Source organism: Euleptes europaea, chromosome 6 (assembly GCF_029931775.1).
Source record: "Euleptes europaea isolate rEulEur1 chromosome 6, rEulEur1.hap1, whole genome shotgun sequence".
Taxonomy (NCBI): domain Eukaryota; kingdom Metazoa; phylum Chordata; class Lepidosauria; order Squamata; family Sphaerodactylidae; genus Euleptes; species Euleptes europaea.
Window position 1 is genome coordinate 52833952 of NC_079317.1, and position 144179 is coordinate 52978130.

Below are 144179 nucleotides of genomic sequence, written 5' to 3' on the forward strand. Positions count from 1 at the left end.
TATTTCCCCAGATAAACTTAAGAGGCTGTTTAGAAACTACGTTTATGCACAAAAAGGGAGGGCAATATTTTCCCCAGTAGCTTTTGAGAGGCAAGAATCAAATATACAGCAAGAACAGTGGAGAATAACCCTTTACTTCCTCAAGTTTGGGTAAATTGTAAAAAAAAAAAAAAAAAAAAAAAAAAAAAAAAAAAAAAACACTGCTTTCAAGCCTGTTCTGGTTCTTACCCTCATGGCTCTTTCAGGCCATTCACCTTAACTGAAGAATAAAATGACATTTAAATCTAAACAGCCATCCTCTTCAGTTACTGGTATCTCTATCTCTGTCTTTTTTTTTTTTTTTTGCTTATTCCAGAGGAAAACTGAAAATGATGAGAACACTGACTACAAAAGCAAAGAACAAACCACTTCAACAACAAAATAGTGGGAATTGCTGGAATGCCACCTGAATGAACATTTCTTCCCTGTGATTACACATAGGTTCTCCGCACTGCAACCAACGTCTTCAAGCAACTCTACATGGTGGTGATCATACGCACATAAACATTCAGCTTCTGCTTGGGCTCCTCAGACTGCAAAATCATGTTTCAAATCCAATAACCCTTTCTCTTACAGGGGAACTTCCAATTATTAAACCAGACCATAATGGAAACAAAGTCTGTTAAAAAGTCACTGTCCAAATATGGTTTTGAGTCCGAGTGTTAACCAGACAGGAAAAGAAAATGTTCAATAGAGATGCAAGACTCCAAAGCTCAATAGTTTACAATGCCACAAATAACTAAAACAAAAATTATATTCAGAATGTAGTTTAATTATTGTGAGAAGACCAGCACTGAACACATATAGACAATGCTTAAAAATAAGATGTTATCTGCATTGGTCTTTGCACCAATTAAAAATAAAAGCGCCAATAAATTGGTGTTTACATGGCTGTTGGGTGATGTGGTACCTATCACCCATCACCACAAACCTCTTTGGGGTACAAAAATGTACAGAAAATCAACTACAGCCGTGAATTGCTGTACAGGCTTAGGTAAGTCATATCTCATCATATGAAGTGGTACAAATATGTGATGAAGGAAACAGAGCAATCAATGCTTTTGTGATATTTCGGGAGGTTTTTTTTTTAGATTATTGAAACTGTCTAAATCCAAAAGTATAATATACCTGGGAGATCTTTCATACAACATAAAAACGGATGAACGCAACAGATTCTTTAAGCACCAGTTTCAGTACTAAGGTCTGAATCTTATATATACGCCATCTACTACTTTGAGAGTGTAGAATAAAAAGGAAAGGAGTTTGTTTCTCCTGATGAATAAAAACTTAAAACATTTGTGGTTGTTTGGTCTGAATCTGTCCATCATTCCTTTCTCTACAGAGCTGCATGCAAAAAGTTGTCTCTGTAGCAAAAAAAAGAAGAAGCCTTACTCCTCTTCGTACTCCAAGTAGGAACTCAGGAGGAAGAGGGACAAGACATGGAATTTCCAGTATAGAAAACGTACTTCCCAATGTGGGAGGTATAAACACTTCATGAGTCAATCTTGCTATCGTCTTCTGCATGTTTTTCAATATGTCCCACAGCATCCTGAGCAGAGAGAAAACAACAATGCTAAGTTTTTTTTAAATCCTCCTTTCCCACGTAGGCTCATCCTTCCTATCAACGTTATGAATCCCATCTCTTGGTTGTTTAATCTCCACAGTCCACATCAAATAGCTATGAGGACCGGCATCAAAGAAGTGGGGGTGGGGGTTATTGTGTGCCTCTTTCCATTAGCACCAGCATTTTCCTTCTCAGAGTTTCTCTGTAGTCAATAAGCTGGTAGTGACAGAGGACTTAGGAGTGCACGCATTCTGAATATATGTGCACACCTGCTCTGGCCTAACTGGAAATTTAGTATTAGCACTATTGTTCCCCCCCACCCCAAGACAAAACATGCATACTTTAGAAAGTCAGCATACAGAAGTAATCTGTATGGGGGCTGGGTCTGCTTACACCCAATGGGTTATTCCCCTTCTCTCTGCACTTCCACTATTTTGCTTATTTAACATCAACAAGTAGATATTTAGGGAGATTTTTTTAATACCAGGAAACAAACCGAATTCTATTGGTTCTTGTAGGTTATCCGGGCTGTGTAACCGTGGTTTTGGTATTTTCTTTCCTGACGTTTCGCCAGCAGCTGTGGCAGGCATCTTCAGAGGAGTAACACAGTAACACAGCTGCTGGCGAAACATCAGGAAAGAAAATACCAAGACCACGGTTACACAGCCCGGATAACCTACAAGAACCAATGAACTCTGACCGTGAAAGCCTTCGACGAATTCTATTGATTGGTCAATAAAATATTTTTATACATTAGTGAAGACTAAAAAAAAAATGAGGTAGTGGTACTAAAGTGTACACTCTGATGGTCCCTGAACCATCCAGATTTTTTAAAAAATTTGACAATTGTTCTGAAAAAAAGTAAATAAAGGGGAAATGTTGGTAAATGGCTGAGAACTCTGTATTTCCTCAGAGCTTCCAGCTCAATGTACCTACACTGGCTTCACCTGCCTTCATTCTGATCTATGGGTTGGAGTGTACAGAACAATGAATGGCTTCCATAGCAGCCCCAAATCCTTGGAAAAACTGCACCCAAGGATTAGGGGATCCTCAAGAACAATGATGTTTCTAGTGCAGGGGTTGTAAGCAGAAGCGAGATTTGGCAGAACTTGTTCTTTCCTGTCATGCTACAACAGATGTGTGCATCGGGGGTGTTATTTCTGCCAATTCCCCCTTTTCAGGGGCCCCAGTGGGAACAGAAGGCAGCAGAAGGCTATGCTGGGGAGGATGGGGTATAAATCTAACAAATAAATAATAAATAGAAATCCCACAACTCGCTCTGTTCCTGGTCTACAGAATCCCATCTTATAACTTAGCAATGGGTGGGGCTTTTTCATTTTTAAGGGCGAGTTCTTCTCTAGATTTGTTACTTTTGCACAGGACTTTAAAGTGATTATAATCACTTTGCTACTTAATACTTAAAAGGATTATTATGAACATTCTTTAAACACCTGTATGAACTGTAAACATCTTACTGATAACCTCTTTTCATAAACAGAGTTCGTGATGGAATTTTTTCTAATGCCTAAATATACTTAATCACTGTGACAGGCAGTATGAGCAGCCCCTCACAAACATTCTCTCTCCACTTTTTGTCTTATTCAGTTTCTTTAACGCATACCTGCTTGGACGTTTTCCGCGATGAGAAGAACGAATCACAGTTCTTCCAGCGACATTTTAGTGTTTGAAAGTTTGGGTTTGTGTGGTCATTTAACAAATGCTGTTTCAGGTGGTCCACAACTCCAAATATCAATGAACATCCGTGCCACTGATGAGAGAGAATTAAGTCAGACGTTACGGAGGAAGCATGGCAGAAGCTTAAAAGTGATCGCACTGCACGTGCGTTTTGTTCTTTTCCACTCACTGTTGTTAACTGTTAAACTAGCAGTTAAACTAGCATAACACTGATGCGGTGATGTTGATGTTGGAGAAAACACCTGTTCTCCTGTCAGACTGCTTACATGCAACCAAGTGAACCACGGAAAAATTTCAGACTTTCTTGCCACAAACATAGTGCATCAGAAGTGCCTCTCCACATATGCCACTGCAAAGTCATTTTATTGTGTTCAAATTACTGTTGTCCTTTGCAAAAAAAAAAAAAAAAAAAGGTTTCTCTTGTATTAGTAATGTCTAATATGGTGCTTCATTTCTGAAGTCCTTTTTTAATTCCTTGAGCACAATAAAATGACTTTGCAGTGACATATGTTGAGAGTCACTTCTGATGCAGTTCCCCTCCAAAGAAAAACTATAGACCTTAGGGCTTTGCAGACAGAATACACAAGTGTTGAGAAAAGACCTCTCTCTTCCAAAATACTAAGACTTGGGATAGCTAATAAACAGGGTTGACAAAAAATAGTTAATACCACACATAATTAATACATGGAACTCACTGTCAAAGCATGTGAAGATGGCTGCTAGCTTTGAAAAGGAGACTATATAAATTCTTGGAGGACAGGAAACGGCTATTTAGGCATGCAGGCTAATGGGATCTTCGGTCTTTTCCCAACTGCTTGAAGGGGAGCAGCACAGGGTCAGGGTTTTGGTTTCTGCGCCCCTGCTGTAGGTCTCCCAGAGCCAATGTGCTGTTCCCCCTCCCCCCGACTGCTAGGGCACACTTGCTATAGGAATACAGTCCCAAACAGCATTCTTGTCACAAGTTCTCTACCCTCTTGCTGTAACATTTCTGGCAGCCACAGAGGGCTCTTCCAATTTATAGTGACAGCCACGGCAAGTGTTGTAAAACAAAGATGATCTCCCTGAGAGTGGCAGCTGAGAACAGAATATGACACATCTTATTCTATGTCCTACAGGCATATTTAGGGTGATGCGTCTTTCTCATTCCTACAACCATTAAGATGGTCTTGGCTGGTCATTTAGAAGCTGACCAGTGAGGAGAACTTTCCTCAGCTTCCTGAGAACAAAACAGGCTTCAAGCCTAGGGAGGAAAAAACTGTGTTCTTTACCCAGCAACGATAATTCAGCATCAAGTTAAGCCGCACAGCTTGGATGCTGCCATCATAGCAGCCAGTGTAAATCTGAAAAGGGAAAAAATGGCCTCAGAAAAATCATAACATAAAAGCCTTCAAAGGAGAATTAAAGTTCTGCTAAAGGTATCATTTAAGGATCCTAAATTCAGAATTACAGAACCCCTCCACGTTATGAACCTCCTCCAGGAAACATGCAAAATCACAGCTGCACGTTAGCTATGCAACTAGCGATTGCTAATGGCTATACAAACAAGGAGCAGGCGAGTGGGGTTGTGTGAAATTTCTCCTTCAGCATTGGGACCATGAATAGTCATTTTAAAGGTCGCATTTTTTTAAAAAGAGCTTTGAGAGAGCTTCAAAATTGACCCTGCATAAATGGCCAACAGGTAGAGGGGTAGGAGAAGAAAAAAAGATGTTTCGAAGCATGATAGAAAGGTCCCAAATCTGCAGCTGACAGCCTTCTTGAAAAGGAGACTTGTCCCTATTTCAGATGGCTATAAAGTACAGACTGTTTTTTTCTGCCATGCCCTAAAATCTCCCCACCCCTCAACTTCCTTCCTTGTTGTGAACACCCATGAAGAGTTGTGGGGGACACAGTGGGCTGAAAAGCATTGTTCCTTTGAAGCAGGCAGTACACTGAGTGAGGAATGAGGTGAAAACTCCAATTATTGGAAGGAACCAAACATGAAATTATTTGCATAACCCTGACTACAAAATATGTGAGAAGGAGGAAACCACTCCAGGATTACTACTACCACTGAAAGTAAATCACTACTTTTAAAGAAAAGGGAAAAAACGGTTACCATGCTTTTATGAATGGTCATACACATAATCATATCCGAGTGTCCTCCGTAGACTTGCAAACGATCGTGAGACTTGGGAGGAGAAGAAAATTAAAAGCATCAGACACTTCACAAGCTGAGAAGTATGCGTTGTTCTTGAAAATAAGTTTACACAACTAAAATGCACGGACATAATAAGAAACCTAGGTCTTGCCATGCTTTACAGTTGTACCTCACTCATCTTATGAAATCCAAACGCCTTTCAGTCACGCATGGCTATAGGTGGTTCCCCCCAGAGAAAGCTTTTGGACAATGAAAGACTTAACTATGCTGATAATCCCATGGGTTTTGTCAGTGCTCAGCAAACCAACAAAGTAAAACAAAATCTAAGAGTAAAACATCCAGCTGCTGTGTGACTGTGCAGCACGGCTGCTCCGGTAGGCAAGAACAGGCTGCAGCAGCGTTTCAGTGAAGTGAAAACTAGCCGCTCCTACAGGGCTTCCTAATCTCTCAAGCTCAGCTTGGAGCAAAGGGGTTTTTGATCCAGTTCACATCTCCTTAAATGCATGAATGTTCAAACAAACCAACTAAAGACTCCCAGTCTGTGGGGAAAAAGAGGTTGCAGAAACAACACAGAATGCCACTTTTTAATAGAAGGTTATGAGAAGCAACATACATTAGAGCTGATATTTGTTCTTTTACCTGCAGCTCATAAACACGAACAAACTTATCCAAGCAGGCTGTTACCATAACTTTCCCCAGGATGTTCACAACCGTCACTGCATGGTTGTGTCCTTTGTAGATCCGTACAAGCTCCCCTGTCTGTAACAAAAATTACTTTTAAGTACAACACATATGGATATCCATATGTGAGCTTGCACATTTCTTATATTAAACATTCCTGACAGAACAGAACTTTAGTGGCACTCCAATTGCTTTAGAGCTTGGTGGTGGAAAGTGCCGTCCAGTGCTGTGGCCAACTTATGGCAACTCCATAAGGTTTTCAGGGCAAGAGACGTCCACAGGTGGTTTGCCATTGCCTGCCTCTGTACAGCAACCCTGGACTTCCTGGGTGGTCTCCCATCCAAGTACTAACCAGGGCTGATCTTGCTTAGCTCCTCAGATCTGATAAGATCAAGCTAGCCTGGGCCATCCAGGTCAGGGATAGAGGTGCAAGAAAGCAGGCTCTACAAAAGGTCAGTTAACACCTTGACCTCTGGCTCAACTTTTCAGTACACTGCAGTTGCTGGTAGGGAAGGCAGAATTAACACTGACACTAAGAAATGTGCCCACCCCGAAATTATGAGGTTAATCCCCCATAAGTATCTATTATGAGCTCACGCTTATTTATGCATTTCTCAGTAAAAAGGAAGAACCCAAATGTAAAGATACAAAATACATAGGAGATAATTAGCTAGAGGAAGGTCACTAAACAGTATCATAGCAACCATATTTTCTCAGTTTTTTATTGTATGAGCAACTTACATGTATGTTGTGGGCATGGACAGATTGGTCACTCGAACCGCTGAACACCAAGTCATTCACAACCTTTTAAGACAGACAACCTGATTACTGAGGATATTTCAAACACTGTCTCTATCCTACCCACTCTGCCTTGCACATTTTAGGTCTGCTGTAACAAGAGAATGAAATATGATGGGGACTCGACCAGTGCTTCCCAGCCTTTTTGGAACGGTGTCCCATAAGCCTAGATTTACTTGGTATGGTGACCCACTTAAAAAAACACACACAAAAACACATGCACAAATCAATAAAACTGGACCTACAGGGTGGGAAATGCTGGACTAGACAAGTCCATCAATTACCATTTGCCATGTTTGCTATGTTCAGAGGCACTACACACACCTCTGAGTACAAATTGCTGGGGGGAAACAGCGGGAAGGCTTTGACTTCTGTATGCATTGTTTCTGGGCCTTTCAGGACATCTGAGTGGCCTGCGTGAGAGGCAGGAGCCTGAATTAGACAGACCTTTGGCCTGAGCCCTCAGGACTGCTCTTCTACTCAGCACGTTGAAAGTTCATTTTGAAGAGAGCCTGAAATGCTTCTAGGCTCTATCCCACCTATTTATAAGCTAGCCACCTTAAACTGCAATCAGACATCATGACAAGTTAAAATTAAACTCCAGTCAGGCATTAACCATTCGCTCCTGTGCGGTCTGCATGTCTCTACCACCTCAAAGATCTCTCAAAATTTTTGAATCCCAGCTTGTAAATGAACTCCTGTTCACCCAGGCACCTGCATTCTGCCCAAGCCAGGAAGTATCCAGCCTGGCCCTACAGAACCAAAGATCTTTGAAAGTTCATTACATTTTTAAGAAGATTGTTATTTATTCAGAAAATTTACATGCTGCCTCTCCAAAGGCTGGCTTGAAGTGGCTCAAATAGTAAAACAATAAAATCATAAAAACAGCATGAAATTATCAGAAATCAATAGCCGTAAGAATAAGCAACAGTATAAAATGATAGCCCAAAGAGAATATTTTTAAAAATAGTCCTCAGGCTAGAAGCAGACTATAAAAACAGTTTTAAAACACTCTGCATTTCTCCAGAATCATCCTCCCCTTGTCTATCATCATATAGGTAGTTCCAAAAGCAATGGAATTTGATGAGGCGTGAGAGGGAACAGCAGGGGGTCACTTAGGGATCCTAGTGGAGACAGGAAAAAAAGAGCCTCTCCACACGAAAATATGGCATGCATTATTGTAAGTTACATAAATTGTACCAATCTTTGGTTGGTAATAAATAAGGTTTTCAGTTTTCAGAGATGGGAAAACTGCTGAAAGAAGCCTGTCCTTAAAAGGTCTTATTTTCTAATTAGTTACCTTCATACAGAGGACTGTTTTGCTATGACCTTCAAGGGTTCGAAGCAGAAGTCCATTTCGGGCATCTCGCACGCTGATCGTACAATCGTAAGATCCCACAATCAGTAACCTGCGTGCTCCTTCTTGGGCTGTAGCTAGACAGCTGATTGCTCTGGGACCATGGCAATCAAAGGTATCACCTTGTTTGTTATTCTGAGGAAACATGCAATTTTAAGCATTACTGACAATATTTCCAGTTAAAAGCAGTCTCCTTTTTAAAAAGCACTACTTAAATAACATGTCACAATAGTATGGCTATTCTACTTGCCCACTCAGGTTATTCGAGCGAAAGACAGCACCTTTCTCTACAACCTCATTTAATTTTCTAAGTAAGTATTTGTTGAGATCATTTTAATGCTACCTCTCTAGATACTTTCTCAAGACATCTCACATTTTTAAAAAAAAAGCATGGAGCGAATTTATTTGTCTATCCAGTTTATATCTTGTTCCAACCCAGAAGCTTTGTGCCTCCATACATTATTTCTATTCTTATATTAAAGAACAAGTTCCAAATGAAAATGAATTATTCTAAATATTCAGTTAACATCTCCAGCAGCAGCTTATGGTACACTTCTGTATATGAACATGTACAACTGGCTCCCTGGTGCCCAAATTATTCTGTCCTTTACTTCTGAAGCCACAGAAATGGTGGCACAAATTCCACTGGAAACGCTGTTTGTCCTTTCCAGGTTACCATGCAAGTTTTTAAAGCATGCATTCATAAACCAGAGATTTGATGCATTAAGCTATATATTTGAATAGAAAGACATCATTGGATCTCCTGACATGGTTCTATGGAATACACATCCTTCATACTGACCTTTATGCTGAAAGTGACCACGCTGCCATTTGCAAGTCCTGCGTAAAGGATTTTCCACCTAGTGTTCAGACAGAGTACACGGTCATCTAACCTAAACTGATCAATACGTTCTCTAGTCTGGAAAGAGGAAACAGATAGCATATTAAAAGCTTTGTTCTCCATGCACAGATAAGAGATCCTAAATGAAGTACCCCAAAGCTTTGTTTGCAACCGAATCTTCAGGCTTGGGAAGGCCAGGCTGTGATACCTGGGCAATGAAAACAGTGGCTTGGAGCCAAGGGATTGTTTTCACAGATAAAGATTTCTGTCTGGAGTATGACCATCCCACTTCCCCCTCCCTTTACAGACCAATTCCCACCCCCCATCCCACACACACAAATGCTGCTCCTGGAACAATATCTCAGGGGCATTTTGGGCTACAGTGGGAGGAAGCAAGACAGTCATGCCCCACAGATGGAAACATTTAAATCTGAGGACACCCTCTGATGGCGCTAACTTGATCTCTTTTAGCTCTATTACATATAGCGACAGCCCCTGTCCCCAACAGCTGCTACACCCTTCGGGGACCACCAGATGATGTCCAAAGTGGAGCATGCTATTTACGCTGTAGTTTTGGACAAACAGAGCAATCCTGTCTATATATTAGTTCCATCAGGTGAAAAGATAGAAGTATCTAGAATAGCAAACACACAAATTTGTTTATGAGATTGCACATCCTCAAATGGGTGCTACAGTATCTATAATTACCTTGATGTTGTAACAGTTTATATTGTGGTCACTGGAGCCAGAATAGAGAGCTGCATTTTTCCCATTAGTCTGAGTAACCAGCAGGCAGTTCACTTTTGAAGTGTGCCCTTCAAATACACCAACACATTTCCTGTTCTGGATGGAGAAAGGTATTGACAATATTAATTTACACTCTGATCCCAAATTGAGGCACCACCCAAGCACTGCATCTTCCAAATCAACCACCTATTTCCTGCTTATCTGCATTTATTTAAAACCAAAAATGTGTTAATCGTGCCTGAATGGTGCTCTCAAGTTACCTGTTTGTACCTTTAAAAATGCAGGTCTTAATAAGTCTGCCTAGCCTCCTGGAACCTGATCTACTAGATGTGCATTTTCTAAATAAACGGTTTCTTAAAAACATAACTAGGTTTCAAAAGATCTAAATAGATTTCATTTGGCTCTAGTTTCACTGAATTTATCCCCCATGGTCAATCCTCAAGGGGTTCACAGACTTAACATCTCATTAAGGAATGCTAGGGAACACTGCAAGTTAGCCTCTTTATCATAACTTGTTTAGCAAATCGACTTACCACCAAGTTATATGAACGGATAGTTTTGTCTGCTGAACAGGTGTACAGCAAATTCCCAAAAATCTGCATAGCATTCACTGCAGCTGAATGCCCTTCAAATACCCCTTCTGTAGGTTCTTCATCCTCCCCAGGCTCTGAAGAGACTTCTGTCAAACACAGGGGCCAAAACCTTCCATCAATCAAACTTTCTGCTCATAATACCAGGATGAAGGAAAACTCCCTGGTTCCCAAAAATCCCAAAGAGACCCTCAAAGTTGGCAGGATGTACTAATACAAATTTATTCCACTCGAATCAAAGAACACAAAGCAACTGCTAAAGAGTTCTCTGGCTGAGGGAATCAAAAAAGGAGCAACTTTGAGACACTAGAAACATACGACAATGTGAAATGAGGAAGCAACAGTGTGGACGGAAATGGCTGTTGGCTTAGGGGTACATTAGGAATGATCTATGAATCTTAATTACAGTAAACACAAAAAAACTCAATGACAGTGAAGATATTCACACTGCACTACAATGTAGTAAAACAGAAGTCTCTAGAGGAAAGCCAAGGAGCACTCTTGGTGGCCTGTTGGCAGCTTCAGACAAGCCTGGCAACAGCAAGCTATCAATCGTGATGTGAGCCACATGGCTGTTACTTTGCAGTGGGACAGGAAAGTTGCTGAATGCGCTTTAAATGAGCAATTTTCACAAAAGGCCCAAGCCCTGTAAGCTGACAGCCTATCTGGCCACACTGTACAATCTGAATCCTGTTTTGGACTATTTCGGCAATAACCAAAGACAGCCACTTAAGAGAAAGGAGACTGGTTCAACTCTGCTACAACGGGAAAAAGAGACCCCAGTCTTATCACCACATGCATTTACAGTCACCCAAGAAGTAAGAACTGTCTCAGTTTGTTTCAAAGAAATTACTCTTGTATGCAACATTAGAATTTTTACTCTTCTAAATATTAGTTTTCCCCACCCTTTTTCGACAACCTTCTGCAGCCTCAGTTTATTTTTTGAGGCACTTTAAAATTTACCCCTCTCAGAAGATGAGTTTGTATTCCTGTCGAATTCCAAAGAACCTGGCAATACGTCACACACAAAAAGGCTTCAAGATTGTTCTTCTCATCTCAACTTTAAACAAACGAACAAATGGATATACCTGATGAGTTTTTTGATCCTCTAATTGATGATATAGATGTCTGAGTCTCAGCCACGCTACAGAATAAAGAGAATAACACTGCCATTACAAAACTTAAAGCAATGTTAAAAAAAAATCTATCAGTTTTTACATAATTATTATATATAGTGGCTTGGATCCTAAGTTGCTATTCCATCGGTATTTCCCATTGGAGAAGGAGGGGAGAGCAACTTTTCAGATTCATCTTCCTATTGTAGACCTCCATGTTGCCCCCGCCCCCCAGGTCTACTGATCCACAGGAGCACAAATGGGGGAGGGAGGCAGCTGCAGTGAGAAAAGGGAAAGTTGCCTGCCTCTACCACAACTCTCCTCACACTTCTTAGGATGAAGCCAGTGTGTTGGATCAAAAATACCATAAGTGGAGTTCTGGTAACAATGAAGCTTTTCCAGCTCTCATCTCAGCCTAAGATTCCTGAAATTTGTTACTGAGGTACAGGGGACCCTCAGGAACAGTCTGGGAGTGAGTGAAGGTCTGCCGCGGGGAACAGCGGATATTGGGAGAACTCACACATACTCCTGCTGGTGGAAGTGTCTTATGACTTTATGAATCCAACCCAGTATTTATAAGTCACCTCTCTGACTTATGCCAGAGGTGACCTAGAATATTACAGACAATAAGCAACAAGAAGGTGATTAATCAAAATCAAAAGCCAACAAAATCTATCACAATCCAACAAACAAATTGCAGCAGCACTAGAAGTATCACACACTTCCCAACTCACCTTCTACCAATGCCATCCCTATAGTTTGTTCCAATTTCACTAGTAGAGCTCACTTCATCATAGCCAGACCGAGAAGCTTCTCTTAAAAGCTGCTCTGGGGAGCTCAAGGAGTCCCTCTTGGAAGGGCTGTCCGGTTTCTCATCTCCTGACTCTGAGGAAGTAATGGCCACCACTTCAAGAGGAGATTTGGGGACCTCCACAAATTCCAGAGACGTGTCACTCTCATTCTCATCCTTCTTCCCATTTTTTTCCTGAGTAGCCTCTGCATCTTTTTGCTTTGGAGGGGTGGATGTAGTAACTTTTTCTCCTTTGGGCGCCTTTATAGACTTGACTTTCCTGAAAGGTTTCGAGTCACTTACATCCTGCTCTGTGTCACTGTTCTCGGGCACATGGGCTGCTCGCAGTGCTTTCTTCTTCTTCAGCTTCTTCTTTTTCTTGCTTAATTTGCTCTCTATGGAGACCAGAGTAGAGACTGCCATCTGCTCAAGCTGCTCAGTGGCCTGTTTGGGACCTTCATTCACAGGCATTTCAGAAGGGAAGGTTCTGCTCTGAAGGGAACTAGTGCACTGTTCTGAGATGGGATTCTCTGCAGGGTCTTTGTTTTCTTTGGTCTTCACTGACTCTAAAGATGGTGAACAGCTGAGGGGGAAACAGCCAGATAAGCTGGTGGTCTCCTTTTCAGGAACAGGATCTTGGACATCTTGATTAGGTTGCTGTAAATCAATGAGCCCTGACAAAGACATGGAAGCACAGATTACAGGGTACATGGAAGATTTCTGGCTTGCATTCCCTGAAGAAAGAAAATGGGATATCTATTTTCACATACTGTTTAATATGTATGCACCCTAATCCTAACTCTTGAAATCAAGCTGTAGTGGCTCAGGTTCTCCTAGAACTTTCTGGTCCTGACCTTTGAATGAGCGGGAGGAGCAGCCCGCTCAGGGAGACTTTCCTCCACTGATGGAGAATGACAGATTCTAAGGTTAAATTCAAGCTCCATTAATTAAGACAGCAGCTGACACACAAACTACAGCCATCATGTTAGCAAAGTTTGTCGAGCAACTAGTGTATGTTCCTGGGAATCCCTTTTGAGCAGGATCCAACCCTTAGTGTCATGCAGTTTTCTTCAGCAGGCCGGCTCCCCCCACCCCACTTCCTTTGCTGCACTTTGGCTCAACTGGCAAAGCAACAGAGTTGAGCTAGGTCCTACTCTGACCTTTTGCTCACTGGCAGCCCAGGAACAGGGAGTGAACAGTGGGGCTCAAGCTAACATACACAGATACTTTAATAGAACAGTTCATTTTCTAATAAGAGTTAAGCTAACATACCATCTTGCAACTGGAGTTCTGCTAGTGGAGAACAAGGAGAGCTCTGCAGTAGTGTATTCATATTTTCTTCTCCAGGCTTTGGAGATGCAGGTTCTTGCTTGATTTGAATGGACGAATCAGGAACTGTGACAGCTCCCAGGACCCCAGTAGTTTGGAATGTGGGTGGGACGCTTACTTGGAGAGGGGCTGCCAAGACAGCTGGGGATATCTGGGCTGAGAGGTGCGAAACGTTTTTCAGAGGAGGAACGAGAAGACCCGAATTAGCATTTAGGGCCTCTGTCAGCTGAAGCTTGCACTTTCTTTTTTCACTCGAGCTGTTGGGATGAACCTGCTGTTCGGAAGGCTCATACGTTTCTAGAGAAACAGGAGAAGTGTACTTCAGCGAGATCCACAGGTCCTGGGATGTAAGGTCAGGGGGAACTGTGTTGGATGCCTCCTTGGAGAGGCTGTGTTTCCTGTTCCTCTGCAGCAGGAGAGTGAGCCCCCTATGCCTCTGGTAATGGGTGTATGTGTGTGTGTGTGTGTGTGTGTTGAACCTGGCCCCCTTTTTTGAGAAGCCCAAGGAAGCTAGTTCAGGTCAAGCATGCCAGTTGCCCTTTCAGAGCGCTCACAGCCATAGCACAACTCTCGGCCCGAGGGGAAACTATCTTATGTTTCTCAATGAATCACAGCTCTCATAACTGCAAACCAGCCTTTTCAAACTCTTTACTCTTAGGGAGTTTTCTTTCTGCAAATATTGAAATTGCAAGACACATGTCTGTCTTTATTGGTGGAAATTTATCCTTTTCCATTTTTTGAGATATTATTCTTCAAAAAAGTCAGGAAACCGAGTAAGCATTTTTAGTCTGAGTAATAACCATCTTCCAGATTTAAGCAATGATATTTGTTATGATCAAAATGCAATTTGATATTTTTAATTCATTCCTGATGACTCATGATTGCAGAATTGTGCAATAGTTCTTTTTGTTATTAAAATTGTATTTGGGGAATGCAAACAGCTCCTTTGCATCTAATAATATTTAGGATTGATTAAGGATACTTATGATGTTAGGTTATTTATCTTTTAAACTGTGAAATATTCTTTGAGGTTAACATATGGAACTGTGAAGTAGCTTCTTTTGATGCTTAAACATTGTCCATACTTATATATATATTTGGTCCATGATTCCCAGCATAGCCTTGGTGATGGTGGAGGTGGTGGAAAGTGCTGTCCAGTCACAGCTGACGTAGGGTGACCCGGTAGGGTTTTCAAAGCAAGAGATGTTCAGATTGCCTGCCTCTGTATGGGATGAGAAAACTGTGTCTGGCCCAAGGTCATGTGGAGGAGTGGGGAATCGAACCTGGTTCTCCAGATTAGAGTCCGCCGCTCTTAACCACTAAACCATGCTGGCTGTCAGCAAAGCCTTACCAGTGGTCAAAAGGGACTCCCTTCCTTCAGTTTTGACTGGTGGGAAAGCTGGGTGGATCAAACCTGGTATCTTTGGAACTATGCAATATTTTATACATGAATTATGATTTATTTGCTCGTGCAAATTTAGCATTTGACATTAGGATGTATTTATAGATAGTACACATTTGGTTAATTAATATGAATTTAGGATGGAAGTACCATACAAATGGAACCCTTCTATTCCTACATTTTAAATGTGGAAGATTTAAAACATGCTCTTTACCTACAGGAGAATTACACAACTTTAAGGTTCACAATGAGGAAATTGAAATTGTTCAAGACTTTCTATTCCTTGGCTCCACCATCAACCAAAAGGGAGACTGCAGCCAAGAAATCAGAAGGAGATTGAGACTGGGAAGGGCAGCCATGAAGGAGCTAGAAAAGCTTTTGAAGTGTAAGGATGTGTCATTGGCCACCAAGACTAGATTAATTCATGCCATCGTATTCCCTATTACTATGTATGGGGGTGAAAGCTGGACAGTGAAGAAAGCTGATAGGAAGAAAATAGATTCCTTTAAAATGTGGTGTTGGAGGACAGTGTTACGAATTCTGTGGACTGCAAAAAAAAACAAATCAGTGGGTTATAGATCAAATCAAGCCTGAACTGATCCTAGAAGCTAAAATGAATAAACTGAGGCTATCGTATTTTGGTCACGTCATGAGACGGCAAGAGTCACTGGAAAAGACCGTCATGATAGGAAAAGTTGAGGGCAGCAGGAAAAGAGGAAGACCCAACAAGAGATGGATTGACTCAATAAAGGAAGCCACAGCCTTCAATTTGCAAGATCTGAGCAAGGCTGTCAAAGATAGGACATTTTGGAGGACTTTCATTCATAGGGTCACCATGAGTCGGAAGCGACTTGATGGCACTTAACACACACACACACACACACACACACACACTTTACCCACAGATCCTTGTTCTTTGAATCCTGTGGAATTTAAAACATTCAGCATCTCTACGTGAGATGGTGAGTCATGAGCAAGATTCAAACAACCTAATTTTTTTGTTTGCTTTACTTCAGTTAGCATTTGCGAAAGGTTTACAATGAGAGTATCTCAGAATCCTGCCATGAAGGGAGATAACTGCAAATATCCAAGCCTTATATCATATGAAGGTCAAGGGTTAGTAGAACAACAGTATGGGTCCAAGTACCTTGAAGCCCCTGCAGGATCTCAATTCTCTGGCTCCTCAAAGTGCCCATTTCCACAGATATCTAAGAATACAAAAAAAAAGAATTCCAATCAGGTCCATCAAAAGACATCACCTTGAAACTACCAGAGCTTGAACTAATGGAGCTCAGATGTGGTCACCTGTTGTTTCAGTACAAGGAGTCGCTGAACTTCAATATAAGCTGCCTGTAAAGCAGCTCGAGCCTGCAACAGGCTTCCATCCACACACTGAAATGACTTGCTCAATTCTTCTTCCCTCAGGGAAATAGACAACAACTGGTCTACCTGAGAACGTTCTGGAAGAGAAAAATGGGTTACAAGATTTGACTTGGCAAGTCGCTTCTTTTAGTGGAAGAAATAGGATCCCTATAGGAGACATCCCCCAAACATTTTAAGCTAGAAACAATAACTACAACAACATCCATATCTTGGGCAGGTCCTGTTTGTTGCATTTCTAATAATGTATGTATACAGTGTTTGATGTAGGCTGCCTTAGGGCCATCCAGGGAGAAACGTGAAGTATAAACACATAAACAAATAAATCAATGCATCTTGATTTCTCACTACCACACACCTTTTTTGCCTTTAATCTTCCTTCGCTTATTCTTTCTTTCTAGACTTGGAATTTCCGGAGAGGAGCCCTCCTGCAAATTAAAGATAAGTATTCCTTATTAGCTAAAGTGGTATAATGGTGGTTTTGGATAATAGCTACAAATTTAACAGCTATCCCTGTCTATAAACATAGATTTGGACAAGTGAGATTTTTAATAGGCAATACATTTTGGAAGTGGCACAGTAAATATATGCCAATGGGTTATACTTAATTTGGCCTTAGGGTTGATGGAGAAATAAATACTACTGACCAATTATAACCTTTGCACATGAAGATGCAGGAGTAAGGCATGATGAACCAAAATCACTAAAGAGAATGTGTCAAGGCAGGCAATAAAACCACACTTTATTTAAAACATTTTTATGCTGCCTTTCCACCCAATTAGGGTCCACAAGGTAGCAATTATAAAAATGTTAAAGCAATTAAACAATTAAAAATGCAGTTCAAATTATAAAATTATTCAATTAAAAAAACATATAAACACTAGAACAAGGGCTAACAACCCTTACTGGGGATATTCCAGATGAAACAAAAAAGTATTCACCTGCTGGCAAAAGACACCGTTAGAGGGAGACAGAAGAACATCCATGGGGAAAGAATTTCAAAGTTTGGGTGCCACGATGGAGAAGGCCCTTTCTCGGGTTGCCAACCATCCATGGATTCAGCACATGGACCAGCAACTCATTTACTTTTTATTTATTGGCAGTCCTGAGATTTTAAACTGCCGTCTTCTATGTGTTCTATTATAGTTATTTTATTTATAATGTAAGCCGCCTTAAGTGCCACAAGGTAGAAAGGCAGCAAGTAAATGTTTTAAATGAATAAATCAAATAAATAAAATGCCCACAGATCTTCCTGGCGTTGCCCTCCCTCCAGCACTTATTTCTGGCCCAGGGAAACTTTATTTCCAGGGATGTGGGACTCATGGAGTAATAACCACACAGGCTGGTGGGCTGCAACGAGGAAGGAGAAAGCGTAAAATCACTCCCTTTTTAATCTTCCATATGCAGAGGCAGAAACGGTGATTTCATGCCCTTTCTCCTGCCCATGTGGCTAGTACTCTGAACAGGCCCCACAATGCTGGGAATAAGCTTCCCCAGGGTTAAAAAAGGACTGCTGGAGGGAGGGGAAAGTGGGGATGATCCATGACTGTCAGCGGAAGGTGCCAATGGACCGCTGAATCCAACCCACAATGTCTAACAATATTCAGACAACTTACTCCGGTCGCTCTTCTTTTTTTGCCAATTCCCTGGCTGTCATTCTGTTCATTGCCAGATGTATAGCTGCTGTCAGTGGCTGCGTCGACGGCACTGGACGCAGCAAGGGCTGAAGCCAAGCAGTATCTTTCCCCTGGACTTTCCAGCATATCTTGGCTTTCAAGTAGCTGTGCTCTGTATTCTGGGCTCCTATGGATTTCTTTTGCGCCAGCTGTGCCGAGGCTGCGGGCATCAGGGGGGGTCTGTAGGCTGAGCCTCCTTCCATTGGCGATGGAGTCAGTTCTGAATGGTGATGAAGGGAGAGAAGATGCCTCTTGTTTCACCCGAGGCAAAGCATCTGCATGCATCTGGAACCCAGAAGTTGCACCCTCGGTAACCATCACTGAACTGATCTGCCTCGGCTCGTTTTCTTTGCTCGGGCCATGATTGTCAAAGAAACTGTAAGCAGAAGCCGTCTTCTCTATCGCCACACTACTTTCGGAGAGGCTACGTTTTCTAATGGATCCAGGGGAGCTGACGGAGATCCCTTCCCAGTGGAACCCTTCAAGAGTGGTAAGATCAGGCTCCTCACCCAACCCAAGACCTTCCTGTTCGTTCTGGATGAGAGGGACCATCTCAATGCCAAACCTTCAACAGACAAAAAAAAAAAATGAAATGCTTAACTGTGAACCCTAACTGAAACAAAAAATCCTGATCAATACACAGTTGAATAGTTATAGGTGAACCTAAAGTATTACAACAGTGGTACTGTGTTTTTTATCAAAAGAAAAACTTCACAAATGTATGGAAGAAACAGCAAATAAGGATCTTTTTCATGAAAGAATATGTAAATAATGCTTTCATTTAATTAATCAGCATGTCTAAATGTTGTGTAAAGGATAGAAGCAGACCAGAAGGCATTCTATTTCTTACCAAGGAAGGCAAGATGAAATTTACAATACTTAAACCTGCCAAGAGTTTTGCACCATTCATACTGTTGCTTTAAAAATTAGAAACCTACTGAAGCAAGTCTGACTAACTAGGCTTATAGCATTCTACCTGTGCCCTATATTTTCTAGTTCAAATGCCAACATTCTGTCTTGGAACCAAGCTCTGGTGGTAGTTAGCTAGGTGAAGCTGAAACTGCAATATCAATATTGCAGGCAACCTTGCGCATAAATGTCTGTTAAACAAGAAATATGAAGCAGTCTCCTCACCCTACATTCCTTACTTACCTCACCTGTGTAATACTATTTTAAAATAAATTATGTTTAATGCCCTGATGTACAGTTAGTGAGTTGGATCCAGAAATCTGTTGATGCAAGGAGCATGACTTTTTGCTACATTCCCTGTTGAGGCAGTAGCATAAAGCAATCATTTTATCCCCAGTGACATTACATTTACGCTGCCATCTTTTATTTAAAGCCCGCCCTCCCTCAGCAACACCGGGCTAAGGGCGGCTTACATCGTAATTAAATACTTCAATCCAGTTCCTCCTCCTGACAACTTTATCTGCTTTTATTTGCGATTTTGCACCTTCCCATGAAAATCTATGATGTATTATATGATAAATCATTTTTCAGAGGCCAGAGGGAGGAAAGGCAGCAGCCAGGTGCCCCCTTCATTATGCCTCAATCCAATTCAAGAATGAAAAGTGCTCGTATTTGCTCTTGCATTTTGCTAGTTTTTATGAGTGGTTTTACCTTTTTGCATAGACTGCTTTGACAGCACATGTCGAAAACTACTGCATGGGTAAGAACCATGTTTAAGGCTGATGGACTACAAACCTTGGTAAACCTTTGCCAAGCTCTTGTTTCTTCTTTGTCACCTGCTGAATGACCTGCTCCCAGTTGACATTTCTACGAGAGACACTAATAATCTGCCTTAAGGTAGGCCTGAGCCCGGATTCCTTCTCTGCCTCACTCTTTCGATGACCACTGACATTCCGAATGCGCCTGGCACTGTTGAGATTGGGCTCTGGCAGATGTGTACCAGTCTTGCTCTTCAAACTAGCGCGCCATGTCAAGTCTCTTTGGAGAGAAGCTGGAAAGCCAAGCTTACTCAGTTCAGGGAGGAGAGGACCAGAAGGCTGCCCAACTGCACTTTTCTGCAGTTCATGATTTAAATGAGCTTCATAATCTTCCTCTTCGGGATGATCACTCAATTTTGTAACATCTTCCTCACCGTCCTCTTCCTGGGTTGCTTTCAAGTCGATATCTAAATTGCATTGACAGTGTGAGAGGGATTCTATGGACTCCATTTCGAATTCAGAGTAGTGTTTGTCAATATGCCCCGATTCTCCTAGGTCGTCAATGTTTTTTGTTGCAGTATGGTCAGTTTCTGCGGGTTCATGGGACGAACAAGTATTTGAGGGGGCACTGTTGGTTCCTGCTGTGTCTCTGTAACTCTCTTCCTCCAACCTACCTATCTGGGACTCATGCAGGGAACGTGCAGGTCCCTTATTACTCCATTCTTGATTTCCATGAGTTCTTGTATAAGGGTTCAAGGGAGCAGTCTGCAAAGAATGGCTACACTTCAGTTCTTGCTCGGCTTTCCATAATACTTCACTTAGGCTTTCATTGCTGTCCAACACATTTCTGACGCCTTTGGAATCATATTCATTGCTCAGCCTAGATTCATAAGAGGAAGAACTGCCAGCCTCTAAGTCTAATGCGTTCAGCTGACTCTGACACTCTCCAGAAGATAATAAAAGTTGGACATGTTTCAAGAGATTCTTTGGGCTTCTCTTTTGAGCAGATGGCTTTAAATCTGGAATAGCAAGAAGCGGAGACTTCAGGGATGGCATCCTATGGCCTCTGCTTTCTGCTTGGTCTGATTTTTTCCCGCTGGTGAATTCAGTTGGCTCTTTGCATGGCACAAGTTTGCTGGTTGCTGTTTTTGAATTGGAGGATACTGAAAAGCTTTCTTCCCATTTTTTAAATGTTGGGTCTTTGATTTTAGGATCTGTCCATTTTGGAGTTGAGGATGGTGACAGATGGACAGAATCTGTTTTCTCTGGTACTTTAGACATATTCTTATCAGACAATGGTGGCAGTTCTACAGTTTTCTGAGAGGGATATGGAGCCCAACGACTTGCCTTTTCTCGGGAAGGGCTGCTGCACTTTCCATTTACTTTGGAGGCTTTGCTATCTTGCTGCGCAGAAGTGCTAAAGCTCAGCAACCCATCTGGAGGAAGGTGATCACTAGTGAAATCCAATAAGCAATCCCGGTTGTCATTTTCATTCATGTGGCCTAGATAAGGTACCACAGACCCACTATCCTGCCACTGCCAGGCGTACATTTCTCCACTGTATTTATCCTGTCCATTCTTGCTTTGAAACCAGGGGACATCCAAATTGTCTATTTGGGAGATATTATTTGCAGCTCTATTTCTTCCTAAATTCCAGCCACCTCCACTTTGCTGACCTAGTTTCCAGTTACCCCCAGAGTTTTTGGACTGCCAACCAGAAAATATATTTTTCCCTTCAGAATTCCATCTGGAGTTTCTTCCTCTGCCACCACGATGCCAGCCTGATGGCCCGCCTCCAGAATTCTGATGCCAAGCACCTCCAGCATTCCCATAATTATGATATCGATTTGAAGGCACTCCAGAATTATTTTGATGCCACCCAGGCCTTCCTCTCTGGCTGCCAGGATGCCTATTATTTGGGTTCCTTGTAGAATGTGCAAATTTGCCTTGTCTAGAATTTAAGAAGCCATCGTTTTCCCATTTCCAGTCTCTAGGAAGTGGCCCACGATGGTACCGTGATGAAGAATCATAGGGTTCTCTGTCTTGGTAAGTTCTATCATCTTGCCGTCTTTGTGACCTTCTGTCTTCGGTTTCTGTTTCATGGTTCACACGGCAGGCTTCACTTGTCCTAGAAAGACACAAACTTTTAAAAACTTTTGTGACTACTCTCACTCACTCCAAGCAACTGTTCGCTTTAAAAAAAAGTAAAAAGATTAAACTTTCTCCAAAATCTCTCTGAATTATGTGAAGCTGAATTTTGTTTTTTTGGTTGTTGTTTTTCTTTTTTATATGCCGATTTCCTCTACCACTTAAAGAAGAATCAAACCAGCTTACAATCACCTTCCCTTCCCCTCCCACAACAGGCACCCTGTGAGGTAGGTGGGGCTGAGAGAGTGTGACTAGCCCAAGGTCACCCAGCTGGTTTCATGTGTAGTAGTGGGGAAACAAATCCAGTTCACCAGATTAGACTCCACCACTCATGTGGAGGAGTGGGGAATCAAACCCGGTTCTCCAGATCAGAGTCTACTGCCCCAAACCACCACTCTTAACCACTATACCATGTTGGCTCTCGTTTGCTATTTTGCTACTCATTTGCTAATGAAAAGCAGCAATCATTTGCCTGGGCAGTAGACACCCAACCCAGGCAAGTAAAGTCCCAGGGAAGCTGCCTGGACAATCTTTTCAGTGAGCATCCCCATCTACTGCTCATTAGTTTCATTTAAAACTCTGAGGCACACCTTAACCTTGGCAATAAAAACATAACTCAACACAAAATTCCATAAATAAAGCAGCTCCAGGCTGCTTTGTCAAGCACACCAAAGACAAATTCTCCTTTGCTTCCCTATGGCTTGGATGCTAGCCTTTCTCTGCTTTCGAAAGGACATTCTGATCAACCAGGGTAAGGATGATTCTCCTTCTGCAGACCCCTACGATGCCTAGGGATACAAGGACCCCCCCTACAATGTCATTTTGAGGGGACCCAGCAGGCCAGGCTGAAATGTTCCCCTCCATCTAGCACAGTTCTGCTCGCACTAGACAAGATCTGCTTCCATGTGACTGCTTGAAATGCGGATTGGAGATCTACCTTTTCATTTTTTCAAAACATGCATATAAAACGGGCAGCTTTTCAAGCAGCTGGCTCCTTGAACTGTGAAGCCTCCACTGGTAGATGATGCCCCAATATTATTAGAGTATAACCATCCATGAAGTCATTAGTTGACATGACAAACTACATTTCTGGCATTGGGACTGTTTTCTGGAGAACTGCACGCCCCCTGAGAATATAACAGTTAACCATTTCCCACCTACAGAGCATGGTCCAGAGGGGCATGTTTACATCATCAATACCCTTCCATCAATTTTAGCTTCACTTCCACAAACTGCCACTACACAACCACCTATACTGGTCATCCTACTCACAAGCTCAAAAAATAGTTTGGCATGAGTGCTGCTCAAAAAAGGATTGGAATATTAGTAACTGATCCGTCAAACATTATCAGTTCACTGGTCAAAAGGCTACCTGTTTTTTTTGGCATGGCCAATTGTTTTATGAAACCAAGAAACCCTTGTGTAAGTGGCAGAAATACACTCCAACTGACATCTTAATGGCCAGGCTGAAAAATTCCCCATGTTCTTCCATGTAGTTGGAGCACTCATGATTTTAGGTTAAGATTTTTAAAGAGGCAAAACGTAATTACACAAGCCCATTTGCCTTTTGCAATCAAGTTCCCCTCCCAAAACCTAGTACCCAGAGCTAAAGAACCTAGTTCTTTAGAGCAATTTGGTACAATTTATTTTACACAGGCTAGTTTTCCTGTACTGCCACTGTAAAGTACCACAACAGAGACTAGGAAGAATTAGAATTAGTTAATGGAAGATGATCCTGGATACGCAGTTATGAAATATTACAGACAGGAGAAATGTTAGAAAAGCAGCAAGAGTTCTTGAAGAACATTAAACAAAGATTTATTCTAGCCATGGTAGACAAGGCATTCTTTCAGTTAGCATCAATCATGTTTAATGCAATGTTTCCAAGACCATTTTTCTGTAACTCTCATGCTTTGGTAGTCTACCCAGAGGACTCTATCTAGGCTTGTCAAGAAATGAATAGAATAGCTTTATCACTACTTTACAAGGACAAATGCTACTTTAAGCAGAGTAGACTTGATCTGATTGCCAGAGCTAATTTATCCTGTAAAAATCAAGACAAGAACTTTCAGTGTCAAAATGCAGCAAGGGCCGTTTTTCTTTTCTCCCTGTAGGATACTGGAGACATAAGGGTAGGAACATTTCACACTATGGCATCCCTCTTCACAACTCCTGATCATGGGTATGCTTATGGTTTCGAGTTGCATATCCTTTTTTAACTCTGACTACTCTCAAAGTCTCTAGTAGCTCCATAAATGGGCTTCAATGATCACTGAATTTATGGATCATTGCAAATTCCAAGGAGAAAAGTCAATCACAAGGATTGCGCCTAAGTGACTGGGGCTTTTAAATCCACTACTAATGTGACTAGATCAGATGACAGAAGGATATGTGAGTACGACTAACAACTCTAGGATAGCCCTTTTCTAGTCTACCAAGGATGATGCTATTAGGGAATTTCAAACACCTCTTAGAAAATCCCAGTACTAGAATATATAAAAATATATTTTCTGGTTAGAGAAAGAATTACATCTATTAGAACACTGACCAGTATGAGTAATACATAATTTAGAGAACCGGTGAACTTGGATCCAGAGATCAAAAGGTACTTCTTCCCATGTGGAAGGGAGAAGGGGATGCACCAATTCACCTTCCACCTGTAGCACCTGTTCCTCCAAACTGTGGCTCCAGAAGAGACCTTCAAAAACACCCCATTTAGGGTACAGTGGTCTATAAGTAGGAGAATCCAGTAGAACCCCCACACAAAAAGAGAGGCACCTTCCGTTCACACAGCAAGATCTTTGCATACACTTAAGAGTAAGCAACAGTTGTGTACAGTAACAAAAGTTGCCTCTAGTTCTTTAAACTGTATACTATCAAATGTAACATGATACAAGCAGCGCACACTTCACAAAAGTTTCAGGGGCAGGCTGTACCTTGATATGTGAATACACAGAAGATCTAATGTAAGGGAAACATAAACTGGGCAGAGCCTCAAGATCCAAATGCCCTGGACTGACAAAGAATTTAGGTGAACTAAAATTTTCTCCCAGGCTCACTTCAAAAACAGTCTCTCAGAACCATACTGCAGAAAGTTATAAGCAACATACTTTTACAAGACTAAAATGCCTCTAAGAAGTTTTAACATTTACATAATTTCTATTAAATAGCTACATAATTATACCTGCATAACTCTGAAACACAGCGTGCTCCCTTTATACCAGACACAATCACATTTTGTCTGGGAACACGCAGGGTGTCCAATGCTACAGGCGTAGATACTGCGACCTCTGCAAAATGTCTAATCAGGCTATTCACAGTATGAGCCACGAACACAGTATTTCAGGAAAGGACCTCAACGCACTTGTATAGCTACATACACAAGAAAAGATCAGCTGTCAGCCATAGGATCGAATCAACATTCTGTCATACTGTTTGCATTAGGGTCAACTTTCACAGTTCTCTGCCCTGAAAACATGACTCAAAGACTACATACCAAATATCAAAAGTTGTATACTAAAAATAGAAACTTATCTAGCTCTTGTGACTCTTCCAACTGTAGGCAAAAGCAGACTATACTAAGTGCCCTGAACTGCCTTGCCAACATTTTCCTACGTTCACAGAGCTCTGCAAAGTACTACTGAACTACTGAAACATAGACACACTCACCGGTTCTGCTCATTTCTTTGCTTGATTAACTGGATGAGTTCCTTGTCAAAGTATTCTTCGTCAGCGTCTTCCTTCCCTTCATCTCCATCGTGGGCTTCAACGTTGTCTTTGTGCAGCTGGCTGGAGATGTGCTTAGCGTAGGCTGTCAAGCCCACCACTGTCACCTGGCACACCTGGCACTCGTGGTTGCTGTCCCTGGGGAAAGAAGGAGAACGAGGACACTCAATTCTTCCCACAGGCATGGCAAACAATGCTGCTCTGACTCAAGTTTCCTCTGAATGGGCCAGTCGCAGGTCAATCATGCGCAAGGTCTACTAGCCCAAACTGTAATATTATTGTTGTTGTTTTTAAACTTCACAAAACTTTATCACTTTTTTCTTTAGCGGATTAGCTGATTTTGGTTACTTCTTGTTAAGGCTTTAGATTTCTTTCCAACAATCAAGAGGTAAGAGACTTGTGGGGATAATCGGTGTCAGCTGGAATTCTTCTTGGATTGTTGTACTCAAAACCTTTTGTCAGAGGAAACATTGAGGAGGTGGTGGCAGAGTGGAGGGCTTGCAGAGCTAGCAGAAGCTGCCCTGAAGCACCTCCATGGTGCCAGCTGCACTGAGGAAACCCAGTGATGGAGTCCAGATTTAATCTCAGTCTCAGCTTTCACCCTCCCATGGAAGTCAGCAGAAGGGAGGGGAGAAAACACCCCTGCAACCAATCCTAACAGAGTGAAACTTGAACTGGGACAGCTGGCACAGTGGCCTGGAATTCAAAGACTCCTGTGGCACAGCAAACGAAAGGAGGGAGTCTCCAGTTCACTGTACTTTATTTGGTTCAGAAGACGCATGTGAAGTCCACTCTCTGCTGTGCAAGGGATTATCCCTAAAGACACAAAATTATTTCAGTTGGAAGAAGCCAACAACTGTGTGAGACAAGTGGCCACACTCTGATTTCAGCAAAGACTGAAAGGCTTGCAATCCTTGCATTGTCTGAGCAACCCACATGCAAAAATAAGGACATTCCATTGGAAAGAAAATAGGTGAATAGCAGTTAATATATTCTATGACAGTGTTCCACAATATGGTGATATCCAACAAAGAAACTTCAATAACTGCTGATATTATGGCATGCTCCAAATTCTACTCATATGGTGATATCTAATAAAGAAACTTCAATAACTGCTTCAGTGTGTAACATCATACTTCTGACATTATGGCATGTTCCAAATTCTATTTAGACACTGGTTGCACTCAGACATCACATTTAACTGGAGAGCCACCCCAGAGCTTTACATTCAAAAGTTATAGGATTACGTCACAAGCTCTCCCCTTGTTCAAGACACATCTCCCAAACCCATCCTGGCTCCTCATTACATGCTTTCTTTAACTAACTATTTGGGAATCATTGCACCGAGAACATCTATTGTGCATTTTTTTATCATCTATTTTCAAATAAGGCAAACATATGCTTTAGGCATTTTACTTTACATCAAAGCATCATGCCATTGTCTCTTTGTAATGTGGCTTTTAGTACAGCTGTGAAATCACTTGGATAGAAATATTTGCTAACGAAGTGCCAGAAATCCCCATCTCCGGGGTCACAACCATCTTCAGTATTTTGCAAAGAATTTCCATCAAAGGAAATGAGGCCCAAGAATCTTCTTCCACCTCTGCAATTTTTAAAAAATGTGAAAGGCAAAACCAAGGAAGACATCCTTCACCCACTCACAAGGTATTAGGACTAATGGCCTTCAGCATGTTTTGGCAAGAGAGGCCAGCTGGACGTTAAATCAAGAGGAAGGCCTTTTTAAAGGGGCTTCCACTTGCACTTTCAGTTAATTCCTATATAAATAGGAAGGCCACAATCCAAAGAACCGTACAGCTGCAAGTTCAAGGCAGTTTTGGGCTTCCTTTCTTGAAAAGCACCCTCCCACATGCAAATACATTCTGAAGCAAGGGAGACTTTCTGAAGCAATTTGTAAAATGGCATTTTGGGAGGGGGGGTGGCTGCCATTCAAATTTTAAAAAATGTTTCAATGTCCCCTTACTAGCTCTCAGCCAAAGTTTTAAATTAGCGAAGTATGATATAATACACAGAAAGTCTGTTGCGAATGCATACTTAAGAGCACTGTGTTTTTATCACAAAGTTCTCATTTTTAGACCAAAGCAAGCAAAAAAGTCAAATAAAATTATATACTTCACTGCCACCCCAGCTTCATATGTATTATTCAGCAGCAGATGTTTAACATACTGCTTGACAATGCAGGATACCTGTAAAGATGGCCACTATCAATAAAAAATATATTAACCAGAGAACAAAATATTAATCTCTTAAACTGCATCCAGACATCCTATTAAGCTGACATTGTGCAGGAGATTCCAGCTTTCTTCTCAGCTTGTGCACACGCCTGGCCCCTGCCTGCCTCCTCATGCAGAGTAAAATATAAAGGCAGCTTTAGCATAGCTGTCTAGCTCCGAGATGAGAGTGGAGATCTTTCTCAAGTGGACATCCCATGAACTGCATGAGAAGCGAATTGTGTCTGGATTTAGACAGGGAGGGCTTCAAGCAAGACGAATAAGAAAAAATCCAAGCACCAAGGGGTTCTTTTAAATATGTCATGCAATATACAGAAGCAGTCTAATCCCAATATACCATAAACTGAAACACTGAAACACTGCAGTAAGGATCCAACAGAGATAAAGCGGGACACATTCACCCCTGCCCAAATCTTAATGTTAAACAGAATGGAGCAGTAAAAGAGAACAGAAAGGGGAGGGAGAAACAGAACATAAAAGCCCAAGAAAAACTAAGTTATGCGGCATAGAGGACCACAGAGCACCTAAATTAATAGCAGACTCAGCAGTTGCAAAAAAATCTGAATCAGACAATGTAAAATATGATTCTAAAAATTATCTGGAATAAGCAAGCTCGAGTTACACTGCTAAAGTTAATGTTGATGACACTCTGGTGTCAGGGCAACCACCCCTCAGCTGTTCAGCAATGGAACAAATGGATTCTTAGTGCCAAACGCAAGGTCAGATATACTGGATTCAAAGAGTGAACAAAGGCCCCAGTTAGACCAAAAGAAGGCACATGGGGAAATGCCTCTGGTTTGACCATCTGCTTCATGCATCTTACTTGAAAGCACTCAGTTTTATTCATTTAAAAAGGTACAGAGAGAGAAGGCATCTCTCTTCAACAGTTACTAGAACATTTTATATTCATTTACTCCAACTTTGGACATTGTGCATGCTGATGAAGTCTAGTCCCTAGTCCCCTACCAGGTCCTGTTTCTAACAGATAGCTCTAGGAAGCTCACAAATGGGGACATGACTGACAGCCATTCCCTGCTTGTTGTAAGTCCCTGTAATCAGAGGAACAGCCCCTCTGAATATGGAGCCTCCATTTTTAGCTACTGTGGCTGTAACGGACCTATTATGACCTATCCGCCATGCCCTTTTCCAATCCATTTTTAAAGTAGTCCATATGGACACAGAAAAGGAAAGGCACGTAATAGAGGAGAGTTTAGATCCACTGAACTTTGCGTTATGGAACACAGCACGCCTTGCTCGTGCCACTCTGATAAGACGGTACAATGGGCCAGATCCAAACACCACATTTTTGCAAGCAGAAGGCCTTTCTGCTCATGCAAGGGAGGGTGTACTGCCAATTCCCACTGCAGGCCCTCTCCATGCCACATCCCATGTCCTTCCTGAGCATCCCCCATCAACAGTTTTGGGGAGAGTGCAGGGACTGGGGCAGAAAAGAGAAGGGCAAGAAAAATTCACTCTAAAGCTTAATTTGTGATTAAGGGATAGAGGGGAATGGCTGTGTCTCAGTGGAAGAGCCTCTGCTTGACATGATACTAGTCATGATGCATACCTATTCTCTCCAAAATCAGAGGAGCATGCCTCTTATATTAGGTGCTTTGGAACACAGGCAGGACAATGCTGATGCAGTAGTCTTGTTTGTGGGCTTCCAAGAGGCACCTGGTTGGCCACTGCATGAACAGACTGTTGGATTTGATGGGCCTTGGCCTGATCCAGCATGGCCTTACTTATGCAGAAGATCCCAGGTTCAATCCCCAGCATCTCCAATTAAAAGGACCAGACAGCAGATGATGTGAAAGACCATGGCCTGAGACCCTGGAAAGCCAGTCTTAGACAATACTGACTTTGATGGACCAGTGGTTTGCTACAATATCAGGCAGCTTCATGTGTTTAATATTACCAGCACATCTAATCTCGAACGCATCTAACCTATGAGTAAATGGAGCACTGGTGGGCTTTTCAGTCTGTTCAGTGATGTTGCATGGGATGGGTGAGAAAGAAGGGCTTCTAATGGGTGTGCTGGATTCAATGGGATCTGTTCTGTCTCCCCTGCCTGGATCCAGCAGAACTTCAATAGTCTGCCATCATCTCAATATGAGTCTGCGACACTGAGGGACTGCTCCAGGAAATGCCTGGGTTTTCACTCATGGAACCTGTGTATGAGAAGCAAGATATTTATTTAGATTATTTCTATGCCATTTCCTGCTTTTCTTTGCCTGAGAAGGTAGTCCAGCAAGTTCCTGAACACAATATTGTGGCTTAGGAATCTGTAATTCTATCCTTTGCAGGACTGCTTCAAACCCCAGAAAAGTAAAACGTATCTTTAATGTACATATATTTACATCGCCTTTCTCCCAACAAGGGATCCAAGAAGGTGGCTTACAAACGACCAAATAAAACAATGCAATTAAGCCACCAAAAATTTCACCATAAAAATCTTGAGGCTAGACTGTTTTAATGTGTCCTACATGGGGCTGCCCTTAAAGACAACTTTAATTTGTTCATGTCACTCCAATTTTGTGATCTTTGCACTGGCTACGCATTTATTTCTGGGGTTTTTTCCAGTTCTAAACCTTAAATGGACTGTCATACTTGAGGGACTGGCTCTCCCTCTGTGAACCCACATAGCAGTTCTGATAATCTCAACAGTGATTCCTTTCAATTCCTCATAGGAGCAAGGTAGAACAAGCTTTACTCAGTTTGTTATGGACTAGGCTTCCTGAAAATCTTCCAAAAGCTTCTACTCCTTCAGCCAGGAGTCCTTAATCTTTTTGAGACTGTGGGCACCTTTGAGTCGATTGCCACCCAAAAATGGCAGCCGCAGGAGGTGGAGCCAAACACAACAGCTTTTTCCTCACATTGCAAAAGAATCACAGAAGAGGAATAAAAAGAAATGAAGGAAAGCACAGGGGGAGGAAGGGAGAAAGAGAAAGGGGAATTAAAAGAAGGAAAGCCTGAAGAGGTAAATGGAACTACACACTAACTAAGAAAAACCAGTCCTCCTGATCCTCCAACAGCTGTAGCTGCTATTGCAGGGCTGTCGATTCGGTTCGGCCCGAACTGAAAAACAGCCGAATTTCCCGATTCGGCGGTTTTTAGTTCGGGACGAACCGAACTAAAAAATGGCGGGAAACCGGGGGAGCTGAATTCAGCGTGCTCTGGAGTTCACGAATAAATTCGGCAAATTCGGGGCGTCAGTAAGCAGCATAACCGTCAGTAAGCAGCATTCTCCCCCGGCCAATCGGTGGCCAAGCTGGGTCTTCTTCTGGCCAAGCAGTCAGGATTGAGTACTGGAGGAATCAGCTGCTGTGCGGCCCGGCCGGGGAGAGAGAGTGAGAGAAATCCTCGTGGGGGGGTGCTTGTGCACATTCGCTCCTTTCCGTGGCTGCAGGGGGCGCATTTTTGGGGGTAGAGACCCCAAACTTTCAGAGGAGCTTCAGACGAACCTTCTTAAGAGACCCCCCCCAAGTTTTGTAAACATTGGGTCAGGGCCCCCGAGATATGGGCTCCACCCCTTTTCCCTCCCCCCTTTCCATTTCCGTGGCTGCAGGGGGCGCTTTTTTTGGGGTGCAGCCCCCAAACTTTCAGCATAGCTTCAGACGAGGCTTTTTAAGAGACCCCCCAAGTTTTGTAAAGATGGGTACAGTGGGGGCAGAAATATGGGCTCCCCCCTTTTCTCTTTTTGTGGCTGCAGGGGGTGCATTTTGGGGGGTGCAGCCCCCAAACATTCAGCATAGCTTCAGACAAGTCTTCTTAAGAGACCCTCCAAGTTTTGTAAACATTGGGTCAGGGGGTCCCGAGATATGGGCTTTCCCCTTTTTCCTATTGGGATGAATGAATCACCCGATCTTGTATGCATCTCCAGAGCGGCAAATCCAAGGCAAACCTCCCGTGCTTAAATAGAATCATATTGGATTACCTAGTCCTCCCAGCCCCTCCGGATGGAACAGAAGACAGCCACAGTAAGACCCCTTCGGGGGCTTTAATCTATAATTTTCTCCTGTGTGTGGGGAGGGAGCAGTTTCTGTGGGTGGGGGGGGGAAGCAAAAGGGGGCTTTCGCCTGTTCTGCCTGGGGTGTGTGTGCCCCCTTGAGTCTCTCTCTCCCTGGTTTGAGGGGGGGCTTCAGTTGTGTGTCCTCAGGTTTTCCCTCATTCATACGACGGTTAGGTCTATTTTGATGCTTGCTCAAAACTGGTTTTCAAATGGTGACTTAAAGAATGCATTTGCCTGGTCCCGAGTCCCATGCAAAAGGGGAAATTCCACCCCCTCCTGCTCATTATGCATAGCTAGCTGCCTCTGTCCCTTTCCATGGTTTGCAAACTCCCAGGTGTCAGGTGTTGCTTTGCATGTTTGCAAAGGTGTTGCTTTGCAGTTGTGTTGCTTTGCAGTGTTGCTTTGCAGTTGTGTTGCTTTGCAAACTTCTTAGCGCCTGCCCCGCCCTTTGCATGTTTGCAAAGGTGTTGCTTTGCAGTTGTGTTGCTTTGCAAACTTCTTAGCACCTGCCCTGCCCTTTGCATGTTTGCAAAGGTGTTGCTTTGCAGTGTTGCTTTGCAGTTGTGTTGCTTTGCAAACTTCTTCGCACCTGCCCCACCCTTGCTCTCATCAGCTGTTTGTCGGGGCTGGGAGCTTTGTGCCTGGGCGGCAAGCTCTGCTCAGAGATGCACATTAAGGGTGGGGGGACCCCTTTCAGGGCCCATATCTCAGCCCCCCCTGACCCAATCTTTACAAAACTTGGGGGGTCTTGCAAGAAGGGTCCTTTGAAGCTCCACTGAAAGTTTGGGACCTCTACCCCCAAAAATGCCCCCCCTGGAGACGCGGAAGGCGTGGTTGTGTTTTTAATGGCTTTATTTGGCCAAAATTTTTTCCCGAACTTTGAATTGGCGCCAAATTGCACGGACCCGAAGCAGGGGAGTTCGGACTTCGGCATATCCTGAATCCAGACAGGCCGAATTCAGCCGAATCCGAACTATACCGAATTTTTTTTTCAACAGCCCTAATTGCAACCATGAAAAAAACATTTTATTGTAATGAGGGTAGCCAGTAAGCCCTATCTTAGAATGGCCCCACCCATGTTGGGAAACCCTGCTTTAGGCTTTTTGATGCAGAACAGTTGTTCACAAGGGCAGTGGGGCAGCTGAACTGACATAAGTTTCTGATTTTTTTGGCTGTGTTTTGGATGTACTTTTTCTTTTAAACTTTGCTGTTAGTTGATTTAGTCCCTCTTTAGAAAAAAAGGTTGTAAATGTTTTACATAAATAAAAAATAGAGTGAATGCACCAATATCATATAAACTGATAACACAGTTTGAAAATTAGGGCAGAAGCATCATGACACCCAAAATGCAACAAGGCAAACAGCAATAGAAGAGGAAGCACATAAATCTCCCCTCCTCAAAGGAGCTCGGGGCAAACAGGCTTGGCACCTAATAGACAATTTGGCAAAATTCAGGATGGGGAGCTCCCCATGATGGTATCACACCAATCCATATTATGCATGCGCAAATGGCTAGCATTTTTGCAATCCCAGAAATATCAGTTCTGTTATTATAAAGGCCACTTGCCAAAAGAGACCAAGGGCTATATTTTGCTATGACAAATCAAGTAACAAACAACATGCATCCTTGGAAACGTACATAATTAACATGTTTCTAGAAAACATCATCCCCATTAAAATGAAGTTACTAGCCAGACCCAAGCAACATTTTGGGGTGGCCAGGACAAGCTCGTAATATGAGTCCTTGCCCACACATGATCCTGTCCCATCTATACATACAATCTCATGAGCCATCAAAGAAAACCAAGGTTCTATTTTAGTTCTGAAATGACATTTCCCAAATTTCTGAAGTTATACCACAACCCACACTAGTGCATTTCTATCATGTCCCATAACACACCCCCTCCCCTTGCTGCTTTTGGTTAGCACAACATCTAGCCCGAAGAAAACGACTACCAAGCTCAGTGATTATTTTGTGATGTCTCGGCTGGTGCTAAAGAAGCATTTCTTAAGTGGAAATTCAGTAAGGACAGAGGGTGCACCCCTTCCACATCCATTCAGTAACATGAGCACAGAACCCCCCCCAGTTTTCTAAGAATGGGGGTAGGGACTCCACCTAAGGGGATGGAATCGCCTTCCTCCTCTTTCAAAAGGTGGGAGCTCACACAGTTGCCACCAGTACTTGCCTTCACCGAGTGTCCAGATCACCTCAGGGTATTAGCTAGAAAACACCCTGATTGGTTACTAGACTCCAACAGCACAGCACTAGGAACTCTAATTGGTTGACTGACACCAAGGACGATTGGTCCTAATGCAGTCAACGTTATTTCCACTATAAAAGTGAATTGGCTTCCACTCCATTTTTTCAATGCAATGGATTTCAGTACAATGATAGAGAGACGGCACTCTGCATTCACAAAGAATAATTCAGTATTTGCTGTGCTGCCCCAGCAGAACGCGAAAATGTTTGTAGTAGTTAGCCCTTTAAGACTTAGAATCATGGGAAATGTAGTCCAGACCAACACTAGGTCAGATGTGTCTGAACTGCACGCTAATTGGCTATCAGAGCTTCTTCTTCCCACAATTCCTTCTGGCCCGGGTAAATTGAAATCCTTTGTTCTACCAAGACTGAGTCAGAAGAGGAAGGAGGCTCCCAATTCATCTGTTTTTTCACAGACTCTAGATATGTTCTGCATCTACTTCCTGTTCAGCGATGTGTGAGTTGAGAGATTAATCCTTATGCATTTGTGTGAAGAAATAATAAAGATGTAATATTTTGGACATTAAGAGTTCTGTTGTCACTACTCAAAAGGGGCCTGGGGGCCGAGCTCCAGGCGCTGGACGAGACAGTGAAAAAACAGTGACTATTAAGAGCCTATGGATATTTTGGATTTATACAGACAGACTGTATCAACAAACTTTATAAACTTGCATGCCTGCTCTGCAAACTGTTTCAGCCCATGCAAACGGCTTGGATTTTAAAAGGACATTTTTCCTGTGCTTGAAGCTGGTCTAGTCTGCATGTGAATTGCAAGGAGATTGCCTATTTGCATTTGTATATGTCTCCAGCTTACCCTCTCCAACTAGCTGAAGAAAGGGTGGGAAACACAGATCTCCCTGCAGTTTGAACAGTTTAAAAGGTTTTAGTCTGCATGCTCCTGTTTTGCAATGTCTACAGCATTCAGCTCACTTCTCCTCTAAGTAACTCCTGGCCTTTAACCTAGCCCACAAGGACATTAAGGCAGGAAGTCTCTGGCTCCCTGAAAGCAAAGCACGCCACGGTCACTGGAGCCCCATACAGCTCAGACAGCTAACGAGGTCCAAGCACCAGACGGCTACCCCTTTGCAAATCAGGAAAAGCTCCCTGTTGTAAGTTGGAGTATAAGAGGCCAAAAGACAACCAGGGAGTGGGGAATCAGGATCCCAACATCAGCATAGAAGGAAAGTTTAGGATCATCACCACCTAGTGCCAGCCCAGAACAACTGAGGCCCGGCAACCGACTCACCCAAGCAGACCAGAACAGCGCCACCTGGTGGACGGCAACGGTACTGCGCCCCCAGAGAGGACAGCACCACCTGGAGGACAGGATGTCCACCAACGTTGCAGCCGTGGGAGCTGACAACCTCCAACCAGGAGACGAAAGCCTGATCGTGGGTCCAGATGGAGCAGACAGCAACCAGTCCACCTCTGCAGCAGCAACAAATCAAATGCACGGAACGACCTCAGTGCATCGGATGCCAATGCTCTCAGCCAAGATGAGAGACTATCTGTTGAGCCAAAAGGATGAGCTTCGCGATAAGGCGGAACGCGCATGGCAGAAGGCGCAACGAGAACTACAGAAAGACACTACTAGCTGCAGCGTAGAGGAACTGCGCGGCCTTCAGGCCCGTCGTGTACAGCTGTACTCACAGTGGTGGGGGAACGAGGATCGAATTTCGATAATCCTGGCCCAACTGGGCTCAGAGGAGGCACCACAGTTCAAGGATCAACGGGAGACCCGAGAGAGATTCCTCGAAGGCGCTGCACAAGACCTAGACGTCCGCATTAAGGCAGCAGAAAAGGGGAACTCGACCACACAGCTCTCCTCTCCACCATCACACCTGGCATCAGTGAAAGACATGCCTTCGACAGCCCACTCCCTTGTTTCTTCAAAACGGCAGTCTTCCAAGGCCCTCTCCCACGTTTCTGGAGGTACCCGCAAGTCCGGGGCCTCTGTCACCTCGAAGGTTTCTTCCCATGCTGCTAAGGGCTCCCACAGGTCAAGACCTGCCACCTCTAAGGCCCGTTCTCACGTTTCTGGGAGCTCCTATAGGTCAGGATCAGACGCTAGCCTGGCATGCATAGCGCTGGAAGCCAAAGCTGACGCGGCAGCAGCCGCCAAACGAGCAGAGTTTGCCAGGAAGGAAGAAGGCGTGAGAAGGGAAGCGGCATTGCAACAAGCGGAGTATGAGGTTCAGCAAGCCAAACAACGAACAGAGCAAGCTAAACAACGAGCAGAGCAAGCCAAACAACGAGCAGAGCAAGAGGTTCGGCAGACCCAACTCCGTGAGGAGCAAAAAGCTTGCGAAGCCAGACAACAAGCGGTACAAGAGGAACGAGAAGCGAGACTACGGACGTTAGCTCGGGAAGGTGAGGCCACAGAATTGGAGGCCCGGGCTCGGACCTTCGATTTGGCAGCGCGGCTGGATCTGGGTTTCCGGCCTGAGGAGCTAGAAGAAGAGGATACACAGCACCGCGTGCTGTCCTTCGTACCGGAACAGAATGCTCTCATCAGCGTACCAGTGGACATCAGCCAACTCACCGCTCCCGCACCCCAGTCATCCGCTGCTCCTGCAGCTCAGCCACTCAAGTCACCTGTCGTTCCTGCAGCTCAGCCGCTCCAGTCACCTGCAGAACAGAAAGCTCTCATCGGCGTACCAGGTGGGTCCGAACGCAAGGCAGATATCAGCCAATGGGCTTTGAATCCAAATACTGCAATGTTTGCTCCCACTGTTCCTGCACCCCAACTATCTGCTGGGCCCGCAGCTCAGCCACTCCAGTCACCTGCCTTTCCTGCGACTTGGCTCACTGCTCAGTATCCCACACAGCTCATTCATGCCGTTCCACTCCCAGACCCTACCCGCCTCGCCCAGTACAGTGGCAGCTACCTGGGATCACGCAATCTCAGGAAGAATTTGTCCGAGCAGGGTGTGCAGAAGTTCACAGATCGCGTGGAGGACTACTTCTTGTGGAAGGTCATCTACCAGAGGGTCACAGGGGAGATGGGATTGCGAGCAGATGAGGAGTTAACGCTCTTGATCGCATGGCTGGGGCCAGCTTCTTCGGATGCAGCCAAGCGACTCTATGCAGCGCACGTTGAGAACCCTGAAATGGCACTCAGGACAGTGTGGCAAAGGCTTGACGAACGCTATGGCAGACCTACAGACATCGAAAACGTTTTCATGCGGAAACTGAAGGACTTCCCTAAACTGACTTTGAAAGACACTCCCAAACTATGGGACCTACTGGATGTCCTGCTGGAGGTGGAGGCGGCCAAGAAGAATCCACAGCTGTCCGGTCTCGTGTGTTTGGATCAATTCAGCGGACAGGACAGGATTATTGACAAGCTGCCTCTCTTGCTGCGAGAGAAGTGGGGCACAGAAGTGGCTACCTTCAAGGTGAACAACAATAATACCTACCCCCCCTTTTCATTTCTCGTTGACTTCATTAGGAGGACAGCGAGAGACAGGACTGACCCTCACACTGGTTTGGATAAACTCTACGGCGAAGCTCATGAAGAGAAGTTAGAGTTTTCCCCACGGAACGCCCTGACGAGGCTGTGAAGATGTATGTGGTGCTCGATGGGCAAAGTAATCGTTCGCTAGCCAGTCCTGCATTCTTCCAGCTCTTCCACCTGGATGGTGACGAGATACAGTACACCCTCAAAACGTGTGCTGGTGTCCAGCTCATGGCGGGGAGGACAGCCAGTGGATTCCAGATTGAAGCACTGGAAAGTGGTGCTCAGTTCCATCTCCCAACGCTATTAGAATGTGATGCGCTACCAAATGACCGCGGACAGATTCCCACACCAGATGTCGCACTCTGCCACCCTCATCTGCGGCCTATTGCTGACCACATACCTGACCTGGACCCCGAAGCGCAAATCCTGCTGTTGCTGGGAATGGATTGTTCTGACCTGTTCTTATGCCACGAACAAGTCAGAGGTCCTCCCGGCTCTCCGCATGCTCAGAAGTTAGAACTGGGATGGGTTATCATGGGGAACGTGTGTGTGGACCGCCTCCAAACCCCAGCCACCGTCAGCATCTTTGCCACGAACATCCTGGACAATGGCCGTGCTCCTCATGGGAAGCCATGCCCGGATCATTTCACAATCACTGAGAAAAGTCTCTATACCTTAGGCTCCACAGTATTCCAGGTGACCAAGGGCGACAATGAGCCAGCCTTGCCCATTGAAGACAAACAGTTCCTGAAGCTGATGGAGTCAGACCTCGAAAAGAATAAGGAAGGAAGTTGGGTCGCACCACTCCCCTTTCGAACACCCAGACAGCCCGACCGGCCCGAGACGAGGTATGACCTCTTAGCCCCAGATCAGGATACTGACGTGAGGCCCGAAGTTTCCTGCATGCGGACTGAAGCGAGGACAGGACTCCAGTTAGGGACACAACGTTTCCACCGCTACTCCACCTGGGCAGCGCTCGTTCGGGGAGTAGCCCGCCTGATCCACTTTGTCCGCCACAGAAACTCTGAGACAGTGTCACCAGACGAACGACACCGCGCAGAATGGCTGATTCTGTCAAGCATACAGCATCAGGCCTACTCAGAGGAAATCAGGTGCCTTGAGAGCAGGAGAGCAATCCCGAAGACCAGCACCCTCGTTAAGTTAAATGTTTACCTCGACGACGAGCTGTTGAAAGTGGGTGGGCGTTTGAACAGAGCGGACCTAGCCTCAACAGTAAAGAACCCCATCGTCCTTCCAGCACGGCAGCATATCACCATCCTTTTGGTGAAGTATTATCATGAATCAGTCCACCACCAGGGACGGCATTTCACAGAAGGCGCCGTCAGAGCGGCTGGACTATGGATTGTGGGCGCGAAACGATGCATAGCAGCCATCATTAGCCAGTGCGTAAAGTGTCGCAAACTCAGAGGGAAGCATCAGCACCAGCTGATGGCAGACTTGCCAGCGGATCGACTCAGCATGGACCCTCCCTTCACCAACGTAGGGCTTGACGTCTTCGGACCCTGGAACATAGTTGCACACAGGACGAGAGGAGGACAAGCTTGTAACAAGCGATGGGCAGTGCTTTTCACGTGCCTGAGCATACGAGCTGTCCATATTGAAGTGGTCGAGTCCTTGGATGGTTCCAGCTTCATTAATGCCCTCAGACAATTCTTCGCTGTGCGCGGACCTATCAAGATGCTCCGTTCCGACCGTGGCACAAACTTCGTGGGAGCCTGCAGAGAGCTGGGGATACGAGGGACTGCAGACTTTGATCCAGCCCTCAGCTCCTACTTGATCTCCCAGGACTGTACATGGACATTCAACCCACCCCATGCATCCCACATGGGAGGTGTATGGGAACGCATGATAGGAGTAGCACGTCGCATCCTAGATTCCATGCTGATGGGAACTCAGTCACTCTCCCACGAAGTCCTAACTACTCTTCTGGCAGAGGTTGCTGCCATCATCAACGCCAGACCCTTGGTTCTGGTTTCCTCAGATCCTGACCACCCAACGGTACTGACACCAGCCACCTTGCTGACGCAGAAGACTGGAGACTGGCCAGCACCCCCAGGGGACTTTGTCGCTAAAGACTTGCACAAGCAGCAATGGCGACAGGTTCAGGTGCTAGCTGACACCTTCTGGAAGCGATGGCGACAAGAATACCTCCCACTTCTGCAAGGCCGCCACAAGTGGAAAACCTCTACACCTGATCTACACGAGGGAGATGTGGTCCTGTTGAAAGACAAGGAAGCTCCTCGGAATGCATGGCCTATGGGACTTGTAGAGAAGGCCATACCAAGCGCAGATGGGCGAGTTCGCAAGGTCGAAGTACGCGTCATCAAGCCAGATGGCGCCAAGACTCTTCCCAGACCAATCACTGAAGTGGTGCTTTTGTGCGCCAAAGAATAATTCCGGTGAATCCTGTTAGACCGTGTGCATGTTATTTGGATATGCAACCTAGTTGTGTGTAGTATTGTATAATCCCAGTTAGACTTGTTATATTAACCATAGTATGCATGCAGTTAGTGGAATTCATAAGAATTCCAGGCGGGGAGTGTGCTGCCCCAGCAGAACGCGAAAATGTTTGTAGTAGTTAGCCCTTTAAGACTTAGAATCATGGGAAATGTAGTCCAGACCAACACTAGGTCAGATGTGTTTGAACTGCACGCTAATTGGCTATCAGAGCTTCTTCTTCCCACAATTCCTTCTGGCCCGGGTAAATTGAAATCCTTTGTTCTACCAAGACTGAGTCAGAAGAGGAAGGAGGCTCCCAATTCATCTGTTTTTTCACAGACTCTAGATATGTTCTGCATCTACTTCCTGTTCAGCGATGTGTGAGTTGAGAGATTAATCCTTATGCATTTGTGTGAAGAAATAATAAAGATGTAATATTTTGGACATTAAGAGTTCTGTTGTCACTACTCAAAAGGGGCCTGGGGGCCGAGCTCCAGGCGCTGGACGAGACATTTGCCAATGGTGATTTTCAGCTGAATGCCAGAAGTTTGGGTGTTGTGGTGTTCTTTTTTTCTATGCCTACATGCAGCTCTGAAATTTCTGCCCAGTCCCTTCTGACACCTGTTCAGCTGCCTCTAACTACGAGTTATTAAACAATAAGAAAACTTTATACCATCTCCAAATTGTAGGCTTGTTTGTATCCAAAGCATTTTAGCAATATCCAAGGGGATAACAATATAAAAGGCATTCAGAAGATGAAAGAAAACAAAGAAGGGAAGTATGATGCTTATCAATATATACATGGAGACTGTCTACCAGAGGAGCCACCAAAGCCATTGTTATCCCATAGCAAGTCCTGAAGCCTGACTGAAGAGGGTAATGGACAGATATGTTATCCAGAAAGCCCCAGAGTTGATCTATCACCACCCTCTTAACGCCTTTTTCTTAATAAAAAAAAGCAAGTTACAGTTGATTTCAGAAGCTTTGGGAACTCCCCTCTAACTGAACGCACTTTTTTTCAGATGAACCCTCACCTTAATCTCACCTTATCAGCCTGGTAGGGCAAGGGTCCATCACAAGAAATAGAATGTTGTTAACATTACTCAGAAAGAACATGCCACAACTAGAAGCAGAAGTAGTTCCAGAAGGAAATTCTGACAAATGATCGACTACCAGTCAGATTTGAGAGGACCTGAGAGCTATCAGTCATTTGCATCACAGCTCATTAATATTAAATTAACTACCAAATTTTGGCATAGATCAAGATCTGATTAGAGTTTAGATTGTGGGGTAATCCTAAATAACTGCACTTGGTGTGATTTAGCTGATGCAATCGTGGCAGAGAAGCATTGCTGCTTCACCTTTATTACTACCACAAGCTTTAAAATGGGCTCTAATGGACTCCTGTCAGATTCGCCATGACTCTTCCACCAATGCCACTCAAGAAATCTCCCAACCCTATTCTATTCATCTAGTTCTGTACTAAAAGTAGAAACCTGACTCCTACCAAAGGGAGGAAGAAGACAACAGTAATAACAGACCCTCTATTGTCCCAAGGAGCCAAATATTTCAAGCCCCAGATAGGATTCCTGCAGACAGACTGTTCAGACTGTCAACATCCACCAAAGTGTTCAGGAATTCAAAGGTAGACCATCCTAAAATGTTCAACACCATCTAGTCCTCAATGTTTTTACTTTTTTTCTTTATTATACTTATTCCACTTGTTCAGATTGTTTATTTTGTATTCTTTTCCACTGGTTTCAGTGGGAAACATCTTTGTCTTTAACTGTAGTTTCCACCAGTTTGGATGGAATTTTCATGCAGAATTCCTACCTGAGGTATTCCCCCCCCCCACACCCGTCTTACCTGCCTGAAATCTGGCAAAGGGTTCCCATTTTATAGCCAACCAAAATTCTCACTTCCTGAGCAGGCACAAGGAGGCATGACTTTGCGTGTATGTGAATTCATCCTCCTTTGGGGGACGCTGCTTTTAACCGAAAATTGAGCATGTATGTGAAGATTCTCGTTCCTCTAGTATCTTACCTCAGTGTGGTCTCGAGCATTTTTATCCCAGCAAAGCTTTAATACCAGCACTTAGCTGGGCAGGAAGAAAAATGCTTCGGACACTAAAGTAAGGTGCCATTTACTGGGGAAAGGAACATTTGCCTCTGTTTATCTTTTTTCCAGACTGCACAAGCAAACTTAAGACTCTGTGAAAGGCAAAGAGACAGGCTCATCATCAGAGAAGCAGATGGAATACACACACACACACACACACTATATATATATATATATATATATAAAATACACACACACTTCATTCATATATATATGAATGCTGTGCTGTTGGTGTCTAGTAACCAATCAGGGTGTTTTCTAGCGCACGCGTGTGTGTGTGTATATATATATACACATACATACACACACATATATACATATACACACACATATATATACACACATATATACACACACACACAAATGAAGTATGGCCTTCTTAACTCCAGGGAGATTTTCAACATATGCCTAATTTTGAGGGTACAAAATATAAACTTTATAGCTATAGTGGTGACTATTCAGTGACTAGCAGAAAGTAAAAAACACCATGCACAGAAACACCTACGAGACCTGTTCCTGTTTCAAAATTAGAGTGCCTGCGTGCCCCAAAGCACCTTGGCTAAACTAATAAGCAACAGCCCCACAACACTTAACTCCAAGGAGATTTTTAACATATTCCTGCCTAATTCTGAGGGCACAAAATATATACCATAGACAAAGTAACACATCTATCATTGCCACCCCAGCTATATAACAGATGAAAATCATGTGAACAAGGGAACCTGCTTAATAAAGGAAACATATATTTAGCTCTTTCAGATGAATACAAATAATAGCTAAATAAAAAATGGGGTCAAGTTTCATTTATAGCTTTATCACATGGGGAGAGTCTTTGGGGAGCGGCTAATACCTTTGCAGCGACCTGACAGTTCTGCAAGTGGTAAAGCATTTACTCTAGCCAAGAAAAAAAGTCAATTTAATATTTGGACTGTTAGAAAAGTAAAATAACTCGGCAAAACAGGGGGGAGGGGCTGAGACAATGAGACAATCCTCTTCAGCAGGAAAACCTGCTATCTCTTCTGGCTGGAAGACGCCCCAGTCAGATGAACTTCTGAGTTATGCCTCCTCCTTACAGCTCCTCTCATTTCCCTTGTGAGGCAATAGAATAGCGTTCATGTCCAGCAATTCATAGCGATTACCATAATGTTTAGTGACTGTATTGATTATATGAAAAAACAGAAGGGATCAAATTTAGATTTTGATTTAGTTTTGATTTCTGAATACACATCATTACTATTTTGAGCAGTAGGTATTCATGTGAATCGGAAAAAAATATAATTATCTGAAATCAATGGACTTAATTGCACATAAGTATGGCTACCATTACAGATTCAGGTTTCATGTTTAGCTGATTATTTTAAGTGTCATAGCAGAGTTCTAACAACAGTTCTGAGAAACTCAGGAAGACAGCAGCATCAATAGTATCCTTTTGCAAATTCACTATGTTGCAATTAATAACTTTTCATTTCAGCTTTTTTTAAACCCTAGAAAGCAATATTAAGCTATATTAAAAACCTTTCATTTAAAGAGAATTCATTACACATAACACAGCCCTATTTAGTTTCAAAACATTGCATCAAGTTGCATCAAGATGCCGTTGGCACTGTCACAAGCATACCTCCCCTTCAGATTTTCAAGTTCTCTGTGGTGAAGCATACTTCTCATGTGCTCATCCATCTCCTAAAAACAGACAAATTGTAAACCATAAATAGTCAGAAAGCAGTGCATAGCACATTACCAAATAGTCAGCATCTACAGATCAATTTCCTTTTTCAACCATATGGTAGACTCCTATCCAAAAATTCATTCTACTCCTTGCTTCTGACTGACTCCTTCCCCACCGGTTCCTCCTATTGATAGGATGCAGACACCTTATTGCAAAAGGTATACTATAAAAGGTAGTCAAGAGAGCAGATGCAGAAAAATATATTGTGTAAGCACTGAGAAGAGAGATCTTGCTTTAAACTATTTTTAATTATCAGTGAAACCTAGGAAAAAGTGTATCTGCTGTGTTTCTTTGCAAATAAAATCATGTTTTCATTTTTAGGTTGGAGGGTTGTCAAAGATCACTTTTGTTTTAAATGTTTGCAGTCACCAGGGTGTGTATGTGTGTTTCCTTATACATTTCCATCCTTTTTGCCTCTTTAATTTCCTTCATAATGGTATCTGGGTAACTTTCTACTTCCTTCCAGGATGTCCTAAACTACATAGAGGAGTTCCTAGCTTCTTATAGTATGCCTTATTCATGCAAAACACCACGGCTCACTTGCAGTGAACAATCACCGCATGTAAGGGAACCACAACCACCACTGATACAGTCTCTGCAATCTTCAGTTGAAGAGATCAAGTGGGAAAAGACCTTTCTCTGCCTTTGATGATGGACAGCTCCTAGCAATCAGAGCTGACAGTACTGAACTAGATGGATCAGGGGCCTGAGGTAGATTTATAAAGAGAATAAGGTGGCCTTCAAAAGTCATCTGAGCAATCACAAAATGCATCGTGTTAAAGGTGTCTGTGTAACAGTAGTTCTCCATCTGAATTATGTTCAATTGTTTATTATACCACAATTGTTTGGTTCTGGGAAGTCACCTCCCTGGTTTGTTAACTGCCTGAGCAGAAGGTGAGACAAGACTCTGTAAGCAGAGTTCTGAGAAACTTTACTCATGGGGTTATGTCAATTATGTAAAAAAAAAAATCGTTATTGAGGAACAGAACTGGAATGAGAGGTCTTCTCCCGTGTGTTATCCATAAAGTTATTTCACAGCTAAGGATTTGATCTGGGTTTAGGCCGGGTTCCCTGGTGGGCTTTGGGTACCAGACAAAAACACTGCTTTCCAAGACTTTGTGTTAATTTTACTTTTCTCTGGATTGTGTGATGAATCCTTGCCCCCTCGGTTTGACTGATTCTTTTGCGCACCCCATTTATACTGCTTTGCTTTTATCACACTGGAGAGATACTACATTGTGCACCTGCAGTCAGTTGTTTTTTAAACGCCTTTTAAATAAGTTTTTAGTCTTTAATTTTGCACTTGTTCAAACAAGTGAAGTAAAGAATGGGGCTGAACCAAGGCAAAACAAAGACAAGGAAACAAATTGTGCCGAGGGGAATGGCATTCTTTAATAATTTTTGCAGCCACTGCAAGTTTCACGCACTGCTTTGTCAGGGGGAATCTTTTTGATACTTTTTAGTAACATCCCCATGCATACGTTAAAGCAAAATTTGCAAAAAATATTAAAGAATTTGTTTCCATCTGCACCATTTATTTGTTCAAACAAGCAGCTATCACAACAATTTATTCATTATAAAACTGCATCAAGAATGTCACAAGAGCATTATTCTGACAGTGTGGGATAAATATTTTAGATAAATAATGAAAACTCTCCTGTTTTTGCTCTAAATGTCCTGCCTGAGGAAGAAGATCTGAAGGGCAACTCTTTTACAGTCTGGTACACACTCCAACTACAAAACTATATAAAGCCAAATTGCCGTTTTTTAAGGTCCTTTCTTGGCCACCATTTTAAAGTTTCTTTTAACATGCAGGTATGATTATGTATATCTACCCTCACATGGGGGCCCAATCCTTCTGGGGACCATGGTGTAGGAGGACGAGGGGCACCTGTCTCCACCCCCCCAAGTGCTGTTTACCCCAGTAGGATTGGCCCCCCTGCAGTGATTTCAAAAGTTAAAAAAAACATGCTCTCAAATGGCACTGTGTCACTGTGGAGGATTTGGAGACATAGTACTGTCTTGTTTGGCCCTGAGACTGATACAAAGAGCTTGACTGACTTAAATTTCAGTACTGCTCCTTCGAGTGCTTAGAGTGCCTTTTATACAAAATCATCAGCTAATTCTGCCCCTGCTCACCTTCCTAGGTCAGCATCGGAGTTCTGTGTAACTCAAATACACATTTAAGTACTTGATCATACTGCAATTGTGATTATTATATAATATTGTATATGGACCAGTTTATTCTATGTACAAAAGTGTTAATTCATAGAACTTTTATTGAGAAAAATGCTATTATTCTAGTTTTGAAATGCTCTTTTTATTACCTTTTTTGAGCTGTATATGATGTGGCACAATATACATTTTCGTTCTTGAACCATGGTGAATATGTTTGAAAGATATTACCCCACCCCTACAAAAAGAAAGAAAGCCATTAAGATTTCTTAAACTCTCATAAACGTTTATAAATAACTGAGGCACAGCTCTAATTGTTCAGCATACCCTTTCATTTCTGTCACCCCATACGTATCTTTAGCTATGATTTGTTTTCATAATGGCCCAATTGAAGTATACCTTCAATCAAGTTCTTGCATTGTAAGAAAATATTTTAAACTGTGATAAACATTGTATTTACCCAAAAGGAAGATGTGCCTGAACATAAGATGATGCCCCTCTTTAAAAAGTTACAAATAAAATGATTTTTTCTTTAATTACTGTACATAACTGTAACTTGGAACTTAAGACAGCCTGAAATATTTTGATAGCACACATGGAGAAAACCTTTGTCTTCCTTTAGGTAAAGAGGTATTCAAATTTGATCAGGATAATATGCTGAAGAACTGAAATTTATCAAGGATCAGATTCCACCAGCAATAAACTTCCCGTAACTAAAATGACAGTGAAAATGCCTAACCATGAACATTATAAAAGACAGAACATGTGACAAGGGCATAAAATTGGAGAGAAGAACCTGAAGAGGGGGGATCTGAAGAAAAGACAAGAAAATGAGTAAACCCAAGATATCAAAACTTAACAGGAACACAGCAGAAAAGCCAACACAGCAGAAAAGCCAACAAACTAGCTGGAAAAAAGTTCAATGGCTACCATTCAATGAAGATAGATCACGATGGGTAGTCGTGTTTGTCTGTAGCAGTAGAAAAGAGCAAGAGTCCAGCAGCACCTTAAAAACTTACAAAATTTCTGGCAGGGTATAAGCTTCACAGATCTGAAGAAGTGATCTGTGACTCACAAAAGCTCATACCCTGCCAGAAATGTTAGTCTTTAAGTTGCTGCTGGACTCTTGTGCTTTTCTACCATTCTATGGTTTAGGGACCATTGTGGTGGAATATTCATTGTTATAACTATTGCTTAATTGGTTTGATGTGTTTAAATCCAAATTAATAGCTGTCCATGAGTTTACATAAAATTGGTAGTCAGTCTGCTTCGGCTCATTTATAATCAGTGAATTTTTACACATTAAATTAGTCCACATAAAAAATTATTGTTGCCTGGACTATTCTGCACTAAAGAAAGCAATTCAATTTCCACTTTTTAATTCTGCAAGACTGATTTTGAAAATCTGCACAGCATAACGCCACTGAAAAATATTTGTTTTTGTTTATACCCTAATGAATAATTATTATTATTAAATAATCAAGTACAATGTTAGTACAAATCATTACCATTACATTTTTCATCTGGATATTTGTACTAACGGATATACCAGTAATATGTTCATGTATTTATTACTTATGTAAAATACTTATAGGCTACCTTTTGGTACAACATACCCCCCAGGGCAGCTATGCATAAATTTCACGGAAAAGCAAAGTAAGGTCATTTGATTACATCAAGAGCAACACTCCTCATAATAAAACGTTCTCTCTAGAACAAGCTGCAGGAGTGTGAACTGCCATACTGTGGAAGAACAGGGGATTGCAAGTTGAGGTAATGTAACAGTTAAGAGCATTAGTATGAATGACACTTTCCTAGTTCTGTTTTGATTTTTTCCAGGGCAAATTTAATACCTCCATAATTTCAAACACAGACATGATTGGAGTACAGTGAATAACAGGCAATAGGGTTGAATCAAAATGTCATTTTCTGCTGTTGTGTCACTTCTACGAGTCGAAGGGGGTGATTTTTTGCAGATTCACTACCCCTGTAGGCAACTGAGATTCCAAAAACATGCTCCTTGGAGACTCTCAAGAACAGTGTGGGTGGTGTGATGTGGGAGGAGGGAGTTAGCAACAATATTACCCGTTGCGAGAAGTTTTGGTTTCTGCCCATGCTGTAAGATATTAACAATACATGTGCTCAAACATAACATTTTCCAAGAAAAAAAATGACCTCACACTTAAAATGGGAAGCAAAACTGCAAAGCTCTTCAGTAGCCATTATGTTAACAGACAACAGAATCTGTGATTACTGAAACAAATTTATTTATATACTTTCACATGTCTTACACTTGTCTCAGCATTCTCAAATGTAAGTAGCAATTAAACACAAGGATTATAAGAAGATGTAACAAGGTACACCCCCCTAAATAGATACTCAGGCACTTCCAAGGTTTGGAGCTCATACAAAGAGATTTAATAATAGCTATCAAGAAACTACCAAAGGAAATCTTACCACTTACATGCAAAAAATGTTTACGCTGGAAACAAATTAGTGGGAAATACTTCTCATTCCAAATAGAAGGCTGTTAAACGCCTACTCAGAAAAAACACCCCTACATGATAAGCATGACAGAGAAGCCTGTTCAGGATCATTATAAACATCTTTATAAACTTCTGAAGATTACTTTAATGTGAAGAAGATGATGCAAATATGCTTAAGAAGCAGGAGTGCTAATCCTTGGGCAGAATGCTGTGGAGTTTGCTGAGGGCCATGACCTGTTCTGCTTCCCCAATTTTCTATACTAGGATCACTTTGTATAAGAAATTAATGCTCTTCATTATGTTAAGGATATTGGTCAAAATTGGCTCAGCACTTCTGGAATTCAGACACAAGCGCAAAAGGGAAGTACAGCACTTAAAAAGGACAAAGAGGTCACTGGAGTAGGCATGACTTTTCCCATCCGTTAGAATGCAAAGCTAAAGTGACATTTGCCAAGCAGATCTAAAATTACACCTGCTTTGGTGAATTAGCATATCAAAGTAACTGTTATGTGATGGCAGGGAAAGTTTAAGGTTTCCGCCAACTGTCCAATCAACTGTAGCCACTTATGATTGTCTAAAAATACTATCTGAATTCAAATGTTATTGGCTGTCACTATGAAAGACAAGAACAAGTTTCTTTTTGCAAAATAATTGCAGGAATCTTTTACTCCAAATGCTCAGACAGCAGTCAAAGAGGCAACAGGTTCTCATACTCAGTGAGCCTTCCAAAGCAAAGAAAACTGTCTTCATCAAAATACAAAATCCTGGTTGGCGCTATTCTCTCTCCCTTACTGACAGGAAGACACGCCGGAATTTATTTAAAATATTTATCCGGGGTTTTGGCATCAAAATCCAAGAAACAGGCTAACAATAAATCATAATACATCCAACATAAAATGATATTTATTCAACTATAAAGAATTGTGTGTGTGTGTAAAGTGCCGTCAAGTCGCAGCCGACTTATGGCGACCCCTTTTTGGGGTTTTCATGGCAAGAGGTGGTTTGCCAGTGCCTTCCTCTGCACAGCAACCCTGGTATTCCTTGGCGGTCCCCCATCCAAATTCTAACCAGGGCTGACCCTGCTTAGCTTCCGAGATCTGACGAGATCAGGCTAGCCTGGGCCATCCAGGTCAGGGCTAAAATATTTTTGTTAGTCTTGAATGACTTGAAAAACCTTTAATGGCATAAGTAATATTACAATTGTTACAAAGGTACATAAAATATGCAGTCATTAAGATAAAACATAGGCCAGTAAATTCCCAAAGTAGAAATTACAAACTTTGGGCTTTTTGAACTTTCATCACCTCCACTAGAAAATTGGCAACATCTAAGGTAACCTCCGGATTGGAATCGTTTAATAAAAATTGACGTTTTGCTTGGGTAGATAGGTGATATTTGGAAAGAAGCCAATTTTTTAACCATTTCCCACGGGGTGTTTCATATAAGGGGCAGACCAACAGAATATGATCAATTGAGTCCAGGGAATAGGTATCACAGGGACAAGTCCTATCCTGGATTGGTATTTGTTGATACCTTCCATATGACATCCTTGAAGGAAAGGCATTAACCCTAGCAAGAGAAAAGGCTCTGCAGAGGGGTGGGATGTCCAGCGTATGAAAATAATGGGGAATATTGTTGGTTAAATTCTTGAGGCCCAACATTGCTGGAGAGCAGACCAAGGGTTGAGTGGGGAGTAACGTCTGACGCTCCATATCCAAGAAACGCTGTTTAACAATTTTAAAAATGTGGGCCTCACTAGTTAAAACCAGGTCTTCCACAGAGATTCCAGATGATCTTATTTTAGACAGAATTAAACAATCCCAGGAGGTATTATGAAGTTCTTTTAGCAGCAGAGACATCAGAGAATCACACTCTGTTCTAAAAAACAGTTTAAGCCAATAACGAATGGTTAGCAGCCATGCCTTGGTTTCACACAAGCTTTGACCAAGTTCAGAGATAATAGCATAATAAGAGACACAGCGAGGGAGACCAAGCATTTTTCTAAAAAAGTTAGCTTGAATGGATTCTAAGTCCCGATTGAACGCATTTGCCCAGATAGGTACACTGTACAGAATCTGGGGTAAGATTTTGGAGTTGAATACCTTAACTGCAGCGGGGACATACTGGTTACCCTTATAAAGAAAGAAGGACATCAGTTGGTTTGAAGAGATTCTCCCAAGTTTGGTAATCCTGGATCTATGAACAGCCCATTTAAGGTTATAATTAAAAGTAATGCCGAGATATTTAAAACTCTTCACCTGTTGGATTTTGGCCTGACTAATATGCCAGCTGGTGGGCGACCATTTTTTTGAAAAAACCACGACATTAGTCTTAGAGTAATTAATTTTAAGAAGATTTAGATGACAGTATTCCTCAAACGCACTTAAGTAGCGTTTGAGTCCGATTTTAGAGTAGGATAAAATAGCGGTGTCATCGGCATATAAAAGAATAGGAACGGCTTTGCCTCCCAATTTAGGAGGGTGTCCATTAATAGGCTCTAAAGAACAAGCCAGGTCTGACAGAAACAGATTAAAAAGAAGGGGAGCAAGTATACAACCTTGTTTCACACCCTTATTAAATGGGATCTTATCAGTAAGGCCACCGTTTGAAGAATATTTTACTTGGCATGTTGTGGATGAGTGAAGTTTTTTTAAAAGGAATAAAAGGCGAGGGTCAATTCCTATACTAGACAGCTTAGACCAGAGTTTATCTCTGATAATGGAGTCGAAGGCAGATTTTAGGTCAATAAAAGCGACAAAGAGTTTCTTGCAACCCATTTTCATGTACTTTTCTGCAGTTGTGGCCAGAACCAGGCAGTGGTCCAAGGTTGATTTGTTTTTGGAGAAGCCGATTTGCTCTGGGCCTATTATTGCGTTTTCCTTTACCCAGCTAAGGAGTCGCTGTTCTAGATGTTTCGCGTACAGTTTACCCAAGACTGGAAGAAGACTGATGGGACGGAAGTTATCAGGCAGAGTTGGATCACCCTTTTTAAAAATAGGAATTATTATTGAATTTAGCCAGGAGTTTGGCAATATGCCATACAGGTCAATAGATGTGAATAGTTTGGCAAGGAGTGGAGCCCACCAATCAGGAGATGCCTTAAACAATTCGGCCGGGAGACCATCAGGACCTGGGGCTTTGCCTGGCTTCAGATTACCTATTAATTCAAGAATTTCCTCAACATCTACAGCTGGCCATCTAGGGTAAGTTAAAGGCATAGATTCATCAGATTCATTAAGGTGCTACTGGACTCTTGCCCTTTTCCACTACTGCAGACAGACTAACACGGCTACCCACTGTGAATTACCTTTTTAGGGGGGTTTTCATGGCAAGAGACTAACAGAGGTGGTTTGTCAGTGCCTTCCTTATAGAACTATAAAGTCTTATTACTCCAACACACCCAAGAAGAATTATAAAGAACTATGAAGTCTTATTACACTAACACCAACTCAGAAGAAATCAAAACATCTAGCAGCAATTAAACAGGATAATTTGAGCTCAGAGATCTATTACTCCAAATGCCCTCTAGAACAAAGTTGTTTCAGTGAGCCATCCGTAAGCAAGAAGAGGTGAGACAAGGTGGACTTTCTTTGACAGGACAATCCAAAAGATATGGTGGCACCTCTGAAAGTCTTATTCGCTGTCCTAAGCACAATTACATACTTCTAAGCTGAATGACCGGGGAGGACTGGCTATTTAACTTACAGGGAAATTTCCCGGTGGGGCCACTGCCCTAGTGACCCCCTGGTGGCTAGAAACAACCAAAGCCAAGCACCTGCAACTCTGTCAGTGATTCACGGGCCACTTGGCTGGTAATAGTAATGCCTCAGTGGCCACTGAGCTCAGCTCGTTCCTGGGCTTCTCACTTCCCAGCCTACTCCTGCCACTGACTTTAGCCAAATGTAGCTACTTATATTTTCACCAGCAGGCGAACACACAACTGAGAGTGGGTTCTCACTAGGCCCAAAGAATGGTTCTGGTTAGCTATTTTAAAAATGACTTCATAAGCGCAACAGAAAAATACCCAAGCCATTGATGGGGTTTGATAGTTACACTAATTACAGAAACAAATGAGTTGATTCTGTTACCGGGAATCAATTAAATATGATTAAACTAATTATTTGTTATAACTTCTAACAATGGTAGACAAGGGTAATCAACGTGAGTCATTCGCTGAATAGTTCTTAGAGAACTGTTGGCAGAAGCCTTGAACTGCCTTTTATTCTGACACAGCAGACTTAGCCTACAATTATAATGTTTAAGAGACAAAAATGTAAAAGAGATCCAGAAAAAACATCTAATTACAGACCTATATCGCTCTTAAATGTGGATTACAAAATTTTTGCTTCGGTTTTGGCATGTAGGATAAAGCAATTCATTAAGGATCTTATACATGAGGACCAAGCAGGTTTTATACCAGGAAGGCAAATAAAAGACAATGTAAGAATTTTACTAGATTCACTGGAATATTATGACCAGAATATTCAACAAACTGCGGCTTTTGTATTTTTGGATGCAGAAAAAGCCTTTGATATGGTCTCTTGGAACTTCTTGAAACGGATTTTGGATAAATTGAACTTTGGAGATCGTTTTCAGAAAGGTATATCGGCTATTTATACCTCCCAACAAGCTAAAATTTTGGTTAATGAATCAATGTCAGATAACTGCCAAATCACGAAAGGGACTAGACAGGGATGTCCCTTGTCTCCACTTTTATTTTTGTTGGTGTTGGAACCGCTATGTGTGAAACTAAGAAGTATGGAGGACATCCGCGGGCTAAGAATTAAAAAACATGAATTTAAGTTGAGAGCATTCGCGGATGACCTACTGCTAATTTTGGAAAACCCAACACAGTCAATGAATATACTTCAGGAGACTTTGGATGATTTTGGAAAAGTATCAGGCTTTAAAGTGAATCAAGAAAAAACAAAGATAATATTTAAAAATTTATCGGAAATACAACAACAGGAATTTATATCATATACTGGCTGGGAGAAAGCTAACAAAGTTAAATACCTGGGAATTTGGATTACTGCAAAGAATAAAGATCTGTTAACCAACAATTACCTCAAGTTATGGGGTAAGATTAAAACTGATATGATTATATGGTCAAACAAAAAATTGTCATTAATGGGACGTATCTCAACGATCCAAATGAATGTCTCACCGAGGATGCTCTTCTTATTCCAAAATTTACCAATAATATCACAAACTAAATATTTTGAAACTTGGAGGAAAGACATTTCAAACTTCATCTGGCAAGGAAAAAAACCAAGGACTGCTTATAAATACTTGGTGGATCTAAAAACTAGAGGAGGTTTAGCACTGCCTAATTTTCAACTCTATGCTGAAGCGGTAGCTTTAGTATGGCTAAAAGACTGGATGAATTTGTCAAATGTACGTTTGTTAGACTTGGAAGGTTATAATAACTTAAGTGGATGGCATGGTTATTTGTGGTATGATAAAATTAAATTACAAGCAACATTTCGTAATCATATAATCAGGTCCTCTCTACTTCGTATCTGGATGAGATATAAACACATTTTGGAACCAGAAACACCGATGTGGATATCGCCCCAAGAAATGCTAACTTTGCGCCCACTTAGACCAGACAAATTTATTACTTATCAAGATCTAATTAATTGGGAAGGAAAGAAATGCTCACTAAAAGACTTTCAACTTCTTAAGGATGATTTACAATGGCTTCAATATTACCAAATCAAATCAGTTTTTGTACAAGATGCTAAAAAAGGTTTCTCTAAAGAAAAATCTCCTTTTCAAAGGATTCTACTAGACAATAATACAAAGCTGATTTCTAAAATGTATAATCTCCTTTTAACAATATACTGTGAGCAGGACACGATTAAACCAACTATGATCGATTGGGCTCAAAATGTGGGACATGATATTGTTTTAAATAAATGGGAAAGATTATGGTCTAAAGATTTAAAAGGAATAAAAGCACAGTCAGTGCGAGAAAACATTTATAAAATGATGTATAGATGGTATCTAACACCTAAGAAAATTGCAAAGATTTATAAAACGATGTCCCCTACTTGTTGGAAATGTAACAAAGAAATTGGTTCCTTTTATCACATGTGGTGGACCTGTGACAAAGCCAAAGACTTCTGGGACATGATCTATAATGAATTGAGATTAATACTACAAAAGAATATACCCAAAACACCAGAAATGATGTTATTGAGTATGATTCCAGACGACTCAGCAACACAAAGAACTTTTTTGATTTATGCCACAACAGCTGCGAGACTGCTTTATGCAGCGAAATGGAAAGGGCTAGAAACTCCCGAGAAAAAAGACTGGATTGTTAAAATGTTTGAACTGGCAGAAATGGCAAAACTCACAGCTATTCTAAATGAAGAAAATGACGTTCGGTTTTTGGGGGAATGGGGGGCGTGGATGCATTATTGTGAATATGAGTTAAAATTGGGAAGAATGGAAGAATATTTTCTAATCTGATCCAGAGGATTATTTTTGATCTTTTTTATATTGAATAAGTATAATTATATTTACTAACAGATTATGGTTTTTTATATATGGTATTGATATTTTATTAAGATTAGATTACCTATGACGGGATGAACTTTTTATTAAGAGGCAGATAGAGGTGAAGGGGAAGTCAAAAAATTTTCCATTTCTTTTTTTTCTTTTTTCTTTTCTCTTTTTTATTATATGATATGGAATTATAACAACTTTAGGTTAGAATTGAAATTTGATATTGTTATAGATGTTGTTTAATGCAATGGAAAATTTCTATCATAAAACCCAATAAAATTTATATATAAAAAAAAGACAAAAATGTAAAAATAGAAAAGAAATAAAGCAAGAGAAAACAAAAAAGGAAACTTCTAAAGGTAGCTGCGCTAAGTAGGCAGCCAGCCAGTTCTTCTAGATGCAAGTTCAGATCCTCACAGGAGCTTTACAGACCAGACAGCCTGGTCACATAGAAAAGGACTTCCCCAGTTTCTTCACCAAGCCCCCATCTTCTTTTGAGAGGATGGAGACCTTCACAGGGCACATACAGGTTGCTGCACAAGTAAGGACGTGTCCATACCCAAGAGGCATCTTCCAGAAAATGCAAATAGGCAAGAGGTATAAACCCCATACAGGCACCAGCCTGAGGGTCATGCATAGTGAATCATATGGTCTGGGCTGTCTGTTCTTTCCCTAATAGCGGGGATGGCTCCTCAGTTCTGATGAAGGACACCTTTAATATAGTTTAAGAGGATTCTCCCATGAAGTCTTTAAAGCAAATGTGATGTATGATATAATAGAAGCTTGCCAGACTGTTTAATAGTAGCTAGGTACACTATCTAAAATTTGGTAGGAATTCCAGGAGCCTCAGCTACTGGACAAAAATGACACTTTTAAATTCTTCAATACCTTATAGGAAAAGTTCTCATTACCTCCCACTGCAATCTGGCAATACATGTAATGTCTTCAAGAACAATTTGGACCAGATGCTTCAGTGGTTTCTAAATTTCCTGATATCCTTTCTTTCATTAATTCAATAGAAAAATGGCTTATATATTTATACATTTTTATTTGTCCTGATGCAGGGGCCTCACTTAGGAGAATCCAAATGGTCCAGTGAATTAGGATACAATATCCAATTATCACACTGGTACACAATGTGTAAAATTAGTAAACAAAATCTAGGATTGAAGTGAATTAAAACAAAATATTGTTCTGAGTCTACTGGACGTTAGCCCAGTTTTATAAACTTGTTATTTCTGTACAGTTTGTGTTAGAAATGCAGATATTTCCTAGTAATATTTCTATGTTATAGTTCTGTCTGGGAGTTTGACTCTTTTGAGATTTGGTTGTAGAACATAATTTTGTCTTAGACTTTGCATTTGAATTATCTGCAATAATCCTCATTCTGGGCAGCTTTCTCAATTCATGGAAGTTGCTCTCAGCATAGAAACTGTGCAAGCTGAAAGCACCAACACGCTTACCCCTCAAGCTTGAAAATTAACTATTTCACCCAGTATGGAGAAACAAATGGAGAACCTCCTTGACCTTGCAGCAAACAGATTAAGCTATATATCGCTTATAAAGAAATAGAGGATAAATACCAAACAGTAAGGGAGCCTTTCCTGAAACTCTATGAATACTGCAACAGCAGATTACCAGGGCTCACTCTCTGTCTTAGCTTCTGTGAAGAAATTTTTAAAAATGTATATATTTATGTTTATATAGTTATAAGCAGAAAAGTATATGTATTAGACTGAATTTAAGGTCTTTATGTGTTATAGAAAGCTCAACAATCATGCAAATCCAGGGTTTGTAAAGCTAACCAATTAGAGAAGGAGGAAGAATAATAGAGCCATTGTATTGGTCCCTTAGCCTGGTAAGAGAAGAACCAATCTGACAGCAGGGAGAACATAGTAATCCTATTGCCCCCTTTAGTAACCTTCAATAGGAGCCAATCAAAAGTAAGCTTTTTCAATCCCCCTTCAACATATAAGTAGAACCAGCTTACAGCGCATTCCTGCCTTGCGCCGGTGACCCTCTCCAAAGGCCTTTGGAGGCCAGCATCCAGCCCTGCATGCCGGCACAAAGGCCCACAGCGCCGGCGTCCGGGAGGTGCACACTGGCGTTTGTGGCCCCAGCGCCAGAGTGCAGGGCCGGACGCCGGTCTCTGGCCACTGGCACGGCATCCCAGGAGGCATTCCCGGGGTGTAATGGTGTCCCGGGAGACATTCCTGGGGTGTTATGGCACCTTGAACATGGGCATAAGGTTATCGCTATATTAAAAGTTTAGACTTAAGACACTAAACTAGCTCACAACTTGCACTATAATTTCATCTACGAAATAAAAACGAGTACTGCTTGAGCTAAATAAATTGTACCAAGAGTAACTCTTCTGGTATGTTCTTTGGGGACCACCACATTGGATTGTTACATACTTTATATGGAAGGACATTTGACAGGCTTCGACATTATAGTCAGCTACAGTCTCCTGTACTGAACTCCCAACACCTTTATGCAAGATTAAGGGGGAAACTGCACACACTGCCACAAGCTTCTTGGAAGTTTCTAGTGCAGACACTTGTATTGCTAAAGAGAAAGGCTGCTTTTGATTGCACCTTAAAAATGAAGAGTAGATAGTGATCAAACATATCAAATAAATGCATAGTTGTCCAATACTTTTCTCTGTATTTTTCCATTGTGATCTCAGAACCACCTGCAAATGCTTCAGGAAATACCGGCAATCACCAGACCACAATTTGAAGACCACTGGGGAGGGTTCTATTATACTGCCTCCTTCAAAACATTTGATTCTATCTCTCTTTATCCATAAAAAGTAGTTCTGGATGGTCCCCACTGCAACTCACTGTTGCCTCGACAGTGTTAAGAGTTGTGAGGGTTAAAACTCATTTCTCCCACATTCTCAAAAAGCTGGCAAGAGATCATAGAATTTCTAAATTGGGCATTTCCTTTATAATTGAGGAGGGGGTGTTACCTGTTTTGCCCATAAAACACTTGTGCTCCAAGGCTAGAACGAAAATAAGAAAAAAAGTCTGGAGTTCACACTCCACTCCAGGGTTATGTGCTCAGCAGACCTAAAAACTACTTAAAATGGTTCACTTCCAGTCCCATTGCCATAGAGTTTTCCTTTCAACCCCAGCTGGAGAAAGCCTTAACCCCAAACACACTCTTCCTTCCTCAAATACACCAGTACTTAAACTCAACCCACACCCCAAACGCGGAACAGGAGCAGTAGTCCACCTTTCAGTACTCACAAGCCGTACCCTCTACACCCCACAGAGCAGCATCAACCCACACGCCCATCACCAAGCAAGATGAACTGAGCAGGCCCCCTCCACCATCATAGCTGCTTCTTCTCCAGGGAGTTGCTGAAGACGACCCAAAAGAGAACCGCGCCACAAGACGGACAGCGTCTCCTTCCATTCAGCCAATCAGAAGGCCAAATTCTATTCACATTTGCATGCTGGGAATAGTAGTTTTGTATATCACCATGACGAGTTTACTTGCGTCATAGTAACAGGAAAGGATTTGTGCAAGGCGAGGTGCAATGCATTGTGGTCGTTGTAGTTTCGACAACCAGAGTTGCAAATTTATCTGGGAATAAAATTCCAGAAGAACAGGCGCGTTATTCTGTTGCAGCAAAAACCACCAAGAAAACTTTTGAAGTTTGACATTTATTTTGTCGTATGCCACAATAAATCGTTAAAATGCCACGAGACTGTTTTTTTTGTTTCTGTCCGGGATTAAATCCCACCGAACACAATGTGAATCTCTAGTAAATGTGGGGGGGGGGAGGGGGATTGAGCTTTAATTCTGCACTTTCAGGTACTTTAACGTAAACTAAACAAACTGAATGCAGTGGGGCATTTTGGAGTAAAGATGACTATGAGTGGCCTGTAAAATTAGTTCATGGGAACAAAAACCAAAGAAGGACTTTCCAAAAGAATTTTTTTTTTACAAAGTGAGAGTTCTGTTGTCGAGATATTGACACAGGATGAAGGCTAGTTCCAGAACAGTGGTAAGGCGGAAACTGTTCCTGTATTTTCAAACAAATAATCACCAGAGCATAGAATACAGTTTGAAAGGCTGAAAAAACCTGCAAAACCAGTTGGACTATAGGCCACTAGAGGAGAGAAAACATGAACACATGCACCACATCCTGTGATAACTTCACTATGCACAGCCTGGGCCATCTCAATTTAGTTTGAGAAATCTTGAGAAATTAATCCCATGTCATTCAATGGGGCTAGCTCCCAGGAGAGTGTATGTAGAATTGCAGCCAGTGACATGGAAGGAGAGATAATTTTTTACTGTCATTTGCTTGCTTCTAATTTTCCTTTCATGCCCCAGTTTAACCAGGGGCATTTTTCAGGTTTGTGGAAAGACATGTCTGTTTATAGCTTCAGTTTCTGGACATAAGTATCCTCAGATCTGGGTATGTTGAGAATTAGCTATATTGATGCATAACGGGTTCTCTAAATTCATAGCTTTTTTTTTTTAAGTCTCCCGGAACTTTTGCTGCAGAGATATAAAGAGAAAAGCATATCTAGAGACTTTTAAAAAAAGAATCAAATATGATAATTCAAATAACTTGTTTTAATGTTATGTGATATACTGATATTCAGCAGCCTTTTCTTTTTTAATTGAAAAACCCTAGATATGCCAGACAGTGGCCTGGCATCCCTGGGAGCGTCAGGGGCAGAAATTATGTTGGGTTACATGCCAATGTCATGTCTGGGCAAAACTTGGGATGCACAATAAGCTTGCCGGCCAATTCACATAGTTTCTACAGCATCTGCTGATATTTGACATCACATCTCATTTTTTTGTCTGAATGTATGTGACGCTGGCACACAGCCCAATGTCATTTCCACCCCCTGCTATTTCTCCCACCAGCCCTTCAACTTTAAGTCCCTCCCCTTCCCAAACCCCACCCTCCTCAGGCTCCACCCCAAAAATCTCCAGGTATTTCCCAACCAGAAATCAGAAGATTGAGACTGGGAAGGGCAGCCATGAAGGAGCTAGAAAATATTTTGAAGTGTAAAGATGTGTCACTGGCCACCAAGACTAGATTAATTCATGCCATCGTATTCCCTATTACTATGTATGGGTGTGAAAGCTGGACAGTGAAGAAAGCTGATAGGAAGAAAATAGATTCCTTTGAAATGTGGTGTTGGAGGAGAGTGTTACGGATACCGTAGACGGCCAAACAACAAAACAAAAAAACAAATCAGTGGGTTATAGATCAAATCAAGCCTGAACTGACCCTTGAACCTAAAATGACTAAACTGAGGCTATCGTATTTTGGCCACATTATGAGAAGACAAGTCACTGGAAAAGGCAGTCATGCTAGGAAAAGTTGAGGAAGACCCAACAAGAGATGGATTGACTCAATAAAGGAAGCCACAGCCCTCAATTTGCGAGATCTGAGCAAGGCTGTCAATGATAGGACATTTTGGAGGACTTTCATTCATAGGGTCACCATGAGTTGGAAGCGACTTGACGGCACTTAACACACACACATTTCCCAACCCAGAGCTAGCAACCCTATGCTAATAGCACCATAGTGTTTCTTAATGTATTCTCAATTGATCTTCTGATAATTATTAGGGCTGCCAACCTCCAGGTGGTGGCTGTAGATCTCCCGCTAGTACAACTGATCTGCAAGCAACAGAGAACAGTTCACCTGGAGAAAATGACAGCTATGGGAGGTGGACTCTATAAACTTTACCTTGTTGAAGTCCCTCCCCAAACCCTGCCCTCCCCAGGCTCCACCCTCAAAATCTCTGGGTATTTTCCAAGCTGGAGCTGGCAACGGTAATGATCTAGAAATTAAACTGTAATATTTATGTGCTCCTGGAATGATTTGTCATAATCTAGTACAATTTGTTTCTTTAAATAAGAATTACAACACAGCAAATTAATCTGGAATATTTTACGTTTTTAATCTCGCCCCTCTTTATCAACAGTTCAGCATTTTAAAAAAATAGGAAAGCCAAACGTGTAAACTGATTCAAACAAGCAACGCTTCGGTCAGCAAGTGGTTAAGCCCAAACTCACTCTGAACGGTGCCCCCCCTTCTGTACAACTAACCAATGAAAAAGATGGTGGTAATATCTCTACGACTGACATCCCATCTGGCCTATTGTAGCCCCCCGGTTTCATAGTTTAAACCAATAACAAACCAAAAAAAAAAGGTGGGCGGGCGAAAAGTGGGAAAGCGCTACTACTATGATTCAAATGCGGGGGGGTGGGGGAAGGCGGAGTTGAATCTCGACCGGCGTCGACTCTCTCCAATAGTGGCGAACCATTCAAGCCCAAGCGGCCAATGTGTTGCGACTCTGAGAGACGGGGGTGGAGGCTTGGCGGGAGTGGAGGAAACTGGCCGGGGTGGGGCTGGGGCCGGTGAAGGGAGGCCCGAAGGCTGGAGGTGGGGAAGTCGAGGGGCCTGCGCTGTGTGCGGCGGGTGAGTGTCCGGAGGGGGATCCGGCGTACGAGGCAGGGACTGGGGGTGTGTGTGAGTGTTGAGGCGGGGCGCCGGTGTGGGGCCGCCCTGGGGAGAAGCGGTGGCTGGGCGGGGTCTGAGCCCCGGGGGAGAGTGGAGGGGTGCTCGGGGCGACGGCGGAAGTGCTGCTGGAGGAGAGGAGAGGAGGGGGGCGGCAGTCGTGCGTGAGGCGCTTCTTAGCCCAAGAAGGCAAAAGGAGCCCCGCTAGGTCCGGCTAAAGGTTTCTGTGGTCTCGCATCCGGTTTCCGACGGACGCCTCCCAGATGGTTCCAGCAGTCGCACAAGGCTGGAGTATATAGGAATGCCGCTGAGGCGTTTAAACCCCTTCAGAGCGACCCTTTATGCCGTTCCAGGACTCCTTCAGAGCATTTTCCATGACGAAGGTGGTGATTTGGTGCGTTGTGGTGATTTTGGCCTTTTTAATGGGGGGGGGGGAATGCTGGTTTCTTTTTGTTTTGTGCCTCGCCACGGCAGGGATACGGGCGTAAAAGAAAAGAAGAGGGAGGGTTTGCGGGTCTTCACGATTTCGTTCAAAATGAAATGGATAAATGTAAAATTTGATTATTGAATAGTGGGGCCTTCGTCCAGTGGCTGCTTTTTGACATAGTTGTGTGTATGGATAAGGAGTCTACTCACTGCTCTTCTTGTAGACCAGGTACACTAGAGGACTTCACTTCTGTGATCACTCAAGCAAGTTGTAGCTGATGAATCTGGGGTATAGATTTAAATAACTGGGGCGGGAGGGTGATAATTCATGTCCCGAGCATGACTTCTTTGAGGTTCTTTTCTTTGGCTGTTACCTTCTTTAAGAGATTGTTTTTGTAGTAAATCCCAGGGCGAAATTTGTCCTGCCATAATCCCTAAAATACTGTATGGTCTTTAAGAAAATTATAGGCTTAACTTCCTTGAAACATTAAATTATAATTAAGTTTCTCTTGGATCACCTCTGAAATCATCAAGGTAAGCATTTCTTTAAATATATCTAGAGCAGGAAGCAATTGAGTGTTTGGATGACCAAAGAATAAAAGGATTGCCAAAGGAAGATGGAGAGATGGCAGAGAAACTCAGTGAATTCTTTGCATCTGTGTTCACCGTAGAAAGTAAAGGTTTATAAAACTATGTAAAGTATGGAAAAACTGGAAAGATCATTTCTCCTTCAGTATGCTCAATAGCCAACACACACAAGACTGGTAGCTTCAGTAACATGTCTTTTTATTGCTTCTAACTAGGAGAGAACACTTACAGATGGAGAATAGTAAGACAAACACTGAAAGACTGCAACCAACACACAGAATAAGATCTAAGTGAGGCCCTCCTATACAGGCCTTGAGGGGAAAAACAAACTAGCACTTGAGGGCTCGTGTAAAGGTATACACACATGTATATCACATGAAGTAACACCAATATGCTCTTGTCAAGCAGCTCGATTTCTCCTTTTAAGCAAAGTCAGATGAGACAGTAGCTGTTCTGAATAGGTGTATGGAAGTGGTAATGAAATGAAACAGCCCATTCCTGAAGGTGGGGAACACCATTAGAGCCAGCATAACCTTGTGCCGGATTAGCTGCCAGTTTATCACAGAATAAGGTGGTACGTATGCCGATGCAGGGGCAAACACACTGGCGTCTGGGCGCTGCCAGCCCCCGCCACCAGCTCAGCCATGCCGGCAGGGCTTTCTTGGAAGGTGGAGCTTTCCAGAAAGTGGTGCTGCCTGCGCCGGCGGGGGACGTTCCCAGGGGTGGAGCTGCCTGAAGGCAGCTTCCAGAGCCCTTTTGCCCTGGAAACACTCCCTTGAGCAGAGGTGGGGTTGTGCCACCGTTTTTGGTGGCACAGCCTTCCTTTTTTCAATGGGGCCTTTCCCCCCTTTTCCTTTAATTTTGTTTTTTTAAGGAAGCCTCTGAGGAGGCGCTGTGGCTGTGCTGCTCCTGGCCGCCACGGTTCTCCCCCCCCCCCGTTTCAGGATTGTGCTCTCAAGTCTACAAAGACCGAGGTGCCATTGTCTGGCAATAGATCTGATCAAGCAAGGTATAAAAAGCTGGCCTGTTGTGGATATGATTGCATTCCTCCAAGGGTAACGAGCTTTGGGATCTGTACCTATATGTCAGCTGTGGTCTTTTTTAAAAAAATATTTATTTTTACATCAAATCACCCCTATTAATCAAATACTCTAAAACGGCCTATCGTTACCAGCCTTGCTCAGGTCTTCCAAACTGAGGGCCGTAGCTTCCTTTATAGAGTCATGCCATCTCATGTTGGGTTTTCCTCTTTTCCTGCTGCCTTCCACTTTTCCTAGCATTATTGTCTTTTCCAGTGACTCTTCTCATAATTGTGACCAAAGTACGATAGCCTCAGTTTAGTCATTTTAGCTTCTAGGGCAGGGGTCTCAAAACTGCGGCTCCAGAGCCGCATGCGGCTCCTTGGCCCATTGAGTGCGGCTCTCTGAACTTGGTTCAGAGCCCCTGCTCTTGCGCCCGCTTGCGCCGGCAGCCGGGCTGCGGAGCCGGTGCGCCTGAGAGAGAGAGCGGGCGAGCGGGCACGCTTTCTTTCCCCACACACACCGTGGAGAATGGCCGGGTCCCCCTTTCCCTTGCCCTCAATGGTTGGGAGGCTAAAGCCTCCCCTCCCCTCTAGCCGCGCCATTGCTGGGCGGGCGGCTGTGTGGTTCCTGCCCCCCCAGCCTATCAGCTGTTGGGCGGGGCGGGCTTCCTTTGGTAGACCTGGCCTCCGGCTGAGTCCCATTGGGAGGCCATGTCTACCCACTGGCTTTCTTGGCAGTAGACCTGGACTCCGAGGAGGGGAAAGTCCCCCTTCAGAGGCCAGGTCTACCAATTGGCTTCTATGGGCCTCTGGAGGCCAGGTCTACTGCCAAGAAAGCCAATGGGTAGACCTGGCCTCCCAATGGGACTCAGCCGGAGGCCAGGTCTACCAATAGGCTTTTATGGCGATAGACCAGGCCTCCAGACGAGGACTCCAGACGGGGAGGGGGAAATGGCAGGGACTTACAATTTAATTTTTATCAATAAATAAGATCACTATTAAGTATGATATCAAGTTTTATTCAGTGTACCTATAGTTTAATTAAGACTTAAAACTTTATTTAAAGTTTATTAAGTTAATAAACAGTGTACCTACCTATATAGTTTAAGTTTAAGAAATTTGGCTCTCAAAAGAAATCTCAATTGTTGTACTGTTGATATTTGGCTCTTTTGACTAATGAGTTTGCCGACCCCTGTTCTAGGGAGAGTTCAGGCTTGATTTGATCTAAAACCCACTTATTTGTCTTTTTGGTAGTCCATGATTATCTTTGTTTACTGCTTGCAGTAATGATCTGCATCAGGGTTTTTTTTGTGCAGTACTGTTATTCTCTTGATTTTCCCAAACAAGAAACAGTTATTTGTGAATATTTACAGGAGTGCAGCAGTATGCAGTCATGCATACTCCTCTAACAAGAAATTGTAGTTTGAAGGTACAGAGTATTCTGTTGTCTTTGGTGTTGATATGTTCTAAATATTACTTTGATTCGAATTGTGGAGGGTTTTCCTGTCTACCAAAGATGTTTCAAATGTTAACATATAAATTGTGTGATGGTTGAAGTGTAAACATTTAAATTTTTACTAACCGGTTTCCAAGCTGCCAGAAAGAACTCCATGATTGTTCTTGAAGCATGTGCAGGAAGCTGATAAGTGATGGGGGGAAATGTTGAGTAATTTCTTTGTTTTTAATTTTGCTAGCTAGTGAAAAGTAATATAGGAAAAAATCCTGCTGAAAGATAGCACTGTGAGTAGTCATGAGTCTGAGCACCTCTTATTAATTGTAATGCAAAAGCCTTATGGGTTTTGATGAGGTTTAAGATTATATGCTGATTATGTGCCAATTTCCTTGAAAGGTTTATTTAGCAGAATATAGCCCAGATTAGGCTATTTATATTTAATGACAATACTTCATTGTACTGAAATGCCAAAGCCAGTGGGTAAACATTTTTGTGGTGATGGGGATGTGACTGTTTATTTGTATTGTACTATGGCTTGTCCAAATTCACCAGATACTTATTTAAATACAAAACTAGGAGTCACATGTAGTTTTGTTAATAGTAACATTTATAAAGTGTTTAGGCATGGGACCAACAATGCACAGTAATGGAGGGAGGAGGGAGATCTTTTTTAAGAAAACAGGAAAGGAATATGTGCATAGGTATCAGAACCTAGCATTCTTTAATAATAGTGTACTATTTTATTATAACTTACTAGTGTAGTCAAAATTATTACCTTTAAACAAACATTTTGTGAATATCGTATAGGAAGAGGGCCTGATTTTGGTGTGTACACAAGAGAGCCTTTTCAGCAGCAGCCCCACGATTATGGAACAACCTCCCCAGGGAGATGTGCCTGGCCCCTTCATTTTCAGTCTTTAGGAAGCAGTTGAAGATGTTTTTTATTTAGGGCTGCATTTGGTTACGTTTACTAGCAGTCCTGAATTGTGATTTTAATGTTTTTAATGTATTTTATTTTATGTGTTTTATTTTTGTTGTAAGTAGCCCTGAGCTCCATAAGGATGGTAGCTAATAAATGTTTTAAATAAATAAAATAATTACTGGGGTTTAGGCGGGATGTTACTCCAGAACATCTTTATGTTGGGGGGATGGAAGCACCCCCAGGTTAGTTGTATTTCATCATTCTCTATAAACTACCTTGGGATTCTTCTGGATCAAAAGGCAGTCTAGAAATTGAATGACTAAATAAGGCAGTGGAACTGGAGTGTGTTCTCATTCTGGTAAAATATAATGAGAAATATCTCGAGTCAGAGTGGAAGTTAAAAATTAATTATTCTTTGAGATAGAAAAGAAAAACTCCCCCACCCACCCCACACAAACTGGTTTATATGTCTAAATGTTACTTGAACTCTAAAATAATGATTAAGCAGTCTGGAAGAGATCCCACTTGCTGTTTGCAGTCTGGAAAATACGTATGAAAAGGCATAATGCTCTTGTATAGGGCAAGCTTTACATTGCATTTGTTAGTTTTTCAGTAGTCTCTGTTTGAGGTTGAAAGATTACTTCATTTTTTCAGTTTCCCGTGTGACTTACTAGTTATGTAAAGGAGGAAGTGAATTTGACACGTTCCTACCTGAGATTCAAAGCATTCTTGTTGAAGAGAGAATTGTCTTATAGAGGATAAATATCCTGTATTTTGACAGTTATACCTAATTGTAATGATTACCACAATGTAAACAAGTCTTCCTCAGTTGTGGCTTGAGTTACAATTTAATTTTTATTTACTTCATTTATACCCTGCCTTTTTTCCCAAGTAGCTTATATAGTTCTCACTTTTTTCTACTTCATCCCCCAGGGGGGTTCTGAGGTAGGTTAAACCTTAAGTATGGATGACTCCCAAGGTCACTTCCATGGCAGTGTGGGGATTAAAATCTTGGTCTCTGGGATCCTAGTCAGACACTACCCACTACATTACACTGCCTGTCCTGATGACCACTAAGTGGTACTCTTATTCTAGTCAATTTCTGTGTTATTGAAAGGATTGCTAATTCGAAGGTTTGTGGCCCTTGTTTTCCATCTCCCCCCTTTTTTTGCTTCATTTTCTTTCTGCTTCAATTTTATTTATTTACTTCATTTGTGCCCCGCCCTTTCCCAGCGTGCCAGGCTCAGGGGTGCTAACAACATAAAAAGATCATATATAAAATTTTATAATATACAATTTAAATCTACAAAGTCTAGTTAAACACAGATTTAATGTTCCCATGTGGCTGGTCAACAATACAACATTCTGTAGACTAGCTTATTACCCTTCCCACATCACATTCATGAATGAGCAACAAGATTTCATCTGAAGTGTACTATCTCAGACCTTGGCTGTGTCATCATTGTTTCTTTATGTTCTGGTCTATGAATGTGAAAAAATGTTTTTCAAATATATAGTACTGAACTGTTTCAATAAAGCCAAATGAAATATTTCCAAAGCAAGTAACTTTGGGGAAGTTTATTTAGTAAGAGCAATCATGTTTGATACTTTAAGAAGATTTATATATCTCCTTCCCACTGAGCAAAACTTGCTATCGTAGAGGCTGGCTGGTGTATAAATCAGTAAAAAAAAATTCTTCCATTAAAAACAGAACACTTTTGATACTGATAGTCTAACATTTGTAGTGATGTTAATTTTTCATTTCAGCCTATGTGTCAAGTAGCTTAAGAAAGTACATGGTATGTATACACCGTGTAGGACAGTGATGGCGAACCTTTTAGAGACCGAGTGCCCAAACTGCAACCCAAAACCCACTTATTCATCGTAAAGTGCCAACAAGGCAATTTAACCTGAATACTGAGGTTTTAGTTTAGAAAAAACAACTCATATGTTAACATCTTATGCTCACAAGCATAAGATGATCCAAACAAAGTAAGGAAAGCAATCCCAAGTGTTTTCATTGACTTAAAATTATTTGGCAGAGAATTCCACACATTAAGGATTTCATTTTCAGAACTAACTATGCTATCCTTTGTCATCCATAAAATTAAATCATGGCAATGACTGACAAACACCATTTTCCCCATCTGCATTCTCAAAAAACTGCAGGGGGGGCTTATTGTTGAGTTGTGCATCTGAGTGGCAAGTCCAAGGCAAAACCTCCCATTCACAAATAGACAATAACCCCCCCCCCATGCAGTTTTGAGAATCTGGATGGGGGAAATGTGCATCTCAGTGGCAAGTCCAAGGCTAAACCTCCCATTCACAAATAGACAACAAACCCCCCCATGCAGTTTTGAGAATCTGGATGGGGGAAATGTGCATCTCAGTGGCAAGTCCAAGGCTAAACCTCCCATTCACAAATAGACAACAACCCCCCCCCCATGCAGTTTTGAGAATCTGGATGGGGGAAAAATGCATCTCAGTGGCAAGTCCAAGGCTAAACCTCCCATTCACAAATCGACAACGAACCCCCCCCCCCCATGCAGTTTTGAGTATCTGGATGGGGGAAATCTGCATCTCAGTGGCAAGTCCAAGGCTAAACCTCCTATTCACAAATAGACAACAACCCCCCCCATGCAGTTTTGAGAATCTGGATGGGGGAAATGTGCATCTCAGTGGCGAGTCCAAGGCTAAACCTCACATTCACAAATAGACAACAACCCCCCCATGCAGTTTTGAGAATCTGGATGGGGGAAATGTGCATCTCAGTGGTAAGTCCAAGCGAAAGAGCTGCCCGCCGCCAGCCTCCCGCAAGCCTCCCGCTGCCCCGCTCCGCCTCAGCAGCAGCGCCGCCACCCCACCCAGGCGCCGCTCTGGACCCACCGCCGCCACCGGCCGCTCATGCTCGGCCCCAAGGGCTGTCCTGCCGGCCGCACCGCTACGCCCACTGAGTCGACCCCGCGACAAAGTTGGCTGCGGCGCGGCGGAAACGTGCGCCGAGGCCGCGAGGAGGGGCAGAGGAGGGGGACGGGCAGCCAAGGGGGAGGAGGAGGGGGCGGGGGCAACTCGGCGGGCGTAGCGGTGCGGCCGGCAGGGCAGCCCTCGGGGCCGAGCATGAGCGGGCGGCGGCAGGTCTGGAGCGGCGCCTGGGTGGGGCGGTGGCGCTGCTGCTGCTGCTAAGGCGGAGCGGGGCGGCAGGAGGCAGATGGCGTCGAGGCCTCGAGGAGGGGGCGGGGGATGGGCGGGGGACGGGCGGGGGGGGCTGGCGGCTCCACGCGTGCCCATAGAAAGGGCTCAGCGTGCCGCCTGTGGCACGCGTGCCATAGGTTCGCCAACACGGGTGTAGGAGAACTCAATGTATAAACATAAAAGCTAGAGATAACAGGAATGAGTAAAACACATCTTAATTGGCACAGTGCTAAGCATGATTATATTACATAATCTAAACATGATTGGAAACATGAAAGCATATATACTAACACGGTTGCGGTAACAGTAGATATGAATTCAATTGGTAACCAAACAGGAAACAATTACTACTTGTAGTGAGAGAACTAGCTCCTATAACTCTTGTTCAGGCCCTGAATAATCATATTAACCTTGTTAATGAATTAATAGGCCTTTACGTTTTGAATTTATAATAATCTATATTATTATTATTTATTTACAGCTATTTTCCAGATAAAACAGAGACAAACCTTACAAAAAGTGAATTTTCAGACCAAGACTAATCTCAGTATAAAATGTTTTCTGACTTAGATCGGGGGAGTATTCTAAGGTGATGTTCTTTGAGTGTAACCGCACAATATTTAGCCACCTGAGAGGTAATTGTGGAATTATCACCCAACAAAAACCTTTTTGTCCAATCACCCTCTCCTCCAGCACCCATTTTCCCGATGAGGGGTTCACTAAGTTTGGAGTGGGCTGTCTTGTAAAAAGGGCATCTGAAAAAGACATGTTCAATAGTCTCCAGTTCCCCTGAGTAACAGGGGCAGTCTCTCTCCACCCTAGGGACCTTCTTGAATCTCTAGGATGGCAGAAGGCAAGGCCATGCATCTCAGCAGTGTATAGGCCCTCCTATGAGTATTCATTTCCAGCGAGTACAGGTAGGCAGCTGGTGTTAAAATATACACAGAATAATAGGGAGCTATAAATGTAGGGTAACTCACAAGGTCTGCTTGGTGCTCAACATCTTTTACCCTTTGGCTTATAATTAATCATTTGGGCGCTGGCGCCAGCCTGGTGGAATGCTCTGTCTGGCAACATCAGGGCCCTGCAGGACCTTAAAGAGTTCCCCAGGGCCTGCAAGACAGAGCTTTTCCGCCAGGCCTACAGTTGAGGACAGCTGCGGGTATCATCCTCTGCTGGCCTCCCTATCCCCCCCTTGTTCTATGTTACTCTAATGGGGGGCAACCTACTGCCTATTCCGGGCACTATGGGCCAAATTAAGTGCCATCTGGAGTTTTTAATGGTTTTTAATTGGGTTTTATTGTTTGATTTTAGAATTATTATTTTTACTGTTAATATATGTGTGATGTTCCCTGCCCTGAGCCTGGTCTTGGCTGGGGAGGGCGGGTTATAAATGGAATAAATAAATAAATAATCTGGCTTGATCCTTACCCAACTGAAGGAGTGCTAGGGGATCTAGGTCCAGGCTATTTAATTTATTTTCTATAGCTACAATCCACCTGGACCTAAAGGCATCACACAACACCAAAGGTGAAAGGCCCTTAGGATTTAGATTAATCTTAAACCAAATGTACACAGGGGATAAACAAACCATTGCCTCAGCCTTCATCTTGCCAGTGTCCAATCTCACCAGAGTTGCAGAATAGCTCTAAGGAACTTAGATTGCACCAGCTCAATAAGTGTAAAACAAGAAGATGAAATACCAAGATGCATTCCATAAAGCATCTGAGCTAGTGTTTTCACCTAGAGAAGTCTAAGGGCGGCAGACACATAATGTGCCCCCTTTGTCCAAAAGCAATTAATTATGGTGTGAGCTGATCTTGTATCTAAATCAGCAACATAATTATTATGGGTTGCCTTAGAGCTGTATGCCTGAATGATCACACCTAGATATTTTTAAAAGGACACCTGTTCCAGCCTTTCTCCATTTATACTCCACTTCCTAAGTACAGGATGGTTACCAAAGGCCATCACTTATGTTTTATCACAATTGATCATTAGGCGTTCATTTTCACAAAACACAGCCATTCTTGCGAGCACTCTCCTTAGCCCAACTAGAGTCCTAGATAAAAGAACAGCGTCATCTTTTTCAACAACTTGAATCTAGGTAAATTGGACTGATGTATGTTGTACATGTAAGTTCTCAAAACTGTGTTGATTATGTTCACTTAGTATAGAGGTTATAATTAAATGTGTGTCTTTTCTGCACCATGAATACCGTATATACTCGCGTATAAGCCGAGTTTTTCAGCCCAAAAAAAGGGCTGAAAAAGCCGGCCTCGGCTTATACGCGGGTCAATACGGTAGAGGGGGGGAAGGAGGAGGGAGGGGGGAACTTACCACCGCCATCTTTTCCAGGCCGGGAGCGGCCTCCAGAGCCCCCCTGCTGCCGTGGGGAGGGCGCTCCGCCCCCCCCCCCGCCGCCTTCTCCCGGCCGGGAGCGGCCTTCAGAGGCCTGCTTCGGCCGCGGGGAGGGCGCTCCGCCACCCCCGCCGCCTTCTCCCGGCCGGGAGAGGCCTCTAGAGGCCCTCTGCAGCCGCGGGGAGGGCGCTCCGCCGCCCCCGCCGCCTTCTCCCGGCCGGGAGAGGCCTCTAGAGGCCCGCTGCGGCCGCGGGGAGGGCGCTCAGCTGCCCCCGCCGCCTTCTCCCGGCCGGGAGCGGCCTACAGAGGCCTGCTGCGGCCGCGGGGAGGGCGCTCCGCCGCCCCCGCCGGATCCGCCGCTTCCCACCGCCAGGAGCCCAGAAGGTAAGTCTTGGGCGGGGGGAGGGGTTATAAGCCGACCCTCGGCTTATACGCGGGTGCCTAATTTTTCCCCATTTTTGGGGAGAAATTAGGCACCTCGGCTTATACGCGGGTCGGCTTATACACGGGTATATACGGTACACATTTTGTAGTCAGATTTGTGAGACCCTAAGATTACGTGTTTCTCTTTTCAGTACATAGAATTGAGGAAGTTGTTGTGGATTGTTTCACATGGGAGGAAACCAAGTTTGTCACCAGTTGCAAGAAGACTTCTGCTTTAAGGAGTCTTAAATATAAGACAAGAGTGTTGTCTTCAGGGATCCAGCAATGCATAGATCAGTACAACAAAACTAGTGGCCCAAAATTCCCCCGCCCACTCTTGGGGTTAGTTCTTCATCATCTGCTAGATCCGTTGTATTCCTTGACCTTCTACTTAATTGGACACCTGTTTCATTCTTTCCTAAACTCTCTCCATCCTCGACTATTCTAGCCTCTCTTTGAAGATAGTTTCAGAGTTTGCGTGTGCGCCTTTTTATGTTTTGCACGTGAAGCATACTCAGATGAGAACAAGTAAAATTTGAAAGTATCTTGATGATAAATTCTGCTGCACTATCATGGTCTAATGAAGGAGTCCTCTTCTGTTTAGTGCTTGAGTTGGACAGTAACTCATGAGTTATTACATCCTTCTGAAGCTGTGTGTTTTCAGTGTTCCCACCATGCCTAATACAGTTTTTCTGGTTTTGAGAACTTGTATTCTTCTGAAATTCAATCTGCTCAAAAAATATTGTGGCACTTCTTCCAACTTATAATAATGCTCTTGGCATGCTTGAATTCAGTGATGGTTTTGTCATTGTAAATAATTGTTTGCTACAGGAGAAATTCCATTGTTTGTGAAGAGTCAGATACTGGAAAATAAGTATTCATCATGGCTGAGTTGTCACCTGAAGAAATTCAACTGAGGGCCAATCAGGTTACAGATGAAGTAAGTAGCTCCTAACCCACTGTTTCCCCTATGCTTGTATAGTAAAAGAAAACACCTCAAGAAAAGAAGTGTAGAATGCTCAAAGCTTACTTGTTTTCCAAAATGCTTTTTGTAGTACTGAGTGGAGGGAAGCTTGCCTTTAAATGGTCAAACTTTCAATTTACCAAGTGAGGGACAGGGAAATTTACTGCAGGTTCCAACAAGGGATTCCAAATGATGACAAACAAAACAGCTGTTAAAATAATCCTTTATTAAAATCTCAAGCTAAATTGCAATAACAGTAATAACATATTATAAAGCAATGAATAATACAGTTAATTATGAAAGAATAGTAGCAGCCCGTGATGTTCCAAAACAGGCATGCTTGGATCATTGAGCATTTCTGTATTCACGTCATATAGTATTTGGGTGCTTGGCGAAAAAAATTAAAGTTCTCTAGGTTTGACTACTTAAGAAACCAGAATGGAGCTATATTTCCAGAGGCCTTCATTGCAAAATATAAGCAGCAAATTCACAAAAGAATAATGTTTTAAAAATATTAACTAAGCAGAACCTTGTGAAAGACTTGTATTCTTTGGGATGTTACCACATGTTATGAGGTTGCTTGGAAAATAGTATACTACAGTGTAGTAGTTAAATGTCTGCAGCCTAAGTCTGCATGCTTAAACAATTTTTGTTTGTTTTTAGTCTTTGGAAAGCACAAGGAGGATTCTTGGCCTGGCTATTGAGGTAAGGAGGAACTTCAGAGGTATTGTTGGGAAGGGGCTACAGATGAAAAATATCCAGAAATTTTGAAACCATGGAGGAAAAGGGTGGTGTTCTGTGTTTGGGGAAAAACTGAAATATATGCAGTACTTACCAAAGCTAAACCTATTTTACTACTTTTAACAACTTATAAATAAATTTTATTTGCGGCTAGTATGCCAGATAAAACAGGTGAAACAGAAACTGGCCATACAGAGTATATGTTTACAACCAAGGCCAACAAAATTAGGAATCACCCAATTTTACATTCCCACAGATTAAGGAAGTACATTAAGGCAATGTAGCTTCATTGCTACTGCACAGTATTTTGCGACCTGGGTGGTGATTGGTGAGCTATCTCCCAGCAGAAACCTTTTGGTTCATTCACCCTCATCACCAGAGCCCATTTCCCTAATCAAAGGGTCAATAATATTAAAGCGGGCTGTCTTGTAGAGGGGACATGTAAAAAATACATGCTCAATAGTTTCCAGCTCCCCTGTGTTACACGGGCAAAGTCTCTCCACCCTGGGAATCTTCTTAAATCTCCCTTCTGTTATGGCAGGTGGTAGGGCTGCACATCTGGCCAGTGTATACTTATTTGTACCTTAGTTTGGAATATTTCTGAAATTTAAAACAATAAGTGACTTTATTTTCTATAAGTAAAACTGCTTATAGAGAGACAGATTTGCAAACTGCCCTGTACTGTGTTGGCACATGCATATTAGTTTTTGCCATCTGAGAGGTAGTAAAAATAAATTAAAAACACAAATTTTGTAGCAGAAATATTTGCATGGATAATCTCATCGCCACAAAAGGACTTAGTCGTGCATATGGATTTAGCGTTGAACCTGATATGGATTTAGCGTTGAACCTGATATCACTGAAAGCATTGAATTAATCAACAGTGTGCTGTCATATTGATAGCATATTAATTACGGACAAAATTCATTACATTTAAACAAACCGTATCCTTAGAAATATATCATGATGGGTAGCCATGTTAGTCTGTCTGTAGCAGTAGAAAAGATCAGGTAGTAGCTGGAGATCTCCTGCTATTACAATGGATCTCCAGCTGATAGAGATCAATTCACCTGGAGAAAATGGCTGCTTTGGCAATTGGACTCTATGGCAGGGGTGGGGGACCTTTTTCCTTCCAAGGGCCATTTGCTAATTTATAACATCATTCGGGGGTCATAACCAGGTGTAGATCTTCCGGCGCGGGGTGGGGGAGAGCGGCTAGGGTTGCCGGGTCTCCAGCCACCACCTGGAGATTGGGACGTCTTATCCAGCCGTCCGTATATATTAGGAAGGTACATTCCTTTGTCTTAATGAAGCTACACGCACATGGAGGAATCTAAAGCTTGAAAAAAATCTCTATGAAATGGGAATTTTACGGGAAGCCCATTGCGCTGTATTCTTGTCCTGTGCATCTTGTTCTGTATATGGACTTTCAGAATTTGTGAGCGTTTTTACGCCTTTTGTACCACTTAACGCTTGAACGTTATATTTTTTGTACTCTGGACTTTTGTCCTTCTGGTCTCAACAACTGCGGTTGTCACTTTGACGTTTGCCTCACAATATATTTATTAACAGCATTTCTATTGTGACCTTCAATTATTTGCCTTAATTTTGGCTTGTTTGTATTTGTTCTTTGCTTTGAATTCTAACCACCTGGAGGTTGGCAACCACAGGGGAGGCCACGCAGAGAAGGCCTGGAGGGCACCTCCGCTCCCCCCTCCGAGGCGGGAGGGCAGCCAGTGGTGGGCCCTGAGCAAACGAGGCGCAGCCCGCAGCTGATCCTCAGGGAAGGAAGGGAGGAAAACAGAGAAATGGAGGGGGAGAAAAGGAAGGAAGGAGACAGACAAAGAAAGAGATGAGGGAGAAAGGAGAAAGAGTGACAGAAAAAGAGGAAGAGAGAAAAGCCTTCCCCCACACACACACCCGCACACCGGCCCCACGCAACCGGGCCCCAGGCTCCCCGCCTCCCCCCCCACACACAGCAGCACACACAGCCCCTCACGACCAGGCCCCATCCTCCACGCCCCCCCACCCTGAGTCCTCAAAAGGCCCTCCAAGCGCGATCAGCTCTCGCGCGCATGTTCCGCCGCCAGGAGCCGCTGGTCTCTCCCTCCCCCCTCGCCGCTTGACAGGCGGCGAGAGGGGCTTACAGTGTGCTGCGGCGTTCCTGTATGTTGCGACTGTAGGGGGCAGCCTTGGGGGAAGCGTCCCTCCCCCTCCTCTCACCGACCAACAGTTCCCCATCCCTGCTCTATGACATTGAAATCCCTCCCCTCCCCAACCCTTCCCTCCTCATGCTCCATCTCAAAAACCTCCCGCTAGTAGCAAAGAGGGACCTGGTAACCCTAGCAAGAGTCCAGCAGCACCTTAAAGACTAACAAAATTTCTGGCAGGGTATGAGCTTTTGAGTCACAGCTCAAGCTAGATGGACTTACATTCTAGCTGTATCTAAAGAACTGAGCTGTGACTCACAAAAGCTCATATCCTGCCAGAAATTTTGTTAGTTTTTAAGGTGCTGCTGGACTCTTGCTCTTTTTCTGCTTGAGAATATATCTACAGAATACAGAGTAATGTATACACACCCAAAATGTAAATTGTCTTAAATAAAAGATCTTCATACTGTATATTTTGAGTACATAAAACATTGTCTTAAAAAGCATTTCACTCATACTACAGGAGAAGATATTTCATAAGAGTTTTCCCACTTCTCCTCACACTCCTCAATATTTTTCTTTTGGGAGGAAAAAGTCTGGGAAGAGGAATGGAAAAGGAAACCCCTTCATGCCTTTACATAAGAGTGGGAAGACACTAGTTAAATTTCTTGGGAGCAATTCATTCCTGAAGTTTCCCTAATCAACTTTTTTTCATTTTTAAGGGAATGGCTGTGGCCCTCAGGCCTTCTACATGTACTTGGGCTTTTCTGTAGACCATTAGCAGATTCCCAGTGTACTCCTTGTTACAAGCCAAAATATGGACAAACCTCTTTGTGGTGGTCACTTTTTCCCTGCTAACCATATGATCAAGCTCTGGTTCACAAAATCCTATGTCCATGATAAATGTGTTGTCTCTGAAGTGTTGTAATGCGTGTACAAATTGTAATTCAAATTGTTGATTATATTTTGCACCATACCTTGAGATTTTATATTGCTAGCCAACATATTTTTTATCTTTATAAATAGTCCCAAGATGCAGGAATCAAAACCATTACCATGCTGGATGAACAAGGGGGTGAGTTGCACATGGCCAGTGGCACAATGTGATAGCAAGGATTATCTTTTGCCTTCATCTGTTGTGTGGGTATTTTTATTTCAATAATAAGTATGGTCATATGAGTAATGTGGTCCAGAAACAGGCACAGCTTTGTTTTTCCTAAAATTTCTGTTGGTTTTCCTAAAATTTCTGTTGCAGCACATGAATGCACACAAAAGGTGCCTTGTACTAAATCAGACCATTAGACCTTGGCAGTGGCACTCTAGAGCAGTGATGGCGAACCTTTTAGAGACCAAGTGACCAAACTGCAACCCAAAACCCACTTATTTATCGCCAAGTGCCAATACGACAATTTAACCTGAATACTGAGGTTTTAGTTTAGAAAAAACAACTCATACATTCACATATTTTGCGTTAAAAGAAAAACACAATAACAGAGCTGTCAATGATACAAACAACTTTTTATTGAAAGGTAAAAGTTTGCATTTGGTCTGCATCTCTCCAGGACTCGTCCTCTGCTCAGCCACCGGACATTATTGTACATAAGTAAACAATTATACTGTGCCTGAACCTCCTCAAGAAGTGCTTGAAACTGTCGACAATTCAGAGCAAGAGCCATGATGTAATTCACCATTTTTGTGACATCTTTGAGGACATCGTCAAATTTTTTGAACAATTAATGTGATTTTTGCTGTTGTGTGCATGCTGATAATTTGTCTACTCTTGGCTCATACTTTGAGAGCAACACATGCAGCACTCAGGTCATCTGTTAGCCTGTTTCAGATTTGATATAATTCAAAGCTGAAAACAGCTGCTTACAAGCATACGATGATCCAAACAAAGTAAGGAAAGCAATCCCAAGTGCTTTGATTGTCTTAAAATTATTTGGCAGAGAATTCCACACTTTAAGGATTTCATTTTCAGAACTAACTGTGCTGTCCTTTGGCATCCCTTCTATCTTAAGTGTTTCACGCAGGTCATAGAATTTATTTTTCCAGATAGAGCTTTCTTGAAATTCTATTAGCTCCATTTCCAGATTTTCTAAATCTAACCAGTGTAGGCAGGAAAGATCAAGTTCTTCAAATTTGGCTTTATCTGGAGAAGTAAGAAAACACAGGGTTGTCTGAACTGTAAAAATCTGTTACTAAAATTCACCTTTGCAGCTTCTACAATGCTAGAAAATTCCTTGTAGATTTCCTGATGGCTTGTAGGATTGTCTGCAAATGTAGAATTTTCTAAATGCTTTTTTAGACGTGCGGGGCCCCAGACAAACTGAAGACGGGCGGGGGCCCCCTGAGCTGCCCCGCAGCTCAGTTGAGAGGGGGGGCATGGCAAGGTGCTTGGCGAGCCCTGCGAGGCAGCTCAGCTGAGGGGGTGGGGGCGTGGCAAGGTGCTCGGCCACAGCCTCCCAGTCCAAACTGAAGATGGGCGGGGCGCCCCGACAAACAGCTGAGCTGCGGCCTCAGCTGAGAGAGAGGGAGGGGCTTGCCCCGGGTGCAAGGAGAGGGAGGGCGCCAGCGCAGGCTTGGGGAGCATGGGCTTGGGGAGAAGGAGCACTGCCCTCAGCGCCCGCAACATGGCAACACGGCACAGCCCTTGGCAGACGCAACGGGTCCGCGCGTGCCCACAGAAAGGGCTCGGTGTGCCGGCTGCAACACACGTGCCGTAGGTTCGCCAACACGGCTCTAGGGTCTTAGGCAGTAGTTTTTCACATTGCCTACTGCCTGATCTTTTTAACTGGAAATGCCAGGGATTGAACCTGGGACCTTTTGCATGCCAAACGGCTGCTCTAACACTGAGCCGCAGTCCGCCACCTTTCCAAACTCATATTTTGGAGAAAGGTTTTATTTAGAGTGGAATTGGAGCACCATGGCTATGTTTTGGTCTAGAAAGCATTTTTGCTCAGTTGCAGTTTTAAGAATTTGAGGTTGCTCTTCATCTTTTAAATTACATTTCTAGCCGTTGGTTCTGTGGAGATGAAATGACAAACCTGTATTAAAAATTCCATATTTAAAAGGAAAATAAACACCATGGATGGCTTCAGATGTCAGATTGTGAAGTCCACTTTGTGAATATGGGGTCGAATTATGATGTTATGCATATAGTCTTCCCCCTTCAGCCAGTCTGAGCATGCTAATCCATGCTTTTATAACGTTGTGGTTGGATTACTGTAACATGTACTACATGAGGCTGCCCTTGAAGACAACCCAGAAAGTGCAGCTGGTTTAGAATGTGGCAGCTTGATGGTCAGTGGCTAGCTGACAGGAACACAACGTGCCTATTTTAAAGCATCTACATTGGCTGCCACTTGGTTTGTCATTACAATTCATGGTTCTGGTTAGAGTCTTCAGTGCCCTTCATGGCCTAGGAACCATATATCTGAAGGGCCATCTCTCCCCATAAGTCTCCATGAGCCAATTACTGTCTTCTAGCTTCCACCTTCTGGTTGAAACCCCCCCCCCCCCCCACTTGAAGTTGACCACCTAGTTTCTGCTAGACACTGGTTGTTTTCTGTAGTGGTTCCCACTTTGTGGAGTTTTTAATACACGTTGACTCTTTTATTGGGATTTGAGCTGGGATAGTCATTTTCTGTGCAGAGGAGGGTAGTAATGAGTTCTTACTTGATTATGGGTGGTTTTAAATGAGAATTATAAGATGCCTTGAACCATTAGAGAAAAGCAGGATATAAATACATATTTTGATACACAATAACATAAAAATATAAGAAAAGGGTTAGTTTACGCCATCAGACTAAAAATGTTTCCTAAAGCATTTTATTTACTTCACTTACTGACCATCTTTCTTGCTGAGACTTGAGGTGGACTGTTTTACGAGTTCCATTTAAAACTTCCAGTCAGGATTATTGTGTCAGTATCAAATACCCATATCACACAGGCTGGATATGTAAGGCTGGATAGGTAACTCCTTTGAAGAAACTGCATTCTTACATAGCAAACAGAAAACACAGGCTATTCTTTTGCATCTGTAGACCACTGTGTTCCATGGTCTCAGAGTAGGTTACAGAAATTTACTGGAAATGACAGGAAGATCTCTGTCCTCTCAAAGTGTAAGTAATTAATATGTGGGGCTTGGGCAAACATATAAAATATTTTTGATTTAACCATTTTGAACCATTTCCCTTCAGATGTTCTCTATGCCCTTTATTCATGTTATCAGAGCAATTGTAGGTTTGCGTACATATGTAGTTCTGCCACCCTTAATCCTCACAGATAGTGGCTGAAACCTTATTTGTTGAGAGCATTATAATATTACCATTGAGCATTGACGTAATTGACCATGACCTTGTTCCCAGGGCAGTGGATATTAATGTGGAACACTGAAGATAGCTGAAACTTAGTTAATGTTAGATTTTTCATATATAGCGATATGGTACAAACTAAAATACAAACAAAATTAGCATAATACAAATGTATAAAAAGTAATATGTAAATATTTAAACAGGATTAAGTCAGTCAGAATTATGGGGAAACCAATGAAAGTTGTACCTTTTAATGTAGGTTGTAACTGGACTCTAATTCATTTAATGCAGCAGAACACTTACTTTGATAAGGTGTCAACTAAAAATATTGTATACCTCTGTAACAGTTTGTTATTTTTGTCTTTGTTTATGTGTTCTGTGTTTGATCTTGTAACCCACCTTGAGGCTTTCAGGAGAAAGGTGACTCAGAAGTGTATTACATATATGAATAAATATAAGCAGACCAGCAAAATGCATTGAATCTTAAGTATTTATTGTCCTGAATAGTGACCCTGGTTTAGTAAGTGTGTAAATGACGTAACCAGTAGATAAACATATTCAATACTGAGTTTAACTGCTCAGTTAATTGCTTGCTGTCTTCATGAATACATACATTTAGGCTGGAATCCCGCGTCTTTCTTGGTGGTGGAAGTACCATCAAGTCACAGCTAACTCATGGCAACCTCATAGGGTTTTCAAGGCAAGAGACATTTGGGATTGTTTGCCATTGCCTGCATCCACGTGGACAGAGAGAGTTCTGAGGGAACTGTGAGTGGCCCAAGGTCACCTAATATACTTCATGTGGAGGAGTGGGGAATCGAACCCAGTTCTCCAGATTAGAGTCTGCCACTCTTAACCACTACTCTGTGCTGGCTTAGGCTCATGAATACACCTACCCCTAGCCCAATAGGAGTATGAAAGGGTAAAATGGAGGAGAATGGTGTAAACAGCTTTGGGTCCCCAGTGGAGAGAAAGGTGACATATAAATGAACTAAATAAATAAATAATAGATTTTGAATAATTGACACCCTTGGCATGTCAGAAACTGCTTTTTAAAACACACTCATGGCATGGGGGAGTGGGGCTGCTTTCAGGAAAAGAAATCTAAAGCCTCTTCAGGCTCATAGAACTAGTTCTACAGTTGTTTTGATCTTAAGCCTAATCTTATATCGAAAGTGTTTCTCACAAGTGACCTTAGCGATCTGTGGACTCTGGGATTGGCATTTTGGGTGAAATGGGAGTCTGCAGTAGGAGGGGAATAACCAAAGATTCCTCTCCCCCAAAATTCCTTCTACAAGTGGAAAAAGAATATGGAATACAAACTGTTGTCTGTATCTGGATTATCAGCAATTTGCAGTCTGTTCCATAAGCAAATATTTTTAGCTTAATTATGTTTTAGAAGCATTTTGAATGTAAACCTTAAGTTCCTAAATAAAGTGATGGTATCTTGTAGCGTTTAAATTTTCTGAAACTTTTCTTTTATTTAATGCTTTCCATAGAGCAACTAACCCGTATAGAAGAAGGCATGGACCAGATAAATAAAGACATGAGAGAAGCTGAGAAGAACTTGACAGAGCTCAACAAGTGTTGTGGCCTTTGTGTCTGTCCTTGGAATAGGTCAGTTAAAGGCAGATTGATAGATTCTCGAAGAAAACTACCCTATTGGGAAACATTCAGAAATTCAAAGACTAGAAGGCTTTCACTGGGATGCTTTCAAGCTCTCCCTTCTTTAGTGTTGAGGAGGTTCTAAAACTCAAGGGGGACAAATTTCTTGAACCTGAGAAGGGGAAAAGAAATAAAATAGTAATGCAATTTAGCTGGCCTTTTAAATTACTACTGTTGACTGTTTTGAGAATGTATTGATCAGTACATATTTTTAAAATGTCACTTTTAATTCCTGTGTGCAGATCTGTATAAATTGGATGACCAGAAGCAATAAATCTGACTTGCATGTGCTTTGGGAGTTTAAGGAAAGTGTGATACGTCCAATAAGTTTCTGTTCTTCCTTCTTTTGCTATCATATTCTTTGTTGTTATGAAGAGTGCTTAGCTTGTGTTAGGGCTTTTCTGATGTTTCTAAATATGTTTTCAAATACACATGCTCGAGAAAGATGTTTGGAACTTTGGAAATCAAGAAAATAGCAGTGAGGGCAAGTGGAGGCAGAGGAGAAGAAACAGTAGAGATTTGGAGGGGAAAAGACTACTGAAATGGCTTTTTCATTGTCCAGAGCTACATCATGGTATAACTTTCTCTTAATAGTAAGTTCTGGGATGCCTTTAACACAAGTGGGGACTACAGTACTTGTGAAATCTTTCTCTTTTTTCCCCCTGGGGTTATTTGAGCCTACTTTTTTTTTGTAGTTTTAGGCATAATCCCAGCCGTACTTTTGAAATAGCCTGTGTTTGCTAACAGCTTTTTATTAGTTTGCTGGTCTTGCTGTTCACTCTCTTGTTCTCTCTCTCTCTCTTTCCCCTAACCATCCCACTTTTCCTTGCTTACTAAAATGAAGATTTAACACCAGAGGTTGGATTCGGTTAACTGGGCAAAGTGGACTTTAGGAAAAAGTCAATCTTATGAAGCAGCCTGTGCTGTTAATCAGCCATCTGAAGGTGATGTCCTAACTGGGTGCATGTTTGCATGCGCATGCTTCCTTAACATGCGAGCAATCTTGTCATGGTTTGTAGTTGTATGTAACAGTGATGTTGTGTTAAATTATTCGTTCTAGCATACATAACCTGAACAAACACTGTAACTACTAGGATACCACTAGTAGTTCATTTTTGGAATTCTAAATCTATTGAAAATAGTGGTTTATAGACTAAAACAATATTTAGATGCTGGAGAAATATTTTTGAAAAGTGACACTAACAATACAGTGAAGGCTGGTCAGTCAAATTTTGCTCATAGTTGGAAAAATAAATTTGTATTTGAAAGTCAGGTATTCATATGTATACCATGTGGTGAGTGTTTATTTTCCATTTTTCCTTACAGTTGTATGACATCAACAGTGACTGTTTCATTGTATATGCACACGCAAAATGTTTACGTGATACTAGAATTGCTAATCCTACTGAGGCTTCATTTTGAATTCATGAATGTCACTGCTAATGGGTACAGTTATGCAGTAGGGTACTTTCCAAACCTAAATAGCTTATATTTCTCCTTGTGTTATACAGTGTGGTTCAGTTTGCAGTTCACTTAAAGTTTACTATAGCAGTCATTGGAAGTAATAATAAACATTGAGTTGGAAAAAGCTGAGCTGAGATAGTAAAGACAGCATTTGAACTTCCCCATCGGGGAGAACGGTGTGGTAGAAATTAAGTAAAACTAAATAGTATACAATCATGCTGTTTAGGGCTACTTTGGACATTATTTAATGGACTGAATACAACAGGTATTTGAAAATGTGTTAGAGTTTTACTAGCCAAGGCAGAAGTCAGGATTGGCTACAGCTCCCTGATTCTTTGGCAAACCTAAATCAGTTAAAGATCTCCTGTCATACTTAGTGTATTTGGTCTAATGTGTGATTTTGGGTTTTTTTCTTGTAGAACAAGGAACTTTGAGTCTAATAAGTCTTATAAGACAACTTGGGGCGATGGTGTTGAAAATTCAGATCATGTGGTATCTAAACAACCTGTACGTGGAGTAAATAATCAGCAGCACTCGTCGGGGGGACCATCTGGAGGTTACATTACACGGTAAGATGCATTTATTTCCTGTTCACTGCTGAATAGAGTATTGAGCACTTCCTATTCTGCAACAATGATGACTATTTGAAAAGCTTGAAGAGAAACGCATTCTGTATAACCCATGTATAATTTATTAGTCTCCAGTGTTTAATGTAGTACACTTAAAATCACTTTCTGATTTAGGTTTTCACACTAATACTTCAGTGAAAATGCAGTTTCTTGAAACAATGACTAACATTATGGTATCTATATATCTATTTCTCAAGTGTGGCCCCCATCTGTAGATATCTAAATCTGTAGATCAGGGCCATGCTTACCCAGAACGGATAGTTCTGCAAACTTGGAGGACTCGTTAGGTTTGCATAAAAATCTGAAAACATTAAAGAATACAATGAGGGGGTTAAAAAACCCCTCAAACACATTTGTGGTATTCATGTGCGCAATGAACCTACCTCCTCCTGCGGCGGTTCCAACATTGGGGCTGACGGCTGTCACAGCGGGCCAGGCAATAGAGGCCAGGAGCCACGCTGGGCTTCCTGGGAATGGAGGTGAGGGGGGAATTGGGAGATGTGGTGGGCTTGGCAGTGCAAGCCAGAAGCCATGCTGGAAATGGAGGCTGGGGGAGGGGCAGGAGATGCTGCACACCCGGCAGCAGAGGCTGGGAGCTGCACGAGGCTCACTGGGAGTGAAATTGCTTAGGGGAACTGGAGCTGAGCCGGGCTTGTGGCCAATGGAGGTGATGGAGAGGGGGCTCAGGAGACATGGCAGGGCCAGCAGCACTGTAAGGAAAGTGGGGAGTGGGCGATGTCGCAGGCTCAGCGGCGGAGATGGAGCCTTGCTGGGGGTGGAAGCGGTGGGGGAAGCTGAAGCTGTGCCAGGCTAACCGACAGTGGAGGTGGTGGTGGTGGGGGGAACCGAACATAAGAGGGAGAAGGGATTCCCCCACACACACACGAGTTTCATGGGTTGCCACTTGTATGTTTCATATAGAAGAAAAGAGCTCTGATTTCTCAACACACATTTCCTCTGATATTTTCAACAGGGTAACAAATGATGCCAGAGAGGATGAGATGGAAGAAAACCTAAGTCAAGTTGGAAATATCTTGGGGAATCTGAAAAATATGGCTGTGGATATGGGCAATGAGATTGATACACAAAACAAACAGATAGACCGGATAAATGAGAAGGTAGGAACCAACGAACTTTGTCTTCACTGCCTACCTTGGTGTACATATTCCTTAAGTGGCCAGTTTAACAAGTCCAATAGACTGGTCATTTTATAGCCAGCAATTCCAGTTTAGCATCTAGTCCACCCTTTGTGGGCATGGGTCTTAGAACTGGATCAGTTCATTTATAAAAAGTAACTTGGGGTTTGGTGGTGATGGGATATAAGCACACAAGTAAATAGTGCTATGTTCCCATAGTGGGTTAAGATCACAAGCTAAGAGTTGGAAGTCTGCTTAATTTCACTCTCCACTTACCTATGAATCCCATTGGTCTTGAGAATATTAATCTTCCTGCTTCAGCTCCCCCTTCCCTGTTCTGACCAGTATGGAGGTGATAATGCTTGCTGCTTTGTATGCTTCAGGATTTCTTAAGTGTGCTCTGACTTGCAAAAGCATATGGTGAAACCAATTTTGTTAGTCTTCAAAGTGCTACTGGACTCCTGTGTAATTTTGATGCAACAGATTAATACAGATATTCCTCTAAGGTTATGTATGATGTATTTCTAGTACCCACTGATGTTATAGTTTGTGTCCATTCAACATGTAACTAAATTGTGTCTTGTCTGCTTCTAGAAAACACTGGGCTTGGGTTTTATTGGACTTCCTGGAAAAAGTTTGTGCCAAAAATGTGGAGTCCTTGCTTGCCACAAGACACAAATGAAGAAAATTTTAAAATATTAAGTCAAAGACATTAGGTCTTTGAGTGTCAAAATAGGGATCATCAGTTTTGCTATGCAGAAAGCCGGCTGAGATCTTGTAGCACTAGTGTAATATGCAACCATGTCCGGTTACCAAATTATTCAGGGTCCCATCCATCTCCTCCAAACTCACATTTGTTCGATATGTCTGGTAGGTGGCATTTGCCCTATATCCTGAGGTAACACCTGTTCTGGGCCGGCTCTTGAAGAAAGTGACTTCAATAGTTTTAATTTCTATCCTTGTTTACTTAGAAGTCTTACATTGTATTTTCTGTTCCAGGCTGAAACCAACCAAGACCGTATTAAGACAGCCAACGTGAAAGCCCAAAAACTCATTGACAGCTAAAAGCCTAATGCCAGTTTGTTATCCAGCTGAAATGCCCATTTCGATCTACAAAACTTTCTCAATTTCCAAAGAAGAGGGTTCCAAAGCAGGATTCCAAAGCAGAAGTGGAGCAGGAACTGCATCTTAAGCCTTTTTTGGTTTCGTGTGTACAGATTTGGTTTGAGAATCTGGGAAAGCAGCACAATAGAAACTCGTCTTTCTTGTCCTTTTTGTATATTCTCAAGGCTTCATTGTCTGGCTGAGTGTTTCCATGGTCTCTTCCCCTTTCATTTCCTTTGTTTCCCCCTTCACAGTTGAATGGTAATAACTATTCAAAAAGTTGAAGAAAATGTGCTTCACATGATTTAATTACCTTGCTTAATGCTGCACGTCATAGCTAAAATGGTAAATTGGTGACTTTCATGAACTGAGTCCTAAATTAATCAAGCTGCACAGTTTTAGAAGTCCCTTTATTCCTTTATCATGCCTTACATGATAGGGATGGATTGAGGAAATTTGTACTGGTTGGAACATGTTTGTCAGCTGTTACTTTGGCGAATGGGGTTTTGAAAGACAAAATTGCTGATTTAAAAGATGTAAAATGGAGTGCAGTGCCACCAGTGAATTTCTAAGCCATAGTGAGTCTCCCTTGGATGCTGAGGATATAAATGATCAAATTATGCTACATTTTTGGTCAATGTATAATTTGTAAATAAGACATACTCAGATCATTAGGGTTTATTCCCAATTTCCACACTGGGTGATGGTGTTTGGTACTATGCACCAATCTAAATCTCTTTCACCTCTTCCAGAGAGGCTTTACAGTTGCCTGAGGAATTGGGTGGACATACAGCACTTGAGCTTATATCCCTCTGAGCACATCAGTCAGAACTTTCGGGAGATCACAAGCAGAGCACTTCAAAGGAAAGGCCCTGATACAATGTGTGACTCCTTTTAAACACCCTAAACTTCCTTTCATATTTAAAATTTTGTATTTTCCTTTCAATCAAATCTTCTGGAGAATTGATCTCTATATAAGCATTTTTTGGGATCTTTATCAAAAATCAAGTTTAGTCAAACTTTTCGAAGCTTAAAGCTGAATTAAAGCTGTTTTGTAATTACTGTTTACTAAAGAAAAGACCCCTTCCCTTCTGTTTACACCTTCTATATCTAGTTGAGTGTGTAAAGCCTACTTCTTGAGAACACTGTCTTGGTACCAGATTAAAAATCATTTGTGTAGTTTCTAGGAATGCATCAGATGTTGATCACAGCCCATGTTCTAACGCAGGTTAGAACTGCTCATTAGTGAGTTAGCCTCTGCTGCTGCTTGGGGAGGGTCTGAGTTGTACATTATTCTGGGTACTCACCCAGTGATGGGTCTGTGTATGAGTAAGGTTTTCTTTAGGAAACTGGCATACTGTAGACTATAGCTTCCTCATACCTTCTAGCTAGAACCTTTTGTTTGAGTCTTAAAGTCAGTGCTGAAATGTAGCTTTGTAGCTGGTGCTGTTTTTCATGATACTAAATCTGTTCATGTATATCATACATACTGGCTTACTGTCACTCAGGCCTCTGCTAGCTGTTACCCACCAAGCTTTAACGTAGTCAATCAGCTGTGTTGCTTGCTTGGCACTCAATTACCTGTTTTTGCAGTCTCAGGCAGGTAGCAACACCTGGAACCCTGGAAGATAGCCATCCATGGCTCATGGTAGGCTGAGTTTCGGTTACAGGTTGCATAGGTCTGCTGTAGTGAATGCTGGGCACATGCACCATTTCAGGATTAAGATGCCTGATCTGGTGTTCTAGTTACTCATGAGAGTGATGATCTGGTGGAAGGATTTATTTAATTTTTTAAAAGTCTTAAATTCTCAGGCGTGTCTAATAAAGTTTTAGTTCACTCTTGTAATTAAGAATTCAGCAAACATACCCCCTTGACAGGAAGAAATGGGCTTTGTATTTTCTCTCTGCATTGAACAAACTATTGTGCAAGAAAACTGTGAACTGATCATACTGATTTGAATCCACTGGAGAATTTCCACACCACTGGGTCGCCAGTTCCTCCCTCCTCTAGTAGACTTCCAGCTCCCCTCATGCTGTTCCTGGGGGTCCCCTATCCCCCAGAGGTAGCATTTCAGGGGGCATGAGGCTACATACAGTGAGGGGACAAGTTACATTCTACCGATGTTTTAAACACCTCCCTGGAGGATTTTTTTCAATTTGCCGTGCTTCATTCTCATTTTTCTTTAGTTGACAAAAGACTATCCTATTTGTTTGCCTTCCTGCAAAACAACTCAGTCTTGGGTGTAAATTGTCAAAGGAAAGAAAGTCTGATTATCTGTGTAGGTAGCAGCTTTATACCTCACTCTTACATTTAATTTTAGTGTTTACCATATTGAGTTTCATTATCTCTAATTTTCCTCAAATTGGAAATGTTTTAAAGATAATTCTGCTGGGAATGGAAAATAAAACAAATCTTACCAGTCTGTTCTAGAAACTAGAAGAGAGCTCACCTCTAAAGCTAAATCATATCCATTGCTGTTGACTTAGTACTTAATGTGAGACTTGAGCTACAGCCTGAGTAAAATGTTTACTCTGAGTAAAATGTTGCTGTGTTGCGCACATTCCCTCATTGTGATTTCTTTGGAAGCCATGTACAGTTTGCGTGTCAGTATGACAAAACACTTCAGTACAGATAGTATAATTGCTTTTGTATGTAATTGATAAAAAATTCTGGATTCATGAAGAATGCAAATGAGCAAGCTGTATTACAAAACTTGGATTTCCTGTGTCACCTGGCTGAGCTGTGATGCAATAAAAATGCCTGTTTTCTTAAACTAGTTAGAATGAATAAACATAATTTATGAATGTCTTATTTTTCTTTTGCAAAAGCATATAATGCAGATCATTTCATGTTTCATTGCAATTATAAACAACTAGAACTACTATTCCTAGTGGTTTCTTAACTCGTATTCGATTTGTTGTTCTACAATGAGACAAGCTAGACTGATTTGTGTTGCGTGTGCCAGCTTTTTGACTCAAATAGTGATGTTTATTTTTTTATCACCTACCTTTTTCACAGACTCACGGTGGATCACAGAATGCAAGTCATTGCAATGAGTTCTAGTATGGAAAAGTGAATGGTAGGGAGAAATCATGGCTTCAGCATGGCAGTGTTGTTGAAGTTCAGGACACAGCAAACATCTTCCAATATATTATTAACTTGCATTTCCACCTTGGTCTCAGCCCCTTTTGGAGCTGAACTATAGATGAAGTGACACCAAGTTATAAATATGTTTCGGCTTATTGGGTGTCTTATTTCTAAAATCTCCCAAGGGTGTTTTGTGTGAGTAAAGATGTAAAGACTTAACTTTTATGCCTCTGGTAGAATATCAGATTGTGATATCAACTATCAGGTTCTTTAAAGCTACCCAGTGAGACTTCTAAGAACAGTCTTGGATACAGCTTCTAACTATATATAAGATATAAAAGGTCTTCAACTCCTCCCCCCATTAATAGGTGAAGTCCAGCTGGTCTCTGTGCTGATGAGCAAAGGCATTACTTGGTTCTTGGCCCTTAATACTGAGCCAAAGGAGGGATAGTATGTATCATGTTTTACGAAGCAAATATAACCAGAAGGCAGTATCACTGTCTTTCCACATCAGTCCCTTGCAAAACTTCCTGCAGGCAAAGAAGGTTCAGCGGGAGTGTGAGGGACTGCAGGAATTGTGTACACTCCCCGACCCATATCCAAGCTTTTGCTTTGTTTCATATGGCAGGCCTGGATTTAATCCATAATTTAACATGCATAGTTCAGGTATTTTAGTATGAAACTGTAGCATAGGGCTTTATACTTTTAGTTTATAGTGTAATGTTGAATAATACTATGATCTTCATGTGCACACTTGTCCAACTTGTCAACTGTAATAGGGGACAGTAGATTCAGATCCCACAAAAGGGAATGCTGGCAAGAATGCAAAGCTCACCTTTTGACTTGCAGCAAGGTGAAGCAACAGCATTTGGTTAAAGCAATCTTAAACTATTATTTTAAGTTTTGGTTTTATGTGTTTTTATGTTCTCTATTTTACATATTCTATTTATATTGTAAGCTGCCTTGAGCTCTGAGCTCCATAGGGAAGAAAGGCAGCTACTAAATGTCTTAAATAAGGGCTCCAAGAAGATCTTCACAAATTGGGTGAGTAGGCAACAATATGGAAAATGATGTCCAGTGTGGCTAAGTGTAAGGTGATGCACATTGGAACAAAAAATCTCAGTGTTAAGCAACTTTGGTGAGATTGACGGAAAAGAGACCTTGGGGTTGTAGATAGATCAGTGAAAATGTCAAACTGTGCTAGGGATTAGTAGGAAAGGGATTGAAAATAAGACAGCCAAATGCATTGGAATTGAGGAGGAAGAGAGGATGAGTATTGTGGCCTCCTTTGCCAGCTGGCTTTGGGACTTCAGTTCCTTGCCTGACCAACAGTAGGAAGAGTGCAAATGGACATGGCTATCTCTGCAGGGTCTTGCTTCATAGTGTGAGTGTGAGAAGAGTTGGTTTTTTATATGCCAACTTTCTGTACCACTTAAGGGAGACAAACTGGCTTACAATCACTTTCCCCTCCCCACAACAGACCCCCTGTGAGGTAGGTGGGGCTGAGAGAGTGTGACTAGCCCAAGGTCATCCAGCTGGCTTCATGTGTAGGAGTAGGGAAACAAATCCAGTTCACCAGATTAGCCTCAGCCACTCATGGGGATGAGTGGGGGATCAAACCCGGTTCTCCAGATCAGAGGCCACTGCTCTTAACTACTACACCGGCTCCTACTACTAAAGGAGCTCTATTGACCCATATTTCTGGCTCAGAATTGTATTCCACACCAGCTTTTGCTTCTTCCCCTGTGCTTCAGGTGAGCTTGGGTTTAAAAAAAAACACGTTTTGAGGTTTTTGAAAAGACTTCTGAGAGAAGGAAGGTGGCATGGTTTAGTCCACTCTCCTGAAGCTCAGAAGCTAAATTGGATCAGTACTTGGATGGGAGACCACCGAGGAAGGCAATGGCAAACCACCTCTGCTTCTCACTTGCCTTGAAAGCCCTTTGCTGGGGTTGCCCCAAGTGAGTTGCAGCTTGATGGCACTGACGTATGTGAAGCCATCTGAGCATTTGCATGGTGGGGGGCTTTAAAAGCCAGTTCGTTTTCCAAATTTGAAATAGCCTAACCCAATAACAGGTGCATTAAGTGAAAGCCATTTTCTTCTCTAGTGTAAATGTTTATTTATTACTATGTAATAAAAACCTTGCCAGATGACCCCCCCCCAAAAAAAGGTAGCAGTGCAAACATTCAGGTAAATATGGTAACTTTCTTTCCAGCGCAATGGAATATGCTATGTATTCTTCCATAGCAGAGCAATGTTATTTTCACAGAACACAGTTATGCATATGCCTATTTTATTATTTGTAGTTTAACGGAATAGTTTATAACATAGCTTTAATGTTAAAGGTGCCAAAAAGCTTAAGACATTTGTGGATGTAAATTGTTTAACGTAAAAATATACAAGTTATTCAGGGTAGTTGCATATTTTCGGTCCTCCTGCGTGCTTTGCATAAGGCAGCAATAACAAAGGTGATCAACCAGACTAAGCAGTTGAGTCTGCTCTACCGCCAGAAAACAGTCAGTACAAGGATGCCATCTTCTCTTCTCTCCCTAGTGTGGACATCTAGATCCAGTCACATATACCACCATCAGCATGCTTGGAGGCGAATTGTAGTGCATTTCACCATCAAGTGGAAGACAAGCCAATCCTAGGCTTCCCTTGTAAAGTGAAGCAAAAACAATTTTTTTTATCGCAACACATTACACTAAAATTAACTTTGTGCTTCATAAAATACATAGTTTTAAAAAAGCAGAGCCAGTCTCTTCTACATTATACAACATTTACAGCAAAGAGATGACTGCATGTTAAGCAGTTACATAGCCTCAGTGTGCTCCTTGGCAAGTGTTCTCAATGTATTAAATTCATCCTCCATATAATTATAACTCCCTTAAAAGACAAGCTTGCTGACAGCTGTAACAAACTGGTGCAGCTCAAGTAATATACAAGATTTTTCTCCCAATCCAAAGATCCCTGAAGATGGAGAATTACGTAAGGCAGACATTGTCTGTCTGCTCATAAGGTAAACGTTTGACTGCATCTTAGCTTCACTTTGCAGCATTAAAGGTCTATGTACCAGACCGCTGCAAAGTCAACATGGCCGGTGTTTCCTTGGCATTAGTCAAAACCTTGCTTTTTCCTTCCCCAAATAGGCTAGCAGCACGTATGATCCACATTTCATGAACTTTTCCTTCACAAGATGAGACTGTCCATCAGGCAAACTTTTTCTTTGTGGCTGTGAATCTCTCCATATACTAAGAAAAATCGGATACAAAATTAGTTGTTTTAGTGAATAAGATACACCATAAATAAAGTTCTGGAATCCTACATCAGTAACTTGTAATCTTTTAAATGCAGAACAGGTTTATTATCCAGTGCAATTTCTTATGCTAGAGGAATTCATGACCATTGAAGACTAAATATTGGCAAGAAAATGTCTAGTTTGTTTTAAACCACTTCAATAATAAATGCTAGAAATGAGTTTGTCATTTAACCAAAATATGATTTAAAAGGTTAAGAATTCACTTCCCATTTTCCTCCAGTGGCTAGTCATGCAATTGAACTGTGCACTGAATTTGTTATTAAGACCCTCAAGCTAAAGGTACCTTGTTTCAAATGCAAAGCAAGCTACAGAACTGGCACATTGTACTTTTCTGTTGAAATGAAGAGGCGCTACGGAAGCACAGCTTCCTTTTTCTTGTTATGAATTACCTATCAATTCATAGCTAGAAAAAGGAAGCTGTGCTTCCTTAGCGCCTCTTCAGTTCAACAGAAAAGTACAATGTGCTAGTTATGTAGCTTGCTTTGTATTTGAAACAAGGTACCTTTAGCCTGAAATTTCTAATTGAGGCAAACAGCTAAGAAAAGTCCTAAAACAGTTGTCTATGATATACATAAGTTCACAAGCTGGAAAGATATCCCGAAGGCTCTTCTAGAACAAAGTGCACAAAACCATTAGCAGTCTAATCTGTTTCAAATATATTTCTGAATACTATTCTTCTAGAGAGATATTTAAGGTATAACAGGAAAAAAATTTCTACAAACCTTATCATACCCATCTAACTCTCTGAGTTTCTTGATCTCAAAGAGATTGCCCTCTGCTGCAAGCAGAGAGATCTGCGAATCACTGAGAATACTCTGAGGAAGCATGCTTAGTTCTAAACAGTTCTCTTCCAGACGTAGGACTTTGAGGCGAGGACAATGAGAGATCTGTGCTGAGATCTGTGAAATCTATTGTGATTTTAAAAGGAACAAGAAAAAAATAAGATTAATTTTTTAACACCGTATTCATGTCATGGCTCTTCCTCCCACTCCCACATACTTTAAAGACAATAGAAAAAGATTTGGTTTTTGTATGCTGACTTTCTCTACCATTTAGGGGAAAATCAAACTGGCTTACAATCACCTTCCCTTCCCCTCCCCACCACAGATACACTGTGAGGTAGGTGAGGCTGAGAGAGCTCTAATAGAGCTGTGACTAGCCCAAGGTCACCCAGCTGGCTTCATGTGCAGGAGTGGGGAAAACCAACCTGGTTCACCAGATTAGCCTCCGCCGCTCTTAACCACACCACGCTGGCACTCCAGTACTGCAACAAAGTAATCCATGATGTCTAATAAATCGGCTGAAGTATATCAACTTCTGCTTACGACACATCATAGTAAGTGCCAAATGTCTCAAGATTTTGCTATATTACCAATGCTGATAAAGAAAGGATTTGACTGGATATATACTGATCTGACTGGATACAGATTTGACTGGAAATATACTGATCTCTGCATAAGCGTTGGTGTGGATTCCTGATGTGGTTATAGAAGTATCATACCTTCCATGTAAGATTAAAGTATCTCTATGTAAAATTCTGGTACTGCAGCTGTCATTTCAGCCCATGCAAAATACAACTTCATAGCCACCTTGTAATGCTAAGCAACAATCTCTCTAAATTAGACTAATTGCAAGCGATTATGAACTTTCCCCAGAGAACTGCCTCTGGAATCTTCTTCTACAAAACATATCCATAAATTAAGAATATAATACATTATAATGGTAATAAAAGACCGACTGGAAGAGTATAATGCTGGAAGCGCAAACCTCACCTAATGTTCTCCTCAACGAACTTGTGTTACAAAGCAGAATAATTTTGCACGAATTATCCACTGAAGCAAACAAAGCGATAGGCGCATATTGAAGTTTGTATGTGGTACTAATAGTGCAATCCTAACAACACTTCCTTGAGAGTAATCTCCATTGAATAGACCTGCTTAGGACTGCTTCTGTAAGTATAATACCCATTACTGTAGCATCTAAAATATAACTACGTTTGGGGAGACTATTCCATCTTTCTCGTGTGCATCTATTAAGCCAGTTCTCAAACCTGATTCTGATTTAAGTTCAGTTCAATGGTCTGCAGTTCTCCCACTGTGTCTGGTACACTCTGGATCTGATTTCGGGAGAGATCCACCACATCTAAATGACGAAGGCTACAGAGCTGGGGAGGTACAGTTCGGAGCTTGTTTCCCGAAAGGCTCAGAGTCTTCAGTGCTGAAAGCTGTCCAAAGGCAGCAGGCAGCTGTGTCAGGTGGTTGCTATTCAGATGCAAAGCCTCAAGTTTTTTCAGCTTGCACAGCTCTTCAGGCAGGGCAGCTAGAAATAAGTTACAAACAGAAATAACTCAAGTTCTCAGAGGAAGGGGCAATGAAGACTTCCTGTAATAATACAAAAACCCATTTTGCTTGGGCTACACGTAACTTTTTGGGGGTTGTTTACAATACAATAAATGTTTAACGGGAGAAAATACTACAGCTTGAATTAGTGAGCAGGCAATACCTTCCCCTTGAAATTCTGGCTAAGCACCTGTTGATCAATTTACACTTATTCAAATTAAGAAAATGCATATTTCACATGAACACATGAATCTGCCTTATACTGAATCAGACCCTTGGTCCATCAAAGTCAGTATTGACTTTGCAGCGGCTCTCCAGGATCTCAGGTAGAGGTCTTTCACATCACCTACTTGCCAGGTTCCTTTAACTGGAGATGCCAGGAATTGAACCTGGGACCTTCTGCATGCCAAGCAGATGCTCTACCACTGAGCCACAGCCCCTCCCTCATATAATCAGTCATTCTTAGATGAACTCATCCCATTCTATTACTCCAGTAAAACGCTATTGCAGCTCTGAAGCAGCCTCTTCTCTATACAGTTGTGAAACATCACGGGCTTTTATATCAACACATTCACTTATCTTACTTTATACTTAAGAAAATGATGAAATCACACTTTTTGTAATTCGTTTATATTTTATATCTGATGATATTCTCTGCAGAAGTCATACTCAGTTTGTTGTGGTTGAGAGCAAGGCTTTTCAGCACGGAAAATCTTCCCACGAATGGAGGCAGAGTCTCAATCTTATTGTTCGACAAATCTATTGTTCTGAGATTGCTTGCCAACTTCTGCAGATCTTCAGGAAACTGAAAAAGCAATTAAGATATTCCATGGACATTCCAAATACGTTAAAGTTTAATAAGTTCAAACATGTTAATAAAGATTCTGTCCCTGTAACCCCTCAGGGCTGGATCCAATTAAGTGCATTTCACGGATCGTTCCTGCTCTAACTTTCCAACAACCCTGAGACCACCCTGCTTCCAGTGGTGTAAGAGGCTCTGCTGGTGCAAGAGCAAAGTCAGAAAATTTCACTCAGCTCTCCCTTCTCACTGCCAGCCCCACGCCACTCATGATATTTGTACATGAGTTTCAGGAATTCCACTATCACCTTTTCATAGTTCTAATGGGGGCTGATGGTGGAAGGGAGTGGTGACAAATATCTGCCTCAGCAACTCTTTCTGCTGGCACTTTGTTGGATCAAATCCTCAGACCTGCTTTCTTACAAAGCAGTTGCATGAGGCATAATATGCTACAAAATAAATAATTACTTTCAGTACATACATACTTACCTCTGAAAGGCCTTTTCCAGTTAATTGGAACACCCCTGTTTTCTGGGCAGTCTCCAAATGAGCTTTTAAGGCACTGTTTCCCATCCTCCTGGTTCTTGATTCAGAAATTGACAAAATGGTCGTTGTGGAACTACTACAGCTAGGTAACTTTCATTCACTCTGCATTTGGTCACACGAGTTTATTTTCTGGTAAAAGTTAAGAAGATATTTAAATAAATATTTGCAATGGGGTATAATGGTCAGACTTTGATATGGGACACCAGAGTTCAAATCCCATTCTCTTACAGACAACCCATCCGTCTCACACACAGGCTAACCTACCTCACAGCAGTTGTTCTGAGGATAAAAGACAAGGCAGAATAAAGCACTTCCACCATGAGCATCTCAGAGGAAGGGCGAGATAAAAATGTAATAAACAAAGAATTCTCTAATGGAATTTCCTGCCAATATACCCACCTAGGTAAGTGCTTTATGCACTGATCATCTTAGCATAGTGTCCATGAATGAACATAAATTATTTATGAGTTTTTATCATATTAAGGATGCATTAAAAATGCATTTCCGCTAGTGAAAAAAACCCTATGGAAATATGCAACAGCAAAGGTAAAGTGTTAGGCACACAGCTCGTCTAAAACTAATTTGTTTCCAAGTGCTCTTAGGCTCTCAGCCTAAGAAGATTACTTTAGTCAGTCTGGCACAAAAAGATCTGGTAGGAAGGTTACATAAATACAAGCAGCCCAGCAACTCAGCCCATTAAAAATGTTTTATGCTGTTTAAAGCTTTGGCTTCCATTTAATTATATGTCATCCTATGCCAGGAGTTCAGCATATTGCAAATTACAGAAAAGGCCCCACTGAATACAGTGAGGCTTATTGTCAAATAAACCTGCATGAGATCACTTTCCATAGCTTTTACCAAAGTTGTGTCAACAGTTTTGCTTTTGAGCCACAATTTGGCAATGAGAACCATACATGCACAAATTACTTACTCAGTTCATAGGTTTCAAATACTGTATTTACACATTTCACCAAAATCAGATTGCATGAAATAAAACTATTTGCCAAAACAGTTGTACATAAGCATCACAAGCACACTCATGTTAATCTGGGTAACTTCTTAGAATATTTGGGAATATTTAAGAGGCAAACCTATACAATTTTACAGGCAGAAAAAAAACTAATAATGCAAACATGTATCTTATTCCACCACTGATTCCCGGTTATGCATAAGACATAATGCAACGCAGGTCACAAGAGAATCCCGCTAATGTCCTGCAATAATCCACACCAACTTCACTAGAAGCGTGGCTACAAGCAGATGTTTTTTCATTGATGTGGCTCTGATCTTCATGCTTAAGACGGCCCAGTTTATAAAAGTGAGTTGAGGAATGGATGGAAAATGAACACACCCACTGCCCCAAGAGCAGGAAAGGATGCCAAGTCTGAAAATATAACCCCCTCCCCATTCCTTCACCTTACCTGCAACACAAAATAAATATTGGCAACTGCAAGGCCATGCCATTCATTCAGCCTTGTTGTTCTAACATGTAGGTATAGCGTATATATTTCTGTCTGTCCGTTTTGATTTTTGTGATTGCACTCTTGCAACATAGCACTCATTGGTTCTTGTAGGTTATCCGGGCTGTGTAACCGTGGTCTTGGAATTTTCTTTCCTGACGTTTCGCCAGCAACTGTGGCAGGCATCTTCAGAGTAGTAACACTGAAGGACAGTGTCTCTCAGTGTTACTACTCTGAAGATGCCTGCCACAGTTGCTGGCGAAACGTCAGGAAAGAAAATTCCAAGACCACGGTTACACAGCCCGGATAACCTACAAGAACCAATGAACTCTGACCGTGAAAGCCTTCGACAATATAGCACTCATTGTTAACAATTTTGGGGTTTTCCTTCTTCATATTCATTCAGCCTCGGCAGCTCTTAAGGCTCAGATCATACCTGGTTTCAGAATCCTGTTTCTCTCCCTCTACCACGGTCACAGATACAGCCCAACTCCTTTGGGCCCAGGAGAGCAGCCTTTGCAGCGCAGTCCTACACAGAGTTTCGCCCTTCTCAACCCACTGAACTTACCGTGATTTGCCATCTTCCAACTGCTCTCAGCTCCTACTCCAAGCGGTCTCCTCCTTCCCCGGAGGGGAGTTTAGGAAGGGAGACGGAAAGAAGGAAGCGCGACCTGAAGAGGGCGAGACGAAAGGCTGCAGTTGGGGGCGGTGAGGCCTGCGCTAATCACGCCCCGCAGAGCAGCTCCCGACAACACGCGGCTCAGAAAGGGGCGGAAGGAACCCAACCACAGCGCCGCCTCGCTTTTCTTAAAAGGACAGAAAGCTGCGTGTGGGGCAGGTGGCGAAAGAAGCCCATTGCTTGAGTGGCGGCGACTCGAGCAGCCGATCCGTCTTTACTAAGAAGTAAAACTCGTTGACGTCGGTGCTACCCTTACTGGGCAGGGGAATCCACAGTGGGTCGCCGTGTTAGTCTGTCTGCAGTAGTAGAAAAGAGCAAGAGTCCAGGAGCACCTTCAAGACTAACAACAATATTTTCTGGCAGGGTATGAGCAAAGCTCATACCCTGCCAGAAAATATTTTTGTTAGTCTTGAAGGTGCTCCTGGACTCTTGCTCTTTGCTCACACCCTGCCAGAAAATATTTTTGCTAGTCTTGAAGGTGCTCCTGGACTCTTGCCCTTTTCTACTACTGCAGACAGACTAACACGGCGACCCACTGTGGATTATCTTCACGGAAGGCACCCCATTTAGCCGTACAGAATGGAAATCCATCAACCTTGGGCAGGGGAAGTACAGCGTCCAACGGAGCTTCCTCCTGAATACAGATGCAACCCCTCGCAATGCACGCTTAACCTGCGAACGAGTCCCTCGTGGCTAAAAAAGAAGAAGAAGTAAAAATCGCAGCTCCTCCCCAAGTTTACTGAGACACCCAAAACAGACTTCAGTGGATTTATAAGGTCGTGGATCGCTACCAGATTTAGCCATGGAAGAAACCAAGCGCTGGCGCTTACTCGCAAGCAAGCGAAGACCTTGCCTCCACGGACCTGCCACCACAGCCGCCTACCTTGCATCCTAGCAACGAGCACAACTCTGGGCGAGAGTCGGCAGCCGCATCCCTTCAAGCCCGAAACGCGCGACCTGGATACGGCCAGGATCAGCTGATGCCATGAATCATGGCGAACCCTGCCCCCGAACAAGCGCTCGGAAGGAGGGGGCGCAGATTATTACCCTGCTTACCGGATAGGCTTCCGCCACCGTCAGCATGGAGGGGGGGGAGGGACGGCTACTGACTTCATTTCCCGGCACCGCCATTCTGAACAGGACGCCTGAACCCTCCGCCACACTCAACATGGCCGAGCCACGACGTCTTTAATCCCGTCACAGCCATGAAAACGGCCTCCCTTTTTTTTGTCCCGGCGCAGCCCCCAATAGGGCGACCGCCGTTCGCCACACCAATCATGGCGGTGCGAGTGGCGAAGGAACGAGGGGGCGGGGTTTCTTGCGCCGTGACGTCGTGCGCAAGGCTGGTCGGGTCGGCGCCGGTTCCAGAGGAGGGGGAGGCGTTGCCTGTCATGACTCCGTGCAATCCTTGGGGTCCCGCGCAGCCCACGGCGGCTGGGGTGATGCTGTCTCGGTGTCTGTCCTTGGGGGTGGTGTCGAAGGTGAGGCCGCTCGCCCGGTTTTCCTTCCTTTTTCTCCATTCCCGTTGTGGCAGTTGGTCCAGGTTCGCCTATTTCGCGCAGCGCTTAAAGCATGGCTGTTACCTCCAGTATTGCATATTATTAGGGTTTCAGAATGGAAAAAGTAGCCCGCATCTCTCCTCAGTGGTCTTAAACCAGTTGTGACAAGAGCTCTGGTAATAGTTTACTGTTTCCTTTACAGACAGGACCATTCCAAATGGTTACTGTATCAAACTAAGCCTCTTTAACTTTACTTCTCAAGTTTTTGATTGGAGTCTTTAAAATGTTGCTTTAATTTTACCCTAAGCCTATTATTTACCACTTATTGTATTGACTACTTGCAGTGTTTATTTTTTTTTCTCCAAATATTTTATTGGTTTATAATATTAAATAGGGATACAGGAAAAAAGAGAAGGGAGGGGGAAAACATACGCAAGAAAATACATATTTCTACCCCCTTATAAAATTCAAATTATCATTTAAATTATCATTCAAATTGTCATTCAAATTATCATTGTTTTTAACATAATATATTTAATCATTTTAACTTTCATAGTATTTATAAAAAATGTTGTTTTTTGGTTTTAATATATTCATAGAAGGCATGCCATTTGTCTTTATTTGCTCTTTGAGTATTTGTTTGCAATAGTTCTGTTAAGTGTGCCATTGTTATGAATTCATACGCTTTATCAATCCAAATTTTGACTTTTGGTATTTTATCTGTTTTCCACTGTGATGCTAACACTATTCTTGCCGCGGTTATTAGGTATTTTAATATGATCTGTTGATCTTTGCTGCATTCATCTGGTATTTTACTCAGGAGGAAAAGTTTGGGATCATATGAGATAGGTTGACCAATTATAATTTCTATGTTCTTATGAATTTTCTTCCAAAATCTTTGGACTGAAGTACATGTCCACCAGCAATGATAGAAAGTACCTCTAGCTTTACCACGCTTCCAACACAAACCAGATGTCGAACTGTTCATGTTCTGGATATTGCTCGGCGTAATGTACCATCTACTTGCAGTGTTTAGTGTTATATAACTAGGCTGACCATATTTCCCTGAGACAAAAACGGGACATTGGGATGGCAAAAACGGGACAGGGGTTATGTAATATTCTGTAATCATGAAAAAGCAAGATGATTAAAAAATGTTCTATTACACAAACATATTGAGCTTCTTCAGTGACAGAACCCGTACAAAAAATTAGGTAGACGTAGAGGGAGACTGGCTAAAATCAAATTGAGAAATTTAAAAATAATACTGTTTATTTTATAGTACATACCACATTTCACTATATTTTAGTAGTTTTAGCTAATCACTATATTTCTCAAACCAAGAGCTTAAATAAAAATATTTTTTATGCTCCAGGGGCTAGGGCTGTTGAAAAAAAAATTCGGTATAGTTCGGCTTTGGCAAAATTCGGCCTGTTTTTATTCGGGCCGTGCCGAAGTCCGAACTCCCCCACTTCGGATCCCCGGAAATTCGAGGGGATCCAGAGATCGGGGGAAAATTCGCCCCCCCATGCGCCTTCAGGGGGATTCCCTGAAGGCGCATGGGGGGCCCTTTAAACAAGCCCCTCTGCGCTGTCTGCGCAGGCAGCGCAGAGGGTTTCCAGACCCCCCCAGCCCTGCCGGGAGTCCCGGCAGGGCTGGCGGGGGGCTGGCAAGACTATTTAAAAGGCACGCGACGGGTCTTCAAACAGATTTGTGCCCCCCGGCCGGGAGGCACAGATCTATTTAAAGCACCCCCCAGCCCTGCCGGGACTCCCGGCAGGGCTGGCGGGGGGCTGGCAAGACCCTCTGCGCTGTCTGCGCAGACAGCGCAGAGGGTTTCCAGCCCCCCAAGCCCTGCCGGGGGCTTTAAATAGATTTGTGCCTCCTGGCCGGGAGGGGGGCTGGCGGGGGGCTGGCAAGACCCTCTCCCCCGTCAGCCCCCCAGCCCTGCCGGGACTCCCGGCAGGGCTGGCGGGGGGCTGGCAAGACCCTCTGCGCTGTCTGTCCTGGCAGGGCTGGGGGGGGCTTTAAATAGATCTAATTAAAGGGCCCGCCGCGCGCCTCCAGGGAAGTTCCCTGGAGGCCCGCGGTGGTGGGGGGAACAGATCTGCGCCTTCCAGCTAGAAGGCGCAGATCTGTTTAAAGGGGCCGAATTCGCCAAATTTATTTGGGAACACCCCGAACTCGGCGAATTCGGCTTCCCGGTTTCCCCCCCTTTTTGAGTTCGGTTCGTTCAAACTGAAAAGCCGCCGAATTGCGGGAAATTCGGCAATTTTTCGGTTCGGACCAAACCGAATCAACAGCCCTACCTGGGGCCATGTTTTCTCAATATGTTCCAACTGTACATTAATAGGAACAAGAGTACATGGATGCCATATTCAGAAAAAAATAATGTGCAATAGGAAAATATAGGAAATATCCACTCTAGTAAATAAAAATATTTAATTGTAATAATTTTATATAATTGTACAGCAACATGATAAATATTAATGGACTGCTGATCTCATACTGCCCTTGTACAAATCTGTGGTGAGACCACTCTTGGAATACTATGTACAGTTCTGGTCACCACACTTTACTTTACAATTGGAAAAAAAAGGCACAACTTTCCATTGGCTTGGCTTATTTAAAACGGGACAAAGTGGACTTTTTAATGAAAAAGACGGGACAGCCAGGAAATGTGACAAAAATGGGACTGTCCCGTTCAAAACGGTACGTATGGTCAGCCTATATATAACTTTCTTGAAACCAACAGTATTTCTATGCATGTTTACCATAAAGGAAGTAAGTCCCATTGAATTCAGTGAGGCTTGCTTTCACCTAAGTATACGCAGAAAAATCTGAAGCTGAATCCAGATAAGATGCAGGTGATGCTGTTGGATAATCTGTTGCTTTAGAAGATGAAGAAGAGTTGGTTTTTATATGCTGACTTTCTCTACCACTTAAGGGAGACTCAAACCGGCTTACAATCACCTTCCCTTCCCCTCCCCACAACAGACACCCTATGAGGTAGGTGAGGCTGAGAGAGCTCTAAGAGAGCAATGACTAGCCCAAGGTCACCCAGCTGGCTTCGTATGTAGGAGTGGGGAAACAAATCCAGTTCACCAGATTAGCCTCCGCCGCTCATGTGGAGGAGAGGGGAATCAAACCCAGTTCTCCAGATCTGAGACCACTCCTCTTAACCACTTCACCACATCAATGGAGGTCAACTTTCACTGAAATACTCTGTTAGAAGCCGAGGAGTCTTCCTGGATCCAGGTCTTCTGCAGAAGAAACAGTGGTTATGGCCTTTTATGCATTGGATGTTGCCATCAAGCCCCAAGTACTTCAGGGCTTTGTTTTCATTATGCATGTATTTTCCAACCTTTAGAAGTCGCCTCGCTCTCTCCTTGCGTTTACTGGATGCTTTTTGACCCCGAGTTTAACGTCTGCCAAACTGAAAGCTGGTCCTGTGCATACTTGTCAATTCAGGTTTTTCCCCCACACCCATTCTTGCTTCTCTCTCCCACTTGTCTTTCCCTTTCATTCAACCCTCGAAGCTGGAATACTATGAGGCTGCTTATTTGGTCAGTTTGACAGTGAGTGTGTAAGTTTCAGACCTCCCCCAGATGGATAAGTGTGAGAAAACAGCTTCCCTAGCTTACATGGAGACACACAGAGAACCTACATACATACAGACCACACTAATGCACACAAGAAGGGAAGCACTTGGTCAAAAGGGCAGCTGAGGGGGATTCAAACAACATAAAGTGGCCAGGAAAAGAAAATAGAGGAAGAAGTCAGGAGGTGGGGGACGGTTTGCAGTGAATTGCGGCTACTCAGTTCAGTTAAAATGAAAGAAACCCACCACGTGACAGGTGGGGGCAGGTGACGTATTTTAAAAAATAGACTACAGCCAATCACAAAGCAGTATTTGAAGGGGGAAGGGAATAACACGTTCACCATTAGTTCTGAAGCTCCGCATTTTTCCTGGGGATGCATAATAGACTTTTTATACCCAGGTTGTTCTTGTTGCAGTCACCCCCCGGCTGCTTTGGGGCTTCATTTTATTTATGCATTTATTTTTTGACCTTTAGAAGTCACCCTACTCTCCCCTTGCGTTTCCCCCATATTTTCAGGATGCTGTTTTAACCCTGAGTTTAAGGTCTGCCTTCATCCCAAATTGAAAGCTGGTTCTATGCAAACTTGCCTCTTTGGGTTTTTCTCTCCATGCCCGTTCTGTTTCTCCTTCCCACGTGTCTGTCCCCCTCATCCAACCCCTCCCCTTGAAGCCATGTGTGAGTACACTAGTGAGAGAATAGTTCCATGAGGCTGCTTATTTGGTCAGTTTCAGTTCTTGGCAGGATGGAACAGAGCTGGGCTGGTTTGCCACCCTCCCCTTATGCACATAGTCTTATAGGCATGAAAGTCTTTTTTTGTGTGAGTGAATCACACATGTCTGTGTGAGTGTTTTTATGTTCTTATGACCCCTGCATTGAGTTACACAGAAACAAATTGCCCAGGGAGGATTGTCCGGACCCTTCTCTGCTTTGGCTGTAAAATGGCCACTCAAACGTTCATTATCTATTTCTTCTCATGTGTATTAATTAAAATATTTGTACCAACGTCTTTCATGTGGATCCTTATGGTACTGTCGAAGGCTTTCACGGTCAGAGTTCATCAGTTCTTGTAGGTTATCCAGGCTGTGTGACCGTGGTCTTGGTATTTTCTTTCCTGACATTTCGCCAGCAGCTGTGGCAGGCATCTTATGGTACTGTTTTGTTTTTGTTTGTGTGTTTTCTGTTCACAGATATTTATTTTATTATTTAGTTAATTCATTTATATCCTACCTCTCCCCAACGGAGACCCAAGGGAGCTTACATCATTCTCCTCTCCTCCATTTTATCCTCACAACTACCGTGTGAGGTAGGTTAGGCTGAGAGAGTTTGACTGGCCCAAGGTCACGCAGTGAACTTCCATGGCACAAGTGGGGATTTGAACCCAGGTCTCCCAGATACTAGTTTGACACTCTTAACTACTGGCTCTGTTTAATGCTGAGATAGACGAATAGTTGAACCAGATAACAAAGGTCCTTTACGAAACAGGACAACACCGTGGTTTCATGCCAGTAGTTTTTAAATGGTGCTGACTTTTCAGTAATGTTTTTATTTCACACTTAAGTGAAGAGATTAGGAATAATCTAATTGAAAGGATATATATTGGTCATTTTATTCATTAGCACCTGGAAAAATTAGTACGAAGATTTACATTTTCAGGGTCATGTCTGGCTGCATCAGAGGGAGAGGCAAGACAGGCCCTTCCATCAGTTTTCCTGGGACCAATTGTCATGTGGCTGTAGGTCCTCTCAGAATTCACCCCTGCAGGAGTCATTCCATCTAGCCATGAGGGGACAGTTGTCTATTATTATTATTTAAAACATCTCTCTGCTGCCTTTCCAACCAAAAATTAAAATGTTTCGCCATTAAAACAGCATTTAAAATAAAGGATACATAACATAATTTAATAAAACATATAAACACATATAACAAAACCAGGGAGGAAGGCCAATAACAGTTACTGGGGGGGCGGGGATTCACCAAACCAAAATAGCCTGAACCGGACGTCCGGGCGGAGATTGAGCTTGCCAGACGCGATCCTTTCACGGGTTCCCAATCGCTTCCGAGGAGACCCCCCCCAGGCCTGGGGGGAGTGGGCCAAATAGGAGATCTGCTCCATAAAGCCCCCCCCCGCCTTTTTTGCGGGGGTCCAACAGCCAGCAAAACGCTGACTCCAGCATCTGGTGACAAAGGAAACAACTGGGGGTGAGTCTACCAAGACCATGGCGGCCCTCCGTCCAAACTTTCCCTCCCCCCCCACTTCCGTTTTCTAAAAGACATACAATATCTTATATAAAAACAAACTGAAAGTTAACTTAAGCTCAGGATTTTACCACGTAGTAATCAAAGTTTTAAAACAAGTTTGAAAGGGGCTGCGTGTGAGCAAAGACAACTAATCGATTGGAGTGGAAAGAGGGGGGGGGATTACCTTCCCGCGGCGCAGTATTCGAGCCGGGGGCGGCTGAACACAAATAATAAATTAACTGTGCGGCACGAATTATTACGGTCTCTGTGCGGCTGCTCCGGACTGCTGGCTCACCTGGGAGTGGGCGGGCCGACAGATCCGGCGCGGGCCGTAGGAGCCAGGACAGCGGCGGTGCGGCAGCGGCAGTAACACAAAACAGCCCAGCCCTCGGCTTCTGGCTTTTCCACAACCCGCCCCCCGTTCCGAATTGGATTAGCTCCGCGCCCCATACTGTGATTTTTTTTCTTTTCTTTTTTCTTCTTTCTTTTTGTTGTTGTTGCTGTTCCTTAAATTTTAAACGGAGCCTACAAAATGGAGTCGACCTTTTTGAGAGTTATTTTCGTTTCCCTAAACTGAGTAACCCATACAAATACTTTGCTGCCCTCCAGTGGATTTTGGATGAATTACAGTTGCATTCCCTTATTAACTGACTTTTTATTTTTATATTAAACCTGGTACCTCTGTTGGCTGACAAACATAAGAAATTAACTGAAGACTGGATCAATTTTTTTTACTGTCTTTTTTCCTCTCTTTTCTCTCTCCCACACTACACTCATTTATGGAATATAATTTTTTATAATCTTGGCAACCATTGAACCTTGGAATTATTTTTTGACCACTGACAAATAATTGTGTGAACTGATTTACTATAAGAATTTAATGAACTTAATGAACTCAACCAGTCAATGAACTTAAAGAACTTAATAAGCTAATGAATTTTACTAGTAATGATTTGACTATTTAAGAAACAACTGTTATATCTAGATCAACTGTTCACTTTTTAAAGATTGTGTAGTTGGGTGAATTAAGGTGATAATAATTTTATATCTATGAAATTGAAGTTGATATGCTTTCAGGTTCCCAATTACTATGAGGAGAAGATTTACTAGCTTTGCGCACCGACAATCTCAAAAATTGAAAGGCAAACAACAAAAGAAATTTTTAGAAGAATTTGAGGAGTCTGAAGAAGAAGGACAAGAGGTTGATGTCGCAAAATTTAAATCTACAGCAGAGAAACCACAGGGGATGAGTTTGGGGATGGCTAAAGAAAGTCAGGACTTCTTCTTGCGCACTCAAGAAATGATACTAGATATGAAAACTTCCTTACAGAAGTCAATTCAAGACTCAGAACAGAAGGTGCTTCAAAGTATTGCAAAGGTGGAAGAGAAGCTTGAACTTAATTCTCAAGAAATAGTCAAAATTAAACAGAAGAAGACATAGAGACTTCAGTAACGCAACATACTACAGAACTTTCAGAACAATCGAAAATAATTCAGATTTGTCAGTTAAAGCTGATGCTCACAAAGTGAAGTTCAGAGACAAAAATATTAAACTTCGTGGAATTCCAGAACGATTTGAGAAGACCAGTTTGGAATCAGATATGACAACTACGATTTTGATGATGATGACACCCTGCTAGAATATTGCTATAGAATAAATTCATCCTATGCAACTAAGTATAACAAACCAAGAGATATACTAGTGAGATTTGTTCATAAAAGAACTAGAGATCTGCTGCTTAGAACACAAAGAGACGACCCCCTGGTTTGGGAGGGAAACTCAATACAGATTTTATCTGATCTTCCAGGAAGTGTCTTAACCAGAAGGAAAGAGTATAACGAGCTAAAACAAGAATTGATAAAAAGACAATACAGATTTCGCTGGCTCATTCCTTACTCTCTAGAGATCTCCTTACCACAGGGGAAAAGAACAGTCCACAATCATTTACAAGCTGAAGAGTTGCTTGAAGAATTAAGAACACCAAAAGACTCCTCTCCAAAAGATTCAGAAGACGTTCTGGAAGCAATTCCCAGTACTTCCCAACCGACTCAGAAAGACAAAAAGATACCGTTGGAAAAGTGAGAACTACGTAAACATAAGAAGACTTCTGAAGGAGACAAATTAGACCAAGCAACAGCGTTGTAGACTCCTTTTTTCAGCATGAATTTGTTACAAATTTTATCACTGAATATCAACGGTCTAAATTCCCCTAACAAAAGAAAGAGAGTTTTTCACAGTTTAAAAAAGCAAAAGAAAGATATCATCTGCCTTCAAGAAACCCATATCAAAAAAGAACATGAAAAACTTCTACACACGACTCACCTTGGAACCCCTTACTTTGCATCGGCTCGAGAGAAGAAGAGAGGCCTGGTTACATATATCAATGAGAAAATCTTAACTGTTAAATCTCACACGGCAGATCCAGATGGACGCTACCAAATTTTAATTCTTTTTGGATTAGATGGAATCTGTTTCACTTTGGTACACATATATGCTCCGAATGTTGCTAAAGAATTTTTTTTGAAACATTGTTCAAGAAACTAGCAGACTTTCATCAAGGAGAAATTATACTTCTAGGAGATTTCAATGCGGTAACAAATCCAGTGATCGACAAATCTCACAATAGCACATCCGGGAAATTACCGAAGAATGTCTTTAAATTTATGAAAGAATTCAACTTAATAGATGCACGGAGAACGAAGAATCCAAGAACAAAAGACTTTACATTTTACTCAAACCGACATGGATCACACTCCAGGATTGACATGTGCTGGACTTCCAAATCTATGTTAACAAGTTTGGACAGAATACAGATCGCACCTAGAATACTGTCAGATCATAATCCAATTGAACTTTCAGTGTCAAGAGGAAGACCAGGAATTAGAAGATGGCGGTTAAACGATCAAATACTCCGGAGAAAACACATACTTGAACAATGCAAACGCGATGTGAAAGAGTTCTTTACTCTAAACAAGACCCCAGACATGTCAGATTTTATTGTGTGGGATGCCAGTAAAGCATTTATTAGAGGGAAAATGATAGCTTTAAATTCCAAGATTAGAAAAGACAAGCAAAAGAAACTTAAAGATCTTCAAGAACAACTAAGAACATTGGAAAAAAAATTCAAATCAAGTCAGACAAAACTACTCTTTTTATATATAAATTTTATTGGGTTTTATAATAGAAATTTTCCATTGCATTAAACAACATCTATAACAATATCGAATTTCAATTCTAACCTAAAGTTGTTATAATTCCATATCATATAATAAAAAAGAGAAAAGAAAAAAGAAAAAAAAAAAGAAATGGAAATTTTTTTGACTTCCCCATCACCTCTATCTGCCTCTTAATAAAAAGTTCATCCCGTCATAGGTAATCTAATCTTGATAAAATATCAATACCATATATAAAAAACCATAATCTGTTAGTAAATATAATTATGCTTATTCAATATAAAAAAAAAAATCAAAAATAATCCTCTGGATCAGATTAGAAAATATTCTTCCATTCTTCCCAATTTTAACTCATATTCACAATAATGCATCCACGCCCCCCATTCCCCCAAAAACCGAACGTCATTTTCTTCATTTAGAATAGCTGTGAGTTTTGCCATTTCTGCCACTTCAAACATTTTAACAATCCAGTCTTTTTTCTCTGGAGTTTCTAGCCCTTTCCATTTCGCTGCATAAAGCAGTCTCGCAGCTGTTGTGGCATAAATCAAAAAGGTTCTTTGTGTTGCTAAGTCGTCTGGAATCATACTCAATAACATCATTTCTGGTGTTTTGGATATGTTCTTTTGTAGTATTAATCTCAGTTCGTTATAAATCATGTCCCAGAAGTCTTTGGCTTTGTCACAGGTCCACCACATGTGATAAAAGGAACCAATTTCTTTGTTACATTTCCAACAAGTAGGGGACATCGTTTTATAAATCTTTGCAATTTTCTTGGGTGTTAGATACCATCTATACATCATTTTATAGATGTTTTCTCGCACTGACTGTGCTTTTATTCCTTTTAAATCTTTAGACCATAATCTTTCCCATTTATTTAAAACAATATCATGTCCCACATTTTGAGCCCAATCGATCATAGTTGGTTTAATCGTGTCCTGCTCACAGTATATTGTTAAAAGGAGATTATACATTTTAGAAATCAGCTTTGTATTATTGTCTAGTAGAATCCTTTGAAAAGGAGATTTTTCTTTAGAGAAACCTTTTTTTGCATCTTGTACAAAAACTGATTTGATTTGGTAATATTGAAGCCATTGTAAATCATCCTTAAGAAGTTGAAAGTCTTTTAGTGAGCATTTCTTTCCTTCCCAATTAATTAGATCTTGATAAGTAATAAATTTGTCTGGTCTAAGTAGGCGCAAAGTTAGCATTTCTTGGGGCGATATCCACATCGGTGTTTCTGGTTCCAAAATGTGTTTATATCTCATCCAAATACGAAGTAGAGAGGACCTGATTATATGATTACGGAATGTTGCTTGTAATTTAATTTTATCATACCACAAATAACCATGCCATCCACTTAAGTTATTATAACCTTCCAAGTCTAGCAAACGTACATTTGACAAATTCATCCAGTCTTTTAGCCATACTAAAGCTACCGCTTCAGCATAGAGTTGAAAATTAGGCAGTGCTAAACCTCCTCTAGTTTTTAGATCCACCAAGTATTTATAAGCAGTCCTTGGTTTTTTTCCTTGCCAGATGAAGTTTGAAATGTCTTTCCTCCAAGTTTCAAAATATTTTGTTTGTGATATTATTGGTAAATTTTGGAATAAGAAGAGCATCCTCGGTAAGACATTCATTTGGATCGTTGAGATACGTCCCATTAATGACAATTTTTTGTTTGACCATATAATCATATCAGTTTTAATCTTACCCCATAACTTGAGGTAATTGTTGGTTAACAGATCTTTATTCTTTGCAGTGATCCAAATTCCCAGGTATTTAACTTTGTTAGCTTTCTCCCAGCCAGTATATGATATAAATTCCTGTTGTTGTATTTCCGATAAATTTTTAAATATTATCTTTGTTTTTTCTTGATTCACTTTAAAGCCTGATACTTTTCCAAAATCATCCAAAGTCTCCTGAAGTATATTCATTGACTGTGTTGGGTTTTCCAAAATTAGCAGTAGGTCATCCGCGAATGCTCTCAACTTAAATTCATGTTTTTTAATTCTTAGCCCGCGGATGTCCTCCATACTTCTTAGTTTCACACATAGCGGTTCCAGCACCAACAAAAATAAAAGTGGAGACAAGGGACATCCCTGTCTAGTCCCTTTCGTGATTTGGCAGTTATCTGACATTGATTCATTAACCAAAATTTTAGCTTGTTGGGAGGTATAAATAGCCGATATACCTTTCTGAAAACGATCTCCAAAATTCAATTTATCCAAAATCCGTTTCAAAAAGTTCCAAGAGACCATATCAAAGGCTTTTTCTGCATCCAAAAATACAAAAGCCGCAGTTTGTTGAATATTATGGTCATAATATTCCAGTGAATCTAGTAAAATTCTTACATTGTCTTTTATTTGCCTTCCTGGTATAAAACCTGCTTGGTCCTCATGTATAAGATCCTTAATAAATTGCTTTATCCTACATGCCAAAACCGAAGCAAAAATTTTGTAGTCCACATTTAAGAGCGATATAGGTCTGTAATTAGGTGTTTTTTCTGGATCTCTTCCTTCTTTGGGTATCAATGATATAAATGCGTGTGACCAAGTCTCCGGGGATGTTCCCTCGTCCAAAATTGCATTGTAAAGTGAACCAAAAAATCCAACTAAATTGTCACTAAATGTTCTATAAAATAGTGCAGTAATTCCATCTGGTCCAGGTGTTTTATCCGTTTTTTGTCTCAGTATTGCTTCTTGTATTTCTTCCCTTGTTACTGGAGCTTCAATACATTCTCTCTGGGTCATTGACAAAGCTTTCATCTGTATTGAGTTTAGAAATTTATCTATTTTCTGTTTTGGAGTATTTTCTTTCTGATATAACTTAGAGTAAAATGAAACAAATTCTTTCTGAATTTCTGAAGTTGAATAAACTGGTCCTTTAGCAGTTTGGATTTTTGTTATAATCTTCTTTTGAAATGAGTCCTTCAGTTGTGTTGCTAAAAATTTTCCTGGTTTATTTGCATATTCAAAATACTTTTGTTTAGCAAGTTTCAAATTTTTATTCATTTCCTCCATTATTACCAAATTTAATTGGTGTTTAGATGCAGAAATCTGTATTTGAATTTCTCTTCTCTCCTCTTCCTGTGTTACCATTACCAATTTCTGCTCCAGATTTTGTAAATTCCAAAGTATGTTGTTTGTAAATTGCAATTGAGTCTTCTTCCAGGCCGAGTGTTTCTGTATCATAAAACCTCTCAGAACAGCTTTGAATGCGTCCCAAACTGTATTTAAAGAAGTTTCCCCATTAAGGTTAATTTCAAAAAAGTCTTTCATTAAAACCTGTAATTCCTTTTGTATCTTGTTGTCTTTTAAAAGTTTATCGTTCATTCGCCATCTAAATGCTTGTTTATTGTTCCAATCAAAGGTAACAGGATTGTGATCAGAAAAAGTTCTAGGTAAAATATGAATTTTACGTAGTTGCGTGAAAATTGATTTACTGGCCCATATCATATCGATTCTGGAGTGTGAATCATGTCTTGCTGAATAAAAGGTGTATTCTTTAGCTGTTGTATTCATTGTTCTCCAAATGTCTTGTAATTCTAATTCTGAAGCCATGGCAAAGAAAGTTTTAGGCAAGCATCCATCATTGATATCTTTTGCTTTTGATTTTTTGTCCAGAGATGGGAGAATAATTCCATTGAAGTCGCCCATCAATAAAATTTGGTCTTGTGCGTACTGGGTTATCAGATCATGTAATTTTTCATAGAAGGATTTTTTCCCTTCATTGGGTGCATAGATTCCAACCACTATTGTCCTTTGTCCCAATATTTTAGTTCTGATAATTACAATTCTTCCTTCATTGTCTTTATATACTAGTTCTGGACAGAGACTGGGGTGGGCATAGATTACCACTCCCTTTGTTTTAGTTTTAGCAGAAGCAATAAATGCTTGTCCAAGCACCTGTTTCTCCAAGTATTTTTTATGCTTTGAAGCTATATGGGTTTCTTGTAGGCAAATTAGGGAGTATTTATATTTCTGTAGATATTTGAAGATTCTGGCCCTTTTAGTTTTCTCATTCAGTCCATTTACATTCCAAGAAATTGCTTTTGCCATAATGTAGTGTTTTTTAGCAAAATAAAAAGTCTATAGTTTGGTACCACCTTCTGCACCCTGTACCTCTTCTTCTTCCTCTTCTTCTTCCTCCTTCTCTCCAGGTAATTCTTTAAGGTCCATTTTATATTTTCTCAGAAATTTCCCCACATCTGCTTGGGATAGAATTGTCGTTTTCACTTCCTTATAGGTGAAAGCCAAACCTTGTGGCATAATCCAACGGTATTTGATGCCATTAGCTTTCAGTATAGACACAAAGTCTTTGTAGTTATTCCTCTGTGAAAGTAGATGCCTTGGAATATCCTTCAGTAGTATAAGAGAGGAATCTCCTGCTGACACTGGATTTTCATAATGAATCTTCATAATCTAGACAAAACTACTCTTCATGACATTAAGATGACCAAACATCAAATTGAGGTGATAGAAACAGAAGAGATTAAAATGAAAATGAAATACGCCAAGCAAAGATTTTTTGAAAATGCAAATAAACCGGGCCGATTTTTAGCCAGTCAACTTCGGCAACAAGAGAAGAAAAGAAAGGTAACCGGCGCAAAAGCTAATGGTACAACGTATAACAACGTTATTTTGTATAAACAAAATGAAATTGAAAAAGTATTTGTTGACTACTACAAGCAATTGTATGCGAAGGACGATTTGCAAGACCAGGGGCTAACAAGATATCTGACAGATGCTCACCTACCTAAGTTATCATCAGAAGAACAAGAGAGTCTCAATCAGAAGATATCAACACAAGAAATTGTGGATGCTATAAATAATTTGAAATCGGATAAGGCACCAGGTCCTGACGGATACGGTTTTTAATGCAATATACTCCGCTCAAAAGGCACGTCTCTTGATAAATGGTTGTTTGCCGACAGAATTCAATATTAATAAAGGTACCAGACAAGGATGCCCACTTTCTCCGCCTCTTTTCGACTTATCAATGGAGGTTCTTGCGAACTATATAAGAAACGATCCTAAAATTTTAGGTTTGGTTGTAGAAAATGAAGAACACAAAATCAAAAGTTATGCAGATGATGTTGTATTGATTTGTCAAAATCCTGAACGAACTTTACCATATGTCCATCAACACATTAGAGAATTTGCAAAATACTCTGGTTACAAATTGAATAAAACAAAGACAAAAATCCTGACTTTTAATACTACAACTAATGAAGATATGTATCTACAAGGAATTACAGGATGCCAAATAACGAAGGAGCCTATCAAGTATCTCGGTGTTAGAATATCATCACAGAATAAGACACTCATGAAGTCGAATTATTTGAAAACATGGGGAGACATAGAAAGAGATTTAAATTCATGGTCAAAAATGAACATCTCCTGGCTGGGAAGAATATCGGTGATAAAGATGAATGTACTCCCGAGACTGAACTTTTTATTTCAATTTCTGCCGATCAGCATATCAGACAGAACAATAGAAAATTGGCAAAAACAAATAAATCAATTTGTATGGGCTGCGAAAAAGCCAAGAATTAGATTTAAAGTTTTACAAGATGAGAAGAAAAGAGGAGGTTTGGCACTACCTAATCTTAAACTATATTATTATGCAGCCTGCCTAACCTGGATTACAGAATGGATAAAACAACCCAAATATAGACATGTGATTTTAGAACGAGCGGATCTTGGGCAAGGATTTCATAAAATCTTGTGGGACCCTACAGCAATAACTCATAAGGACACAACACCAGAGGATTGCGATATTAAGACGACGATACTAAAAGTATGGAAGAAGTACAAGAAAAGAATAAGTCCAACTCCACCATCTATAATGTCTCCGACGGAAGCATACCATGACAACGTTAAACTGAAACCAGCTGTTCAATTTACTTACAATGACATGATAGAGCCAACAGGTGAAATTAAAAGTTTAACTGAACTTCAAAAAAAAATTCAAAAATTAAACTGGCTAACTTATCTCCAACTCAGGTCCAACTTGAAGAAAGATTGTTTATATCCTCGGCCATTTCGAGAACTGACAGAGTTTGAATTGCTAATAACCAAGAATGATTCTCATCTATTAGGAAAAATCTATAAACTTCTCTTAAAATATGATACAGAAGAAGAACAGGTAAAAACGAATATGATTAAATGGATGCAAAACTTCGGTGAAATGATCAGCATGGAATCTTGGGAAAGACTTTGTACCTCTGAATTAAAATACACTGTGTGCCAAGAAGTTAAAGAAAACTGGTACAAAACATTTTACAGATGGTATTTGACCCCAAACATGCTCTCTCATATGACACCCTCCGGAAAAAAAGGCGTTTGTTGGAAATGTCAAAATACAGACGGGTCTTACTTCCATGTTTGGTGGACATGTCCTAAAATTCAACTCTATTGGAAACAGATTCACCGAGAACTTCAGACGATATTAAAAATGAAGATATTACAAGATCCTAAATATTACTTACTCAGTATTGTGCCACCAAACCTGCCTTTGAAACTTCATGATATTTTTAAATATGCCACTACAGCAGCAAGAACGGTTCTGGCAAGGACTTGGAAACAAATGTCTATTCCCGAAATTGAAGAATGGAAAGAAAAGCTTTTAGAATATGCCAGCATGGCAAAAATGACTTTTATTTTAAATCCAAAGATTAACGAATCCATGGAACAATTCAACGAAAAATGGGAGTCATTTTATACTTATATGTCTTCTAGTTAAGTAATTGACCAGCTAATATTTCTCTCAAAATGATATACTTTGATAAACGAATAATTTTTTTCACTTTTACAGTACCATTTTATTAGAAAAACTGTACAATATTCACTCGATACTTCGTTGCACTTTATTGAGCTTATTTTTTTAACTGAAACTGTAACGATGTTTTTATATATTCAAGATCTATCTTTTCCCTTTCCTTTTTTTCCTTTTTGTACCCTTTAAAACATAAAATAATAAAAAAATTAATAAAAAAACAAAAACAAAATAGCCTGAACCCATTGGTGGAAGACAACCATAGAGGGAGACAGACTAATCGCCTTGGGGGAGGGAGTTCCAAAGTTTGGTGCTATGACCAAGAAGGCCCTTTCTTGGGTTGCCACCCATCTATCCTCAGATGGTAGGGTTATCTAAAGCAGGGCCTGTAAAGATGACAGGTAGGCTCACATGAGAGAAGGTGGTCCTTCAGGTGTGCTTTTCCTAAGCCGTATAAGGTTTTAAAGGTCAATTCCAGCACCTTGAATTGGGCCTGGAAGCAAAAGGGGAGCCAGGTAGATGGAAGAAGACTGGAGTGATACGGTACCTAACAACACATTCCAGTCAACATTCTGACTGCAGCATTCTGTACCAACCATAACTTCTGGACAGTCTTCAAGGGCAGCCCCAGGTAGAGTGCATTGCAATAATGTACTCTAGATGTTACCAGGGCATTCACCACAGTGGTCAGATCTTTCCTGCCCAGGAAGGGCTGCAGCTGGCTCATCAGCCAAAACTAGTGAAAGGCATACCTGGTCTCCACTGCCTGTATTTGCTTGTTTTCCTCTTCCCTTTCTGCACCCTTTCTCATTTTTATAGTCTGCTTCATATTGTATGTGTTATGTTGAATTGTAAACGATCTTTAATGCTATAGTAGAAAGGCAGTGTATAAATATATCAAATGTTTACTCAGGAGTTCATTGGGTTTGCTCCCAGGTAAACAGGGATTGGAGAATTGTCGAAGGCTTTCACGGTCAGAGTTCATCGGTTCTTGTAGGCTATCCGGGCTGTGTGACCATGGTCTTGGTATTTTCTTTCCTGACGTTTCGCCAGCAGCTGTGGCAGGCATCTTCAGAGGAGTAACACTGAAGGACAGTGTCTCTCAGGGATTGGAGCCTTAATCTCAAGGAGACCTGAGCTGCCTGTGAGGTGTTGCACTTGTTTATAGTGAACTTCTTTTTCTATTACAGGACATTCTGGATATATGTGGTAAACCAGGTCCTTGTTTTGTTCATCTCTCAGAGGCAGAACAAATTGTTGACCACCAAGCTGAAATCAACCAGGTAAAATAATCTTTTGGTATTATGGCCGAATTCCTTCAGGTTATGAAGACGAGTATAATCGTGATGTGATATGGTGAAATGGCTCTTTATCAACAGAAATCAACAGCTTTAAAAGAGAGAATGTAGAATGATTCACCTAGATATTCCTTTTCCCTTTTCATTGTTGTTCCAAAGACCTGTGTTTTTGGAAAATCTCGCTTTTTATAAAAGACTTCTCAGATCATTTCAACTCATTTTCTCAGGCACGAACATCCTACAGTTAGGTATGTCTTTGTAGTTTTATAGCATGGTTATTAACAACTGCATTAGCTAGAAATTTATTTTGAAAGTCTTCCACCTAATACAGAAATAGCATCAAACCATTCTAGACTGCAAAAACAAATGCTCTTTTCCTGCCTCTTTAATCCATTTTGGAAATTATCCTGATGTTTAGGAATTTTTAGCTTCATAAAAATATCTGAAGAAATGTCTCACCTATTCAAGTAGAAATGCCAGCTGTTGACAATCTGAAGGGGACTAAAAGATTGAGATTGAAGCTCTTATTAGAACTGGAATTTACTTTTAGAAGAGTTAGGGTTGCCGGCTCCAGGTTGGGAAATACGGGATATTTTGGGGGTGGAGCCTGAGGAGGGCAGGGTTTGGGGAGGGGACAGACTTCAATGTGGTGTAATGCCATAGAGTCCACCTTCCAAAGTAGCCATTTTCTCTAGGGGAACTGATCTGTTGCCTGGAGATCAGTTGTAACACTGGAAGATCTCGAGCCACCATCTGGAGGTTACATGAAACAACAGCACCAGCTCAATTTCTTATAAGCAATAGGATACAATAATGTCAGGAAACCAATGTAGTTACAATCACTGTATTGTATCACGTATTAATATTCAAACAATCCTGGTTCATTCACCCAAAACCAAAGTAATGCATACACCAACAGTGTTATAAATTTCTAATAGCCAAGGTTACTTCACCCGGGATAAAGTCCAGAAGGCAACAAGGTAACATGGGTATCCACAGTCCATGGGATTCAAAAGTAAAAGATCACGGTTCAAAAAGTCCCAAGTCGAATAAATCCAGGCATAAATCAAATCCAAAATCCAAAGTTCAAAACGGTACTTCCGGATAAGTAGGCGTTTCACAATTACAATTGCTTCATCACTTGTTTATTTCTGATTGTCCTCACCCAAAATGGGTTAAATAAGAATTGAAATGGGTACAAAGACCTCTGTAAAAAACAACAAAAATCATGTATACAGCCCTTTTCTAATTAATAATTCTATAGCAATACTATAACAATTTCAAAGGAATTATTATGCTTACCTAAGCTGACCAGTAGACCTTCACGGCTCCTATAGCGATTGCTGTTACTGGTATGGAGTGCTATCCCTAACCAGCATATATTCCCTCAAACAATTTCAGCTGTGTTAAATCATTGAATGGTTGAGTAGTTGCATTTAAAGAAAACATGTTAGATCAAATTCATTATTCAGACCCAGTGGGGTCATTGTTCTAAATAGATGGATGAATTTCCTTTCATGCCTGTGCAGAAGTTTGGTCACGTCCTCATAAAAATAAGGACGTCGTTTGTATTGCCATAATGCAAAAAATAGTAGGTCCTTATCTGAATGTCCTTTCTCCAGATAGTGACCCGTTAATGGCGCTTCCAATGTCTTCGAACATATCCTTGTATCCACAGAACAATATAAACCACGTCCTTATTTTTATGAGGACGTGACCAAACTTCTGCACAGGCATGAAATGAAATTCATCCATCTATTTAGAACAATGACCCCACTGGGTCTGAATAATGAATTTGATCTAACATGTTTTCTTTAAATGCAACTACTCAACCATTCAATGATTTAACACAGCTGAAATCGTTTGAGGGAATATATGCTGGTTAGGGATAGCACACCATACCAGTAACAGCAATCGCTATAGGAGTCTTGAAGGTCTACAGGTCAGCTTAGGTAAGCATAATATTCCTTTGAAATTGTTATAGTATTGTTATAGAATTATTAATTAGAAAATACTGGGCTGTATACATGATTTTTGTTGTTTTTTACAGAGGTCTTTGTACCCATTTCAATTCTTATTTAACCCATTTTGGGTGAGGACAATCAGAAATAAACAACTGATGAAGCAATTGTAATTGCGAAACGCCTACTTATCCGGAAGTACCGTTTTGAACTTTGGATTTTGGATTTGATTTATGCCTGGATTTATTCGACTTGGGACTTTTTGAACCGTGATCTTTTACTTTTGAATCCCATGGACTGTGGATACCCATGTTACCTTGTTGCCTTTTGGACTTTATCCCGGGTGAAGTAACCTTGGCTATTAGAAATTTATAACACTGTTGGTGTATGCATTACTTTGGTTTTGGGTGAATGAACCAGGATTGTTTGAATATTAATACGTGATACAATACAGTGATTGTAACTACATTGGTTTCCTGACATTATTGTATCCTATTGCTTATAAGAAATTGAGCTGGTGCTGTTGTTTCATGTAACTGAGTTAGGTCAGCATACGTACTAATTTGTTTAGTTTTAACCATCTGGAGGTTAGCAACCCTAAGAAGAGATGATGCATTGTTAAGGGTAGATGGTATTTTAACGAACTGTTGCCTAATAAACTCATCAAAATACAATGGCTCTCACAAACCCTGAATTATCTGTGTTTAAGTGCTTGAAGATGGTAATATGTACCCCAAACCAGTGCCATATGACTGAGTATATTGTATGGAAACAAAGCATATCTATTTCATTGCTTATAGAATAATCTGGATACTGAAATCCTGCGGATAGAAAAAGAAACAGCAGATGTTGCTCATCCATTCTACCTTAGTAAGTGTATCTTTGTTGAAGGCAATAGTTTGATCTTCCAGTAGCTTTCAGTGCTGGGATTAATTTGAGTTCTGCCTTAGTAGGGCTTCCTTTTTTTCTGGTCGTTGCAAGAATGCCTAATAGTGTGTATGGTTAAGTAACAGCTCTGGAACTATCTTGGTTATTGCTGACCAAGCATTTGATTTTCCAAAAAGCATCTAGTAGCCAAAGTGCAACAGTCTGGACAAGATCTCACAAAGATGAAGAAATGGTAGCCATTCCTGACAGAAACCACCCAAAACACAAAGCACCCAGTAGACAAATATAAGGTGTCCTTTATATGCCCGCTTTTAAACCAATAAGGCTCAGTGTTCTTATAATTAATCATTTCTAAGACATTATGCTTTTTAGAAACCCTTTTATTTCCCATTTATAACCATTAGTTCTTCTACACATAATTGCTTTCAGCGTAAAATGTATTTCTCAGCTACAGTGATTTTCAAAATTTGTTATCAGGAATACCTCTAGAGCATACTAAATATTGCCAGAGCATACTAATCTACTAATCCTAGACTAATGGCCCTTTTCAGCGGCCTGTTTGTTATTGCTCAATTTGTCAAAGAACCCTTTGTCAGTTTCCATGGAACCCCAACATCTGTAGGGATCACTGGTGTTCTTTTATCTGTTTCGGTTTTATTCAGAGTCTCCTTGGCAAAGAGTGTCTTGACATGATTTTCAGTAGTCTAGTCTTATAGATGCTGAGTGATTTATGTTTTTGTTGACCTGTATTTTTGTAACACAATTTATATCAGTATTTTATAAACATGTGCCTTTGAAAAACAAAATAATGGCTTCGATCCACTGGAGTTTTTCCACAGGTGGATTTCTTCCCACAAACTGACTTTCCTGCTCCCCTCCCTCCCATGGGAGCCCAAAATCCTGTTCCTGGGAATGTTTCAGTCTGTTCTACATAGGGGTAGAAAAGTTGTGCTCAGCAGGTGAAGATTCTTCCACCTGTAGAAAACTCCACTGGATCTAAGCCAATATATTTTACAAAGGGCACACACTGAAATAGAAACAAATTTAATTTTGACAGACTTCTAATCTTAAATCTTGTATAGCTCAGAAATGCCAAGTTCTTCAAGGGATGAATAGGCACCTAGAAGCAGTGTTGAAAGAGAAAAGAGCTCTTAGGCAGAGGCTAGTGAAACCGTTGTGTCAAGACAGTCTGCCCATTGAAGCTGTCTTTCACAGGTAAGCCATTAACAAACAGTCCAATTTATATTTAACTTGTTCTTCTATAAATGAAATACAGTGATGACATAACCCAATTGCAAATAATATTACTGGTCCATTGTTAAAAATCAATATCCCAGTTTTCTCCCTAATTGGGACCTGCAGCGGCTTATCACATTGTTCTCCCCTCTTTATCCTCACAACAACTTCGTGAGGTAGATTAGGCGGAGAGTTTGTGATGGGCCCAAAGTCCTCAAGTTTCCAAGGCAGAGCAGGGATTTGAATTTGGTTGTCCCAGGTCTTAGTCCATTATCTAACCACTGTACCATGCTGACTGTCTTTATTCCTCAGGCTTAGACTCCAATTGCAATTACAGCACTACTTAAATGCGTTAAAAGGGAAACCCATAGTTAGCCTGTTTCAGCTATCAAACGCTTTCTTTAAATGATGAATTTTATATAGCTTTCAGAAAGTGAGAAACGTTGCCAAACTTCCTCTTGGTTATTCACACTACACCTTCAGGGAAGCAACAAAAAAGTCCCTACTGCTCCCTATTTCTCCTTGAGAAGTTTACTCAGTAGATGTTCTGAGCAGGGATTTCCCTCCAGGGTATGTGTCTTAAGATGTGTGTGTGTAAAGTTCCATCAAGTCGCAGCCGACTTATAGCGACCCCTTTTGGGGTTTTCATGGCAAGAGACTAACAGGTGGTTTTGCCAGTGCCTTCCTCTGCACAGCAACCCTGGTATACCTTGGTGGTCTCCCATCCAAATACTAACCAGGGCTGACCCTTCTTAGCTTCTGAGATCTGACGAGATCAGGCTAGCCTGGGCCATCCAGGTCAGGGCATGTCTTCAGATATTCCCGTGATATTTTTAGTAACAGTATGACAATTACATCACCCACATTCATGTAATTGTAAAACTTGAGAAATATAGAATACTTGTAACTATATTCTTAAGGGTTCCATATTTAAATCTTTTATCACTGTTCCTTAAAGCTGTTTGGTGTATTTATGCTTTTGGCATACACTTGGTCAGTCACTTATTTGTTACAGTCATAGGGTCACCAGTGTAAAGCATATATTAACATACAATTAGTGAATTTGTGCTTGTTTTAGGCATAATTCAAACTTGGGGGGATTTACAAGCTTTTATATACAAGCTTTGTGGAGGGGAGGTATTTTGGAATTTCCTGCATTGTGCAGGGGGTTGGACTAGATGACCCTGATGGTTCCTTCCAACTCTATGATTCTAGATTAATAGTGATATTAATAGCCTACCAGATGCAATTTCTTAAATTATGGAATTTAAATGGTAATTAAGTTTTAATTTAAGTTTCACAATTGCATGTCTTCTCTGTACTTGTGCTCCAGATATGCTGTAGAGTTGTTAGCGCTGGCAGTGGATTTCATTGAAAAACTAGAAGCTCATCTAATAACAGTAAGGAGCATTCCTCAAATACCTCTGACCACGAAAAACATGGTGAGTAGCCAATCAGACAATTTCGCGTAGTAATTTTCCTCTCTGCAGCTGGTCTATAGTTGTGGTTAAGTATGAATTTTGAGCTGGAAATCTCAAGTTAAAATTTTCTTGATCTCAGAATAATCATAAGACAGGTCTTCATTATGAGACAATGTGTGCAAAGACAACTAAGTACTACTTAGCTCCCCCTGTAATAATGAGACTATGCTCATCCTTCTTACACTGAAGCTGCGTGATGTCACTTTGGAGTATGTGACAAATATTGATGCATTATATTTTCTTCACTTTACTTTTTATTAGAACAGTTTTCTTTACGTCACTCAAAGGAGTTTAGCGGTTACTGCATTAGATTAGGATCTGGGAAGCCATATTCTACCGTGTTTCCTTGCTGTCAGGCTCACCTACCTCTCAGAGTGGTCTCAATGTTAAAATGGATAAGGTAGAAATATGTACACCAGCTTGAGCTCCTTGGAAGAATGTGATTGTTAAACAAAATGTTTCTCTATTTGGAATTTCATGGTGCTTGCATTATATTCCAGGACAGTGCACTAACAAGGATGGATTTGTTGGTGACAGAAACTGAAGAACTGGCAGAAGAAATACTTAAGTGGAGAGAAAAACAAAAGGGAATCTTCTGTGATAACTCTCAGTTGACTGTAGAATCAGATTCCTGTCTCAGGAATCCTATAACGCCCCACTGACACTCTCTTTATTTCTCCTATCTCCTCTCATTTCCTCCAAACAGAATGCAAGATAACAGAGTGGCTCTTTAACAGTTTTATGATTTATACAACATAGGCATATTTTGTTCTTGTTCTCAAATACGCACTATTTGTCTTGTCTTCTGACATGAATATTTGTATGTGCAATTAATGTTACACAGAAAGGATCCACTGAGATGTTAAATGACGTGGGCAGGCCAATGACCATTAGAATTCCCTGAGGAATATTTTAATGTAGCAATCCTGTGACATTATTTAGCATCATCTTGATGTACCTATGTCCAATATTTATAGTAAGTGACGAAATGTTTTAACCCTACCTGTTTTTACAAGTGAAGCTATTATTTGCATTGTATTGCTTAGTTATATTGCCCGGTCCCATAAATCTTCTTTGTAATTCTGTTTTCTCTTTGAATTGTCACTTATTTATCATACACTGAAGGAGCTTACTGCATATATTCTGTTTGTTGCAAATACTAATCAGGCAGACACTGTTAATATCATCTGTTAGATCAATGTATTCACAACAAAAATGACACCTGCAGTTTGTCATATGATAGAGGTAAAATTTGTGCAGAGCCTTCTATCTGGGAAAAAATGTCATACACAAAAACAGCCTTCCGCTATGTTCTTTGAATTTCTGAAAATAAAGTTATTAAAACCTATGGGACAGGATGCCAAGGTACAAGTTGTTGCTTCTTGCATCAGGACATCTTGTTTTTTCTTATCAGCTTCTTCCACTGTATATAAAAAAGTAGGTACACTTTCTCTTGAACCCCACCTCTGCTTCTAAAGCAGTTTTATTAAGAGGTAGAAAAGGGGCATGTTTTAGAAAAGCAAGACTCAAACTCACATAAGCCATCTCCAGTTTCTTCCTGCTCTTCAACTGTTGGCTCAGGACCAACAAATGAAAGGTGGCCTGACCTGATGGGTGTTGGTGGCAATCCCACTGGTGCGGTGGGGGTGGGAAGAGAACGTATAGCAAAATGCTGCTGTGCCTCTATGAGCTATGTTGATCAGGATTTAGCAGGGTTTGGGTCTTTAAACCAAACAGATGAAAAAAATCTAATTTCTGGTGTTGGAGTTAGAGGGGCAGAAAAATGTTTCAAGTACTGAAGTAATTGATGGCAAGGACCAGGTTTAACTTCTATCACTTGTGTGTCTGGTTTTTGTTTAATCACCTTTCCCTGCTTTCTTCATATGTAAATGGAAAATCACCTACCTTTTTGTTGTTGGTGCTTTTAAACAGTGCTATTATTCTGTTCCTGGCATAGACATTAAAAACAAACAAACTGATGAGTAAAAGGGTTTTAAAAAACTTTTAATCTTCATCATTAAATGCATGGAATGTGAGCAGATGCCATCTTTCGTTGTGGTGGCAATTGCTGTTTGGTGACATGTCTCCTCTTTGTATCTTCGTAATATAAGGGAATCTTATGTTTTCAAAGTCAAACAATTCAATAAAGATGCTTCCAGTATTATTAAAGAAAGTAGATTCACAATTAAAGATTTGGTACTATATGTTGTCCTCCCCAAATACCAAGAGTTTGTTATATGTGTTAATTTTGTATTCTTTTATTTAACCTTTTTACTTTTATTTTCTCACTTAGAAGACTGACACAGTAAGACCATTCTTGTTTGGGGAAGAATTGCAATTTCTGAGAAGTCATGAGAACATCATGGTCATTTGAGCAAGAACATTATCTGATCATTTTTTGGCCTGACAAACTACTATAGACTTAAGTGGAAGAAAATAACAGAAGTAGTGGAAATTAGGAACAATATTGTCACAAAGGGACTGAGACAAGAGTATTTCAATCAGACATAGGATGTAGATATGCTAGTCACTAGGGGGCAAATGTTCTGATTTCTCTTGGTCGTCAGCCAGTGGGTGTTTTAAACTTCATTTTGTTAAAGGGTAGAGGTAAGAATAATAAAGCAGTGGAACAAGGGTTAATTTATTAGATTATCTTGAGCAAGTCTGTATATGTCAGCATCAGTTCTGTGTTTGTTAAGTGAAATAATAGCAAGCTGCCTCAGATGGTAGCTGCTGTGAGGCTAACTCGGTCAAAGGCAGTAAAGGTCTCTGAATGTGAGCAAATCAAGGATGGATAATAGTAGCACTATGATTACAAAGATACATGGATGTATCTAAATCAGGATATGCTAAAGCAAAGATTAGGATTCTAGCCATTAATAGTGACCAAACAATGTCGTAGGAAATAAGAGTTGCCCTGCTGGCTCAGAGATCCATCTCATCAAGTACTCATCTTGGTTGCCTCTCTTCTGCACTTTTTCTAGCTCTGCAATATCTATTTTTTTTTTTTTAGGTAGACTAACCAGAACTGTACTTGGTATTCCAAATAAGGTCACCATAGATCCTCATAAGGACATTATAACAGTGGCTGTTTTATTTTCAACACTTGTCTTAATAGTCGCTGGTATGAAATTTGCCTTTCACAGCTACTGAATGTTGAATCAACATTTTCTTAGAGCTATCCTCTACAACCCCAAGAGGGTATATCAATTAGAGTATTGGACTAGTAGCAGGGAGACCTGGGCTTGAATCCCCACTCTCCTATGGAAGATTGCTAGGTTACCATTCCCTAGTCACTGACTCTCACTTATCCTACTTCACAGGGTCGTTATGAGGATATCATGGAAGAGATAAGTATAATGTTGTAAGCTGCTTTGGGTTACCATTGGGGGAGAAACATGGGGGTATAAATAAACGGCCTTTACCCCAAGAGGAGTATGGAAAGAGGCAAGCGTTACAAAGAATAATAATCATTTTGCATTGTGTGTATGTATTAAATTGGAAAATAAGATTCACCAGGTATAGCATAAAAATATTGTATTTGAAGACATTTCTGCTTATGTGTTACTCCTCTGAAGATGCCTGCCACATCTGCTGGCGAAACGTCAGGAAAGACCACGGTCACACAGCCCGAATAACCTACAAGAACCAATGAGTATTCTTCTTTATAACTTTTGGCTGTAGTTGCTGTGATTTTTTTGTATATCTTTTTCTTTTTTTTGCCATCAAGTCACAGCTGATTTATGGTGACCCTGTGGGATTTTCAAACCAAGAGAGGCTTGGAGGAGGTTTGCCATTGCCTGCCTCTGGGTCATGACCCTGGTTTCCTTGGAGGTCTCCCATCCAAATACTAGCTTGGCAGTAGCAGCCACCATTCAACTGTCCTGGCTAACCCGTAGCCATCATACAACTTTTCTGGCCCAGTGATGGTGGCCACCACACAGCTGAGCCCAGTCCCGCCCAGTGGCCGTGGTGCCATGACCAGATTCTCCCAAAGGGAGACTACCAGAAGGGACGGGAGGGAAAGATGAAGACAGTGGGGCAAATAAAGGTAGGTTGGCTGGTATGTGGGAAGAGAAGGAAGCTGGAAAAGGGGAGAGGCTATGGGGGCTGCCAGGGAAGGGAAACAGGAAATGGTGGGGGGAGGGAATACAGGGGGAATTTAGATGCCCTGTTCCCAGGGTTTTCAGCTCGATACTAAAATTCCTGCAGATTTGAGGGTGGTGTGGGAGCAGCATGGTATAATGCCACAGCGTCCTCTCTCTAAAGCAGCTATTTTTTTCCAGCAGAACTGATCTTGGTCATCTGGAGATGTAATTCTGCAAGATTTCCAAGCCCCACTTTAAGATTGACAACCACACCCGTTTCCCATTTTTTAAGCAATCTTTTTCTATTCCCTGGGACAGCATGATAAGAATGCTTGGCACTGTTGAGTGTTATATCAGTTCACAAATTGGGGTAATAGTGTAATTTTCCACAAGATTATGTTTTGAAAACCTGGAACCTAAATGTTAAATTACTAGAGAACATCATGTAAAGAGGCAGTGGTGAACGCAGGAGTGAATTGTTTTTGCTGTTGGCTTTTTGAATAAAAAGATGGTTTAATTTGAAGCTAAAAAACACGACACACAAATGAACACTAGTCTTTTAATATGATTCAATGTGAGAATTTCTCTAGATATGCTTATGTACTGGTTTATATAATTCTGTCAAAAATGTACTGCATATCTTCATGTCATTTGGGAAAGCGCTGTGGATCAGTAGTAGATCATCTTCTTGGCATACAGAAGGTTCCCAGTTTAATCTCCAGCTAAAAGGATCAGGTGGTAGGTGATGTGGAAGATCTTTGGTGGACCAATATTCTGATTCAATATAAGGCACCACGTGTTCTATGCAACAGCCTTTATGTTTATAATCACTTGATCTGATCATAGATTGCCTTAAAATTGTTCTGCAAAACAAATGAAGGTGTTTTTAGTTTATACACCTGCTTGATCTAAATTATTTCCTTGCCTATTCCACTTTAAAATACCCCAAATTCTAAAGTTTCTGTTGTTAAGTCTTTGAATATTGGGTGTAAGCCAGCCATTTTGTTTGTTTCTATATATCTTGTTTGCAAAATGGGCTAGGATAGTCAATTCCAGTTTGGGAAATCCTTCGACATTTGTAGGTGGTGCCTGGGAAACACAGAGTTTGGGCTGGGGAGGCAGCTCAGCGGGGATGTTACTTCTGTAGGAGAAACACAAGTCTCAGAGCATCTATCCTCCGTAGCCATGCTAGCACTTCTGCTTAGACTGCCCTGTCCCCTCTGAAGTTGCAGTTCTCCAGAGGATCAGTTGTAATTCTGAGAACCCCAGGTTCTCCCTGGAAGGTGGAAACACTATCATGGGCCTACAGGCAAGAGAAGTATTCTACCAGTATTAAAGAGTGGGCCACAAATTCCAGCAGATGTGAACACGTAAATAGGGTGAGAAATAAAGGCAGATACTTTGTGCATACTGCAACAAGTGGGAAATTAAAACTAAGAGTAGGTGGATCACCATTGTCCAGGTCATTGCTGACCAATGAACCCATGATGCTCGTTGCTGGGACTCTTCTAAAGAATTCCAAACTGTGCCAGCAAGACACGTCTTCAAGTCAACCCAAATTAGTTGTGTCTTACTGAAAGCCTGGTCTGTATGTAAATGGTGATATGCGTGCTTGTTTTAAATCAGCCCGCCTGTGCTCTGTATGCACCCTAAACACAGGGGTTTGGATGAGAAGCCAGAGGACTTCTAAAATGCACATGCTGGATTGGACTGAAATTCCCACTTCAGTGTACATTTTTATAGAACTCCCAGTGTGGGTTTCAAGTCAGCTGTGGAAAACTCTCACGCTTCAGCGATGGAAGTTAAGACAGGCCACGGAGCTAAGAAACAAAACAGCGCCTCACAGGACGAAGAAACAAGAGAGCCTCTCCTCATTTCCTTTTTCTTCCCAGTGGTTAGATGTTAAGAGATAAATTGGGAATGGGAGGCTTACAGCCCGCACAGTACAGTATTGAAGAGGTACCTCTGCATTATATCTTACAATATAAATTGGGAATTGAGGACTTAAAGCGAAGGCAGTACAGAAGTGAAGGAGTACCTGTGCGTTACAAATTCAGAGATAAATTGGGAAGAGAGGGCTTAAAGCCTAGCAGTACAGTAGTAAAGGGGTACCTGCGTGTTACACGTTTACAGATAAATTGGAAAGAGGGGGCTTAAAGCCCAGGCAGTACAGTAGTGAAGGGATACCTGTGCGTTATAAGTTAAGAGATAAATGGGGAATGGAGGGCTTAAAGCACAGGCAGAACAGCATTGAAGGGGTACCTCTGCGTTGGAAATTAAGAGATAAATGGGGAATGGGGGGTTTAAGCCCAGGCAGAACAGCATTGAAGGGGTATCTACAGGTTAGATGTTAAGAGATAAACTGGGAATGGGGGGCGTAAAGCCCAGGAACTACAGCATTGAAAAGGTACCTATGCTTTAGAAATTAAGAGATAAATTGGGAATGGGGGGCTTAAAGCCCAGGCACTACAGCATTGAAGAGATACCTGTGCGTTAGAAGTTAAGAGATAAATTGGGAATGGAGGGCTTAAAGCTTAGGCATAACTGCATTGAAGGGGTATCAGTGCTTCAGATGTTAAGAGATAAACTGGGAATGTGGGGCTTAAAGCCCAGGCAGTACAGTAGTGAAACGGTACTTGTGCATTAGAAGAGATAAATGGGGAATGGGGGGCTTGAAGCCCAGGCAGTACAGCATTGAAGGGGTACCTGTGCGTTAGATGTTAAGAGATAAATTAGTGCCTGTGCTTTACGCCCCCCATGCCCAAAGCATTGAAGGGGTACCTGTGCATTAGAAGTTAAGAGAAAAATAGGGAATGGGTGTTGCGTACAGGCAGGTCTGAGTCTCTGCTTTCCACACAGCAACGTATCGGTGCTGAAGGAAGCAGAGCCTGACGCCTATTTTACTCTTGCCGGGAGGGGCCGGCAGCTCCTTAATAAGGACAGAAACAGTATACTCACTATACAGGAACAAGGTCACAGACACAAGCTCCTCGCCCTTAAGGTATTGGCTGCAGGCCACGGCTTTCTTCCAAGTTCAACAGCAAGGCAAACCGGACTCCAAACAAAGCATCTCAAGATAAGAGACAGGCGGCATGCAATAACATTGCTCCTATGAGGCACTTAACAGTCAGTCTTGCTTATATTGACTTCGTGACTCTCCAGGTGTTTCAGCTCTCCAGGCTTCAGACTCTGATTCCTCCTGCGCCAACTTACGTCTTTTGTCCAAAAGCCAGGCCGACTTTCTCCTTTGATGCAATAACATTCTACCTTTTACTCTTCTGCTCTCCACTGGTGGAGGAGACCCTGAAGGTGAAAGGCTTTCTCTTCCCTGTTCCTGTTCTCTTGTTTCAGCCGGCCGGTCTTCTGGCTCAGATGCCCCGTATTGCTGTTCCGGTGTTATCTCTTCAGAGGGAGTGAGGGCTTGTTCTGCCGCCTCCTCTTCTTCTGAAGAGTAACTCTCAGGCTGACTCACAACACCGGGGGGCGTAAAGCCCAGGCACTACAGCACTGAAGCGATACCTGTGCGTTAGACGTTAAGAGATAAATTGAGAATAGAAGGCTTAAAGCCCAGGCACTACAGCATTGAAGGGGTACCTGGGCTTTAGAAATTAAGAGATTAATTGGGAATGGAGGTCTTAAAGCCCTGGCACTACAGCATTGAAGGCGTACCTCTGCGTTAGATGTTAAGAGATAAATTGGGAATGGGGGGCTTAAAGCCCTGGCACTACAGCATTGAAGGCGTACCTCTGCGTTAGATGTTAGGAGATAAATGGGGAATGGAGGTCTTAAAGCCCTGGCACTACAGCATTGAAGGCGTACCTCTGCGTTAGATGTTAAGAGATAAATGGGGAATGGGGGGCTTAAAGCCCGGGCAGTACAGTAGTGAAGGGGTACCTGTGCATTATAAATTAATAGACAAATGGGGAATGGGGGGCTTAAAGCCCGGGGAGTACAGTAGTGAAGGGGTACCTGTGCATTATAAATTAATAGATAAATGGGGAATGGGGAGCTTATACCCAGGCAGTAAAGCATTGAAAGTTAAGCTTTGCTTTGGAAATTAAGGGATAAATTGGGAATGGGGGGCTTAAAACCCAGGCACTACAGCATTGAAGGGGTACCAGTGCTTTAGAAGTTAAGAGATAAATTGGGAATGGGGGGCTTAAAGCGAAGGCACTACAGCACTGAAGGGGTACCTGTGCGTTAGATGTTAAGAGATTAATGGGATATCGGGGGCTGAAAGCCCAGGCACTACAGCATTGAAGGGGTATCTGTGCTTTAGAAGTTAAGAGATAAATTGGGAATGGAGGGCTTAAAGCCCAGGCACTACACCATTGAAAGGGTACCTGTGCGTTAGATGATAAGAGATAAATGGGGAATGGAGGGCGTAAAGCCAAGGCACTACAGCATTCAAGGGGTACCTGTGCGTTAGAAGTTAAGAGATAAATGGGGAATGGGGGGGCGTAAAGCCCGGGCAGTACAGTAGTGAAGGGGTACCTGTGCGTTATAAATTAATAGATAAATGGGGAATGGGGGGCTTATAGCCCAGGCAGTAGAGCATTGAAAGTTAACCTTTGCTTTGGAAATTAAGGGATAAATTGGGAAGGGGTACCAGTGCTTTAGAAGTTAAGAGATAAATGGGGAATGGGGGGCTTAAAGCCCGGGCAGTACAGTAGTGAAGGGGTACCTGTGCGTTATAAATTAATAGATAAATGGGGAATGAGGGGCGTAAAGCCCAGGCACTAAAGCACTGAAGGGGTTCCCGTGCGTCAGAAGTTAAGAGATAAATTGGGAATGGGGGGCTTAAAGCTGAGGCACTACAGCATTGAAGGGATACCTGTGCGTTAGACCTTAAGAGATTAATGGGGAATCGGGAACTTAAAGACCAGGCCGTAACGCATTGACGGGGTACCTGTGCTTTAGAAATTAAGAGATAAATTGGGAATTGAGGGCTTAAAGCCTAGGCACTACAGCATTGAAGGGATACCTGTGCGTTAGACGTTAAGAGATAAATTGAGAATAGAGGGCTTAAAGCCCAGGCACTACAGCATTGAAGGGGTACCTGTGCTTTAGAAATTAAGAGATAAGTTGCGAATGGACGGCTTAAAGCCTAGGCACTACAGCATTGAAGGGATACCTGTGCGTTAGACGTTAAGAGATAAATTGAGAATAGAGGGCTTAAAGCCCAGGCACTACAGCATTGAAGGGGTACCTGTGCTTTAGAAGTTAAGAGATAAGTTGGGAATGGAGAGCTTAAATCCCAGGCACTACACCATTGAAAGGGTACCTGTGCGTTAGATGTTAAGAGATTAATGGGATATCGGGGGCTTAAAGCCCAGGCACTACAGCATTGAAGGGGTACCTGTGCTTTAGAAATTAAGAGATAAGTTGCGAATGGACGACTTAAAGCCTAGGCACTATAGCATTGAAGGGGAACCTGTGCGTTAGATGATAAGAGATAAATGGGGATTGGGGGGCGTAAAGCCAAGGCACTACAGCATTCAAGGGGTACCTGTGCGTTAGAAGTTAAGAGATAAATGGGGAATGGGGGGTGTAAAGCCCGGGCAGTACAGTAGTGAAGGGGTACCTGTGCTTTATAAATTAATAGATAAATGGGGAATGGGGGGCTTACAGCCCAGGCAGTAAAGCATTGAAGGTAAAGCTTTGCTTTGGAAATTAAGGGATAAATTGGAAATGCGGGGCTTAAAGCCCAGGTACTACAACACTGAAGGGGTACCAGTGCTTTAGAAGTTAAGACATAAATTGGGAATGGGGGGTTAAAGCCCGGGCAGTACAGTAGTGAAGGGGTACCTGTGCGTTATAAATTAATAGATAAATGGGGAATGAGGGCCGTAAAGCCCAGGCACTAAAGAATTTAAGGGGTTCCCGTGCATCAGAAGTTAAGAGATAAATGGGAAACGGGGGGCGTAAAGCCCAGGAAGTACAGCATTGAAGGGGTACCTGTGGGATAGGTGTTAAGAGATATATTGGGAATGTGGGGCTTAAAGCCCAGGCACTACAGCACTGAAGGGGTGTTGTGTGTTAGATGTTAAGAGATAAACTGGGAATGGGGGCGTAAAGCCAAGGAAGAACACCATTGAAGGGGTACCTATGCTTTAGAAATTAAGAGATAAATTTGGAAAGGAGGGCTTAAAGCCCAGGCAGTACAGCATTGAAGGGTTACTTGTGCGTTAGATGTTAAGAGATATATTGGGCATGGGGGGCGTAAAGCACAGGCACTAAAGCACTGAAGGGGTACCTGTGCATTAGAAGTTAAGAGAAAAATAGGGAATGGGTGTTGCGTACAGGCAGGTCTGAGTCTCTGCTTTCCACACAGCAACGTATCGGTGCTGAAGGAAGCAGAGCCTGACGCGTATTTTACTCTTGCCGGGAGGGGCCGGCAGCTCCTTAATAAGGACAGAAACAGTATACTCACTATACAGGAACAAGGTCACAGACAGACACAAGCTCCTCGCCCTTAAGGTATTGGCTGCAGGCCACGGCTTTCTTCCAAGTTCAACAGCAAGGCAAACCGGACTCCAAACAAAGCATCTCAAGAGAAGAGACAGGCGGCATGCAATAACATTGCTCCTATGAGGCACTTAACAGTCAGTCTTGCTTATATTGACTTCGTGACTCTCCAGGTGTTTCAGCTCAACTGTCGGCTTCAGACTGATTCCTCCTGCGCCAACTTACGTCTTTTGTCCAAAAGCCGGGCCGACTTTCTCCTTTGACGCAATAACATTCTACCTTTTACTCTTCTCCTCTCCACTGGTGGAGGAGACCCTGAAGGTGAAAGGCTTTCTCTTCCCTGTTCCTGTTCTCTTGTTTCAGCCGGCCGGTCTTCTGGCTCAGATGCCCCGTATTGCTGTTCCGGTGTTATCTCTTCAGAGGGAGTGAGGGCTTGTTCTGTCGCCTCCTCTTCTTCTGAAGAGTAACTCTCAGGCTGACTCACGACACCGGGGGGCGTAAAGCCCAGGCACTACAGCACTGAAGGGGTCCCTGTGCGTTAGATGTTAAGAGATAAATAGGGAATGGGGGGCCTAAAGTCAAGGTAGGACAGCATTGAAGAGGTACCTGTGCTTTAGAAATTAAGAGATTAATTGTGAATGGAGGTCTTAAAGCCCTGGCACTACAGCATTGAAGGCGTACCTCTGCGTTAGATGTTAAGAGATAAATGGGGAATGGGGGGCTTAAAGCCCGGGCAGTACAGTAGTGAAGGGGTACCTGTGCATTATCAATTAATAGACAAATGGGGAATGGGGGGCTTAAAGCCCGGACAGTACAGTAGTGAAGGGGTACCTGTGCATCATAAATTAATAGATAAATTGGGAATGGGTGGCATATAGCCCAGGCAGTAAAGGATTGAAAGTTAACCTTTGCTTTGGAAATTAAGGGATAAATTGGGAATGGGGGGCTTAAAGCCCAGGCACTACAGCATTGAAGGGATACCTGTGCTTTAGACGTTAAGAGATAAATGGGGAATGGGGGGTGTAAAGCCCGGGCAGTACAGTAGTGAAGGGGTACCTGTGCGTTATAAATTAATAGATAAATGGGGAATGGGGGGCTTACAGCCCAGGCAGTAAAGCATTGAAGGTAAAGCTTTGCTTTGGAAATTAAGGGATAAATTGGAAATGCGGGGCTTAAAGCCCAGGTACTACAACACTGAAGGGGTACCAGTGCTTTAGAAGTTAAGACATAAATTGGGAATGGGGGGTTAAAGCCCGGGCAGTACAGTAGTGAAGGGGTACCTGTGCGTTATAAATTAATAGATAAATGGGGAATGAGGGCCGTAAAGCCCAGGCACTAAAGAATTTAAGGGGTTCCCGTGCATCAGAAGTTAAGAGATAAATGGGAAACGGGGGGCGTAAAGCCCAGGAAGTACAGCATTGAAGGGGTACCTGTGGGATAGGTGTTAAGAGATATATTGGGAATGTGGGGCTTAAAGCCCAGGCACTACAGCATTGAAGGGGTGCTTGTGTGTTAGATGTTAAGAGATAAACTGGGAATGGGGGCGTAAAGCCAAGGAAGAACACCATTGAAGGGGTACCTATGCTTTAGAAATTAAGAGATAAATTTGGAAAGGAGGGCTTAAAGCCCAGGCAGTACAGCATTGAAGGGTTACTTGTGCGTTAGATGTTAAGAGATAAATTGGGCATGGGGGGCGTAAAGCACAGGCACTAAAGCACTGAAGGGGTACCTGTGCATTAGAAGTTAAGAGAAAAATAGGGAATGGGTGTTGCGTACAGGCAGGTCTGAGTCTCTGCTTTCCACACAGCAACGTATCGGTGCTGAAGGAAGCAGAGCCTGACGCGTATTTTACTCTTGCCGGGAGGGGCCAGCAGCTCCTTAATAAGGACAGAAACAGTATACTCACTATACAGGAACAAGGTCACAGACAGACACAAGCTCCTCGCCCTTAAGGTATTGGCTGCAGGCCACGGCTTTCTTCCAAGTTCAACAGCAAGGCAAACCGGACTCCAAACAAAGCATCTCAAGATAAGAGACAGGCGGCATGCAATAACATTGCTCCTATGAGGCACTTAACAGTCAGTCTTGCTTATATTGACTTCGTGACTCTCCAGGTGTTTCAGCTCAACTGTCGGCTTCAGACTCTGATTCCTCCTGCGCCAACTTACGTCTTTTGTCCAAAAGCCGGGCCGACTTTCTCCTTTGACGCAATAACATTCTACCTTTTACTCTTCTCCTCTCCACTGGTGGAGGAGACCCTGAAGGTGAAAGGCTTTCTCTTCCCTGTTCCTGTTCTCTTGTTTCAGCCGGCCGGTCTTCTGGCTCAGATGCCCCGTATTGCTGTTCCGGTGTTATCTCTTCAGAGGGAGTGAGGGCTTGTTCTGTCGCCTCCTCTTCTTCTGAAGAGTAACTCTCAGGCTGACTCACGACACCGGGGGGCGTAAAGCCCAGGCACTACAGCACTGAAGGGGTCCCTGTGCGTTAGATGTTAAGAGATAAATAGGGAATGGGGGGCCTAAAGTCAAGGTAGGACAGCATTGAAGGGGTACCTGTGCTTTAGAAATTAAGAGATTAATTGGGAATGGAGGTCTTAAAGCCCTGGCACTACAGCATTGAAGGCGTACCTCTGCGTTAGATGTTAAGAGATAAATAGGGAATGGGGGGGCTTAAAGACATGGCACTACAGCATTGAAGGGGTACCAGTGCTTTAGAAGTTAAGAGATAAATGGGGAATGGGGGGCTTAAAGCCCGGGCAGTACAGTAGTGAAGGGGTACCTGTGCATTATCAATTAATAGACAAATGGGGAATGGGGGGCTTAAAGCCCGGACATTACAGTAGTGAAGGGGTACCTGTGCATTATAAATTAATAGATAAATTGGGAATGGGTGGCATATAGCCCAGGCAGTAAAGGATTGAAAGTTAACCTTTGCTTTGGAAATTAAGGGATAAATTGGGAATGGGGGGCTTAAAGCCCAGGCACTACAGCATTGAAGGGATACCTGTGCTTTAGACGTTAAGAGATAAATGGCGAATGGGGGGCTTAAAGCCCAGGCTCTATAGCATTGAAGCGATGCCTGTGCGTTAGACGTTAAGAGATAAATTGGGAATAGAGGGCTTCAAGCCCAGGCACTACAGCATTGAAGGGGTACCTGTGCTTTAGAAGTTAAGAGATAAATGGGGAATGGGGGGCGTAAAGCCAAGGCACTACAGCATTCAAGGGGTACCTGTGCGTTAGAAGTTAAGAGATAAATGGGGAATGGGGGTGTAAAGCCCGGGCAGTAGAGAAGTGAAGGGGTACCTGTACGTTATAAATTATAGATAAATGGGGAATGGGGGGCTTATAGCCCAGGCAGTAAAGCATTGAAAGTTAACCTTCACTTTGGTAATTAAGGGTTAAATTGGGAATGGGGGGCTTGAAGCCCAGGCACAACAGCATTGAAGGGGTACCTGTGAGATAAGTGATAAAAGATAAATGGGGAATACGGGGCAAAAAGGCAAGGCATTACAGCATTCAAGCGGTACCTGTGTGTTAGAAGTTAAGAGATAAATGGGGAATGGGGGGCTTATAGCCCAGGCAGTAAAGCATTGAAAGTTAACCTTTGCTTTGGAAATTAATAGATAAATGGGGAATGGGGGGCTTAAAGCCCAGGCACTAAAGCATTGAAGGGGTACCAGTGCTTTAGAAGTTAAGAGATCAATTGGGAATGGGGGGCTTAAAGCCCAGGCACTACAGCACTGAAGGGGTATCTGTGCGTTAGATGTTAAGAGATTAATGGGATATCGGGGGCTTAAAGCCCAGGCACTACAGCATTGAAGGGGTACCTGTGCTTTAGAAGTTAAGAGATAAGTTGGGAATGGAGAGCTTAAAGCCCAGGCACTACAGCATTGAAGAGGTACCTGTGCAGTAGATGATAAGTGATGAATGGGGGACGTAAAGCCAAGGCACTACAGCATTCAAGGGGTACCTGTGCGTTAGAAGTTAAGAGATAAATGGGGAATGGGAGGCGTAAAACCCGGGCAGTACAATAGTGAAGGGGTACCTGTGTATTAAATGTTAAGAGATAAATGGGGAATGGGGGGAGAAAAGCCCGGGCAGGAAAGTACAGAAGGGGTAGCTGTGCGTTATAAATTAATAGATAAATGGGGAATGGGGGGCTTATAGCCCAGGCAGTAAAGCATTGAAAGTGAACCTTTCCTTTGGAAATGAAGGGATAAATTGGGAATGGGGGGCTTAAAGCCCAGACACTAAAGCATTGAAGGGGTACCAGTGCTTTAGAAGTGAAGAGATAAATTGGGAATGGGGGGCTTAAAGCCCAGGCACTCCAGCACTGAAGGGATACCTGTGCGTTAGATGTTAAGAGATTATTGGGATATCGGGGGCTTAAAGCCCCAGGCACTACATCATTGAAGGGGTACCTGTGCTTTAGAAGTTAAGAGATAAGTTGGGAATGGAGGGCTTAAAGCCCAGGCACGACAGCATTGAAGGAGTACCTGTGCAGTAGATGATAAGAGATAAATGGGGAATGGGGGGCGTAAAGCCCGGGCAGTACAGTAGTGAAGGGTTATCTGTGCGTTATAAATAAATAGATAATGGGGAATGGGGGACTTAAAGCCCAGGCAGTAAAGCATTGAAAGATAACCTTCGCTTTGGAAATTAAGGGATAAATTGGGAATGGGGGGCTTGAAGCCCAGGCACAACAGCATTGAAGGGGTACCTGTGAGTTAGGTGATAAGAGATAAATGGGGAATAGGGGGCATAAAGCCAAGGCATTACAGCATTCAAGGGGTACTTGTGCGTTAGAAGTTAAGAGATAAATGGGGAGTGGGGGGCTTATAGCCCAGGCAGTAAAGCATTGAAAGTTAACCTTTGCTTTGGAAATTAATAGATAAATGGGGAATGGGGGGCTTAAAGCCCAGGCACTACAGCATTGAAGGGGTACCAGTGCTTTAGAAGTTAAGAGATAAATTGGGAATGGGGGGCTTAAAGCCCAGGCACTAAAGCATGAAGGGGTACCAGTGCTTCAGAAGTTAAGAGATTAATGGGATATCGGGGGCTTAAATCCCAGGCACTACAGCATTGAAGGGGTACTTGTGCTTTAGAAGTTAAGAGATAAGTTGGGAATGGAGGGCTTAAAGCCCAGGCACTACAGCATTTAAGAGGTACCTGTGCAGTAGATGATAAAAGATAAATGGGGAATGGGGGGCGTAAAGCCCGGGCAGTACAGTAGTGAAGGGGTACCTCTGCGTTATAAATTAATAGATAAATGGGGAATGGGGGGCTTATAGCCCAGGCACTACAGCACTGCAGGTGTACCAGTGCTTCAGAAGTTAAGAGATTAATGGGATATCGGGGGCTTGAAGCCCAGGTACTACAGCATTGAAGGGTACCTATGCTTTAGAAGTTAACAGGTAAGTTGGGAATGGAGGGCTTAAAGCCCAGGCACTACAGCATTGAAGAGGTACGTGTGCAGTAGATGATAAGAGATAAATGGGGACTGGGGGGCGTAAAGCCCGGGCAGTACAGTAGTGAAGGGGTACCTGTGCGTTATAAATTAATAGATAAATGGGGAATTGGGGGCTTATAGCCCAGGCAGTAAAGCATTGAAAGTAAACCTTCGCTTTGCAAATTAAGGGATAAATAGGGAATGGGGGGCTTGAAGCCCAGGCACAACAGCATTGAAGGGGTACCTGTGAGTTAGGTGATAAGAGATAAATGGGGAATAGGGGGCATAAAGCCAAGGCATTACAGCATTCAAGGGGTACTTGTGCGTTAGAAGTTAAGAGATAAATGGGGAGTGGGGGGCTTATAGCCCAGGCAGTAAAGCATTGAAAGTTAACCTTGGCTTTGGAAATTAAGGGATAAATTGGGAATGGGGGGCTTAAAGCCCAGGCACTACAGCATTGAAGGGGTACCAGTGCTTTAGAAGTTAAGAGATAAATTGGGAATGGGGGGTTTAAAGCCCAGGCACTACAGCACTGAAGGGGTATCTGTGCGTTAGATGTTAAGAGATTAATGGGATATTGGGGGCTTAAAGCCCAGGCACTACAGCATTGAAGGGGTACCTGTGCTTTAGAAGTTAAGAGATAAGTTGGGAATGGGGGGCTTATAGCCCAGGCAGTAAAGCATTGAAAGTTAACCTTTGCTTTGGAAATTAATAGATAAATGGGGAATGGGGGCTTAAAGCCCAGGCACTACAGCATTGAAGGGGTACCTGTGCTTTTGAAGTTAAGAGATAAATTGGGAATGGGGGGCTTAAAGCCCAGGAACTACAGCACTGAATGGTTACCTGTGCTTTAGAAGTTAAGAGATAAGTTGGGAATGGAGGGCTTAAAGCCCAGGCACGACATCATTGAAGGAGTACCTGTGCGTTAGAAGTTAAGAGATAAATGGGGAATGGGGGGCTTATAGCCCAGGCAGTAAAGCATTGAAAGTTAACCTTTGCTTTGGAAATTAATAGATAAATGGGGAATGGGGGGTTTATAGCCAAGGCGGTAAAGCATTGAAAGTTAACCTTTGCTTTGGAAATTAATAGATAAATGGGGAATGGGGGGCTTAAAGCCCAGGCACTACAGCACTGAAGGGGTACCAGTGCTTTAGAAGTTAAGAGATAAATTGGGAATGGGGGGCTTAAAGCCCAGCACTACAGCACTGAAAGGGTACCAGTGCTTCAGAAGTTAAGAGATTAATGGGATATCGGGGGCTTAAAGCCAAGGCACTACAGCATTGAAGGGGTACCTGTGCTTTAGAAGTTAAGAGATAAGTTGAGAATGGAGGGCTTAAAGCCCAGGTACAACAGCATTGAAGAGGTACCCGTGCAGTAGATGATAAGAGATAAATGGGGAATGGGGGGCGTAAAGCCCGGGCACTACAGTAGTGAAGGGGAAGCTGTGCGTTATAAATTAATAGATAAATGGGGAATGGGGGGCTTATAGCCCAGGCAGTAAAGCATTGAAAGTTAACCTTTGCTTTGGAAATTAAGGGATAAATTGGGAATGGGGGGCTTAAAGCCCAGGCACTACAGCATTGAAGGGGTACCAGTGCTTTAGAAGTTAAGAGATAAATTGGGAATGGGGGGCTTAAATCCCAGGCACTACAGCACTGAAGGGGTATCTGTGCGTTAGATGTTAAGAGATTAATGGGATATCGGGGGCTTAAAGCCCAGGCACTACAGCATTGAAGGGGTACCTGTGCTTTAGAAGTTAAGAGATAAGTTGGGAATGGAGGGCTTAAAGCCCAGGCACTACAGCATTGAATAGGTACCTGTGCAGTAGATGATAAGAGTTAAGTGGGGAATGGGCGGCGTAAAGCCAAGGCACTACAGCATTCAAGGGCTACCTGTGCGTTAGAAGTTAAGAGATAAATGGGGAATGAAGGGTGTAAAGCCCGGGCAGTACAATAGTGAAGGGGTACCTGTGTGTTATAAATTAATAGATAAATGGGGAATGGGGGGCTTATAGCCCAGGCAGCAAAGCATTGAAAGTTAACCTTCGCTTTGGAAATTAAGGGATAAATTGGGAATGGGGGGCTTGAAGCCCAGGCACTACAGCATTGAAGGGGTACCTGTGCTTTAGAAGTTAAGAGATAAGTTGGGAATGGAGAGCTTAAAGCCCAGGCACTACAGCATTGAAGAGGTACCTGTGCAGTAGATGATAAGAGTTAAATGGGGAATGGTCGGCGTAAAGCCAAGGCACTACAGCATTCAAGGGGTACCTGTGCGTTAGAAGTTAAGAGATAAATGGGGAATGAAGGGTGTAAAGCCCGGGCAGTACAATAGTGAAGGGGTACCTGTGTGTTATAAATTAATAGATAAATGGGGAATGGGGGGCTTATAGCCCAGGCAGCAAAGCATTGAAAGTTAACCTTCGCTTTGGAAATTAAGGGATAAATTGGGAATGGGGGGCTTGAAGCCCAGGCACAACAGCATTGAAGGGGTACCTGTGCGTTAGGTGATAAGAGATAAATGTGGAATAGGGTGCATAAAGCCAAGGCATTTCAGCATTCAAGGGATACCTGTGCGTTAGAAGTTAAGAGATAAATGGGGAATGGGGGGCTTATAGCCCAGGCAGTAAAGCATTGAAAGTTAACCTTTGCTTTGGAAATTAATAGATAAATGGGGAATGGGGGGCTTAAAGCCCAGGCACTACAGCATTGAAGGGGTACCAGTGCTTTAGAAGTTAAGAGATAAATTGGGAATGGGGGGCTTAAAGCCCAGGCACTACAGCACTGAAGGGGTACCATTGCTTCAGAAGTTAAGAGATTAATGGGAGATCGGGGGCTTAAAGCCCAGGCACAACAGCATTGAAGAGGTACCTGTGCAGTAGATGATAAGAGATAAATGGGGAATAGGGGGCATAAAGCCAAGGCATTACAGCATTCAAGGGATACCTGTGCGTTAGAAGTTAAGAGATAAATGGGGAATGGGGGGCTTATAGCCCAGGCAGCAAAGCATTGAAAGTTAACCTTCGCTTTGGAAATTAAGGCTATAAATTGGGAATGGGGGGCTTGAAATCCAGGCACTACAGCATTGAAGGGGTACCTGTGCTTTAGAAGTTAAGAGATAAGTTGGGAATGGAGGGCTTAAAGCCCAGGAACGACAGCATTGAAGGAGTACCTCTGCAGTAGATGATAAGAGATAAATGGGGAATGGGGGGCATAAAGCCAAGGCATTACAGCATTCAAGGGATACCTGTGTGTTAGAAGTTAAGAGATAAATGGGGAATGGGGGGCTTATAGCCCAGGCAGTAAAGCATTGAAAGTTAACCTTTGCTTTGGAAATTAATAGATAAACGGGGAATGGGGGGCTTATAGCCCAGGCAGTAAAGCATTGAAAGTTAACCTTTGCTTTGGAAATTAAGGGATAAATTGGGAATGGGGGCCTTAAAGCCCAGGCACTACAGCACTGAAGGGGTACCAGTGCTTTAGAAGTTAAGAGATTAATGGGATATCGGGGGCTTAAAGCCCAGGCACTACAGCATTGAAGGGGTACCTGTGCTTTAGAAGTTAAGAGATAAGTTGGGAATGGAGGGCTTAAAGCCCAGGCACTACAGCATTGAATACGTACCTGTGCAGTAGATGATAAGAGTTAAATGGGGAATGGGCGGCGTAAAGCCAAGGCACTACAGCATTCAAGGGGTACCTGTGCGTTAGAAGTTAAGAGATAAATGGGGAATGGGGGGCTTAAAGCGAAGGCACTACAGCACTGAAGGGGTACCTGTGCGTTAGATGTTAAGAGATTAATGGGATATCGGGGGCTGAAAGCCCAGGCACTACAGCATTGAAGGGGTATCTGTGCTTTAGAAGTTAAGAGATAAATTGGGAATGGAGGGCTTAAAGCCCAGGCACTACACCATTGAAAGGGTACCTGTGCGTTAGATGATAAGAGATAAATGGGGAATGGAGGGCGTAAAGCCAAGGCACTACAGCATTCAAGGGGTACCTGTGCGTTAGAAGTTAAGAGATAAATGGGGAATGGGGGGGCGTAAAGCCCGGGCAGTACAGTAGTGAAGGGGTACCTGTGCGTTATAAATTAATAGATAAATGGGGAATGGGGGGCTTATAGCCCAGGCAGTAGAGCATTGAAAGTTAACCTTTGCTTTGGAAATTAAGGGATAAATTGGGAAGGGGTACCAGTGCTTTAGAAGTTAAGAGATAAATGGGGAATGGGGGGCTTAAAGCCCGGGCAGTACAGTAGTGAAGGGGTACCTGTGCGTTATAAATTAATAGATAAATGGGGAATGAGGGGCGTAAAGCCCAGGCACTAAAGCACTGAAGGGGTTCCCGTGCGTCAGAAGTTAAGAGATAAATTGGGAATGGGGGGCTTAAAGCTGAGGCACTACAGCATTGAAGGGATACCTGTGCGTTAGACCTTAAGAGATTAATGGGGAATCGGGAACTTAAAGACCAGGCCGTAACGCATTGACGGGGTACCTGTGCTTTAGAAATTAAGAGATAAATTGGGAATTGAGGGCTTAAAGCCTAGGCACTACAGCATTGAAGGGATACCTGTGCGTTAGACGTTAAGAGATAAATTGAGAATAGAGGGCTTAAAGCCCAGGCACTACAGCATTGAAGGGGTACCTGTGCTTTAGAAATTAAGAGATAAGTTGCGAATGGACGGCTTAAAGCCTAGGCACTACAGCATTGAAGGGATACCTGTGCGTTAGACGTTAAGAGATAAATTGAGAATAGAGGGCTTAAAGCCCAGGCACTACAGCATTGAAGGGGTACCTGTGCTTTAGAAGTTAAGAGATAAGTTGGGAATGGAGAGCTTAAATCCCAGGCACTACACCATTGAAAGGGTACCTGTGCGTTAGATGTTAAGAGATTAATGGGATATCGGGGGCTTAAAGCCCAGGCACTACAGCATTGAAGGGGTACCTGTGCTTTAGAAATTAAGAGATAAGTTGCGAATGGACGACTTAAAGCCTAGGCACTATAGCATTGAAGGGGAACCTGTGCGTTAGATGATAAGAGATAAATGGGGATTGGGGGGCGTAAAGCCAAGGCACTACAGCATTCAAGGGGTACCTGTGCGTTAGAAGTTAAGAGATAAATGGGGAATGGGGGGTGTAAAGCCCGGGCAGTACAGTAGTGAAGGGGTACCTGTGCGTTATAAATTAATAGATAAATGGGGAATGGGGGGCTTACAGCCCAGGCAGTAAAGCATTGAAGGTAAAGCTTTGCTTTGGAAATTAAGGGATAAATTGGAAATGCGGGGCTTAAAGCCCAGGTACTACAACACTGAAGGGGTACCAGTGCTTTAGAAGTTAAGACATAAATTGGGAATGGGGGGTTAAAGCCCGGGCAGTACAGTAGTGAAGGGGTACCTGTGCGTTATAAATTAATAGATAAATGGGGAATGAGGGCCGTAAAGCCCAGGCACTAAAGAATTTAAGGGGTTCCCGTGCATCAGAAGTTAAGAGATAAATGGGAAACGGGGGGCGTAAAGCCCAGGAAGTACAGCATTGAAGGGGTACCTGTGGGATAGGTGTTAAGAGATATATTGGGAATGTGGGGCTTAAAGCCCAGGCACTACAGC

General features: G+C 42.1%; 3 protein-coding genes across 3 annotated transcripts; 1 reads left to right on the forward strand and 2 right to left on the reverse strand.

Annotated features, from left to right (window-relative positions):
* Positions 1-1248: 1248 nt before the first annotated feature.
* On the reverse strand, positions 1249-58482 carry ZNF106 (zinc finger protein 106). The gene is made up of 22 exons (XM_056851016.1): positions 58405-58482; positions 46292-46377; positions 43857-43918; positions 25626-25820; positions 19846-21936; positions 18082-18706; positions 16824-16893; positions 16391-16545; positions 16233-16293; positions 13627-13980; positions 12299-13088; positions 11538-11593; positions 10393-10538; positions 9821-9955; positions 9074-9190; positions 8215-8406; positions 6858-6920; positions 6075-6194; positions 5394-5465; positions 4567-4638; positions 3225-3371; positions 1249-1588 (listed from the first exon to the last, which is right to left on the reverse strand). Exons 2-22 carry the CDS (start codon positions 46343-46345, stop codon positions 1532-1534), a joined length of 5634 nt encoding a protein of 1877 aa, XP_056706994.1. The 5' UTR covers positions 46346-46377; positions 58405-58482; the 3' UTR covers positions 1249-1531.
* A 3780-nt stretch (positions 58483-62262) lies between these two features.
* SNAP23 (synaptosome associated protein 23) lies at positions 62263-85175 on the forward strand. The gene is made up of 7 exons (XM_056851897.1): positions 62263-62301; positions 72864-72972; positions 73660-73701; positions 76914-76962; positions 81703-81820; positions 83752-83901; positions 84935-85175. The coding sequence occupies exons 2-7, from the start codon at positions 72916-72918 to the stop codon at positions 85173-85175; spliced, it is 657 nt and encodes a 218-aa protein (XP_056707875.1). The 5' UTR covers positions 62263-62301; positions 72864-72915.
* A 7224-nt stretch (positions 85176-92399) lies between these two features.
* LRRC57 (leucine rich repeat containing 57) lies at positions 92400-96419 on the reverse strand. The gene is made up of 5 exons (XM_056851496.1): positions 96234-96419; positions 95615-95750; positions 94657-94925; positions 93329-93514; positions 92400-92538 (listed from the first exon to the last, which is right to left on the reverse strand). The coding sequence occupies exons 1-5, from the start codon at positions 96315-96317 to the stop codon at positions 92497-92499; spliced, it is 717 nt and encodes a 238-aa protein (XP_056707474.1). The 5' UTR covers positions 96318-96419; the 3' UTR covers positions 92400-92496.
* Between the last annotated feature and the right edge of the window lie 47760 nt (positions 96420-144179).

Bases quoted from the DNA above. Each gene is read 5' to 3' on its own strand.
- LRRC57 (XM_056851496.1), bottom strand. From the start codon at position 96,317: ATGGGAAACAGTGCCTTAAAAGCTCATTTGGAGACTGCCCAGAAAACA. The intron at 95,751-96,233 runs GTAAGTATGTAT...TTGCTTTTTCAG, and splicing joins CTGGAAAAGGCCTTTCAGAG to TTTCCTGAAGATCTGCAGAA. The intron at 93,515-94,656 runs GTTTGAGAACTG...AAATCACAATAG, and splicing joins TGAACTTAAATCAGAATCAG to ATTTCACAGATCTCAGCACA.
- ZNF106 (XM_056851016.1), bottom strand. From the start codon at position 46,345: ATGGTTCAAGAACGAAAATGTATATTGTGCCACATCATATACAGCTCA. The intron at 43,919-46,291 runs GTAATAAAAAGA...GTCTGTTTTTAG, and splicing joins TCATATACAGCTCAAAAAAG to GAGATGGATGAGCACATGAG. The intron at 3,372-4,566 runs GTAAAGAACACA...CTCTCTCATCAG, and splicing joins TGCTGAATTATCGTTGCTGG to TGGCACGGATGTTCATTGAT.
- SNAP23 (XM_056851897.1), top strand. From the start codon at position 72,916: ATGGCTGAGTTGTCACCTGAAGAAATTCAACTGAGGGCCAATCAGGTT. The intron at 73,702-76,913 runs GTAAGGAGGAAC...CTTTATAAATAG, and splicing joins TTCTTGGCCTGGCTATTGAG to TCCCAAGATGCAGGAATCAA. The intron at 83,902-84,934 runs GTAAGATGCATT...TATTTTCAACAG, and splicing joins TCTGGAGGTTACATTACACG to GGTAACAAATGATGCCAGAG.